This window comes from Rhamphochromis sp. 'chilingali' (assembly GCF_963969265.1).
Source record: "Rhamphochromis sp. 'chilingali' genome assembly, chromosome: 6".
Taxonomy (NCBI): Eukaryota; Metazoa; Chordata; class Actinopteri; order Cichliformes; family Cichlidae; genus Rhamphochromis; species Rhamphochromis sp. 'chilingali'.
Genome location: NC_137933.1, coordinates 39,569,676 through 39,697,494, shown reverse-complemented (window position 1 = coordinate 39,697,494; position 127,819 = coordinate 39,569,676). Strand labels below are relative to the sequence as shown.

The 127,819-nt window shown below is 42.3% G+C and overlaps 6 protein-coding genes and 1 long non-coding RNA gene across 11 annotated transcripts in view; 6 read left to right on the top strand and 1 right to left on the bottom strand.

The window, feature by feature from the left end:
* Positions 1 to 14,020: 14,020 nt before the first annotated feature.
* On the top strand, positions 14,021 to 16,033 carry LOC308398821 (chymotrypsin B-like; the record flags this gene model as incomplete). Its single annotated transcript, XM_080885645.1, is given in 8 exon segments — positions 14,021 to 14,072; positions 14,358 to 14,443; positions 14,447 to 14,461; positions 14,548 to 14,627; positions 15,027 to 15,108; positions 15,190 to 15,370; positions 15,611 to 15,744; positions 15,872 to 16,033. Coding segments are annotated over 8 exon segments (792 nt in total).
* Positions 16,034 to 21,479: 5,446 nt separating this feature from the next.
* Positions 21,480 to 23,235, top strand: LOC308398820 (chymotrypsinogen A-like; the record flags this gene model as incomplete). Its single annotated transcript, XM_080885644.1, has 7 exons — positions 21,480 to 21,531; positions 21,665 to 21,768; positions 21,856 to 21,935; positions 22,119 to 22,197; positions 22,283 to 22,463; positions 22,693 to 22,826; positions 23,074 to 23,235. 7 exons carry the CDS (start codon positions 21,480 to 21,482, stop codon positions 23,233 to 23,235), a joined length of 792 nt encoding a protein of 263 aa, XP_080741770.1.
* Positions 23,236 to 29,113: 5,878 nt separating this feature from the next.
* LOC308398819 (chymotrypsin A-like) lies at positions 29,114 to 31,087 on the top strand (the record flags this gene model as incomplete). Its single annotated transcript, XM_080885643.1, has 7 exons — positions 29,114 to 29,165; positions 29,634 to 29,737; positions 29,825 to 29,904; positions 30,088 to 30,166; positions 30,252 to 30,432; positions 30,662 to 30,795; positions 30,878 to 31,087. 7 exons carry the CDS (start codon positions 29,114 to 29,116, stop codon positions 31,037 to 31,039), a joined length of 792 nt encoding a protein of 263 aa, XP_080741769.1. The 3' UTR covers positions 31,040 to 31,087.
* A 271-nt stretch (positions 31,088 to 31,358) lies between these two features.
* agrp (agouti related neuropeptide) lies at positions 31,359 to 32,681 on the bottom strand. The gene is made up of 3 exons (XM_080885154.1): positions 32,526 to 32,681; positions 32,110 to 32,207; positions 31,359 to 32,005 (listed from the first exon to the last, which is right to left on the bottom strand). Exons 1-3 carry the CDS (start codon positions 32,662 to 32,664, stop codon positions 31,814 to 31,816), a joined length of 429 nt encoding a protein of 142 aa, XP_080741280.1. The 5' UTR covers positions 32,665 to 32,681; the 3' UTR covers positions 31,359 to 31,813.
* A 6,658-nt stretch (positions 32,682 to 39,339) lies between these two features.
* Positions 39,340 to 92,214, top strand: vps13c (vacuolar protein sorting 13 homolog C). Of its 5 annotated transcripts, XM_080885676.1 has the most exons (87): positions 39,340 to 39,571; positions 40,933 to 40,976; positions 41,371 to 41,413; positions 41,918 to 42,013; positions 42,310 to 42,342; positions 43,341 to 43,442; positions 43,936 to 43,998; positions 44,474 to 44,548; positions 45,920 to 46,029; positions 46,105 to 46,164; positions 46,246 to 46,305; positions 46,477 to 46,557; positions 46,935 to 46,992; positions 47,133 to 47,260; positions 47,336 to 47,442; positions 47,534 to 47,708; positions 48,076 to 48,138; positions 48,220 to 48,358; positions 48,437 to 48,537; positions 48,909 to 49,051; positions 49,182 to 49,374; positions 49,583 to 49,697; positions 50,145 to 50,281; positions 50,653 to 50,785; positions 50,995 to 51,112; positions 51,207 to 51,339; positions 51,604 to 51,676; positions 51,794 to 51,894; positions 52,012 to 52,165; positions 52,291 to 52,367; positions 53,056 to 53,115; positions 53,383 to 53,533; positions 53,611 to 53,727; positions 53,822 to 53,925; positions 54,728 to 54,895; positions 58,024 to 58,328; positions 58,606 to 58,750; positions 58,829 to 58,937; positions 59,487 to 59,620; positions 59,814 to 59,970; positions 60,092 to 60,171; positions 60,285 to 60,344; positions 60,783 to 60,939; positions 61,018 to 61,137; positions 61,218 to 61,321; positions 61,478 to 61,645; positions 61,949 to 62,253; positions 62,846 to 62,993; positions 63,439 to 63,577; positions 63,882 to 64,000; positions 64,122 to 64,288; positions 64,529 to 64,782; positions 64,975 to 65,201; positions 65,509 to 65,601; positions 65,725 to 65,958; positions 66,043 to 66,174; positions 66,449 to 66,538; positions 66,898 to 67,053; positions 67,176 to 67,440; positions 67,532 to 67,692; positions 67,785 to 67,906; positions 68,222 to 68,519; positions 68,679 to 69,071; positions 69,351 to 69,455; positions 69,626 to 69,775; positions 69,890 to 70,015; positions 70,101 to 70,234; positions 70,519 to 70,645; positions 71,839 to 72,074; positions 73,343 to 73,484; positions 73,599 to 73,739; positions 73,821 to 73,902; positions 74,006 to 74,075; positions 74,253 to 74,364; positions 74,449 to 74,562; positions 74,719 to 74,849; positions 74,981 to 75,062; positions 81,324 to 81,437; positions 81,590 to 81,665; positions 81,774 to 81,937; positions 82,018 to 82,063; positions 82,532 to 82,655; positions 85,584 to 85,698; positions 87,792 to 87,883; positions 87,973 to 88,096; positions 88,235 to 88,318; positions 91,327 to 92,214. In XM_080885676.1, the coding sequence occupies exons 1-87, from the start codon at positions 39,472 to 39,474 to the stop codon at positions 91,426 to 91,428; spliced, it is 11,250 nt and encodes a 3,749-aa protein (XP_080741802.1). In that variant the 5' UTR covers positions 39,340 to 39,471; the 3' UTR covers positions 91,429 to 92,214. The 5 variants fall into 5 exon arrangements, with proteins under 5 accessions (XP_080741802.1, XP_080741806.1, XP_080741803.1 ...); XM_080885677.1 differs by lacking the exon at positions 42,310 to 42,342 and having other exon boundaries at positions 39,341 to 39,571; XM_080885678.1 differs by lacking the exons at positions 43,936 to 43,998; positions 44,474 to 44,548 and having other exon boundaries at positions 39,341 to 39,571.
* Positions 92,215 to 110,559: 18,345 nt separating this feature from the next.
* LOC308398658 lies at positions 110,560 to 113,274 on the top strand. Its single transcript, XR_013971995.1, has 3 exons — positions 110,560 to 111,059; positions 111,189 to 111,223; positions 112,985 to 113,274. It is a non-coding gene; the product is annotated as an uncharacterized lncRNA (long non-coding RNA).
* A 10,974-nt stretch (positions 113,275 to 124,248) lies between these two features.
* Positions 124,249 to 127,819, top strand: part of emilin1b (elastin microfibril interfacer 1b) — a 34,181-nt gene continuing 30,610 nt past the window's right edge. Inside the window, exon 1 of the mRNA XM_080885816.1 lies at positions 124,249 to 124,857. Coding sequence (XP_080741942.1) covers positions 124,721 to 124,857 — 137 coding nt within the window. The 5' untranslated portion in view covers positions 124,249 to 124,720. The remainder of the gene's footprint in view (positions 124,858 to 127,819) is intronic.

The following is a 127,819-nucleotide window of genomic DNA, read 5'->3' as shown; positions in this document are numbered from 1 at the left end:
TGGAGAACTAAGTAGGAGCCGTGGCCTGTTAATAATCCATATTTTAAACCGACCACTTTATTAAGAACACATACGCAGTCTAATGAAACCCAAAACAACAGCACAGATTCCAGTTTTGTTCTTTTATGCTCATTAAAGTTGCAGTAGGAGGTGGTTCACTGCATATTGAAAAGTGTTCCTAATATTTTTTCCTAGTATAATAAACGTGTAACCCAGGTTAAAACCTGTTGATGAATCAACATATCACTTCCTCTCGCATTGCCTCATTACTTTTGGACCTGTTTGGTTTCTGCTACCTGGTGCTCTGAATGGGTCAGTTACCATTTTATATTTACCAGCCTCGCTAGTGCTGTTTATGTTAAATGAACACAGATATTGTTGTGTAATTAAGGTTTTTTTTATGCTTTCATACTTATACTTTTATACAGCTTATAAGATTATATTTGGACAAAACTTTACTTAATTTAATGTTGTGCAACATCAGTCAGTCACTGTTACTTGAGCTGGTCAAGCATGAGGAAAGTCATGTAGTTTAAAAAAAATTTTTTTACAGAAAATGTAAAATAATTAAACAAAAAAAGTCAGATTTTTGGTTTTGGTGGAGCTTTTAAAGGAGATAAACAAAACAAAACTTACGTTGTAGTGCTAACATATAACTGAGTAATAAACTAACTGCTCAGATAAACTCACCTAACATCCAAGAGAAGAATGGGAGCTTGAATACGTGTTGATCAGATAAACTTGAGCACGTATTGGTGACACGCACTAATACATGACCTGATTACAAAAAACGAAATAAAATAACTTACTTTTCAATTATTACTTTCACTTAATGGTTATCAAACCCAAAATATCTAAATAACTAAGTCAAATGATATGAACAACATATTTAAAGTAACTAGTTTCATCATCTCTTCCACCCATGATATCGCAAAAATTGGTACAATCCATTCATAACTTCATGTATTTAACAGCCAGTACCGATCTGCTCCTTTCACTCCCTCAGCAGCTGTACCCCCCAGTGCAAAGAAAACAAGAGAAAGAAGAAGACAAAATAAGAAAGTAGGTTAACAGACCAGGACCTTTAATTAAAAGTGTGCACTCTAAATATAACTAAGTGTTTTCATAGGTTACGAATTATGGTTAAGGATAGGCCTGCCCAGTAAAGTCACTGTGAGCTTCAGCTGAATTCTGTGCTTCAACTATAACTTACATTAATTCATACAATTTCATAATGAAAACCTTCGACACACATACCCCAGATTAGTTCTTGCAGTGCAAGCTTAGATTAATTATTCGGTTCAGAGTAGTTTAGCATATCTTTGGCTATCGCAGTGAGCCGCATGACTCAGGAGGACATGTGGACCTGTGCAGGTCCCACTTTGGGAAGTACCCCTCATGTTTCTTTGACACTAAAAAGAGCTCATTCATAATTTGTTCAGCTAGTTTTAAAGAATAATGCTACTAAAATTGCTAATACAAATATTCTGCAGTCATAATCAACTGTTCTAATGTGTGGTGAAAATGTTTCTCCTGTTTGTTGTGACTTTGCAGCAACAGATAAATAAACTTGAATCTGTAACATGAAATCAAAAATCACGTGTCATTTGTGTGCAGTGGAAAATTGGTTTTATTTAAATGAGCCTATCACTTATGAACTGGGCTTTAAAATTCAGCAAATCCCACTTCCTGGAGTCACTGTTCCACTAATTAAAACTGAAAATGTGGAAGCTTTGAGAAGTTGCTGCAGAGCTGTAATGCTTTCCTGATAAAGTTGACGCATGTCACAGGTGACAGACCGGGGAGAGGCAGCGCTAGCATAACAGATTAATTTAAGCAGCAGCTCACCCAGCTGAGCCTGAAAGCGCCACCATGATTAATATTATTATTGTTCATGTAATTAAAAAGGACCAGTGTGTACACACACACACACACACACACACACACACACACACACACACACACACACACACACACACACACACACACACACACACACACACACACACACTTCTTCTTTTTTTTGTATTTCCAACAAACCTGCAACCTTCAGGCAGGACCTGTTAAACATCACATCATCAGTGCAGCTCATTCAGAGTCAGGGCCATGCACTCCATCCTGCTGCTGGAAACAGAATTTTATTCATCTGTCAGAGATACATACAATTATAGGAAACATTTGTAGGAAATGGAATAACTTTAATAACAATCAAATTGTGTATTTTCAACCCAGTTAAAAAACGTATTGTCAGTAGTAATGAGTGAGCTGAAGGCCGAGAAGGCCACAGACAGACTGACAGTCACTGGGAGTCTGAGATGGGCAGATGCACTGATGCTTTTTCCACTTGATAACTATATTTTTCTCTTCGTGCAGCTGATAGCACTCTCATGGAGAGTAAATGTGATTAAAACCTGACGTAATCAACAAAGCAGAAGGTGATCAGACAACATGTTTACCAATGACAGGGTTCATTTCCTGTCTGATTTATGGCATCAGACATTTAATAACATGACTGTGAGTGAGAGGTGGTAGTGGTGTGTTTGTCTGTGTTTGTCTGTGCATTTGTGTGCACATTTATCTGCTTGTTCTTGACGTATCTTACTCTTGTTTCTCCCTTGTTACGTCAAACCTTTCTAGGATTCCTGTTTTTATTGCCTTCTGGGAATTCTAGTTTTTAGTTAATAAAAAGCTTACGTATTATTGTTCAACCAGCCTGCTGGGTCCTCTCTGCAGCTTATTATGACACTAGTGTCCTTACTTTTGAATACCCCCAAAGGAAGAAGAAGAAGAAAAAGATGCAATAACTCAGAAATTAGTTCAACTAAGCAGCCAGCTGTGAGCTCAGCTCCCTCAAAGATAACTCACACCACTGTGCAACAAACAAACCACATATGAAGAAAGTAAACATATCATAAATGCACTGATATCTTGGAGTAAGCAAAGTAATTAGATGCAAACATATGAACATATTATGTGAATGAAAAAAATATTTACCCTTGTCCTGATATCTTAGAGCTTTTGATTTTTGTAGGTTAAAAGATCTCAAAAAGAAACATCATTCCTTGATCTAAAGAAGCTCGAGAACAACTGAGAAAGAAAGTCAGTGACATCTATCAGCCTGGAAAGGGTTACGAAGCCATTTCTAAGGCTGTGAGACTCCAGTGAGCCATGGTGAAGACCCCAAAGGTTGATTCTGTTCATCTGGACGCAGCGTTTTCAGTGGCAGAAACGTTTCGTCACTCATCCAAGTGACTTCTTTGTTCTCAGCTGACCGCAGCTTTCCCCAGCCTTATAAACAGGACATTTGCACAACATCGGAAACCAGCCCACCGAATGAACAACGGGCTGTGAGGTCAGTTCCTGGATCATGTCAAGGAACTGACCTCACAGCCCGTTGTTCATTCTGAACAATCTGATCATCAAAAAGTGTTGAAAACTTGTAACAGTGATGAACTTATTCCCGAGTAGCTAGCCTCCCAAAATTACACCAAGAGCAAATCAACGACTCATTCAGGAGGTCACAAAACTCAGAACCGCATCTAAAATACTGCAGCCCTCACTTGCCTCAGTTAAGGTCAGAGGTCATGATTCAACAATAAGAAAGAGCCTGGTAAAAAAAAGAACACTGTTCACAAAAAAGAACACAAAGGTTTGTCTCACATTTGCCAAAAAACATCTTAAAAATCTCCAAGTTTGGAAAATATTTGGACTGATGTGACAAAAGCTGAACCTTTTGAGTTCAAATCACACATAAAAACACATCCAGCATTTCATAAACATACCCATAATACCACCAGTCAAACTTGGTGGTGGTAGCATGATGGTCTGGTACTGCTTTGCTGCTTTAGGACCTGGACACTTGCTCCAGCTGATGGAATCATGAATTCTGTTCTCTCTCCTCAAAACGTCAGAGAAGGTCTGGCTCAAGTGCACTTGGGTTTTTCATCGGACCCAAAACACACCAGCACGTCCACCTGTGATTTTGGAGAGGCCTAGTCAAAGTCTGACTCCGAACCATTTTAGATGCTTTGGCCTTAAATAGGCTGTTCATACTTGAAATCCCTCCAGTGTGGCTGGATTTAAACAATTTACAAGGAAGAGTGGGCCAAAATTCCTCACCAGCAATGTGTAAGACTCAGTGCCAGTTATCACACGTCTGGTTGCAGTTTTTGTTGCCAACCACTTATTAGGTATAAGGGGGCAGTGACTTTCGCACAGGGCCAGCTAGGTTTGGTAAAAAAAATCCTTAATAAATGAAATAGATTTCTTCAAACCTACATTTTGTATTTACTCAGGTTATCTTTGATTAACGTTAGAATTTGTTTGATCTGAAGCATGCAAGTATGACAAATATGTAAAACACTAATAAATCAAGAAGGAGGAAAATTCTTGTTCAAGCCGCTGTACAACAACTGAAAGGATAGGATTTCAAAAGAAACATAATGTGATTAACCAAATTTTTGCATGCATTAAGAATTAATTAATTCAAAAGAACAAATGATGGGGCCTGGAGAGACGCTGCTCCTGCAGAGCCTGCTGCCTGTGAGACAGGAAGAAAGAATTTTAAAATCTCTTTAGATACCACTGACTGTTCAGGAGCTGTTGTTGATTGGACTTTCTGAAATATAAAACAGAGCCATGCTGGTGGCTGCAGCATCAGATGAATATTAATAATATGCTGCATTTGCAAATTAAATTTGACAGATTAGGTGTCTTTTCAGGCATCGCCATTCGTCAGTGGAGACAAAAACACAGCAGCAGTCTCCTCCTTTGAAGGGGCAGCGCGAAGTAGAGCAACAGCATTTAAATGGCAGCAGGAACCAGTACCAGCCTCGGCACTGGTTCAGTCTCTGAATGCTGCATGTTCCAGGACTCCAACAAACACAATGTGTCCAAGCTTTGACTGTTTTTACTAGAATGAGGGGTACATAAAAGTAAAATCCGGCGCTTCTGTTAGTCTTTACCGTTTAAAACATGAAATCTTTTTTTTGTTTTGTTTGTTCTTTTGCTGTTCTGTTACCACACTCTGCTTTTCTGATGCTGTAAAACTTTCAGAGCTTTCATTGCTGAATTAAAACATGAAATTCTTTTTTTTTTTCTGAGTGCAGGAACACCGCTGATTTGGGCCATTTCCCCTGCCAGCTTTCATTATCTTCACTCTGATGTTGTTCTCACGTCACGAAGTCAATCAGAGGAGCCGCAGCAGCTTCACGCCTGCAGCAGCAAACTGAGGAAAACACAAATCACAGGTCTTATAATGCTGAAATCAAAATGAATCATATAGGTAATGTGCTGTAGGCCCCTGCTTACAGTCAGCATCAAGAGCTGGAGACCAGTTACCATGGAAACAGAGGCTGAGTCCCTGATGACCTGCGGTCTGAACTGAATCATCTGTTTATTTGACTCCGGTTAAAACAAGCCAACAACAAATCTACAGATTGACTCTGACATTTTATTTTCATCTCTGCACAAAGAAGAGCTTAAACAAGCCCCCCCAGCCCCCGGCCACCATTTGTTATCCACTTCAAATATAATCATTATTGATCAGGCAGGATTCTCAGAAGCAGTCCGGCCATGTGTATTTCCTGGAAACATTTAATAAAGATATAGTGTGCAACATTTGAGCGTGATGTTACCTTTGGTTTTTAAGCTCTGCTCACTTTGGAGTACCTTTTCAGCTGTGAATGAGTAAATCAATAAATAATAATAACTTTCCTAATAAAACAGGCAGTGGATGCTTTCATTTTCAGGACCATCGACAGCCGAAAGCCAACACCCTGTTGCTTCACACCCCTTCAGAGAGGACTCAGAATATGAGCGATTTCTACTAGACTAGGGCTTAAAGACAGACTTTTCCATCGTTAAGAGCTCCACATATGTCAGGAGGTCAGCATGTGACTACAGTTTAACTGAAGATGGGCATACACAAAGCAGCTACACTCTTTAAATCTCTTCTACTACCTAATCAATTTTAATTTAAAAGCAGCAGCGAATAAGCAATTCTGTTTACATTATCCATGCTTCCCTTCAGCAGTATAATTAGAAGGCACAGTTCCCTGTGGTGCTCCTGTGCTGCTGATCACGTCTGACACAGTGGTCAGCAGCACAGGAGCACCACAGGGAACTGTGCTGTCCCCTCTTCTCTTCACCCTGTACACCTCTGACTTCTGCTACAACTCTGAACTATGCCATATTCAGAAGTTTGCAGATGACACGGCCATCATGGGGTGTATCTGGGATGATCAGGAAGAGGAGTACAGAAGTCTGGTGAGGAACTTTGTCGCATGGAGTCACACAAACCACCTGCAACTCAACACCTCAAAGACTAAGGAACTGGTTGTGGACTTCGGGAGGTCCAGAGAAGGTCCACTGCCGGTTCAGATAGAGGGGGAGGAGGTGGAGGTGGTCAACAAGTACAAGTACCTCGGGCTGTGGGTGGACAACAAACTGGATTGGTCATGCAACACAGAGCACCTGTATAAAAAAGCCCAAAGCCGACTGTACTTCCTCAGGAGGCTGAGGTCTTTCAACATCTGCAGGAAGCTCCTGAGGATGTTTTACCAGTCGGTGGTTGCTGGAGTACTTTTCTATGCTGTGGTGTGCTGGGGGAGCAGCACAGCAAAGAAGGACTCATGCAGGCTGGAGAAACTGATCAGGAGGGCTAGCTCTGTGGTCGGCATGAAGCTGGACACTCTGGTGACAGTGGCAGAGAAAAGGACATTAAAGAAACTGCTGGACATTATGAACAATGCTGGGCATCCTCTGCACACGGCCATTAACAACCAGAAGAGTCTGTTCAGTGACAGGTTGCTTCTCCCAAAGAGAAGAACTAACAGACTTAAAAACTCCTTTGTCCCACACGCCATCAAACTGTTTAACTCCTCTCTGGAGGGGAGAGGGAGGGGAAACAGGAGGACAAAGGAGGGAACAACTAAGCTGTAGTGCCTCTTCACCTCACTGTGCAATACCTTTTGTGCAATACTTTTGTAAATAGTCAACGGTGCAATAGACTCAATACTTGAAATGTGCAATTCACTTGTATTTTTATTTTTATTCCTATTTATTCTATTTATCCCCTTCGTATATTTTACTTATATTGTCTCTGTATTTATATATATGTGTGTGTGTGTGTGTGTGTGTGTATATATATATATATATATATAATATTCTGTAACTCTGTAACTTCTGTCGGTGCTGTGCTTTTTCGGAAATCGAATTTCCCAGAGGAACCCACCCGAGGGATTAATAAAGTTCTATCTAATCTAATCTAATCTAATCTAATTTTCATTGCTATGCAGATGATACCCAGATTTATTATTCCATGACTCGACACATAAATTAGCTAAACTGCAGGAATGTCTTAAAGACCTAAAGACCTGGATGACCTCTGATTGTTGAGGTTATTGTTCTCGGCTCTAAAAATCATAGAAACGTGCTGAAATCCCAGAAAGTTAAATCTTCATCTTCATTTGTGTCTCGACTGAAGAAGCCACTGGGAAGGGTGACAAAGCCACTACCACTGAAAATGCAAGGCCCAAATGAACAAAATCAACTTTCTGGGATACTCTGGATTAGGGGTGGGTTTTAATAATCGATTCATCGATTAAAATCGATTCGGGCTTGTATAACGTGATATCGATTCATTAAAATCCTGAATCGATTTTTTAATATAAATGTATTTTGCCTGAAATTCCAGAATCTCAGGTGAAACGTCACAAAATTTCGACAACCACCAAACATTTAAAACAGTAAATGAGAGCAGGAACACGGATTCTGCACAAAGACGTAAACACAAAGCGCCGACCCGCCGATCAGAATCAGTGAGATGTCGCCTTTCTCACCGACGGCACGGACACGGTCGGGGCTGAAAGCCGACAGCTCGCCGATTCTGATGTTTCGGCGGGTCCGCGCTTTGTGTTCACGCCGTTTTTAGTTTTATCTCTCTCCAAACAATACTGACTGAACCAGCAGCAAAAGAAGATCCAAACTACGCTTCACATAAACATCGTCATGGATTCCCTCTTACGTTTGCTGTTTTGCTTCCACCACACTTCATGCACAGCTCTCTCTCTCTTTTTTTTCCTTTTACTTACTTCCAAAAAGAAAACCTAATTTCTGCCGTTCAACAGGCTTCTGAACAAATTTAAACTTTTTAAAATTATGCAAAATGCAAAATGCCGTGTCTCTAATAAAACCGTTGTAACTTCCGAGGTAATGTTCATATGCTGATTAATGGTTTTCTTTCGTTTTTGATGTACTGTGGAATATTTTTATAAAATCCCAGGCCAGGAAAATCAGCTTCATGTTTTTCTGTGTTTTATCTTCAGCTACTTTGACACAAAGGCCTCTGCTGTGATGCTCACAGCTTTGATAAAGTCTCGAAAGTGTCAGCTTCCTTTTTATAGATACAAAAATATGTAAATGTAATGATCTGAATTATAATATTTCTGACTGAGGCAAAATTTCCCAGATTCAAATCCAATTGAATCGAATCGAATTAAATCGAATCGTGGATCGAATCGATTCAGGACCTTGTGAATTGGAATCGAATCGATTCTAGAAATCAGTGACGATACCCAGCCCTACTCTGGATGGTATTGCCGTGGTCTCCCATGACACTAGTTACTAGTGCATGCATTTATTACTTCTAGGCTGGACTACTGTAGTTCATTATCATCAGCCCTAAAACTCCCTGAAAAGACTCCAGTTAATCTGAAACACTTAAGCAAGAGTTCTGACAGGGACTAGAAAGAGAGAGCAGATTCCACCCATACTGGTTTCTCTTCACTGGCTCTCAGAATCAAATTTAAAATCCTTCTCATAAAAAAAAACAAAAAAACATCTCAAATAATCAGGCCCCATCTTATCGTAATGACCTTGTAGTACCATATCACCCTATTAGAGTACTTCGCTCTCGCTCTGCAGGCCTACTTGTTGTTCCTAGAGTATTTAAAAGTAGAATGGGAGGCAGAGCCTTCAGTTTTCAGGCCCCTCTTCTGTGGAACCAGCTTCCAGTTTGGATTCAGGAGACAGACACTATCTCTACTTTCAAGATCAGGCTTCAAACTTTCCTTTTTGATAATAGTTAGGGCTGGACCAGGTGACCCTGAATAGTTATGGTGCAATTGGCTTTGGCTACTGGGGGATTCCCATGATGTTTCTTCTTCACTCACTATGTGTTTATTCACTACTTTGAATTTAATTAGTTATTATTAATCTCTGGCTCTCTTCCACAGCGTGTCTTTGTCCTGTTTCCCTTCTTTCACACCCAACCGGTCGCAGCAGATGGCCCCGCCCCTCCCCGTGCCTGGTTTTGCAGGAGATTTCTTCCTGTTAAAAGGGAGTTTTTCCTTCCCACTGTCGCCAAGTGTTTGCTCATAGGGTATCACCTGATTGTTGGGTTTTTCTCTGTATTTTAAAAAAATATAAAGTGCCTTGAGGTGACTGTAGCTGTGATTTGGTGCTATCTATATAGTTTAATTGAATCAAATTATACTATACAGTGCCTTATTCAAAGTTGAAAAACATTTAGACTGCTCTATCCATCCATTTTTCTTATACTCATTCAATTCAGGGTGGTTACAGAGGGCCTGGAGCCTGTCCCAGATGGTTTGGAGGAAGAAAATCAGAGTACACCCTGGACAGGGAGTGACATTCATGTTTTGCATTCATATTAAAGCCAATTTGAAATGACCAACTCATCTAACGATGCAAGTAGGCACAAGGCGAACGTGCCGACTCTACCCAGAAATGCTCCAACACATTCAAACCCCACACCTGTGGTTCACTTTGGTTCTAACAGAGAACAGAATAAATCTTTTAACTGTCTGCAGTAAAGTTTGGTGCCACTTTGTGTTTACTGACAAGAGTCATCGTGTCAGATCACCAGTGAGCCCAAAATTCAATTTTCTATGAACAAGACAAAGTGCTGAGTCGGTGCTTTGAACTCTCCTCATTTGCTTTTACTTCCGACGAACTGCCGATGTCATTTTTCAGCTCACTGAGCCGCCTTCTCTCAAATTAATTTCTACAAATTTCCAGAAACAACGGAAATTCTAGCTAGAATAAATGAGATTACTGAAAGAGTAATGTGGGTGTTGACAAGCAGCTGCTGACAAACTCAGAGTGTGAAGTATCACGACGGTTTTAGTTTAGCACAGAAAAAAGCTAAAGCTTACGGTTATGGTCTTACATTTATTTATCCCCCATTTCTGACCTTTAAAACTGCTGTTAACTGTTACTTGCGCTGCTTCTTTTGAGCTCAGTACACCCGTTCACCCTAAGAGAGGCACATCTCTTCTGAGTCACACTTGACAATTCTAACAATTTTAAGCCATTGTAGGAGTCTCATTATCATGTCTCATGCAGATTTTTAAAGAATGTGTTATTTATTAGAGTTTTTTTTTTCATTCTCTTCCATTTGGGGAAAGAGTTGGCAGCAAAAGGTTGGCTGTCACTTCTCTGGTTTCTTTGCAGCCACTGAATAAAAGCCAGTCTTTAGGAAAGTGCCCTGTAAGTGGTGCTGGCTTTTGTACAATAGAATGTCTTAATATTTGGAACAAGGTGCAAAAATGCTGTGCCACAGAGGGGGTGTGTCACCATTAAATTGACCTTAATGTAACCCCTATTTCAATTTTAGAAGTTCAATAAAACTTAGTGTTTTGAACCACGCTGTAAAAGTCTCTATTCCTCCTGTAGACAAGTGAATCTATGAGAGACTGACGGCAGGCAGCTTCAAGTAGGCCCTGGAGGAACTGCAGTTACTAACATTTCTGACTTGGCTTAATTTCTCAGATCCAGAGGTTGCTGCTCAGTTTTTCCTGCAGGAGTTTAAAGGCAGGGATCCTCCAAACAGAGATTAGATAAACCAGCCCCAAGGTTTTTTTTGTCTGGCTTTCCTGAATCTATAGCTTCTGTTTTTCTCAGTCAAGAAAGCCCTGAGTTTGAACCGAGGGCACACAAGATGAGAAACTGGCAAAATAAGATCTGAAGTAACAAAACATGAAACCTACACTAAAGGAGATTTAACATGAGATACGCAGCCTAACAAAGATAACAAGACACAAAACTAAAAGACCCAAAGCAGAAAAATAATAGAAAATAAACATTACCTGAAACTCAGCACATTATCCAATAAGAACCCAGGAGTCATAAGCTCTAAAAAAAAAAGGAATCAGGACATAAATGCCCTTAAAACGCTATTCTGACTGACATGAAATCACCTCAAAGGCCTTAAAGAGGATAAATGGGACTTAAATTAGAGGACAACCAGACTAATCATTAACTTTTGACTTTGTTTTGTTAAAGTTTTAATTAATCTTGAAGTTCCTGAATTTGCTGCATGTGAGCTTCTTAGAAAACGTTTCAGGAGATTTAATCAGACTCTCTCTCTCTGTGTGTGTGTGTGTGTGTGTGTGTGTGTGTGTGTGTGTGTGTGTGTGTGTGTGTGTGTGTGTGTGTGTGTGTGTGTGTGTGTGTGTGTGTGTGTGTCTCTTTCTTTGCTTTCATTAATTATTTTAATTAATTATACATTATAAATTATAAATTATTGTTTTTATACATTTATAAAAACAATAATTGGTTATGGGACAGGTTTTATTTGAAAAAGAAAAGATTTTAACTGCAGTGACATTTTTTCTGGAGCAACAACAAAAGGAAAAAATGTTAATGTTCATCATTTATTACAAATTCATTAAGAAAGTTTAAAAGACTCACACGCAGCGCGCAGGATCCAACGTGGCTGAAGTCTTTGTTGACTCCGTGTTGCCCCCTGGTGTCAGAGAAGTCTTACTGCAGTTATCGTGGTGGATTTCAGGAGAAGTGATACAGCAGTCCTCGGCAAAAGTACAAAAAGTACAAAAAGCTGAGAAAAATGTTTGTCATAGAGCCTTTGAGATTAGATGAACCAATGAGTGATCTTCCTCCACCTGCCTCACTCTGACCAATCATTAACCTGGTGCATGGAAACAAGGTTTCCCAATCTTCAGGTGCTGACAATCGAGCGTTTCACAGCAACACTTTCAGGACCAGCAGAGGCTGGATCTGGATCCTGATATTCTGAGGTGAAGCACTTTAATAGCCCAGGCAGAATTAAAAAAAGAGATCCAAATAAACACTGTGGTCCAGATAAACAGAACTGAATCAAGTGAATTTTAAACCAAAGCCAGTCAGTTGAGATACTGTATGAAAGTGATTCACATTTTTGTGTTAGAAAAACTTGAAACAACAGAAACTTTTGGCAGTTAAAATGTTCATATTTTTAATGCTAATTTTAAATGTGTTACTTTTCTTGGTTCACATCTTATTAATAATCTCACAAAAGCAACATGTCAGAGTCACAGCTGCCCGACTGTACTGTCTAAATATGCAGCGTGCACCGTCAGCCTGGTGGAAATAGACTGTTTGCTCAACCATTAAGCAACCCAGATATTTTAATGAACTAAAGGAGGGGAGTTTATTTTATTTATGCAAAAAAAAGAGGTAAAAACCAAATTGTTCAAACACATTTACATTTATTTAAACAGTCTGTGTCAGTTACTTCTTACAAAACAAATATTATATGTATCACTAGTGAAAACATGATAAAACCTATGGCAAGTTTGAGTAAATTATTCATTACCTTTGGCTAGTATTTATAATATGAATATGTGACCAGGTAAAAGTTTGATGAACAACAATTAGTCCCACTCTTTCTGCATAGTTTGTTACTTCACACTTTATTAAACCATAACTGTGGAAATAATGACAAATTTTAAAATAGTTAAACAAATTCAAAGCAAATCAATCAACAAACAAACCCTATGATACTCCCTGTAATTTTAGCTACACTAATATAATAAAATATAATACCTGTGAAAACTGAAACTGACAGGGAGCATTTTCCCATTAAATGATCACAACAGCACATTTTAACATACAGCTGAGTCATAAATGTCCACTTGTGGTGATTTGAAGGTTAAAATAATTGAATTTATCTTGTTTAGCATCATAAAAATGATGTTTTAATCCCTGCAGTTCTCCATTAAAAGGTTAAGCCTTAAGGTTAAACAAAGCATTAACAGTGTTAGTAGAATAACATAGACATGACAGGGGAAAAGAGACTAATAAATAAATACTGCACTCTTAATCAAGGTACAAAAAGGGTTTTATCATTTAATTTATACAAAAAAAAAATGTTGTGTAGTATCTGATTCACAGAAACATGAATCATTTTGTTTCCCAATAAATAAAGTGATGGGTGCCTAATAGTTTTATTAGACCACAGATATCTGGTGCTCTGTTATTCAATAGAAATTCTATTTATTTCATCTGTTACTCCAAGTGGATTTAGCAAGCACGACACACTCAAATCAAAAGCTGATTCATTCACACTGAGCTGCGTTGTTCCAGCTCTAAACTGAAGCTCCACTAATAGAAAAACAATATGTCATATCGAGACGCGTTTATTCCGAGATTACATTTATAAGCAGCGGTAGATTACCGCAGAGCGAGCACGTATGCATTTTAAACAGGAGATAAATACAGAAACATGATGGAAAACACAAAGCAAAGCAAATAAAGATAACTATATACTATGAAGACAAGTTAAAATGCAGTTAAGATACTGCTGAATATGACTCGTTTCTGTATATAATCTGGTTTTGATTAAACATATATACACTCCATATACTTGGTTTGATTGCAGTACATTGTTTGTATTTAAACAGCAGGAAATTAAACCTGTTTTCAGCCTCGTTTCTCATCGTTTTCTTGAATTTTCCATCTGCTTAATTTAACAAACTTGGGTTTTGATAAAACTACATGAGCACCTATAGATGTTCCCGAGTAAAACAGTCGTCAACATTTTGGTTTTTTACGTTTTTCAGCCAATCACAGAGCTGCTCGTCAGGGTCGTGAGAATCCCACGATCGCCTGAGCTCTGATAACTTGAGGAGGAAACTGTAAGACACTTCTGATTGGCTACGGTCCAACACGCTGCAGGGATAAAACAGCAGCTTGACCCTTCATCGCCATGACCACCATGGCCTTCCTCTGGATCGTCTCCTGCCTCGCCTTTGTCAGCGCTGCCTACGGTGAGAGTGCCAGGTTCAGTTTTCTTTCAAAGTTTGAGTTTGACTCAAGTTTTCTGCACTTTTATTACTTTTTAAAAGTTAAATGTGTAACTGCTGCATGAATTAGAAGATCTGTGAAACTTATTTTTTTAATAAAAAGTTGATTATTAGTTTAGGCGGGCCACAGTAACTGCATGTGAGATGATCAGCTCTCAGTTGCAAAGATTACTGTGCAGTTAGATATTGAAGTACTTCAAACGGTCAGTGTGACTCTGCTGGTTTGTTCTCTTTGTGTCAAAACCTCAGGCTGTGGCACCCCTGCCATCCCTCCCCGGGTCACTGGCTATGCCCGCATTGTCAACGGTGAGGAGGCAGTGCCTCACTCCTGGCCCTGACAGGTGTCTCTGCAGGTGAGTCAGCTGACCTCAGCAATCGCAAGCAGCTTCTTCTCCTTCTTCTTCTTCATTATCTCAGTTTGCTCTTGTTTTCCTCACAGCAAACCAACGGCTTCCACTTCTGTGGAGGATCTCTGATCAGCGAGCAGTGGGTGGTGACTGCTGCTCACTGTAACGTCAGGTCAGCACGAGAAAACCTCAGCACATCAGCTCACACATCTGTCTGCGGCTGGTTGCTGCTTAAGATGCAAAAGTTTAAAAAACGAGTCAGACAAATATCATGCATCTATTCAAACCGACAGTGCGACTTCCATTGTGTGACTCAGTTCTGCACAAACATACAAACCCATAAAAACAGCTCGAGGTTTACAGTTGGCTTATTAAATTCCTAAAACAGCTGATTATTGTAGACTTTTTGTCTGACAGACAGACAACGTTGCTTTTGTGTTGGACTGCTATGGATAAATTCCCTTTCAACAGGTATTTGTGGTATGAGGATAGCGTGTCTGTGGACTGAATAATAACACTTTTTCATTGTGTGTTTTGACATTTAAAAGTTGCATTCCTATCCTACTGCTAGGACCTACCACAATGTGATTGTTGGAGAGCACAATAAGGGTTATGGCTCCACTGAAAACATCCAGGTGCTGAAGCCCGCCAAGGTGAGAACCAATCATCAACCAACGAGCTTTCAGAGCATGCACTTTTCCCATATCTAACCCCTCCCTCCATACTTCTCACAGGTCTTCACTCACCCCAGCTGGAACCCCCAAACCATCAACAATGATATCACCCTGATCAAGCTGGCCAGCCCTGCTCGCCTGGGCACCAACGTGTCTCCCGTCTGCCTTGCCGACACTACCGACAGCTTCGCTGCTGGCATGAAATGCGTCACTACCGGCTGGGATCTGACTCGTTACAACAGTGAGATGTCTTGCACAGGAGGAGAGGGCAGTCTGAGTTTAACCCTCAGTGCAGTTTATTGCAGTTTCTTTCTTTAGCCAACAAAAACGTTCTGCTAACAGTTAATTCTGCTCAAATTGTCAAGTTGGAAAAGTTGTGGTTCACGTATTTCTCCATCAGAAATATTATCAGACAAACTATGTGTATTATCAGTGTGACAGGCATTTATGACAAAAATGTTCCATGGTTACTGTCCCACAGCTCCCAGTACTCCCAATAACCTACAGCAGGCCGCCCTGCCTCTGCTGTCCAACGCGGAGTGCAAGAAACACTGGGGCAGCAACATCTCTGACGTCATGATCCGTGCCGGTGGAGCTGGTGCCACTTCCTGCATGGTAAGGACCCGCCCACCCACCTGGAAACCATTCCAGATTTTCTTCACACACGCTTTGTCCCGTTCTAGTGTTGGACGCTTCCACGTACCTGTTGGTCTTGTTTGTTGTTCATTACTCTCTTTCTCAGGGTGACTCTGGCGGACCTCTGGTCTGTCAAAAGGACAACGTGTGGACTCTGGTTGGTATCGTATCTTGGGGAAGCAGCCGCTGCTCCACCTCCACTCCTGCTGTCTACGCCCGAGTCACCCAGCTCCGTGGGTGGGTCGACCAGATCCTGGCTTCCAACTAAAAGCTAAACAGCTAAACCTCCTCCACCAGGGACACCCACAAACCCCATAAGACCCCAGAAGTGTGACATCAGAGTGTGGACCCAGGTCATCGATGATAATAAAAAACCTGAAAATCAGAGACTGTGTTAGACTTTGACTTCTTTCAGCAGAGCCTGAATCTACTTTGCTTACTGAGTTTGCTTTAGCATATTTCATCACTTCTTAAAAGGGCAGCACAGCATGGCGCCCTTCTCTCAGACGCCCACACCATACAGCATGTGAGCATGTCAGCTTGATTACTTTTCCACAAAATTAGCTACATCAGTCTTAAAAGCAGATTAGGGCTGTGCATGTGTGTGTTTCTTGCGTATGTTTGTGTGTCTTCTTTGTAAGTTGTTTCACTCTTTAACAAAGACATTGTACAAGAAAGTGTTTTTGTAAATGGCCTAAAAAGAAATAACATGAGAAAAACCCCACTATTAATAAACTGTAGTATGTTAAACATGTGAACAAGACTGAACATCAGCATCTTTTCATATTTACATCAATTGATTTATTTATAAGCACATTTAAAAACAACACACAAACAACAACAACAAAAAACATTACAAAGAAAAGCAACAATGCGCTCACCTTTAGTTTCCAGAGATGCACAGACTTTTCCAAAGGAATCAAAGTATTTGTTTACAGTTTCACATATTTATTACAGATTAAAATGCCTGCAAAATAAAACTTGGCGCCTGCTCCATGTCACCATTAGGTGGTGATCAGCTGACAGCACAGTCCCTTTCTCTAGCTGAGTGTCCAAGACATTTGATGGTTTGATTACAAAATCAACCTGCAGCATGAACATGGTTTTCCTTATCAATAAGAGTTATTAACACAGGAGCTGAGTAATAGAACATCACTCGGGTTCAGACTACGCTTGTCCCAAGCATGCTCCCCCGATGTCCGTAATGGAGTCTGGATGGGCACCTTCCAAGCACCAAGAAGGCCAGGTACTCTAAAGGAGACGCAAGTATACTCAGCCCTGCTTCCACCTCTTACTGAGGGTTGTAAGTCACAGCAGCTGGCCGCCCCTCCCTGAGCCTGGATCTGCCGGAGGTTTCTTCCTGTTAAAAGGGAGTTTTTCCTTCCCACCGTCGCCAAAGGTCATATAATTGTTGGGTTTTTCTCTGTAAGTATCATTGTAAGGTCTACCTGACTATATAAAACGCCTTAGACGGCTGTTGTTGTGATTTGGTGCTGTATAAATAAAATTTAAGCTCCAGAGTAAAATAGAATCCTGATTTAATTTCTAATAAACTTTGGCTCCCTTCAAACTGTCGGGAAACATACAGTTAGTCTATAATTTGTTGAACAGAGCCATAGATTTTATACTTTCGCCTAAGTAAACCAAAGAGTGGATAGATATAGACGTAGTCCCCCAGTTTAATAGCCTCACAATTAACTGAACAAACCAATAATAATAGTAATTTCATAAGAACTGTTTTTAATACTTGAATAAAAAAATCCTTTGTGATGAGTGAAGCGTAGAACCCACGGACATCACTGATGCTGCGCTTCTTCCCGTCAGCTGCTGCTTTTTTGTGAGTCTCTCTGTCTTCAGTTTTGTGTTTAATAACTGAAACGTGTAAACAGTAGTTCACACCATGTTGTTAACACAGGCGTATTTTGATTGTAGTTGTTGATAGTGTTACACCTGCCACAACAAGCGACTAAAATTTTGTTCTTGCTCTTTTTAAATTGCTTTATTTCCGTTTTCAGGAAAATGATGGCCTCCCTCTCTTGCACTAACATCTCATATTTACGGTTACATTAAAATTATAGTGAAAAGCTATAAAAGACAAGTTCAACACTTCAGATATTGTCTGCTTCTTTAGTCATAATGTCAGTCAGTTTTTCCATTAATTCTATACCTCTGAAAATGGGATTATTTGCTGGTTTCTTAAAACATTCATGGTAAATTTTTGTAAAACAATTAAAGCTGAAAGTCTGACTTTGATCGCATTTTAAATATTTGGTTTAGAGTCCACTGTGCCAGTTTGTTACAAAATAAACAATGGAACAAATAAACCCCCTCAAAACAACAACAATAAAAAAACATCCCAAAAAACCAAAAACCAAACTGCATCAGAAACAGTAGCAGTCACTCAGAGCTGTGAACAGGAGTCACACAGTATACTAGCATGCTTCTGCTGCCGGTCTGAGAAACCTCGACACACTACCATTTGGTTCCCAAAGCAGTAATTCTCAAGTTCATCACTTTTAATTACTCAACCACTTTTGTGTCTTCTTGCGGTAATTATGTAGATATGCTTAAGTTGCCACTGACTCACTGTAAGTGGCCAAATAAAAAAATTACATTTAAAAACCACAATCTGTATTTAAATGATATTGGAGTGTTTCTTATACAGCACTTTTCTACTCTGAGCACTCAAAGCACTTTATGCAACATGCGTCATTCACACATTCATACAAACACTTTTTTTCTACATAGGTGCTTTTTACATAACATTTATATGACAGATGCTTTGGAGGCGAACTCGGGGTTATCTTGCCCAATGAACACCAACACAGTTTTCTTATATATTGATTCTGTGTTTATTAAGAGACCTGGAATGTAAATGAGGACTTTGGGTGAGCGTCTGTTGTTTAAATGTGCTACAGGCTATAAAGAATAGATGTGACAATATTTTTTCATTTCAAAAACAAACAACAAACCAAAATAAGCTACAGTTTGCTACAGCGGGGTTAGGTCAGTTGGTGATTCAAATTGCCCATTGTTGTGAATGTGAGTGTGTCTGTGTTAGCCGCCTCTGCTGATTACCAGTTAGATGTTCAGTTTGTTCTTGATGACAGAAAACAAACACGAGGACCAACATTCATCTTTTCCAAACAGTTTTACTTATTTCAATAACAGATAAAAACTCCCTTTGAAGGATGTTTCAAACTGAAGTATTCACTTCACATCTATCCAGTTCAGTTATTTATACTCATCACAAGACACACACAAAAAATGGCATCTCATGAAAAGGCTAAAAGGTGTTCCACATCGATTTTTCATTGTAAAAACTAAACAGCAATTGACATCGTAAAGCTTGCAGAGCTGGAACTCATTTCATTTGTCACATAAACATGACTTTTCTTTTTTTTTCTTTCATTTTTAACTCAGGCCAATAAAACTATCCAGGTTCTCAGAGCTGTTTAAATAGGTTAAACATGTTAATGATTACACAAACTCTTCAAAACCCATTAGTGCATCTTAGGGCAGATGTTTGTGTATTTGCTTGTTTTTTGTTTCTTGCTTTGTTTTGTTTTTTTGCATCATCTGATCAGATCCTAACAATACTAACTAAGAAATACTAATAATGAATAATAAGAATGTTGATGTCAGAACACATACAAAATGTTTAAGTCCACTTGCTGCTGATAAACACTCAATGCTGGGAAATGCACACCTGTTTCAGAAAAATGGAGGTCAATACCCAGATAACAGCAGGAACCAACTGGAAACATGAGAGTGGACAAAAATACTAAAGAAGTGCGGTGAAACTAAAGTAATTGTTTCAGTTTGTTTTTAATGTTACACACTTGAATTAGTTCAATCCCAAATTTAAAAAAAAAATAAAGTTCAATAAATCAATCAACTGAGAGCTCTTACAGATGCATTTACAAATAATAACAGCAATAATCTACATGTTACATTTAAGTGAATTATATATAAAAAAAAAACAGTTTTGTTAAACATGCAGCTCTGCTTTCAAATTTCACAAATAAATTCAATAGAAGTAAAAAGTGCAGCAGTTAGTCTTGTGAATATTAATAATTTAGCTATTAATGTATGGGTTGTGTTTATGCCCTCATTTTTTTACATTTTGTTAATTGATTTCAAACATTTGGAATTGAGTTAAAAATAAATCAAAAAATGTATTAGTTTCACAAAAATAAGAGGAGGAAGATCAAGAGTGGGAACAAAAAATATATATGAGGATTTAGATTTTCTAAATAGTTTTATTTTATTTTAACACTATTTTAAAATTTTCCTTTACTCATTTACTAACATTTGTCAGGAATCACTGACTAATGTTTGATGTAACCCATGAAAAAGTAAATGTCAGGCAACAACAGACGTTAAACAGCTAAAAACAGGAGCTACGGACTGACAGCAAAACAACTAGTAGGTCAGGGGGGAGATACTTTCATCCCCACCCAAGATTGAGCACCAAGTACGGAGAGCGGCTGACCCAACAGATTGTGGCGAAGCTGGAAACCTGAAACCTGTAGTCGGTTACCAAAACAATGTGAGGGATGTGAATGCTGCATTACAGACAAGCAGAAGGAGAATATCAAAGTAGAAGGAAGGAAGTTAGCCAACTATACAGCAAGCCAAGCTAAAACCTCTTGGCCAGTCAATGCTCATAATGGCTGGTCTAAGAGCAGACCATAGCAACCATCACGGGGGCAGACATCAAAGAAAGGGTCTCCAGTATAAAGCACCAGGCCTGATGCACGCCAACTTGCTGAAGAAGCAGACTGCACTCCATGAGCATCTATGACGCCCATTATGGCTACCTGAAGGATCCCCAGAAAGAAGGACAGGCCCCGGCACAGGATGCACCAGCAGATAAAGGAAGTGGCTGACATCCTGAAATTCTACACAGCATGGAGGCACTAATCATGGCACGATCTCTCATAGAGGATATAAAGTCAGAGAGATGCATGTTTTGTAATGACAAGGAGCAGGCTCATCTGGTAGAGTGGCTGCAAAAAAACATGGCATGCAAGCAGAGTGCAGCAGCCAATGCAACACAAATTTTGGGTCCTTTGCTCCAACTAGTGGTCAGCGCAGAGCATTCCATTCCATCCACTCCTATGTGAAGGGCCTTAAGGATGCCCTTGAGACCACCCAGCACGTAACAGTGGGGTGTAAGATGCTAGCAGGCAGGGCATACATGGAACGCCATAATCAACTTGCTGGCATATTATACAGGAACATGTGTGCCAAGTATGGCATGAAAGTCCAGTGGTCAAAATGGGACACACCCACTAGGGTGGTCGGGAATGACCGAGCTAAGATCCTGTGGGATTTCCAGACAGAGGCAGACAAACAGGTGATGGTTAACAAAGAAGACATAGTAGTGATGGACAAGCAGAGGAAGACAGTTGTAGTGACAGACAAAGCAATACTGAATGACAGCACCATCAGAAAGAGGTAACACGAAAAGCTGGAGAAGCACTGAAGGCTGAGAGAAGAATTCAAGAAGACCTCAAGATGGTTCACATGTAAAAGTCTTAGTCCCTCACATTGGAAAATCAAACTTTGCAGCTTGTCAGCATCACCTGCTAAAACTCCCACTGTCCACTGATAAGATGTTGCCTATAACAGCCCTGGTTCCATCCAATCACACCATATCCCTGTTGTATAAAAGCTCCTCCAATAGGTTGCCCTGACATGATCTAGCCATGGCCTTCCTGTGGATCCTCTCCTGTCTCGCCTTCATTGGCACCGCCTACGGTGAGACAAACTCTCTAATGTTACAGCTCATTGGGTGAAACATGTTGTTTAATTTTACAGTTAGTGCCAATGTGACAGTTACATTAATTTTATTTTCATTAATGGCATAATCCTGATGTTCTGATGTCACCAGGGTGCGGAGTTCCCGCCATCCGTCCTGTCATCACCGGTTACGCCCGCATTGTGAACGGTGAGGAGGCAGTGCCTCACTCCTGGCCCTGGCAGGTGTCCCTCCAGGTAAATGAAGAAACAAAGACGCTGTCACAGCTCACCACACAATCAGATGGAAATGTCTAACCGTTGATGTTCATTTTGCTGTAACAGGACTACACCGGCTTCCATTTCTGTGGTGGTTCTCTCATCAATGAGAACTGGGTGGTGACAGCTGCTCACTGCACCATCAGGTAACTTTAAGCTGGTTTTGACTGAAAACTCCAATTAAGACGTAGAGTCATGTTTGATGAGGAGAATCCTTGTTTAGAGGGCATTGCTGTGTATCTGGGGTAGAATAAAACTAAGTAAAAACAGTTTTCAGGTAATGTGGTGATCTCAGAAATGCCCACATGCTTCTGTTCTTTTCTGTGCAGGACCTCCGACCGTGTGATCCTCGGAGAGCACGACCGTTCCTCCAGTGCCGAGAACATCCAGACCCTGGCTCCCGGCAAGGTGGGTGAAACACTGCATCAGCTTTCATCGCATAGCTACATGTCAGGGTTTGTTGGCCGCTCATAACGATGTCACTTCCCAACAGGTGTTCAGGCACCCCAACTACAACAGTTACACCATCAACAACGACATCACACTCATCAAGCTGGCCACCCCTGCCCAACTGGGCACACGTGTTTCCCCAGTTTGTGTGGCCGAGACTTCCGACAACTTCCCCGGAGGCTTGAAGTGTGTGACCACTGGCTGGGGTCTGACCCGCTACAACGGTAAGAGCTCACCCACCTGTTATTCTTTGTTATTATGTCCTCGTAGACACTGATCGGTTAAACAATTATTAGATAGGGATTCATTCCAAACAATCACATATACCGTAAGTGGGTTTGGACTGTAATGAGACCACCAGGTGGAGCTTTAACAGTTGTGCTAAAACACGAGGAATGATAGAGCATGATAAAAAAGTCTCTAATGTCTGATGTGTTTGTGTGTGTGTTGCAGCTGCCAACACACCACCCCGTCTGCAGCAGGCTGCCCTGCCCCTGCTGACCAACACTAACTGCCAGTCTTACTGGGGCAGCCAAGTCACTGATCTGATGATCTGCGCTGGAGCCTCCGGAGTCTCCTCCTGCATGGTGAGTGGGACCTCCATCAATTACAATTACAATTTGAGCCCTGGTTGCTAAAGTCTGCATGCCAAATATCCTTCGGCAACATACAAAGCTGCGCTCCGATGCATCAAAAGAGCATTGACAAAAGGGCGTGGCCGAATGGGTGAATGAGGCAAGTTGTGTAAAGTGCTTTGAGTGCTCAGATAATGTAGAAAACCAGTCCATTTACCATTTAGCTTTTTATAATGTCTTATTTATTCTTATTTCTCAGGGTGACTCTGGTGGTCCTCTGGTCTGTGAGAAATCTGGAGCCTGGACTCTGGTTGGTATTGTGTCCTGGGGAAGCTCAACTTGCTCTACCTCCACTCCTGCAGTCTATGCCCGTGTCACCAAGCTGCGTGCCTGGATCGACCAGACCATCGCTGCCAACTGAGCATGTCACATATGAGAGGTTTCAGCACCAAGCTAGTCCTCAATAAAACACAGAAAATCTGAAAAACTCTGACCTACTCGTGAAGGTGTCATTTTCTCCTGTTATTCATTTTCATTTGAGACATCGAGCATTTGGTGAATGAAATGTGTTGAACTCGAGAAGAGTTTTGTCACGTTGGACTTGTCTGGTATTCCTCAGTGCCAGAATCAGGTTGGCCTAGCCATACATAAATCCTGGAAGCAGCGAATAACAAATAGTCTGGCTCAGTTTAAAATGCACCTAAGTCATTAGTAGTGATAATTCTAACCCTTTGTGTTCAGGAGAAAAGCAAAACTTTTTTATGGTCTTTGTCCTTCTTAATTCAGTGATTCACGTATAAATACATCTTCGGGTTACACTGAGCAGATTACACACACTGTTGGGTTATTTTTCTTTTTGAGAAAAGACAAATAAACTCAAAGTATAAGTTTTCAAAATGTATTACACAGTTAGTTAATGTAATTAGTTAATTACAAGTTTCAAGTTAATTTTACAAGGCGCCACAGACCTCCTTCTGTCCAGACATAGAAAGGCCACTGCACACAAGCAGCAAGCACTTTTATTATGAGACACACAAACAGAATTCTAATATGACTGGTTAAAAAGTTGAGGCGTAGCCACTGTTTAGACTTGGCTTCTCCCTTATTTGCGACGTAGTCCAGCCCTTGGCTCATCTTACATCTCCAGGAGTGGACATCTCCCTGTGAGGAAAGGAAAGACAACTCCTCCCTACCTATTCCAACATGTCCTCATCAGTTATTTATGACAGCACATTTAATGCAACACGGAACAAAAACATCACAGATCGTATTTGCTGTGCAAGTTTCTGCCTTCGCTTCTAATCACAGCAGCTTGTTATCAGGTGCCTCTTGGTGGGCACACGGGGCCAACTCGGCGGTGGTAGCAGGTTTTTATTATATAAACTGTTATATAAAAACCAGCGTTATCAGGAAATGTTCAGACAAGAGAGGGTTTTCAGGAAACACCACTAAATGTTCAGTTTCTATACTATATGTTAGAAGAAGATGTTAAAATCACCCACATTGATTATTGTATCTGAGTTGAGCACTAAATCAGATGAAAAGTCTGAGAAGTCAGACAGAAACTCTGAGTAAGGCCGAGGTGGACGATAGATAATCACAGACTGGTTTCTGAGTTTTCCAGCTGGGGTGGACAGGGCTGAGCATCAGACTTTCAAATGAATTGAATGTCTGTCTTGGTCTTTGGTTGATTAATAAGCTGGTCAGGAATATTGCTGCCACCTCTGTGCTTTGAGGTTTATGACAGTTAGTATGACTCGTGGGGGGTTTATTCATTTAAACTAACATAATCATCCTGCTGTAACCAGGTTTCTGTAAGGCAGAGTTCATCGATTTGTTGATCAATTATTAAGTGGCTCATCACTGATTGAAGAAAATAAGAACAACCCCAGGTTTCTCTTCAGCTCTGTAGCCAGGCTGACAAAAAGTCAGAGCTCTTTTGAGCCAACCATCCCTTTAACGTTAACTAGTAATGACTTCATGAACTTCTTCACAAATATAATTTTTATCATTAGAGAAAAAATTACCAGTAATCATCCCACAGATGTAATATTATCTACAGCTACTCTTAGTACCATTGATGTTAAGTTAGACTCTTTTTCTCCAATTGATCTTTCTGAGTTAACTTCAATAATTACTTCCTCCAAACCATCAACGTGTCTTTTAGACCCCATTCCTACAAAACTGCTCAAAGAAGTCCTGCCATTAATTAATTCTTCGATCTTAAATATGATCAACCTATCTCTAATGATCGGCTATGTACCACAGGCCTTCAAGCTGGCTGTAGTTAAACCTTTACTCAAAAAGCATCTCTAGACCCAGCAGTCTTAGCTAATTATAGGCCAATCTCCAACCTTCCTTTCATATCAAACATCCTTGAAAGAGTAGTTGTCAAACAGCTAACAGATCATCTGCAGAGGCTTATTTGAAGAGTTTCAGTCAGGTTTCAGAGCTCAGCACAGCACAGAAACAGCTTTAGTGAAGGTTACAAATGATCTTCTTATGGCCTCTGACAGTGGACTCATCTCTGTGCTTGTCCTGCTAGACCTCAGTGCAGCGTTCGATACTGTCGACCATAATATCCTATTAGAGCGATTAGAACATGCTGTAGGTATTACAGGTACTGCACTGCAGTGGTTTGTATCATATCTATCTAATAGACTCCAATTTGTTCATGTAAATGGAGAGTCCTCTTCACACACTGAGGTTAATTATGGAGTTCCACAGGGTTCAGTGCTAGGACCAATTCTGTTTACATTATACATGCTTCCCTTAGGCAGCATCATTAGAAGACATAGCATACATTTACACTGCTATGCAGATGACACCCAGCTCTATCTGTCCATGAAGCCAGATAACACACACCAATTAGTTAAACTGCAGGAATGTCTTAAAGACATAAAGACCTGGATGGCCGCTAACTTTCTGCTTCTTAATTCAGATCAAACTGAGGTTATTGTACTCGGCCCTGAAAAGCTTAGAAATATGGTATCTAACCAGATTCTTACTCTGGATGGCATTACCTTGGCCTCCAGTAACGCTGTGAGGAACCTTGGAGTCATTTTTGACCAGGACATGTCCTTCAACGCACATATTAAACAAGTATGTAAGACTTGCATATGAGAGCAGGAAGGTGGGAATGGATGTTTGTATCTGTGTGTGCCTGTTTGTTTGTGTCTATATGTCAGGTTGGGTATCAGACGCCACCTCTCTGGGGACATCTCAGGCCCTCCATGGAGGCCTATCTCCCCCCACCACTCCCCCTGCCAGTGGCAGACGCCCTCAGACATCAGTGCATTGGTGGTTCTTTGTGTCCGGGGATGGGCGTCCAGGTACGCACCAGCTCACTCCCGGTGGCTGCTTGTCTTCCTTGGTCTCCTTTGCTCTTTGGGCCTCTGGATATCTGGAGCCTGGATCTCCTCCATACCTGCTTCATGCCCTGGAGGACGGGGCTGTGGCCCCCCACACCCTCTAGCAGATCATTACATGAAGGAACCTTTTAAATACAAGCACGCTCATGCTCACAGGTGTACACACGGGTGCTCACACACAAACTACACCCTTTTTGGCTCCTACCTCAAAGCACACTGTGCACTGTCGATCTTATGTGCTGCACAATAATGTCTAATATTTAGTATTTACTGTTATATTCCCATATATCATCATGATGTTGTTTATTGTATTGCTCTCTTTTTCTTTGCTTGTTTTCTCTTTTTTCTTTCTCAACAGGTGATCCAGGTGATTGATATCTGTATTTTTTGTCTGTTTGTTTTGTTGGTTTTTGCCCTTTATCACCATTCCTCTTCCCTGCTCTTTTTCTTTCCCTCTTTCTTTCTCCCTTTTCTTTTCCCCAGTCAAGTCTGTCCCGTGTTCAGTAAATGAAAATAAAATAAACAATTAAAAAAAAGAAGACTGCTTTCTTCCATTTGTGCAACATCTCTAAAGTTAGAAATATCCTGTCTCAGAGTGATGCTGAAAAACTAGTTCATGCATTTATTACTTCCAGGCTGGACGACTGTAATTCATTATTATCAGGAAGTCCTAAAAGCTCAATGAAAAGCCTTCAGCTAATCCAAAATGCTGCAGCAAGAGTCCTGACAGGGACTAGAAAGAGAGAGCAGATTTCTCCTGTTTTGGCTTCCTGTTAAATCCAGAATTCAAAATCCTGCTCCTCACATACAAGGTCTTAAATAATCAGGCCCCATCTTATCGTAATGACCTTGTAGTACCATATCACCCTATTAGAGCACTTCGCTCTCACACTGCAGGCCTACTTGTTGTTCCTAGAGTATTTAAAAGTAGAATGGGAGGGAGAGCCTTCAGTTTTCAGGCCCCTTCAGGCTGCAATAGACGTAGGCTGCCGGGGATTCCCATGATACATTGAGTTTTTCCTTTCCAGTCACCTTTCTCACTCACTATGTGTTAACAGACCTCTCTGCATTGAATCATATCTGTTATTAACCTCTGTCTCTCTTCCACAGCATGTCTTTATCCTGTCTTCCTTCTCTCACCCCAGCCAATCACAGCAGATGGCCCCGCCCCTCCCTGAGCCTGGTTCTCCTTGAGGTTTCTTCCTGTTAAAAGGGAGTTTTTCCTTCCCACTGTCACCAAAGTGCTTGCTCATAGGGGGTCATATGATTGTTGGGTTTTTCTCTGTATATTATTGTAGGGTCTGCTTTACAATATAAAGCAATTTGAGGCAACCGTTGTTGTGATTTAGTGCTGTATAAATAAAATTGAATTGAACTGAAAAACTGAAAAAGTCATGTACTACCAGAGACTTGGAAGAGAGAGACCTAATGTTTTATATTCCACATCTCACTGTTTTACTCTGTGGTGCAGATGTGGATACTGTATTAGTCTTTCTTTGTAATTTTTCATGTTTATCTTGCAAATTTCGAGTTTGCTTTTTGGTGTTTGGGAGCTGACACAGTTTCTAAGGGGATGGGATTTTAGGGGGATAACAGGAGGAGAGAGGCTGCAGAGAACATGTAAGACTGTAACTCTGCTTCCTGGTCCCAACTCTGAATAGTCACATTTTGGGGGATTTAATAACTTTGGCCAGATTTTTATAAATGAGAGCTGCTCCATCCAAAGTGTGATGGATGCTGTCTTTCCTAACAAGACCAGGTTTTCTCCAGAAAGTTTTGCAATTATCTATAAAGCCCACATCGTTTTATGGACACCACTAAGCCAGCAATTTAAGGAGAACATGCAGCTAAACATGTCGCTCCAGGTCTGATTGGGGATGGAACAAGAGAAAACTAAAGAGTCCAACATTGTTTTTTCAAAACATTGACAGGACCTTTGTCAAGCGGTAAGTTTCCATGAACCAGCGAGGAGGCGAGCGGCAGCAGACCGAAGGACCAACAGCAGAGCAGCACAGTGCCAAACATCCTGCTGCTGGCAGACAAAAGAAGAAGAAAAACCTGCACCACAACTCCCACAATCCTCAGTTTCTCCAACAAGAGTGTCTGAAAGGAGGAAACAGACACAGCCTTCAGTTTACCTGAAAGAGGGGGAACGCCAAAACTTCCAAGTCACATTTTTTATTCATTCTCTGCATTCAAAAACCTTCATTAGTTGATACAAAGACAACTAACATGTGTGAAATTTTCTACCAAACAAGATTTGGATTTGGAGCTTGTTGGAATAAGTTTGATAACAGATATGATCTGATCCCACGTGAAATAAACTAACCTGCTGGTTTGTGAATTTCTCTTTATTTTCAGCACATAAGTTTGAGTATGTTAGTTATAAATTTCAGCACCAGGTGTTTTTTTTCTCCCTCAGATAAGAACCAACAAATTATTATTCTTATGTATAACTGAAGTGGATAACATCTGTTGAAATTTCCACTCTAAATAAAGAAGGATTATTTCAAAGTCTAAACCTTGGAGAAAAAAACAAATTAAATATTGTTCAGTAAAATATTTAAATACATCTCCCTTTCTTTCTTAGCAATAACACACAGTAGATGTTTTCATTAAGCACACTGTCAGTTACAGCATATATATATATATATATATATATATAAAATAAAAGATTAGTCAATGGTGATGTAAATCTTTATTTTTAGCCTCAGTCAAGGAGTTCTTTCACTCCTTTACAGTGAATCAGCTGCACGTGTAAATGTCATGGTCCCTCACATTGGAAAATCAAACTTAGCTCTTTGTCAGCATCACCTGTTAAAACTCCCACTGTCCAGATAAGATGTAACCACCCTGGTTCCATCCAATCACATCACACTGCTGCTGTATAAAAGCTCCTCCAATAGGTTGCCCTGACATGATCTAGCCATGGCCTTCCTGTGGATCCTCTCCTGCCTCGCCTTCATTGGCACCGCCTACGGTGAGACAAACTCTTTAAGGTTATAGCTCATTGGGTGAAGCATGTTGTAAATTGTCTTTTTTCGAAGCAGTGACGGATATATTGTAATTTATTCTCCTTTTTTTCCATTTTAATGACTCGTTTATTGACTTACGTTAAGAATTACATGCGAAGAAAGAAAAAGTAGAAGACGGTATAAAAAAAATGTTCAAGAATGGGGAAATCAAAGCGTTATATCAGTTTAATCACATAATGCAACATGATATGAAAATACAATAAAACTTTAACTGTGGAAAAGTAGCTCTCAGATTGTGGATTAAACAATCTGGTCCAGCTGAGAGATCTGTGTGGCGTATATGTGTCATTATGTTTTAAGCAGATCAGCATTAGAGAGAAACATTTGTTTAATTTTACAGTTAGTGCCAATGTTACAGTTACATTAATTTTATTTTCATTAATGGCATAATCCTGATGTTCTGATGTCACCAGGGTGCGGAGTTCCCGCCATCCGTCCTGTCATCACCGGTTACGCCCGCATTGTGAACGGTGAGGAGGCAGTGCCTCACTCCTGGCCCTGGCAGGTGTCCCTCCAGGTAAATGAAGAAACAAAGACGCTGTCACAGCTCACCACACAATCAGATGGAAATGTCTAACCGTTGATGTTCATTTTGCTGTAACAGGACTACACCGGCTTCCATTTCTGTGGTGGTTCTCTCATCAATGAGAACTGGGTGGTGACAGCTGCTCACTGCACCATCAGGTAACTTTAAGCTGGTTTTGACTGAAAACTCCAATTAAGACGTAGAGTCATGTTTGATGAGGAGAATCCTTGTTTAGAGGGCATTGCTGTGTATCTGGGGTAGAATAAAACTAAGTAAAAACAGTTTTCAGGTAATGTGGTGATCTCAGAAATGCCCACATGCTTCTGTTCTTTTCTGTGCAGGACCTCCGACCGTGTGATCCTCGGAGAGCACGACCGTTCCTCCAGTGCCGAGAACATCCAGACCCTGGCTCCCGGCAAGGTGGGTGAAACACTGCATCAGCTTTCATCGCATAGCTACATGTCAGGGTTTGTTGGCCGCTCATAACGATGTCACTTCCCAACAGGTGTTCAGGCACCCCAACTACAACAGTTACACCATCAACAACGACATCACACTCATCAAGCTGGCCACCCCTGCCCAACTGGGCACACGTGTTTCCCCAGTTTGTGTGGCCGAGACTTCCGACAACTTCCCCGGAGGCTTGAAGTGTGTGACCACTGGCTGGGGTCTGACCCGCTACAACGGTAAGAGCTCACCCACCTGTTATTCTTTGTTATTATGTCCTCGTAGACACTGATCGGTTAAACAATTATTAGATAGGGATTCATTCCAAACAATCACATATACCGTAAGTGGGTTTGGACTGTAATGAGACCACCAGGTGGAGCTTTAACAGTTGTGCTAAAACACGAGGAATGATAGAGCATGATAAAAAAGTCTCTAATGTCTGATGTGTTTGTGTGTGTGTTGCAGCTGCCAACACACCACCCCGTCTGCAGCAGGCTGCCCTGCCCCTGCTGACCAACACTAACTGCCAGTCTTACTGGGGCAGCCAAGTCACTGATCTGATGATCTGCGCTGGAGCCTCCGGAGCCTCCTCCTGCATGGTGAGTGGGACCTCCATCAATTACAGAAGCACTGATCCTGAGCTTCTTATATTGTGTTAAAAATCCATGTGTTATTTCTCAGGGTGACTCTGGTGGTCCTCTGGTCTGTGAGAAATCTGGAGCCTGGACTCTGGTTGGTATTGTGTCCTGGGGAAGCTCAACTTGCTCTACCTCCACTCCTGGAGTCTATGCCCGTGTCACCAAGCTGCGTGCCTGGATCGACCAGACCATCGCTGCCAACTGAGCATGTCACATATGAGAGGTTTCAGCACCAAGCTAGTCCTCAATAAAACACAGAAACAATGAAAATGACCTGCTCGAGAACGTGTCTTTTTCTCCTTAATATTCATCTTCATGTTTTTATTATGTGACCAGACAAATTATCACAACTATTAAAGAAACATTATTAATGTATTCATTGACAAAAATGGACAAATGACCCAACATAAACTCTTCTGTAGAAATTCATTTTAAGACATCGAGCATTCGGTGAATGAAGTGTGGTGAACTCCAGAAGAGTTTTATTACGTTGGACTTGCCTGGTGTTTAGCAGCACCAGGATCAGGTTGGCCTAGCTATACATAAATACTAGAAGCAGTGAATAAAAACTATTTTTTATGGTAAAAAACCAAATATTTTATGCTCCTTAATTGATAAAGAAACACACGTTAATATGAATGAGATATAGTTAAGAGTTATGATTGTGGGCATCACTTTTTGACTTCCTTACAAGATTAAAGCACAATCCACACATAGATTTCTTTGTCTTTCTTCATTCAGTAATTCATATGCATCTACACACACACACATATATAATATATATATCTATATATATACATATATAGATAGATATATAGAGATGTGTTTTCACATCTTCAGGTTACACTGATATGATTACACACACTGTCCTCATCAGTTATTTATTACAGCACATTTAATGCGACACAAAACAAAAAGATCACAGATCATATTTGCTGTATGAGTCTCTGCCTTCGCTCCTCATCACAGCAGCTTGTTATCAGGTGCGTCTTGGGGGGCACACGTGGCCAACTCGGCGGCAGTAGCAGATGGCGTTGAAGAAGCGGCAGTAGCAGGTGTCACAGGGATCACAACAGGGAAGCGGGTAGCCCAAACAGGACTGCTGGTGAGGGATGCAGCGACGAGGTGAACGCATGGCCCGACCCTGCAGCTGTAAGGCTGCAGACGTGTCCTGCAAACATAAACGCAGCAAGCAGATGAATTCACTTTGTTAAGGTAAACCTGTTAACAGGGAGTCACGAGGTAAAGAGTAAACTGCTGGTTTAAATGCTGCACCTCATCATAGGAGCCTGTATCCATCAAAAAATGATCTTCTACAGAGTCCACAGGGAGGAGGGCAGGCTCGTGCATGCGGTCAGGTACTTGACTTCTTTCTGCAAATCAGAAAACACAGCAGAATGTATTTTGCATTTTTTTTGCTTACCGTAATCCATTGTGTTTAATCTGCTGAATGTGAAAAATCAATTTCAAAATACTTCAAAATAACTGCAGTCAAATGTAAAAGATTGGGCTTACTAGATGTGATGTAAAACAAAAAAAATAGTGACAAAACAGAAAACTATATGTTCAGAGGTCTACTTTTTCTATCTATAAATATTCATGCTTCCACTGTTAAATGGATTAATCCTGCCAACCGTGGTGTGTTGGAGAGACAGTGGTTGGAGCTCTCTGAATGAAGAGATGTTACTGACCGATTTCAGATAGGAAGGAGGTTTCAGTGCGACGTCCAGCGACAGGACCTTCATCGAGCGGTAAGTTTCCATGAACCAGCGAGGAGGCGAGCGGCAGCAGACCGAAGGACCAACAGCAGAGCAGCACAGTGCCAAACATCCTGCTGCTGGCAGACAAAAGAAGAAGAAAAACCTGCACCACAACTCCCACAATCCTCAGTTTCTCCAACAAGAGTCTCTGAAGGAGGAAAACAGACACAGACATTCAAAAACCTTCATTAGTTGATACAAAGACAACTAACATGTGTGAAATTTTCTACCAAACAAGTTTTGGATTTGGAGCTTGTTGGAGTAAGTTTGATAACAGATATGATCTGATCCCACGTGAAATAAACTAACCTGCTGGTTTGTGAATTTCTCTTTATTTTCAGCACATAAGTTTGAGTATGTTAGTTATAAATTTCAGCACCAAGTGTTTCTTTTTTCAGATTAGAACCAGCAGAGTATTATTCTTATGCATAACCAAATCTGTTGAAATTTCCACACTGAGCAGATTGCAAACCTTGGAGGAAAACAAATTAAATATTGTTCCGTAAAATATTAAATTACATCTCCCTTTCTTCCTTAGCAATAACCCACAGCACTGGTTTTAATCACTTTCCTGTATGATGAAAACAAGTCATGCATAAAGCAAGGAGAGATTCTCATTAAGCACGTTGTCATTTACATCCACAGTGAAGCTCGTCAGCAGTTAAAAACAAAATCATTCCTGCTGGGTTTCATTAGTGGTGCAAAGGACATTTAGTACTAGGCTGCATAGTTCCACTTTGTTTTATTAAAATAATTTTACACTGCTGAATTTGACTTTTTATTAAACTTATTTTTTAAATTATCAAAAACACAACTGTAATAATAAAAAGATAACTGTGGATGTTTATTTCTACAACAAAATTGTATCCCTGGAAAAATCTCTTTTACAGCATAATATTCCTGTTATTGTCACTAATACACCAGAAGGCTTAAATAAAACTTCAGTTTTAATCATAAATAAAATCTTATTTACTTCCTACATAAACTGAATCAGAAGAGAACCAGACGGAGATGTGACTCACCTGTTGCTGTGACTCTTCACTGTGACTCTCTGAGATGACGAGGGGCAATTTAAAGACCCCTGGACAGGAAGAAGGTCACATGACCCACAGGTTTGGTATGGAATGGCACCCACTGTGCATGTGCATCATCCCGCGACCTTGCAGAGATACATCAAATGGAGCATGATGGAAGCTCTAAGGCTAATTTAAACTATACGTGAGACTGTATAGCAGGGGGTTGGGGCATCTATTAGTATGGTGATTATGTCGTTAAGGTCACTTCTGTCCATTTTCATCTATATACGACAAAAACAAATGAGGAATATATTAAAAACTGGACAGACAGTTGAGTGTCTAATAGAAAACACAATATTCTTCTATGTGGAAACTATTTATTTTATCTTTTTCTTTATTTTCTAGTACAAAATCAGAGCAAATATCACCTCAGGGTACTTAGTCTTGTAAGATAGAAAGACTGGCAGCGGGCTGTTTTACAGAGGGAAACCCAGATACTGCCTGGGTAAAGGTAAAAACTCCCTTTTAATAAGAAGAAATCTTTAATAAAACCAGTTGTGGGGAATGTGAAAAAGACAAGGAGACAACAGAAAGGCAAAACAAACAAAAAAGCAGAGGCTAGTAACCGCAGATACGACAGATAAGCCCTGGAGCCAGAGATATCTGCAGCAAGGAAAAGGAAGAGCGAGGTCAGAGAGAGCAACACATGAACACAGAATCACTGTGTTACTGAAACACAGTAATCCTGCAGAAGCAGCAGCAGATGTGACACTTCAGGTCTGCAGAACCAGTTTTAGAAGCGTGTGTTCAGGAAACCTTCTTCTCCCAGTTGGAGTAGATTTGTGCTCCACCTCGACTCTGAGAAGACCTAAGGTCCTCAGCGTTGGGCAGATGACCCAGTACGGATCTCCCTGCTCAAACTCTTCCCTGGTGTGATTTTTTTGGTTCTTTTTTGTCGTTATTTTTGAGATATTTGGTACCTTTGTTTGCAGAATAGATGACAGAGGAGGATATAAAGGCAGGCTAGGTTCTTGTCCAGCCTGAAATGTTTTCACATAGTGGTTTAACTGAATTTGGTCTTCTTTTTTCTTACCAGCCCAGAGTGGTAAATGAACTGATCTAGGAAACAGGACCGATTGATTCGATAAGCCTGCGTGAGTTCAAATAAAAATAAAAAAAATTAACTATGTGGATAAAAAAAGTAAATTGTAAATTTATTCAATGTGCCTTTATTTTGTTCCTTAATCAGTAAAAGTAGTCGTGTTTGCCTCTGTGCTGTCAGTTATGATCTGAGTGCTCATTAGAGCTCGGTACACTCAGTAATAATCCTCTCAGGGTGCTTTAATGGAGAACATTAGATCAGCTGCTTCCTTCATGTTTCTTCTATTATTGTCAATCTGCTGCTTTGGTTAGACTTCCTCCTCCTCATCCTCTGTCTGCCAACATGCTGCCAATTCTCTGAATAGTGACACACTGTTGACATCATCGCCGCACTCAGTACAAATGAGATCGGACACAGCTGCAGTTGCACATAGCATCTGCGCTCAGAATCAACTGATTACAGCCCATCAGCAGGAAATGGACTTAATAAACATGTTTGTCTTCACATACTTCCTGTTTCAGCCTGAACTCTTACCACAGTCATGTGTGGGTTCTGTTTCTTTCATGTGATCATAATACAACTACATACAATTTAAACAATTTTAATATTTGCATAATCTGATTATGTTAACACTGTGACAGTGTTGCATAACTACTTGCACTTCTAAATAGGTGCAAGTAATAAAGCGAGTGTCCATAGCACTCGCTTTATTCTATTATTTTTTATGCTTAGAGTTTTTTTTATGTTTTTTTTAGTTAGTTGTTTATTTAGTTGTGTTAAAGGGAACTCGCAAAGTAAGAATTTCATTGCAGCTTAACATTTGTGTTTTACGGTGTATGTGACAATAAACTTCTTGAATCTTGAATATATACAGGTCAATGACATGTATCCATGTATAAAAGTGACTGTAATTTGTTACGATTCGATGTTGTCAGTGTTTTGTTTTAGGCGTGACTGTTATGTGTTTCCTGTTTTACTTTGAAGGTCTGTCTTATCTCAGTGTGTTCAGGTTACGCTTCCTTGTCTCGTCAGTTCTGATTTGCCCCAGCTGTGTTTCCCTCCTGTTGTCCATTCCCTGATTGCTCCCTCTATGTATTTAAGCCCTGTGTTTCAGTTTGTCATGTTTGTGATCTCCTCCTGTGTTGTAAATAGTTTGTTGTATATAGATGTAAATAGTTGTCGATACTGTTTTAACTCGGTAGCTGTAGGGGTGAGAAGCCATTTTTCTTTGGCAATCTTTTCTCCTGTTTTTGGTTAGGGAGGCAGGTAAGACACCTGTGATTTTCGTTTGGGGTTTTCTGTGAAGGTAAGCCAGCTGCATTTCATTTCTAGAGTTTCTGTTTGTTGTTTTGGCTATGCTCACCCTGATGCCTGCTACCTTTTGGGACTCAATAAACTGACTGGCTGTTGTGAAATCCGTGGTAGCTGTTTTTTGTTGGTTCGTCCTCCTTGAGAGCAGGGAGTGTGGGGGCATTTTTCCTTATTTTTATTTTCCTTATGTCGCACGCCGGTTCCCTGGGCTAGGGTGTAACAAATTACTAAACATTTCATGAAATAGATTCTTGAATTAAAACTGAACTTCAATCATGTCTTGGTTTATTTAAAATTTGCTGTGGCAAAATAGAGGCCAAGTTAAATTTTATTTACATAGTGCCAAATCACAACAAAGTTGCCTCAATAATACAGAGAAAACGCCAACAATCAGATGACCTGTTATCAGCAAGCACTTTGGCGACAGTGGGGAAAAAACTCCCTTTTAACGGGAAGAAACCTCTGGCAAAACCAGACTCAGGGAGGCTGGGGGTGAGGGGAAGGAGACGGGACAAAAACACACTGTGGAAAAGAGCCGGAGATTAATAATAACCAATGATTAAATGCAGAGAGGTGTATAAACCCATATAGAGTGAAGAAGAAACACTCAGTAGCAGTCTACACCTATTGCAGTTGTCCCGAACTCGAAGATATTGAGGAGGAAAACAACACTGGTCCTGAAGAGTCTGGTCAAACAATGATTTTATTGAACACAGGGAGATGGATATTGCATACAATCAGCATAGATCTCCACCCAAAAATACACAAGCAATTGCTTTTATAATGTCAGGGTTTGACACCCCTTCTCGCGTTTTTGCATCTTAAGAACATTATTTGCATTTTTTACAGACAACGATCAATTTTAAGAGATAAATGCAGACACCGAAGTTCCCCTCCCTAGCATCTTCGTCCAAATATGGCGATGAATCCAGGCCCTGAAGGTCCCCAGGGACTTGTCGTCTTTTTGACACATCTTCTGTCACCTGTTACTAAGCGAACTGAAGAATCTTCTCGGATGAGAGGTGAAACGTCTTCAAGCAACTTAAAGAAGTCCAGACGCTTTTCTTTGCAAGCTCCTTTGACTCAAACGCCACAGGTTGCTGAATAGTTTCAGGCCTTTGCTCAGGCCTGTTTCTAGATTATATGTACTATATGTTTTGTAAGCGTGTATGCAGTTTTAACCTTCTATAGCTCCAAGTCACTTACACAATAGATCGCCCGGACATCGCGCCGAACGAGGTTTATGACCTTTCCTTAATTGACTGAGCTTTAACTCTTTAATAACCACAAAATGTGCGTATACAATTATTATGGCTGCCCCTGTAATAAAAGGTTAATGTAAAGCCAGCAGGTTTAATAACCATCTTAATGCAATGTCAATGCTGTAGATTATATTGTTAATGCAATATTAATGCTGCAGGATATATTGTAGCTGTAAAATAATTTCTTTAATTCCACACAGTAAAACTAAGTAAGGTCTCAGGGTCGCCGGATCCAACCCTAACTATATCAAAAAAAGAAAATTCACAAGACAAATGACAAGAACTATGTAATTGTCCAAAAACTTATGGACCTCCGTGTATTTGCAGAGTTCTCCTTTTGCCGTAGGTTCTATTTTCCACCAGTGTGTCACGTATCATCTAGCAGGTGTTTCATGTTAAGGTGCAGACAAACATTACACTGACAAATGATGACGATTTTATTTTTATAGCACATTTCATTACATATACACTCAATGTGCTTAACACAGAAAATGGAGATGTGCAGGTTTACAATGCGGGGAAAACACAGAGCAGGACAAATCAACACCTGCTGACTTTAGCCTGTGTGAATAAAAAGGCTTTGCGTGTGTTAATAAAGTGCTTCACAACTGTGAACAGATGTAGAAAATAAACCACATCTGGCAAGTTTAAGCGACTAAGGCTGAAAAAACTGCAGACAGCTCAAAGTGCGCGGTTCCAAAGATAACATTTTAATGCTTCAATTGAAAAGACTACCAGTAAAAGACTATGCAGCATACCTTGATAGATATATGACCTGGTGGTAAATACGCTAAAGGGTTACCTAGGCAACCAGAGCCATGGATGTCTGCTAGTGTCCAACTGTCAGCAACAAACTGATGTGTGGAGAGCAAATTGCTTGCTGTGGTGCAGCCTAAATCCAGCCACATCATAGACTGTATATAAAGGATAGACACAGCTTCAGCTTCAGCCTGCACTCTTTCCAATGGCCAGCAGGGAGTGGCTTCAAAAAGAAGTCAAACTGCAAAGAAGATATGATCCAGTCACGCTTGATTTGTGACTTCACTAAACACTTTTTTGATGAAATGATAGTCTCAGTTCCTACTTTTGCTCACTTACTGAACGTAATCTGATGCTTACTTTAGAATAATGGTGTTTAAAAAGTAATAAGGTGAAGCACATTATGCCACTAATGGACAAGTTGCTACATATATTTTATGGGCATGTGGTGTCCCATTTCAAAATCCCAACAGGGTAACCGTGAAAATGCTCAGCCCGAGATTTCACTTTAACTTGATCACGTCCAACTTTTATATACAGTCTATGCACCAAAAGCATTTTAGAAATAAGCTTCCAGACCAAGCATTCAAATCAACTTTAGCATCGCAGGCAGGAGGGCCGAGCTGTTTTCTGTTTTGTCTGATTAGTTCAATTCACTTTTGACCTCACAGTATCCATCTCCCTCTATCATCAAGGCACAGCGTTGGTTATTTCGGGGCTATAAATCTATAGATATTTGCAAATCATTCAGTTAAAAAAAAAATCAAAAATATTATTGTTTTTATTGTAACATAATTAGGTGGATATTTATAGTTTCTTTTAAACATCAGTCTGAGTCCCAGAGCCTGAACCTGTTAACTGTTTATTCTGCAGATGAACTTAAGTTTCATTTTATTGTTTGTGGTTTGGACACTTTCGGTTCACCGCTGTCAGAAAATCAGTGATCCGTATCACTATATTCTCTCCACCGATCTTATCAACTGTGCAGCGCTGTGCACAATGACAGCAGTGGCTCTGTGCTGCTAACACACTGTTGGGGTGTCTTGCTTTAAAAATATTATTCTTGTTCAAGAAAGTTTTTATGAGCATTGCATTACTACAGTCACTGTAATTGGGGACCCGAGTGCTGATATTACACACAGTGCGTCCTCGGAGACTTGAAACACAAAGAATCTTTTCTTTCACAAACCAGGTCGAGGAGAAATCACACACACCCCTCCAGCTCTGACTCACTCTCACCTGACTGATTGATCGATGCTCTCCTTCTCACACACGCACTGGTTTCTCACACAGACGGAGCTAATCGACCAGGCAGAGCAGTCGAGCTCGGAAGCTGTCAGACTTGAATATCTGTCATCAGCTGAGCCGGAAATCAGGGGAAAGCTGACGGTGACCCTGTATTTGGGTCCATCCCGGAGCTTTCGGTCATGGTTTTCGAGTCTCTGGTCAGCGACCTGCTCAATAGGTTCATCGGAGACTACGTGGAGAATCTCGACAAGTCTCAGCTCAAGATCGGGATCTGGGGAGGTGGGTTCTGCAGCTAGCTAGGAACTGTCTCTGTTGTACACGCATCCGAGCCAGACTCCGTTCGAAAATTTCTAAATTTAGTGCTTGCGTCTTTTTGCACAACTTGACAAGTATAATTAAAGTGTCTGAACACATACTGTAAAGCGATAGAGTTTATTGATAATATCGGCATCAATTTAAGCTGTAATTTAGTATGTGTTCTGGTGAAATTTTAACTTTCGTTAAAGCTTCGTCTGGTGTTTGGGCTACACCTCCACTTAATATACAGCGAAGTAGAAGCGGAAGCTACTGAGTGCTGTGGTTGAATATTATTTTTTGCTGACTGGGGATGCTTTAAGTTTGTTAAATGTTCGCCGAACTAAAGAGTGACTCACAGCGAGAGAATAAACACGGACATGTGAGTGTTTTCACGTCCAGCTTTCACAGCGACTCGTTGTTATTGAATTACCGGATATTACAACGAGGTCAGGCGCTGGAGGGGGACTGAACTTTGCAGCCCACATTCGGGTCCAGTAACTGCAAGCAGACGGACCCTCAGCCCGCTGCACATGTCCTGGTGTTTGGGCCTCATCCAGATACCAGATCAGTCAGCGTGAAGTGGCGCTGAAGTTAAAGTGACACACAGAAGGTGCATTCAGTTAATTCAGTTAACCTGCAGCTTATCAGACACACACACACACTGCAGCACGTCTGCGGTTAAGCCATTATCATCAGCATGGTTATTTTTGTCACTGCTACACAGACTGATTAAATGCTTTCACTTAAACATATTAAAATGATGTTACAGCAAAGCCACGGCTGGAAATTTAATTGAATAGTCTTTCATGAGGAAGTTAACTGGGACTCATTAACCTTTTAATGTCTGTTACTTGTGCAATATAACAAGCAAACATCCTCAAGTTAGTTAGCCTTTGTGTACATGTTCAAACCAGTTTCAGTAAAAACTCCAGGACATTACATGTCAGTAATATGTGAACATGGCAGAAGTGTAACATGTGGGCAATGTGCTGCCGCCTGTCTGGCTACATTCCTGCTTCCTAATGTTTCCTCATATCTGTAAACATGCTGCTGGCACACATGAGAAGGAAGCTTCTCTCCACTAATCAAATACTGGCTTAGCTGCTTATGGAAAATCACCTGAAGGATTTCACATCCAGGTGGATCCTGGGCAGGTTTATCGATAAAACTGCTGTAGCAAAATCAGGCTGATACACCCGAGTATTTGTATCAGAATGAGTTTAAAGTTTTACCTTAATTTTGCCAAATGAAGCATCTAAAGGGATACGTGTGAAACATATGATTCTTTTTGTAAACACACAATCAGATATGCTGACTCTGATTCTTCTTCTGATTTCTTACAGGAAATGTTGTCCTTGAGAACCTGCGAGTTAAAGAAAATGCTCTGGTAAGTCCCAAACCTCACACACTGACACGTGCAGCCTGTGGTTTAGTGTGATGATTTTATAGAGTGGCCTGAGCTTTTAATGTAAAGGAGTCTGTTTTTGGCCTTTGTACTCTGCTTGGTTGTCACATGGTGTTGTGATGGTGTGATAACTGTGGCCTCCTCATGGTTACAGAAGATTGCTAGCTTGTTAAATCATATGTGTTGTAAACACAGGCTAACCACATAATCTGTAGGCTGCAAAATTCTCACTTCCTGTTTGCTCTGAGATGCTTTAGTAGTTTGGAGTGTGTTTTGAGTGAGAATACTCAAAATGGCAGAGTTTAAGCCTGGACACCTGGCTCGTCATCCCTTTCCACAGGCCATGGTGCTAATAGTGTGTGCATTTGTGTTTCAGAGTGAGTTTGATGTTCCCTTCAAAGTGAAGGCCGGACAGATCGGTGAGTTCTGATGGTTGTTATTCACCTCATGCCATCTTTTTTGAAGCTCTTTGTGTGCTTTATTGCTTCACATCACAAGTCAGCCATCCCCATAGACCAAATATGTATCTACCCCCGCACACGCACACACACCCTCAAAACCTCGACGTTAGCATTTTGACACAGCAATGCTTCTTTTTTTTTTTGGCAGTAGCCTCAAGTGATCATATGTAAACATAATGGTAGGGTGGTAAATTCTTAGTTAATGCTACCAAACCTGTTTAGCAAGCTGCTGAAGGTTTAAGAGAGCAATTAAAAATCTAAGCTTACTCAGCTCCTTCCTGTTTAATCTGATGATGATCAGCTGGAAGTGATATCCCTACGTGCACGAGTGCAGATAGCCAGCATAAACACAAACACACCAAAAGCTGGACCAATCACCAGCATCTAGAAGACTTCTGTAAGGGTTGGGATGTTGAACATTTTCCTTTTGATAATCAGAAAGAATCTGTGTTTGTGTTTCAGGGAAGCTGACTTTGAAAATCCCCTGGAAGAACCTCTACAATGATGCTGTGGTTGCCACATTGGAGGGTCTTTACCTTCTGGTTGTCCCTGGAGCCAGTAAGTTATGCTGAATTTGCAGATAAGCATCTTTCCAGGCAAGTGTCACATGAAGTAGAAGAAGAAACAGGAAGTTGAACTCAGAAGGTGGACGATACATTTTCTTTTGAGCTGGTAATCAGTTGTATACAGCTTATGATAACTCCTATATACATACACACACACACACACACAGGAGAGGGGGTTTTTTTTCAGGCTTTTCTAACAGATGGCATCATGGAGGCGTGGCTAGTTTACTAACAGTGTGTTGCTTTTGATAAAGGAGTGTTTTCTCAGCTTTTATGTGTGTGTTCCAGCTGGATCTCAGCTGAAAACGAGTCCGTATAACGGTAAGCTACCAGTTCAGAGGTGGAGGTTCGGGTTTAGGTCCGATCCGTTCTCTGGGCTTCCTGTCAGGGCTGCACGATGTCAAAAAACAAATAAGTGTATGATAACAGCGGTTTAACTTGTAATCTGTTTTTAAATTCCTTCAAAGTAAAAGCCTCTATGCTGTTAGATTAGTGGAGAGCTTTTACTGTGAAACTGCTACAGCTTTGTGTTGAATTTGGATTTAAGGTGTGTAGAAAAACCTTTCAGGTAAAAACAAAAAACAGCAATTTCCAGTAAACTTATCGTGCAGCTCTGATTAACCGTCTCGGTGGTTTTGTGTAGAGGTATCTGGTTTCCCGTCTGGGGTTCTTCCTTAATCTTGATGTAGGGATTTCTGAAAACTAATCCTGGGATGTTTCAAAGGGATATATGGGGATCTGGAAAAGGTTTGTGTCCAGTAGGAAGAAAAACTCCCTTTTAACCAGGCTCAGGGAGGGGCGGGGCCATCTGCTGCAACTGGTTGGGGTGAGAGAAAGAAGACATATTACAAGTGTAATATGTTTTGTTTCTTTTCTATAAGCGGCTCTTACTTAAAGACTGATTGTAACAGTTTTTTCATGTGATCCTGTTTTGACTTCAAGTAACCCAAAGGAGCAGTTTTGCTGTCAGTCTGTATCTCTGTGCGCAAGAAAAACAGAACCAGAGATGATATGCAAAGACAATGTTTGCGCAACAAAGCGAGATACACAGCAGCATGCCAGTAAATGCTTTATAAAGATGACAACACCTTTGTTGTAAGATACACAGTAACTCCTGACATGCTGAATGTAAACTGAACTTTAGTTTGTTTGTGGTGAAACTCCACAGGGAGCTCCAACTACACGGAGAGGTCCCGTGAGGGACGGCAGGGACAAACTGGCTCTTTATCCAGTAGGAGGAGACAGTTCAGAGCAGGCACCAGGTCGACGTTGGTGGAGGTTAAAACTAACTCTGGCTTTGTTTTGGTTGTTTTTCTCAGCATTAAAGTATGATGCAGCGAAGGAGGAGCGTTACCAGCAGGAGGCCAAGCAGAGGGAACTGCAACGCATCGAGGATGCGCTGCAGATGGCCGCACGCAGGGGTGAGTCAGTCTGACCTCAGTGACACCTGTGGATACCTGTGGATTTTTCTGTTTCCTGCTTCATTTGCCATCTTTGCTCTGCTAAATTTTCCTGTGGTTTTAACTTTCGCTTCCTCCAGTTCACATTTTTCCCACCACACAAACAGGCACAGTTTTAGTTCCTCCACTTGGTGTTTCTGCGAAGAAACCAGAGTCTCAGTTTAGTCCTAGATATTTTTTCAGGGTATTTTTAAAAAAACATTTTGCAGCACTGAACTCAGATTTTTTTTTTGCAGGTTTGCAAACTAAACAGCTTAAGCTACCAAATAATTCTCATCCCGTATGTGCAGATTCTACCCAGATGTGTGTGTTAAGTGTCAGAGCTTCACTGTGAGGTTTCAGGTCAGAAGTGTCCAAACCAGACCGCCGCAGTGTGTGAATCATGTCCTGCACAGGTGAATGGATGAATGTATTAACATCCTGTTTGTCCCGTTCATGCTGCGTTGGCTGTCAGCATCTCAAACCGGAGATCTGCTGTTCAGTCTGGAGAGCGTGGTTTACAAGGAGCCAGTCAAGGGTAAAGCGCACAGTGCGGCACACACAATGAAACATAAAAGTTAACGCACACAGACACACAGGTCGGCGTCACACACGTGTGTAGGTGCATGCTGGCATCAGAAGGTAAGGCTGCATTTCACAGCTCTTCAGTCCAATAAAAGTCCAGTTAAAAAAAAAAAAAGCTTCAGATGTTCAGGGATTTGAATTTGAATCATTCTTTGTTTGTTTTTTTTGGCCATATTGCTCCATTAATTAGCCGTTTGCCTTTAGTTAATAAACACACATTATCTCAGAGCTCACTCTGATTATGTCAAGAAATGTAAGAGGTGCTAGTTTGTATCTCTGCCCCCCATCTGTGCTCTCGGGCTCGCACATGTTCAGCAGTTTGGTTTTAGTGTTGAATGTGTGAGTCTTCTGCTGCTGCTTCCTGCAGTCTGTGTGCTTTCGGGCTTTTCTCACACTAACTGCCGTCTCTTCCTTTAACGCTGCCAAAGTCCCAAAAGGACGTAAAAAACACAAAAAGCACAAAAAAGCCTTGAAGAAGCTGAAACGACATGACCACAAAGAAGGTGAGTTTCACATTTTCACTGAGTTTGTGCTTTAAAACAGGCGCGTGGTCCTTTTGTTTGGATCAACCATTCAGAACGATGTTACTCAGCTGGGAGATTCTGTTGTTCTGGAAAGATGGTCTCATAAGTTGTAACAGAGAGTGATTATCCTTTGACTTATACCATTAATGAAGCAGACTTTTATCATTCAAGGACCCGGGAGCATTTTTATAAAGTGGTTCATGTAGCGTATTGGGCTTACGAGAGACACCAGTGTTCATGTCAGGTTAATAATATACATATAAGATCTTAAATAATACAGTGCCAATACAGAATTACCTTCCCGTTTAAATAAGGTTTCTGAAGCCACTTCTCTTACACACTGGGAGTCTCTCTTCTGACAGGAGTTAGGCAGACTGCCGTGCAGCATCCCTTTTTAGGCTGTTAGGTTGTTAAGTGATGAGCTGGACATGAATAGAGCGCACTGTGGAGGACCTAATTCCTAATTTGTGAATACTTGACTCTTCCTGTGACTTCTTTGCTCCTTCTTTCTCTCTGATCTTTGAGCTTTTGCTAGCTGCTCTGTTAAACTGCACTGCTGTCTCCTCTACCTTACCTCACAGGTGTGTCTGAGTCACTACAGTCCTGTTTTTAAGCTGAATGAACTCAGTACTGCAAACAGTTCTTCATAGTAGTTCAGTGAAATTATTTATTTTTGTTTAGACATTTTTCCTGTAAGGCCCCAATCACACATGCCTAGAGACCCACCCGGAAACCACTGGTTGCTAGGAGAAAATGTGTAATGCTAGCCACATAGTGAGTGAAAAACCTCATCTTTGTAGTGGCTCCATGAGGTCACCAACAGCTCGCTAGGCCTGTGTGACAGGGTCTCTTTGCAGTCTAGTCCATTTGGATATTTCGATGGTTATGCAGTGTGTTTTCACATTTAAATTCTGGTAAAGGTGTTCAGTGTTATTTAATATGCCAGGTGGTACCACCAGCCTCCACCCACCTGGTCACTATGATCAACACAAAGCCTGTTGGTCCTCAAAATATTACACTAAACGAACTGAAACAATAGTTTTGACTGATACCACTTATAAATATTCTAGAAAGATTGCAGTTTTGCTGTTTATTATTTTGGCCATTTCTATATGGTAGTGAAAATCTGATCTGTGAAGAGGTCAGTGTGAAATCACAAGACAGGTAGCATCAGTTCAAGCTGATTTGATATTTCAGGATCTCTGTTACATATTGGTTTCTTGGACCTGCCTTTTAAAGCTCAGAATCTTTTTATGAATGAACAGAAACAAACCATCTGTATCCAGCGTGAAGTAAAAATGGTATGAATCCAAGTAAGTAAGACTTGCTTTATACTGTTTATTGTTTCAGACAAACCCAAGGAAGAAAAGAAGGACACGTTTGCGGAGAAAATGGCCACTCAGGTGATTAAAAACCTGCAGGTGAACATCAGCAGCATCCACTTGCGCTACGAAGATGATGTAAGTACTGATCCAGGTTCAAATCCGGATACTCGTTAAGGTGAGTCAGCTCATGTCTGCTCTGTTTTGTTTTAGCTGTCGGATCCACAGCGCCCCCTGTCTATGGGAGTGACGCTGTCAGAGCTCAGCCTTAAGGTAACATATACGCATACACACTTCCAGCTACCTGTGCAGTTGCTGTTGGTACATCGCTGTGTTTTCTTTGGGTTTTTTTAGACCACTGATGCGACCTGGAAAGAGTGCATCCTGAACGAGGCAGCAAAGATCATCTATAAGGTGACAGATGCTCTGCTTGCCCTCTAATTCTGTGTTCCTTGTTATCTGGTGTTTGTAAGCTTAAAGCTTAAATTGCACGTCACCTGTGTGAAGGATGCAGAATAGCTCATCGGTCATGTGATGTGGATCGATCCATGATTTTGATTGCTGCTGTTTACATGTTTACCGCAGCTCGGGAGTCTGAAGTCTCTCTGCGCCTACTGGAACGTCAACAGTCCGATCTTTTACAAAGGATCGTGGGAGGACATCGTGGTGAGTTGGGAACAGAGTCACCTGATTTGAGCTGATTCTTAATTAACAATAAAAATATAACAAGAATAAAAAGTAAAAATAAAACTAATGATAAGTGAAAAGGCATGTAAATGTTAACTACAGCTATAAAGCTGTTGCTTAGTCCTAAACCTTTAATTTAATTTGAGCAAATAATGAGGTAATCGTCATCATTTCATGGAGTCATCCAGTGATCCCTATGTTGGTTACAGCCATAAAGGGAGACACTGTAAGTTGCATTAATTTCAACAGTTTGCAAGATGAGAGCCACAAATGTACGTACCTGTCAGCCGAGTGACCCTAATTCTGTTGTCAGAGGAAACATTCACGCTCATCGTCTGTCTCCTCCTCTCGTGCAGGGCCAGCTAAAATCTGGGATTTGCACTAAGGACCAGGAGCTTCCTCACTATCAGTACAGTGAGTTCAACACTTCTTTTAAAAGGAGGAACAGCATTCACATAGTTCAGCCTCCCTGTTCTGTTGCATTTCTGTATTTACCGTCTTACACTCAGTGAAATCCACACAAATTTCACCCATAAATATTTTTCTCCCTGAAGTTTTCAAACCAATCTTCGCTTCGGCTAAAATATGCATCAACCCGAGCGCTGAGCTGGAGCTGAAGAGTCCGAAGGCAGATCTTCAGCTGGAGGTCCAGAGCATTGCCATCGAGATGACCAAACCACAGGTAATATGAGACCAAGATGGGAGGCAAAGACAGGTGAGACTGTTCTCTAAACATTCCCCTCGGATTCCTGTACAGTACCTCACCATGGTGGAGCTGCTGGAGTCCATCGACTGCATGGTGAAGAACGCCCCCTACAGGAAGTTCAGGCCGGACGTCCCAGTGAAAGGAAACGTCAAACTCTGGTCTGTTTTGTAAAGTTTACAATTCGGAGATGATCAGGGAACAAAATCGACTCAGAAACTCACAAATATTTGCTTCCTCTGCCTCTCTCAGGTGGAAGTACGGCGTCAACAGCGTGACAGAGGTCCACATCCACCCTCTTTCACACACGTGGTCCTGGTCTAACATTAAACGTCATCGGGAGAACCTGAAGGCTTACAAGAACGCCTACAAGACCAAACTGCTGAGCCAGGGCAAAGTGAGCCAGGAAACTGAGCAACAAGTCCAGGTAAAGGTGTCTCTGTACAGCAGCGCCAAGCTTAAACAGAGCGCACACCCAACAGAAACCACAGTCGCTCACATGTAGCTGTGGTGGTGAGTCAGAGCTAACAGTATCAAGTGGGAATTTTATCTCCACCAATTACACAAAGCACTCTGTAATCTTCCACCACTCTGCTGAAGATGACGAAGATGAAGTAACTTAAGATCACTTTAAAATGAACGAAAATTCCAGTCATGTGTTTGATTTCTGCTTTTTTGCCTTAGTTACTGAATGTAACTAATGAATCCTAATTATGAGGATTTTGGCTGCCAATAAGAGCTCATAAAGAAGCTGAACTTTGCTGCTGCTGTTTCCCTGCTGTTTGCTCCTCCAGGATCTCGAGAAAGTTCTGGATGTTTTCAACATCACTCTGGGCCGACAACAGGCGCACATGGAGGTAAACACAGTGACTGAAATTAGACCAGAGGAGAGTTCAGGCTAGCTATACGCCATATGCTCGTCTTCCCCCCCCCTGCAGGTGATCAGATCAGGACAGAAGGTGGCAGCAAAGAAGGCGGCGGCAGGACAAAAGCAGGGAGGAGGTTTCTTCAGCAGCTTATTTGGGAGGAAGGCTAAAAAGGAGGAGCAGGCGCCAGAGGAGAGCAAAGAGCCGGAGAGTAAGTGATATTCAGATTCCCCTTAAAAACCTCGCTCTGTCCAAACTGGCGGCTGAAAGCGTGTCTGCCGTTGTTCAGGTTCAGGACTCGACCAAATCATGACCGCAGAGGAGAAGGAAAAGCTGTACACAGCCATCGGGTACAGTGGCAGCTCTCACAATCTGGCTTTACCCAGAAAGGTAAACACACCTGCTATCTGCATGCTCGTGGGCTTTGTAGGTGATAAGTTCAAGTTTCCCATTGTTGCCTTTAGCACCCTCATCAGAGCAAACTATATCCAAGTAAACACTCAGTTTTAATTATCCGGTTGTAAAAATCTGACACTCGGATTAACCGTGTGAGGTGTCTATGCAAAGAAGCATTTCATGCTTCTACAATCATGCTGCAGCGTCCTCACTCAGCGGCTGACTAATTATAGACATTTTGTTTTTCATCATTTACACGCCCACAAATGTCAAATGAAGCGCAGATTTGAAAATACCCGACTCTACTTGAAGCAGGACCCAGACTTTTTGGTGACACTGAGCTGGCGTGAACTTGTCTGTTTCAGTATGTAGCTGTGATCGTCAATTTCCAGCTACTGAGGACTTCGGTCACGGTCAGAGAGGAACCCAATGTACCAGAGATCCTCAAGGTCCAGATGATCAACCTCAAGACGAAAATCTCTCAGAGGCCCGGAGCTCAGGCCATCAGGTCAGGGGTTTTTATTTTACACACATGAAATAAATCAACCTGCTGAAATATTCTAGTGCTACTTTTGGTGGAAGGTCCACATATCCATGTCAGTCTGACTGGTATTTGTATTGACCCTGCTCTGCTGCAGGGTGGAGACGACCTTGCAGCACTGGTATGTTACTGGTTTGCAGCAGCAGGGGGCGACGCCCTCACTCATCGCCTCAATGGGCGACTCGTCCTCGTCTCTGCTCAGCGTTTTGTTCGAGTTGAACCCCGAGGAAAGCACTGGTGACCAGCTGCTCAGAGTCGAGTCTCAGCCTGTGGAGATCATCTATGATGCGGTAATCGTTCTGATCACGTTTGCCTTAAACCACCTTTCACAGTAAATGAAAGCTGCTTGTCTTTCGTATGTTGCGTTCATTTAGTTTCTGTTAGTCTTACTGGTGTCTGTGTCTTCTTCTTCTTCTTTAACCCATTTAAGTGTCTCTGGGAAGTCAAAGATGGTTGTTTCTTATGATTCCTGTCTCTCTCTGTGTTTTCATCCTTCAGCTGACAGTCAACAGTATCGTCGACTTCTTTAAGACAGAGAAAGGTGTGGATCTGGAGGTCCTGACCACGGCCACACTCTCCAAACTGGAGGAGATCAAAGAGAAAACTGCCACAGGTCAGTAACTATTTTCTGTTCAAACCAGCAGTTACGGTGGAGCAGGGGTCCATTGTCCTCACGGCTGAACAGGTTATGTAGTCCTATGATGATCAGGACTGTTGGGTCCATACCAGGACTTTAACCTCCTAGGACCTGGCGTCCACATATGTGGACATCACATTTTGGGTTATTTAGACCAAAATACTCAATTTTGCTCTACAAGGGCCTGATATCCACTTACGAGGATGTTATGCTGCTACTGTTCTATCGAAATTCTAAACGAATATCCTCATATGTGGCTCTTATTTTTCTTAGAAACATAAATCAGGAAAAAAACCCAACCTAGTAATTCTTTGTTTTTACATTCATCGGGTCCCAATCAGCCCAAATATCAAAGAGAAATTAAAAATGCATGCCGTGGAAGAGTTCGGGTCTTAGGACTTTAAGGGATTCATGTCTCTGCAGGTTTGTCTCACATGATTGAGACTAGAAAGGTCCTGGACCTGAGGATCGAGTTGAAACCGTCCTATCTGCTGTTGCCAAAGTCAGGCTTCTACAGCAGCACGGCGGACCTCATTATCGTGGACTTTGGCTGCTTTCAGGTCAGTCCTTTTAGTTTTACCCCTGCTTTTAAGATGAAAATACCTTTTTTATAATATTTTCATGATGATAACCAGTTTCTTTAATATTCTCTAACTATAAAAATAATAAATACACATACTGACCTTAAGAAAGTCAGCTGTGTCTCGTAAAAATTTCCGTTACAGTACAGTTTAAGTTCTGGATATTTTACAGTTGTTTTCCTAAATTCCTGGTGTGCCTGGGTTTTGCCTTTTTATAGAACTGGCCTCATAAATGTTTTGTGGTTTGACCTTACAGCTCGTAGTGCAACAGATAAGACAACAGCGTGAGTGTTTACAGGCCTGCACTACAGCCTGTCACTTAACACCAGTGTGTATTTGTTGGTCTGTAGTTAAACAGTGTTGAGCAAAGCGGCATCCGGTCGTCCACTTCCTCCTTCTCGTCTCTGGAGGAAATCATGGATCGAGCCTATGACAGATACAGCGTGACGCTGAGCCGAGTTCAAGTGCTTTACAGCAAGTCAGGTACATCAGCGCACAACAACAGAGCTACACATACACAAAAGTGCAAGTATTGAATACATATAAGGCATATAAGCACCAGCTCATTCACCATATTTATGTTAACGAGCAGTAGAACAGGTGTACCTAACAAAGTGGCCAGTAGGTGAACTGTGTTTCCTCAGATTACATCTGTTATCATTTTTAGTTAATTTGTCGTAACCTGATTCCAGGTGAGGCTTGGAAGGTAGCACGGCAGCAGGGTTCTTCATTCCAACACATCCTCCAGCCGATGGATCTCACTCTCAGTTTGGCCAAGTGCATGGTGGAAAAGGATGCCAGGATGCCCAGGTATGATTCCCACCGGTGAACAGGCGTTCAAATTCTCTGCTGACTCGTCTGCACTCACCTGTGCACCTTATCCAAATCGTTTCTGGCGTTTCAGGTTTAAGGTATCGGGCGAGCTGCCTTTGCTACACGTTAAGATCTCAGACCAGAAGATCCACAGTGTCCTCGAGCTGGTCGACGGCATCCCTCTACCCAACGTGGACTCCTCGCCATCCACCCCAACACTGAAGGTACGTTTGGTACAGACCGTTCGTCTTGCAGCTAAGCACTAATATAGAAAGGATATATTGGGATTGGAGGAGTGAGTGATGATGGAAACTTCAGAGCAAAAACATTTGGGGGGTGGTAGAGACAGGTGAAAGTTTGGGGAGTGATGGGGAGGTCAAGGGTGAGGACTGAGGGATGTTAGAGGGATTGCAGAGAGAACTTTGGGGAGTGAGAGTTACCTGCACTTCGATGTTTAGCTGACCGTGTTTGGGCGATTCTTGTTGTAGGTCTTGCCGTTGGTGGAGGTGAGACCGCGAGCACTTGACCTTCCCCCCACCCTCCTCGACACCATGGAAACGGGTAAGTGCTTGGTGCATTTCGACTGACTATTGTTTTTTAACAAATTAAAAGCTTTAAAGCTACGCTGTACGACGCTGTGGGCTGTGACTGATGCTGTCGTGCGTAATTTGTGTTCAGATTCGGATGAAGACACCAGTGAGAAATCAACAGATGAGGATCATCAGCGCTCGACTGTGGAGGATCTCACTGATGTTCACTTCAAGTTTGAAGTCAAAGAGGTGTGTGAATGTTTGGCTCTCGTGTCAGGTCATCATGCGACCCATGAGGAGGGGGTGGGGTGCGGTGTCCTAGTGTTAAATGAGAACGTGTGACCGAGCAGCGTGCGATGTGTTCAGGTGCTGGTGGAGCTGACCCGGCAGGTGGAACAGGAAAAGACTTTCCTGTCCTTCAGTATCTGTCACCTGGGAGCCGAAGGGAAGAAACGAAGCTTCGACCTGAGCGTCACCTCGTATCTGCAACGAGTCATGCTCGACTACTGCGACCTGCCAGGTAGCACAGATGCTATTAACATCATAATTTAAACGAATTCTTTTGTGTGGTGTACCTGTTCATAGTCTCCATTTGTAGTCGTGATATTTTTGTTCTTTTTTTTAAATGTGTTTTTGTTGTTTCAGGTGGTACAAAACAGCCTCTCCACCTGATCAGCTCCTCGGAGCAGGGCACCAACCTGCTGAAGGTGGAGTTCATCAAGGTAAGATTAAACACACCACCAGCAGACTCACCTGTTTGGTCTACATGTAGTACTGGATCTCACTGCTGGTGATCCTGCTCCTCAGATATTTCACTCATTTTAGGACATGGACACACTTACACTGCCATAGGGGCTCATTTCATTGTTGGGTTTTTTCTCTGTATGTATTATTGTAGGATCTACTGTATGATATAAAGCACCTTGAGGCGACTGTTGTGATTTGGCGCTATATAAATAAAATTGAATTGAATTGAACCCCCTATGAGCAAGCACTTTGGCGACAGTGGGAAGGAAAAACTCCCTTTTAACAGGAAGAAACCTCCGGCAGAACCAGACTCGGGGAGGGGCGGGGCCATCTGCTGTGATTGGTTGGAGAGAGAGAAGGGAGACAGGATAAAGACATGCTGTGGAAGAGAGACAGAGATTAATAACAAGTATGACTGAATGCAGAGAGGTCTGTTTACACATAATAGACACAGATTTGGGACAGGTCACAATCATGTAGTAAGTGGGGTCGTGGTGTGACTGAAGATTGTGTTGATGTGGCCAAAAATGGCTCAGAACACCACAGTTCAGATCGTTTTGCCTGGCGCTATCAGTCCGGTAACATAGTCAGAATCGGCCTTTTATCCAGCAAACAGAAACATGAACCCGCTGAACGTGTTTTTGTGTCTCTGTGCTGCCGCAGGCCGACCCCGCCGGTCCCAACTTCCAGACACTGTTTGAAAACACTGAGCAGACGCTGAAGGTGAGTGGGCGAGCGGTTCTTTTATTCCACTGTTAAAATCAGCATTTAGTCATTCAGTTTATGACTTTTTTTTTTTTTTGTTCTTAATACAAACAACACAAACATGTGACTCGACATTTGTTGGTCATTCAGGGATTATTTCCTGTCCAAGAAGCGCTTTAAAAAGTGTGGGTCTGGATGTTTTATCTCTGAAACAAATAGTGGCTCGCAGTCAGTCGGTTCATGATGCCATGCTTCCTCTCAGGTGTCTCTCTACTGCTGTTTCAGGTGGAGTTTTCCTCTCTGGACTTCCTCCTTCACACTAAAGCGCTACTCTCAACCATCAATTACCTGAACAACGCCATGCCATCACAGTTCAGCGGAGACAAAGACAAAGATGTCAAAAAGCAGGTGGAGAAGACTGGAAAGAGCCGGACAGGTGAGGCTTAACCATCTGGTTACAGGTGTGTCTTGAATGATCTTCATGTGACAGGATATGATTCTCGTTCTCTGCAGTATCTAAAGGAGCTAAGGATGCAGGAATATTCAATTTCAAGTTGGTCGCCATGTTGGGTTGTTTCCATGTGGAGGTGTGTGATGACCGCCGTAGCATCGCTGACATCAGAGTCCAAGGTGCGAACACTTGAGCTGAAGTGAGAGATAAAAGCACGGGCACGCTGACGGCACACGATCAAGCATAAATTGTGGTCATGTGACCTCTCTGCAGGAATCGACGCGTCTGTGTTGGTGCAGCCGAAGGAGACGGAGGTGTTCGCACGGCTGCGAGACATCGTGGTCACAGACGTCAACCCCAATACCATCCACAGAAAGGTCCGCAGCAGGAAAACTTGCTGGAATACTTTGTTTCCACAGTGTATTTGTACATGTGATATTTTTGTATACTATTTATGTAGCGCTGTAAAACTGTGCACCTTGCTTTCCCACAGGTCTGCTCTGAGTAGGAGATGCTCTGTATCTCATTGTACATGTGTATAGTGACAATAAAAGGCATTCTATTGTATTCTATTCTAAAGGCGGTAGAAAGACAGACTTCTCAGATCATTAAGTAGGATGTTTAACATTGATTTCAAGTGGATTACTCATTTCCAGCTCTATATTTTCATTCTTGAAATCCACTAAGGTTGTTTTTTATTACTCGCACTTTAAAATCCTGTATCCTTTTATAAGCCTATAACAAGCTGCTTAACTGCCCTTCCTTTAAGGCCAGCTTTCTGCCTCTCATAAGCAGGAAGGCTTTAACAGCATCAGCATGTGGATCCGGCTGCTGTTCTGTCAGCCACAGCTGGTTCCCTGAGACAACCATAACAGAGAGATCCATTCTCACTGATGTCGTACAGACCCAGGAGTGAATATTAGCTGTCTAAAGCAGAGGTTTTCAAGCAGTCTGAAGCCTGAGCATCTGTCATGCTAACAGTACACGTGCCACAATATATGATCAGATCTGCTTTCTGCCTTGAGTCCAGACAAAGAAGCTACTTTAGAAGTTTGTGTGCACTTAAGTGTCTTTGTTTTTCTGTAAAAAGTCAGCTGGGATCTTTTAGTACTAGGATAAGTTCTGTACTCTGTCTCGAGTCATGGAAAGTGCCGCTGTGGTCTTTTCTTCACCCTGCAGGCAGTGTCCATCGTGGGTGAGGAAGTGTTCAGCTTCAAACTCTCTCTGTTTCCCGGGGCAACCGAGGGCGACGGCTACGGCGACATGTCGAAGGTGGACGGGAAGATCACCCTGCGCCTGGGCTGCATCCATATCGTCTACCTGCACAAGTTCCTCATGTCTCTGCTGGTAAGGAGCGTCATATTTCTCTACACATTAAATGCACATTCACACTCAGCCCTGACCTCCACACAGGCGACCCCTAAAAGGCCAGATGACTGTTGTCTCTGTGTGGAGGCCGTTGGGCTTCTGGTTACGGTTGCCCTCCTGATTGTGATGGTGCTTATAGGTTAATGTATAAATACACAAACACATGTGATGGACACACACACACACACACACACACACACACACACACACACTTCTAGTCTTGAACACATTTCATTTTTAAACACACATTTCGGTGTTTAAATGTGATGTGGGCTCTTTCTTTCATTTGGCTTCTCAGATTCCTATATCGAAGTATTAATTTCCTTCATTTGTTGTGAGTGTGTTGCTTTTGTTTCTGTGCTCTTCAACTTAACACAGTCACTAACTACAGAACTAGTCTTTGCCTTGTCTGTGTGTGGCCAATGTCCTCTATGATCCAGCAGTCCACGCTCACACATCTGCAGTTTCAGGTGACGTCTGCAGCACATAGCAGGATACCGTGAACAGTCTGACATGCTTCCTAATCAACCTATGTTATATTATCTGTGACACACTGTGGCCCAAATCTAATCGGCTCCGCCCTTCTACACTCAGCCCCTCTGTGATCAGCGTGGCCGGTATCCTGCAGGTTTTAGATGTGTCCTTGATCCATCACAGCTGATTCAAATGGCTAAATGACCTCCTCAACATGTCTTGAAGTTCTCCAGAGGCCTGGTAACGAACTAATCCTGTGATTCAGGTGTGTTGACCCAGGGTGAGATCTAAAACCTGCAGGACACCGGCCCTCGAGGCCTGGAGTTGCCCTCTAGGATATCAATTAAGTACTTATACTTAAAGTGCTTAAAGTACTTTTTTGCCTCTTTTAAACTCGATTACTTTTCCTTTGTTGAATTCTACCAGGAACTGAGACATTCATGAGAGTTTATGCCACTATCAGACGGCTGTATCAGGATTATGTGCTTCACTTGCTAGAAAAAACACCTTCTGTTTCCTATTCAAGCTCTTTGCAGAATTTCCAAAATTCTCTGCTTTGCCTTTTCATTCTGAAGAACAGGAGATAATTAGCAATGAGTTTTTTCATATACATGCAAGTGATTTTATTTATTGTGAGATTATTCCGTTAAACGTCCCTCTGTAAGTGTTTGAAGTCTCCTCCGTACCAGAACACAACCGCTGCTGCTCCTTAATGGTGGTTTATAAACCCATTCCAACCTTTTGATAAGTTAATTTCAAATTTCATTCCGTGTGGTTGACCTCTGTGAAATGAGTGAGTGTGAGTAGGGATGGACAGAAATTGGCTCCATGTCACTGTGAAATGAAACTGTATTGTACTCTATATGTTCAGTTGCTTTTGGCTGCAGCTGTCACTGTAATGTCTGCAGGACAGTCGTCGGGAATCAGCTTTAGTTTAAACTCTGAACTTCTCTGATGTGTTTGTAGCTGTAGAGTCAAATCAGAGATGTCTTGTTCCCTGTTGCATGACCTTTCTCTGCAGTTCTTTGTCTCTCATCTTTCTTGTCTTGTTGATGTGTTTTGTTCTTGCAGGCTTCTTTTAGCTTTCAGTATACATCTGGTGACGAGGTACAGCATCCAGCATGCACCTCTGAACTGCACAAAACCTTCTGCTTTAGCTTCACTCGACAACACCGCTGCACCACCAGCTTAAATATCATCAGGTTTAACGTCCCAGAGGGACCCTGTCTCTGTGAGCGGATTAACCCCCGTCTCTACCTTCTACTCGTTGGTCGTAGACTCGGGTTAATCTGAATGGCGCGATATGACGAGGTTTAACTTTGAGGGAGAAGGGAAGTGACAAAAAGACAACTTTAAATATACTCTCTGCTCATGCTTTCTTTGATCAGCTTCTCATCACATCTGTATTTATTTCTCATTTCATAACTTTAGAAAATATGAATACGTCTGACCTCCCATGACACATTGTCCTCAACTCATCAACAGAATGATGATTAACGGACTATAATGCATCATCTATTTGGAACCAGTTTATTTTTATAAATTAAAATATCAAAAGAAGTAAATAAGGAAAACTATTCATATGTTTAAGAAGCAGGAAACGCATTTCAGTCTTTTTACAAAGCCTGAGCTCAACCCAATGTTGCAAAATAGCTGTTGGCTTGTAGGGCTTGCTTCACTTTCATTTTTCTAAAACGCTACTTTTAATTTTTATTATTTCATTACCCTTTTGTTTATCCAGGTAAAATCTCTTTTCCAAGAGCAACCAGGCCAAGAGGGCAGACGTACGGTGTAGTTCTCATATTGTGCGTTTATATTCGTTGTCAGTGCAATTTAATGGATGTCTTTAGGGTGTGTCAACAATCTGATTTCTGCAGTATAAAAGTAAACCCCACCTGCGTGACATAGAAATCCAGGCAGTTACAAATTTGTAGGATAGCCGACAGTCCAGCAGAATCATCCTCAATGAGCGTGTTTCCACCAAACTGTTACTGAAACAAAGCACATGAGACAGGAAGTCACTCAAAACCCTGAGCGCCACCCGTCTGAGACCAGGAGATTGTTAAAACAACTGGTTTGAATGTTCGGCAGAGTGAGCACGGACACAGGGAGAGATGACAGAAGAAGGAATGCTTTTCATGCACAGCATCTGACAGTAATCAGAGCTCACGTCCTCCATATGTGCTATGCAAATCACTCAGCTGCCCTCATTATCCCCCCCACACCCTCACTGCCACCCCCCCGTCAGTCACATGACCTTTGCCTGTGTGACGTCTCCTTAAAGCGGGTTTGACTTTCATTCTTGTTTCATACGTCAGTCGTGATATGAACCTTTTAACTTCTACACTCAGCTCGATATTTACGATATTAAAAATGTTCAAAAAACGTAACTAATGTAGTTTCCACGTCTCGGTTCCAACTCCTGATTTCAAGTGCCAGCTGGTGTGTAAGCGCAGCGACTTTAAAGCCTGCCATCAGCATGAGGTTCATATCCCTGTGAAGGTTTGTGAAACAGAAATGAACCTGTGCACACAGTGAACTCCTCACATTGGCCCTCTGACTTGCTCCTTCATGGCGTCTCTCTAAGTCTACTCAAGTCTGTCATCTCACACCTGATTGCTTTTGTTCTTCAGATGTTCGTCGACAACTTCCAGACCGCTAAAGAAGCTCTGAGCGCCGCGACGGCTCAGGCAGCGGAGAAGGCCGCGTCGAGTGTTCGAGACTTCGCCCAGAAGAGTTTCCGTTTGTCCATGGACATCAAGCTGAAGGCCCCACTCATCATCATCCCCCAGTCCTCCACCTCCTGTAATGCTGTGGTGGTGGATCTGGGTCTGATCACGGTGGGAAACAGCTTCTCTCTGCAGCCGGTGGAGGGTTTCCCTCTGCCAGCTGTGGTGGAGAAGATGGATGTCCAGCTGACGCAGCTGAAACTGTCCAGGTAACAACATAAGAAATGTGAATACACTGACTGTGAGCAGGGATGGAAACAGTTCTGCTTTTGCTTAATTGTGTTTGTTGGTTTAAATCCAGCTAAACTCAGGTTGTTTAGACCTCACTGGGACTTAGAAATGGTACCAATGCACTGATTGCATCCAGTTCTCTTCATCGCTTGGCGTCTTCGTACACACCAGTTGATGGGAAATGTTTCTCCTCTTAGCTGCACTGAAACATGACGAAGGTCCAGCAGATAAAAACAGATTCCACTGTGCTTTCAGAACCACACTGAAGCGAGACTCTCTGCCCGACATCGAGATCCTTCAGCCAATCAACTTAGAGCTGCTTGTCACCCGAAACCTGGCAGCTTCCTGGTTCTCTAAGATTCCCGGAGTCCAGGTCCAGGGAGTGCTCCGGTCCCTAAATGTAGGTCTCTCTTGTTTTCCTGAACCAGGATTCAGACTCTGCAGAGTGAGACTTAAACCTTTATTGTGTATCCATCAGATGAGTCTGGGTGAGGAAGATCTTGGTGTACTGATGAAGATTCTAGTAGAGAACATTGGAGAGGGGAACAAAGAGCACAGCATGGATGTGAAGAGACAGGTGGCCCAAGGTGATTCACTCTCACAGCACATGATGGGAAATGAAATAAGTTGGAGAAAAGTCATTTTCAGCTTGTAAATTCAGACACAGCTGAAGTGATTATCTTTGGACTTAACCAGATCCTTACTCCAGTACTGTGAAGAACCCAGGAGCAAGTTTTAACCATGTTATGTTCTATGACTTGCAAATTAAACAAATATCTAGTACTGCCTTCTTTCATCTGTACAATAAAATGGTGTCTGGTTCATTCAGCAAAAGGGCAGAGCTGCAGGGACCCAAATCTGGTGGGCAGGTGGTGGTGGGTGGAGACCAGTATTTACTTTTTCTGGGCATTGAAACTGCACACACGATGGCATGAGCATCCTCCCTCAGAGCATTTCAGTAAAAGTTCATTTATCACTAGTGTTAAAGTCGGGTCGCTTTCACAGCAAAGTTGATGTTTGAGTGGCCATGACGCACGGTTCTTATGTAAGAACTTGATCGCTACTTCAGTTAGTGAGACATGAAAAAGAAGATCTGAACACACGTGTGTGTTTTAATCACCGCTTTGCTTCCACAGAGAAAGCAGAGCTTGCAGAGCAGCTGGTAGATGTGGTGTCATTACCACCAGCATCTAATGGTGCTGTGGCCGCAACCAATGGAATTCAGAATGAAAACACCATCAGCGTTCTCCTCAACTTTGAAGTGGAAGAGGTACGAAATCTGCCAGAGCTCAGAGTCTGACTCACTTTTCCTCTGTTTCAAGAGAACATCAGTCTGGGGAGACTTTAGAGAGTCTGAAAGATCATTCTGTATCTGAAGAGATACAAAATTTTGCATTCATTGTTGCTCCAACATGTTGGCGCTCTGCTGTCATCTAAATGTGTTTTCTGCTACTTCTCTTAAGGTGCTTCTGACTCTGAAAAAGCCAAAGGAACAGAAGGAGTCCCCTTTCCTGGTCTTTCACGTCGCCCACATGGGCATTAACACAAAAGTCAGAAAATACGACATGAGTGCAGCAACATACATCCGAAAAATTGCCCTGAAGTGCCTCGAGTTCAAAGGTCAGAGCGTTACAGCACACCAGGGTTTACTGACACAAGTGTGTCTGTACTGGTTTCTTTGGTTGTGCATGTGCGGTCGAACATGTTGATGATGTGACAGCTTTGGTCTCTTCTGGTTTAGACTCAAGTGGGGAGCCGCTGTGCCTCATCAGCTCTTCAGTCGAGTCTGGAGCTGAACTGCTCAAAGTGGAGTATTGTAAGGTGAGGTCACCATGTGATTACCTGTTCATGCACGGGAGGTGGAGGCGAGAACTACGTGTGGGGTCGACGGTTTGAGATTCAGCAGTTTTTAATCAGCCTGTTTGTTTCATCAGGCCGACCGTGCCGGACCAAACTTCTCCACCGTCTACAAAAACACCGAGCAGCTGATCAATGTGAGTCATAGTTCATCACCTGCAGATCAGTACAGCATCATCTCTGCACATCTCATGGTCGTGTTGAAGGAAATGCAAGCTTGGCTTTAGCCCTGTTTGCACAGATCTAGTGTTACCAGGTGGATTTGTCTGATTTAGAAATCATTTTCACACTGCATCACCCAAGTTTTACTCAAATTTACAACACAGACACAAAAAATGCTCCACGTCACGTCATCCTGTTCTGATAGATTTGAGCCTGTTCTTTCTATGAACGTCTCTCTACGCTGTGTAACAACAAAACCTGTATTTGTGACGAGAGGTAGAACAGGGGAAAAGTAACTTAATAAAATACCAGTGATGAACGTGGCACCACGGGACTAAGATCTGTCACACATCCCAGGTGTTGCACATTTTTGAGAACCACTAAAATGCATCAGCTTTCCTCTTGGGTCGTAGGTGACTTTCACCTCACTCGACGTCATGCTTCACACCGAAGCTCTGCTGTCAGCCATTAACTTCCTGTCGACGGCATTGTCATCTGGCGGCGGCGTTCCGTCTCCAGAGAAAGAAGTCCGACCAAAGACGGAGGATAAGACGGTTTCTGCGAAGTCCAGTCAGTACCACACACACCCACACACACAATGTGCGTCTGACTTAAAACTCAGCGTCATGTGTTATTTTTCTCCTGCAGCTGCCCTGGTGTCACCTGTAGACTCTCAGGTCACAGACCTGAAGGTGGTCATGGATCTCGGGGCCTTCAACGTCCTAGTGTGCGACCAGTTGTGCAACATGGCCGACATCAAGATCCAAGGTACTGAATCGGAGCTGAATTTTGTTTTCTGTGAGTTTTCACTACCAAACCTGATGTAACACGCCTGCTGTGTACCTCAGGTATTAATGGCTCGCTGCTGATGCAAGGACCTCAGACTCATATATCAGGCGGCATGCGAGACTTCATTGTTCTAAACGTTGATCCCAAAAGCTTCCACAAGAAGGTCAGTAAGTTGTCTTATATAAGAATGCTTCACTCCATTGTGTCAAAACTGATAACGTCTTCAGACCCTGATACCCCGGGACTGCTTTAGATCGTCCTGCCCTCTTGTGTTTGTGTTCTTGTGTGAGCTAACGGTTTCCCTCCGACTATGCTTCAGGCCATCTCCATCGTGGGTAACGAGGTGTTCAGCTTCAGCGTGAGTCTGACCCCTAACGCCACAGAGGGCGCGGGCTACGCCGACACCTCCAAAACTGACGGCAAAGTGAAGTTAAACGTGGGCTGCATCCAGGTGGTTTACCTGCACAGGTTCTTCATGTCCCTGCTGGTGAGTCACACGTGATGATTGAAAGTTAGTTTGTAGAACTGTTTTTAGTTTGACCCGAGCAGCTAAACCTGCACTGGTTTGTTATTTGTGTTCCCTCCTCCCAGTTTGATTTGTTTTTCTTTCTCAGTATTAATGTTGTGAGTTTTCTTTTATTCTTTTTAATTTTTGCCAATGAGAAGAAATGCAAAAAGAAACCTGGATCCAGTGGTTTTTAAAACACCTAAGAGTGCATGAAATAGTCACTACTGGACTGAAGAAAACTGTCTTTTTTTTTTTTTTTTTTTTTTTTTTTTTTTCTTGCAGAATTTCACCAACAACTTCCAGACCGCTAAAGAAGCTCTGAGCGCCGCGACGGCTCAGGCAGCGGAGAAGGCCGCGTCCAGCGTACGTGACTTCGCCCAGAAGAGCTTCCGTCTGTCCATGGACATCAACCTTAAGGCCCCAGTCATCATCATACCACAGTCCTCCACCTCCAACAACGCTCTGGAGGTGGACCTGGGTCTGATTACTGTTGGGAACAGCTTCTCTCTGCTGGATGTCACAGGATGTCCGCTGCCAGCCGTCATCGACAATATGGACGTCCAGCTGACGAAGGTGAAACTCTCCAGGTCAGTGAAACAAAGCCTCACAGACTTGATCCACAGTCAGAAATGTTAATGGTGTTGATTAAGATTTTACAAAGTGAAATGAAAGAACCTGAAGACTGAAATCCTTAATGTCAGTAATGATGTTCTTAGAATAGGACCTTAAAGGAAGTCTCAGGAGCGTAAAAAGATGCAACTGGACTTCTTTAAGTCTGTTTCACCAAGAAGCTTCTTCAGTTTTTAAAAGTTTTAAAGCTGCAGGAAACCTCTTGGATAAGACGCGAGAGGTTTCAATGTCTTTTTAAGCTCCTAAGACTACCGTGACCTTTAATGACTGAGAACCTCCACAGACGTGCAGGAAGGAAGACCCAATCTGGCCACCTGAATCTTGGCGCCTCTCCTTTGTGTTAAAACAGTGAAATTTGCTGGTCAATCTGAGAAAAAGGATGAAACTGCATGTGCAAGTAGTCAGATCAGGAATTCCAAGGATATTGTGGTCATGCTTGAAAAAAAGGTGCAGAAGCAGAAAGCTTTGAAGGGGAAGCTTTTGTTTTTATATGCAGACTTTGATTCGTTTCTCCTGTAAGCACATTGAGTCTTTCCTGTTGTGGCCCAGGACCTGCTTAGAGCCTGACTCAAACCAACCTAGCAGAGAGCTGCTTGAACCGGTCAACCTGCACCTGAACATCAAGAGAAACCTGGCAGCTTCCTGGTACAAGAAGATGGCTGCTGTGGAGATCGATGGAGATCTGAAACCCATGAAGGTAGGAGGAAGAGGAAGTTAACATGTATGCTTGTTACATTATTAAACTTGTAACCAAAAATCTTTCCCAGATTACAAGACGATATAAAAACAGAGTAGCTGTACAGTATGGTTGGTGTTTTAAGACGTATGTAATAATCTTCCTCAATAGAATAAAATGTGTCAGAAATTCCACTAATGATTTTATTCTTGTTTTTACAACCAGTCGACAAGTAAACCACCAAAGGTACAGTTTCCCCTGAGGACAGGCCTCTCTGTAGAGTTATATTGTTGCTGGTCTCGTCTTTTACTTGGAAGCTGGATGCAGTTTGTTTGTTGTGGTCTGTAGTCTGCGTAGACACCTCCAATAAGGACGCAGGTTTAGGCTAGGCTAGCAGCCTTTAGCCGTAGCCTCATTCTAGTCACAGCTGTAGACAGACTGAGTAGTGACTGATGCGTCTGTGCAGGTGAAGCTCAGTCAAGACGACCTGAAGGTGGTGCTCAGGATCCTGATGGAGAATCTGGGAGAGGCTGGAAGCCCGGAGCCCGCCGCAGCCCGGCAGGAGACCAGTCTGCAGGTCCGAGCAGCTGGAGCCACCCCGACAGGTCCGATTGAGTTTATGTTCAGATCTTCACTCATCCAGAGTTGAACCCTGATATTTGTCTGGTTTCTGTGTCTGACTGATGACATGGTAAATGGACTGATTCTTATATAGCGCTTCTCTACTCTCCCGGAGTACTCAAAGCGCTGACATGTATCTGATATAAGATAGACCAGGATTATTTTGAACCCTAAATCAAGCTAGGCTGCTCGAAAGTCCAAGAATAAAAATATTGTTAATGAGTGTAATAGATCCACTTTAAGCTTTCTTGCCGTTTTGTTGATGTGATCTTTGTCCTGATTGCTCAGGTGGTTCTGGAAAGATGACTGTGAGCCACAGTGAAGAGGACGATGAAACTTTGGAGACTGTCAAGTTTAACTTCAACATCGAGTCTCTTGGTCTGGTTCTGTACCTCGACCCCAAACAGGTCAGTTAGAAACAACAAGGACGTGAAAAGAAACTGATATCTGGGGGACGCTATTCGTCCAGTGGTTGGAGTAAGCAAGTAAGTGTTAGTTATTCTTCCTGACTGTTGTCCCTGTTCCCAGTCCTCAGATCTCCAGAACCAGCAGGACCTCAGACTGGGAGAATTTGCCCTACACTTGCTAAAAACTTCAGGGAAGATCCTAAATAATGGCAGCATGGAGGTGAGCACGGTGCTGACTGCCTGCACACTGGACGACCTGAGGACCGGCATGGAGAGGGTCACCTCGCGGTAAGTCAAATGATCTCTGCTTTCTGTCTGTCTGACTGTTTTGTTGATGACGTGATCAATCACTGATGGAGTTCTTCATCAAATAGTCTGTAGTTGTTTTTCAGAGAAGAAGAAGAAACAGTCAGATCACACTGCACAGTGAATATGATCCATATGGAAAGCAGTTTAGTTTTTTGCTACCAAAGTGGTTTAGATGAGAGTTTTCGGTCAGTGATCACACATTGTGTTAACTTGCTGCAGGATGGTGAGGCAGAGAGACGAAGAGAGCTCTGGGGTCACGATCGACGTGACGTACCGGCAGAGCGCAGCAGAACGGGAGGTGGTGGCCATTCTGCAGAAGCTCTATCTCTGTGCAAGCGTGGAGTTTCTGATGGCCGTCGGAGATTTCTTCCTGCAGGCTCTGCCGCAGAGTTCGGCTCCGCCCGCCACCTCTGCACCGAGCGACAGACTGCAGCTGAGACAGACCACTGAACCACGAGCCGACCCCAAGACTGGTAAGATCGGGACACCAGACCCCAACCGGAGAGGCGGGGGGGATTGAGTATATCTACTGTATAAAACTGTAAAATTGATGTTTCCAAGTATTCAGAGCTTCTCAGTCAAGCTAAAGACGACCATTCAGAATCACAAAGCGAGAACGGAAACAAAAAAAGAAAAACCATCACAAGACTGTTTTCTCTCTGCAGCCTCCACAGTGAAGACTCGACTTCGAGCAGTGGTGGTGGACCCAGAGGTGGTGTTCGTGGCCAACCTGATGAAGGCCGACGCCCCAGCTCTCGTGGCCTCATTTCAGTGCGACTTCACGCTACAGGCCGAGGAGGACGGCACACAGAACATGAGAGCCAGCCTGAGGGAGCTGAAGGTCCTCGCCTGCCCCTTCATCCAAAACAAAGAGGACAAGGCTGTCACCACCGTAAGAGTGTGCTTGTTTTTTGCAGTCTGTAGATTCTTCAGAGAGAACCTTTCACTCACTGTTATATCAGTTCTGCTTTGTGTTTTTTGATATGTCAGACACATTTAAACCCATAGCGTTTTGGGTAGTAAACGACTGGGAGTAAAACCATTTTTACTGCATTACCCTTAAAAATATGAGTCGGGTAACAGATTAACTGAAAAAGTGTCTTACTGTAGGGGAAGAAAATGTGATGTGTTAGTGGTCTTGTAAGTAATGAGAGATGAACAAACGTGATTAAAGGTATCAGTCTGGCTCTATCCAAAAGGTACTGAGACCTTGTTCGGTCACCTTGGAAACCAAAGCTCACCCCAATCAGCCACTGAGGGGCTCCGTGACAGTGGAGGAAATCATAATTAAGGTATTTATTTATGGATTTAGAAATCACACTGACAGATGTTGGAGACTCTGTGTTGCTTCTCTGGACTCGCGGTGATTTCCCAACTGTCAGTGAACTCATCACCAGTGTGTCTTTCATCTGCAGATTTCACCGTTCATCCTCAACACAGTGACAACGATAACAGCCGCCATGACGGCAAAGCAGAAGGATCAACAGTGCGAGGCATCGAAGCCCGATGTCAGTGACCTGTGGTCGGTCATGAACATCTACAACTGTAACTACTGGTTCCTGGGAGTGGACCAGGCCACCGAGGTCACCGAGAGCTTCAGAGAACCGGACGGACGAAATGAAGGGGAGAGCTTTGGCGTCGAAGTCAAGGTACCACAGCGTCCTCGCAGAACATTCATTGTAAAACTTTAAAGAAGGTTTGCTTCTTTTTGACGAGCTGTTGTTGGCCCTCAGGTTGTACAGGTGACTCTGGAGTCCGGTTTGGGTCATCGAACAGTCCCTCTGCTGCTGGCCGAGTCCTCCTTCAATGGTTCAGCCAAAAACTGGTCTTCGCTGCCACAGCTGAGAGCTGATATGACGCTTGAAGTAAGAACTCAACCTGGATTCAGACCTGATCCTGAAACTCGTGTCATATATTCAAGGCTCCTAACTTTAGTTTGGTTTTTTTTTTCCTAACTTTAGTTTTAGCTGAGGAGTATTTAAGAACATTATTCATGTGTTCATCCTACCACCGAAGGTGTTGACGCCACTGGAAGGGATAGGCTGATATATTCCAGAAAGACAAAAATCTCTCTGACAGCTGAGTTATCGCAGCTGCTGTGCTCAGTGAAAAAAAACCAAGTGTGTCATCTGTTCCCAGGTGAATTACTTTAATGAGACCCACGCGGTGTGGGAGCCTCTGCTGGAACGAGTCGACGGCGGCAGACGAAGGTGGAACCTGGAGTTCGAGGTAAAGCTGCTAGCAGCGAAGCTTGCTCTTAATGAACTTTGTGTGATTATTATGACAGCTACACAATGTCCCACTCCAGTGAATGTCCCACAGCAAAGCAATTCCCTGAAGTGTTTTGTCTGTGAATAGTTTTATGTCAAAGACATTTTTGTGTTCCTCATATAAAACATCCAAGTGGCTCATTTCCAACCCCCCCCCCCCCCCCCCCCCCACCCTTTCTTTTTCTTTTTTCTTTTTTTTTCTTGGAATAGACAGACCTTAATATTACAGGTGTAAGAGTTTAACGGCACGTCTGTAATCTGCCATTTAAAGGTGGAATGAGGCTGATGAACTTAGTGATGCTGTTTTTGCTCCTGCAGATGAAGAACAACCCAATCCATGACAAAAGCCCTGTTCACGGAGATGACTTCATATTCCTTCCTGAACCTCGCACTGTCGTTAACATCTGCTCCAAAGACACCATGAATGTCACCATCTCCAAGTGCTGCCTCAACGTTTTCCAAAACCTCGCCAAGGTACAGAACAGCTTCAGTTTGTGTCTGACTGATGCTATAATATCACTTCTAATTGACTTTTTGAAAAAGTGTTAATTCGTTGAATCACTGAGTGCCCTTTTCCTTTGCTGTGTTTTGATCAGGCGTTCTCGGAGGGAACGACTTCCACCTTTGATTACTCTCTGAAGGAGAAGGCGCCATTCACTATTAGAAACTCTCTGGGAATTCCCTTCATTGTGGAGCACAGTGCTAACTTGAGACTGGTGGGATCTGCGGGGCAGGGAAAGCTCCACGAGTTGCCGGTGGATCAGAACATGGAACTGGAGCACTCAATGTTCGAACCAACATCCAGAGGCAAACTTTCAGCTCTCCAGCGGCAAGAGAGCTGCCTGTTCAACCTCACCATCGGTCAGACGTTCCCACTCGTTCTCTGTTGGTGCTGCGCGTTGTCTTATGCTAAGCTTGCGATTGGAGATGTGTTATTTCTCTCCCCATACAGTGCCCTCAGGATACAGCGAGATCGCCAACATCCCTGTGGATAAACCGGGTCGACGCCTCTACAACATCCGCGGCCCGAATCTGCAGGAGGCCATATCTGTGCTGTTGCAGATTGACGCCAACGAAGGCAACAAGGTCATCACGGTTCGCTCGCCGCTGCAGGTCTGAACCACAGACGCTCTAAATAAAGCCGATATTGTGATTAGAAAAGCAGGACAGGTTTATTTAGAGGCAACTTTTGTTTGTGTTTTTAGATAAAGAATCACTTCTCAGTGCCATTCACCATCCTCAAGTACTCTCCACAAACCAGAGCTCTGCAGGTTATTGGACAGGCCGAACCCAAGACGGAGTTTCATGTCACCTTAGAAACTTACAGGTAGAATCACACCACCTTCTTCAGGTGTCCGAGAGACTGTTTGTTAGTATAGTCATAGTCTTTGTGGATTTGATGATTGTCTCAATAAAAGACATCCTCTGCTGCTCTGAACATCTACAAATTAGGGTTTGCCAACATGGGCGAGCTTCTGGTTGCAGATCCTTTTTTCCAAACTGAATTTGTGACACTTTAAGTGCAATCTTGTCCCTGAAACTCTCTGGGTGCTGTTGTGAGTTCCTGTGGATCTGAGCAGCTCCAGGTGCCTCGTCATAACTTCCAGAGGTGGTGAGAGTCTTTACTTCCTCTTTCCTCCAGATCTCAGCTGTTTTTGCAGCCAGCAGGAGAGCTGACAGGTCAGTACGCGCCATCTTCCACCTGCATATCCTGGAAGGAGCAGGTGCACTGTAGCTCAGAGGTGGGGTCGATGCTTCAGTGTCCCGCATCCGAAAGCAGCCTGCTGCCGCTCATGGTCAGCACTTTGGCCGTCCCCGATGACCTGCGACACATCACCAGCTGTGGAGAGGAGGACTGGGACCCCGCCTATGTCATCCATCTCCATCCTATGGCTACCCTACGCAACCTGCTGCCATACACCATTCGCTACATGATGGAGGTAACCCTAACAGCTCCATCAAGGTTTAGCAATGCAATAATAAAGAGTCTTTGCAGATATTCACATCTGTTTGTTAGAAATGTTTTATTATTTTATAAGCCAATGAAAACTAACCTGATCTAAAATAACCTGATCGGACCTGATGTGTTGCATCCCCAGAGCTCAGTAGACAGCTGCGAGCTCCGTGAAGGCAGCACGTCAGACCTCCTGAACGCTCGTGTCTCAGGCGAGATCGTGTCGCTGGTGCTGATGAGGTATCAAGGACGCGACTGGCACGGACACATTCGGATTGAAAAGGAAATGCCCGAGTTCCTGGTCATATGTCTCACCTGCGACTCGGACATAAACATGACTGTGGACATTAACGTCCATGCGACGAGGACGGCGAGCCGCCGCCTGCTGCTGTCGCTCTTCAGTCCGTACTGGATCATCAACAAAACGTCTCGAGTGCTCCAGTACAAAGCCGAGGACATCTCCGTCAAGCACCCGGCCGACTACAGAGACATCATCCTGTTCTCCTTCAAGAAGAAAAACATGTTCAGCAAGTGCAAGGTGAGAAACACCTGGACACACATGTCCAGCCTTTCTTCTTTAGACTTTAAACAAGTCGTTCAAAGTTTTCACAGTCCGAGCCTGTATGCTTTATAAGCTTCCAGGTACGTTTTTTTTATTCCTGTATATTTAGATCTGGTCAGACCTCTATTTTCTGATCACTGCTTCCTTTTTAACTCTTTTATTTTTTTTATTTTTTTTTTGACGATAAAAACAAAGCCAGACATTTTCTGTAACATGTAAAATGTTTATTTATTGCACATTGATGTTTTGTATCAGCTCCAGCTTTGCGTCTCCACCAGTTCCTGGTCTGACGGGTTCTCTCTGGACACAGTGGGAAGTTATGGCTGCGTTCGCTGTCCCGCCAACCACATGGACTTCTTGGTAACTCTTTTTCTCTTTTAATCAAACTGTTTAACCTGTTTTGTCTTTCTGAGGATTAGACCAGGCTGGTTGTGGAGCTTTTGAATGTGTCACATTCTTCTCCTGGGTTGATTAAAATGATCATCAGCTGTGAGCTGATCTAGTTTCATGCTTCTTGTCTCTGTGTGCAGGTGGGTGTTAGTATTCAGATGAGCAGTTTTAAACTAACCAGGATCGTCACCATGAGTCCTTTCTACACTCTGGTCAACAAGTCGTCTTATGAACTAGAAGTGGGAGAAGTCAGCAGCCAAACCAAGTGGCACTACATCTCTTCCACCGAGGTGAATGAATTTCTAGTTTTAGAACAGACAGGCTGTAGGGACCTGTCTTCCTTATTGTCACTACCAAACTCCTTATGTTATTATAATTCTCATAATTCGATTGTTGTGGCGCAGTGTCTCCCTCTGTGGCCGGAGAATGGCTCGGGAAAGTTGTGTGTCCGTGTTGTCGGGTCTGAATCCACCTCCCAATCCTTCTTCTTCAATAAACAGGACAACGGCACCCTGCTAAAAATGGAAATGGTTAGTGTGCATTAGACCAGACACATCGGACGAACTCTCACAGTTTAGTACATTTTGGAGATTTTTAAATGCGTGTATGTTTCAGTGCGGTGGGATCATCGTGGACGTCAACCTCTCCGATCACTCCACCGTCATCAGCTTCAGTGATTATTATGAAGGAGCAGCTCCTGCCCTGCTGGTTAACCACACGCCCTGGGCTACCATCAGCTATAAACAGAGGTCAGAGGTCAACACACTACTACATATATGTTATTTTATAGCCTATCAGAGTTTAAAAACTGTAACTTTTTCATCTGACACGGTTCACTCTGTCTTAACTTCTGCATTCTTGGAGGTGCTCCAGGTTTTTGGCCACAAAAAAAGCTCTTAAAGGCTTTTTTTGCCTGTTTTCTGTGTTTCTGGTTGTCACTCCATGTCAGTTCCCTGACAAATTTGTATTTCAGTTAATTTTCTCTTTGTGAAACACCTTGGTGGAAACCCAGCTACTTGCCATTTCTTTTCAGCGGCTCATCCGTCTTTCATGCGTTGAAACCCAGCGAGACTCGACGGTTTGCGTGGGACGACCCAACAGGAGTCCGCATGCTTCGTTGGGAATGCCGGGATCATTCAGGAGAGCTGGATCTGCTGAAGGTCAGACTCACACACAATCTCGTATCTGCATTTTTTTTGTAAGAAGACACTGTTGTGTGTCATGGTGAGACAATTCTGGAGGTCGAGCTTTGTTTAGTCGCTATTGAGGTTTGATGAAACGCATATCAAAAGATTTCCCACAGAAAACAGCAGAAACTCTCTGATTAATTAATAGTGGAAGGGCCAGATATTACTATGCCTTTGTGTCTTTGTAACAGCTGAACCTCATCCTCTGAAAAATAATTTTTCAGTTTGTTGTGACCGAAGAAATCTAATGTAACAAACCTGAAAATGTCAAGGACCAAAAATTGGAACCCTGAGGAACCAGAAAAACCATTTATTTCAGCCACTGCTGTTGTACTGAGAAAAATGATCAATTACTTTATATAAAAGATTAGTGTAGATTTATGATCTAAACAATGAGTTTGTATTTTCTAATTAGTTTATTTCATTTTAGCTTTTTGTTTTTAATTCAGTCTAGTTTAGTTGATTTTCAGATTGGGTTTCTCGTTCCAGTTTAGTTTTTATTGTTTGAAAATGTTTAGTTGTAGTTTCGTTTTTATTAGTTTCAGTGTTGTTGTTGTTCTTGTTGTTGTAATTATGATTGTTTGGAGAACACACGTCAGAGCCAAGACAGACATCCAGAATCTCAATACATCAATCCTTCATCAGGCAAATAAATTTTTCGGCAAACAACTAAAAACGTAATAGAAGCTCAAACTAGGAAAAAAATAATATTTTTATTTTAATTTGCCAAGTTCGCAAAATCATTTCTTGGTTTAAATTTTTTTAAAGTCTAGTTTTTAATTTAATTTTATGTAACCAAAATGTTTTGTTTTTCGTTTACATTTAGTTGCTTTTACAACCTTAATTATTAATTAATTATTACCTTGATTTTCTGGCCATCAGGAGGCAACCACTCTGGCTACAAGACATCTGATTGTAGAGAAGTCTGGGGAACTGAGGCTTCTTTTACTGATGTAGATCCCCTCTGTACACATATTCCTGATGACTTTTAGCGTCTCCGTTGCTATTTTCACATCCTATTGAATATCTTTAGTTATGGTACTATTACAGTCAAACTGGAGGATATAGCAATAACAATATGCTCCTTGTGTTTGCTTCCCACAAACTTCATGAAACCCAGAATACAAACACATCAGTTTCTTTACAGTCTGTCTGTGTTCATTTAGGATGATTTTGGTCAGTTTTCCTACGACAGCCAGTCTCAGATCCACTGGGCTTCCTTCCTGGACGGACGCCAGCGGGTGCTGATATTTACTGAGGACGTTGGAGTGGTGACAAAGGCTCGTCAGGCTGAGGAGCTTGAACAGTCCGATCAGGAAGTAAAAGTTTTGTTGCAAAACCTTGGATTGTCGCTGATCAACAACAGCAAGCGGCAGGAGATCGCGTACATTGGCATCACCAGGTAAACACTATCACATTACCAGAGCAGTTTACAGCAAAGCAAGGTCACATTTCCAGGCTTCGTCTACAGTGTGAGATTAGCTATTTGCTTTCTTGACTAACACATTTTTATCTTAAAATCAGTCTGTGTTCTCATAAAGAAGAGATTGTAAATGGACTCTTCTTCCTTAAAAATGGGCTAGATGAGTGCCATCTCATTTAGGTCCAGAGGAGCAAAATGCAACCAAGATATGCAGAAAAAATCTTCTACTTTTTTGTTTTGGTTTTATTCACAATGTAACAGCTGCAAGTTTCCTGCTATTTATCCAGATCTGGGTGACAGAGAAAGCATGCCCAGACCTCCCTCTCCACAGCCTCCTCCAGCTGTTCTGAGGGGATAATGAAGCGTTACTGAGTCCTTAGAGAGGCGTAATAACTCCAGCGTGTCCCGGGTCTGTCCCAGGGTCACCTCCCAGCTGGATATGCCTGGACACACCTCACCTTGGAGGCATCCAGGAGGCCTGCTAGTCAGCTGCCTGAACCACCTCCAGCTGACTAAAGTAGCACTGTTGGTGAAGAAATAGCTACTTTTAGCCTCTCCTAAATAACTGAGCTCCTCGCCCATTGGGAGGAAGCTGAATTCTGCTGCCTGTTCTCGTCAGCTTCTGCTTTCTGTGACCAGTTACAGCTTATGAACATAGGTGAGAGTAGGAATAACAAGCAGGACTAGCCAGTATATTTTTATCTACACTTTTAGGTTCAGCTCTCTTTTTACCGCTGCACCTTAGAGCTGTTTATATAGGGTTTAAATTATTTGCAGATGTTAAACGGTGGATTGCTCCCTCTGGACTGGGATAGCTGTTGACCCAAACACAGGAGTTCAGATATCCTTACAATCCTGGTAATAGGTGACAGGAAAGTGGAGCGTGAGATTGACAGATGGAGAAGGCCAGTAATGTGTCCATTGTACTGGACTGTTGTGGTGAAAAGAGAACTTCTTTATCAGTCAATATACATTCAACCCTCACCTGTGGTCAGGAGGTCTGGGTAGTGACTGAAAGAAGAAGGTTACAGATATGAGTGGGTGAAATGAGCTTCCCACATAGAGAGGCTGCACTTTAGAGGAGCTCTAAGTAGAGCTGCTGCTCCTGCACACGTCTGTTTGTGCAGACCAGCTCCCACTGGAGATGATCATACCCACTGAATCTTGCTTCCTAGCACACCGCTTGGAGCAACATCAACACATAATCACAAGCGTGTTACAGCATTACATGTGTGTTTGTATCACAGCTCAGGTGTTGTTTGGGAAATGAAGCCGAAGAATCGCTGGAAGCCGTTCAATAACAAGAACATCAGCCTGCTGGAGAAAGCCTACCAGAATCAGCTGAGTGGGAAGTCCGCCGGCGGCTGGATCAGACTGGAGAACCTGGAGGTGAGAGGTCAACGTGCACCTGAAACACGCCCACCCCCCAAAAAATACACACACAATTTAAATTTCAATTGTCCACTGAGCTGAGAGGGAAGCTGTGATGTCACTGGCTCTCAGGTGAACCTCAGTGGGGCCACCATGATGATGCGTCAGCCGTTTTCCTGCCAAGTGAGGAGGAACTTCCTGTCTGGGATCCAAGTGGAGTTCAAGCAGTCGGTGCATCAGCGCAGCTTGAGAGCTCAGCTGCACTGGCTGCAGGTAAACACTCACACACCACGATGCATACACACCTGCACAGAAATACACACTCTTGTATGACTGGCATCATTCTGTGTCCAGGTGGACAATCAGCTTCCAGGTGCCATCTTCCCCATCGTCTTCAATCCAGTTCTTCCTCCAAAGTCCATCGCTCTGGACACAGGTGGAGTCTTTTTATTAACTTCTTCATAGCTTCGATCAAACTCTTGATCTGACCGTTCTCACGGTGAGCCGAGCGTCTTTAACTCCGCTCTCTGTCTCCACAGAGCCAAAGCCCTTCATTGACGTGTCCATCATCACCAGGTTCAACCAGCACAGCAACGTCATGCAGTTCAAGTGAGTAAGAACCAGTTCACCTAAAGACCTGCAGGGTGTTTAAAACCACAACCCTGCTGAAGTCCAAATCCTTCGTGTGTGGAAAAAGCCACACTTACTTGTTTTTGAGAGGTAAGCACAGAGATGGGATTAAGGAAAAGATTGTCAGCTTGTCTTGAGCTTGTCTGTGTTCTCCAGGTATTTCATGGCTTTGGTCCAGGAGATGGCAGTAAAGATCGATCAGGGTTTCCTGGGAGCCATTTTGGCTCTGTTCACTCCTGCTGCAGACCCCCAGGCCGACAGCGAGAAGGTAGAGCTGCTTCTAACATGTGAAAAGTGCCAACATGAACCACACACAGAGGGTTCATGCGTTTGAGGTGTGTCTGTGTTTCAGTCTGGGCTGATAGAGCAAGATCTGCAGGGCCTGCAGGCCGAGCTGATGGAGGCGTCGCGGACTGACGCATCTGGTCTCAGCTACTTCGAATACTTCCACATCTCACCCATCAAGGTGAAGACGCACAGTCTGAGCTCTCCTTTTCACTTATATTTAAAAACGGCTTAAATCGTTAAGTCAACCAGATGAATGTTTGGATTCAAAATAAGCCCAGTGTCGTCACTGGGTCAAGGTTGTGTTTCCATCTTGGTGTTCGTGTGTTTGTTTCAGCTCCATCTCAGTCTGTCTCTGGGCTCCAGCGGTGATGACTTGGTTGAGGAGACGGAAGCCATTCAGTCTCTGAACCTGCTGCTGAAAAGCATCGGGGCCACGCTGACCGACGTCGACGACATCATCTTCAAGTGAGACTCTCGCCGCTGCTGCGGCGGCATTAGAGAGATGCGCTGAGGGCCGTAAAGTAGGGGACGGCTGTTTGCTGCGTCTGTCACAGTAAAACTTTCTGTTTGACATTCGTCATGTTTGTGTCCCACAGACTGGCCTTCTTCGAGGTGAAGCACCAGTTTTACAGTAAAGAGAAGCTGACGTGGGTGGCGGCTCGACACTATACTGAACAGGTAAAGTTACAGCCTCCATATATCTATCTATCTCTATCGATCTATCGATCGATCTATCGATCGATCGAGCTATCGATCGAGCTATCGATCGAGCTATCGATCTATATCGAGCTATCGATCTATATCGAGCTATCGATCGAGAGATCGAGAGATCGAGATAAGGGGTGCAACGATACACAAAATTCACGGTTCGGTTCGATACTTTGGTGTCACGGTTCGATATTTTTTCGATACAAAAAAAATGTTCATGCCTTTTTAATTTGTCATTTATTAAACTTATAAATATATATTTTAACTCAAAAGTACAGTTTTTAAATTTAATGTTGCTGAAACAAAAGTAATTTAAAAAAAAAAAATCTATCTCAGGGCTCTCAAAATTTCAAAATCCCTGGTAGCCCTTCGGGCAGGGACTCTTCAGTTTTTAGTAGCCCAAAATAAATGTAAGTAGTCCGAATAAAAAAAGAGAGCAATTTTTTGATTGATGTTTTGTTTCCTGTTTTGTTTCCTTTACAATATTATACATTAAAGTATAATATTGTAAAGGAAACAAAACATTAATCAAAAAATTGTTGAAAAACAAATTACAACATTGTATAAAAATTACAATCATCAACTCAAATATTTGGTTCTAATTGAACAGAAATTTCTATGAACTTGTAAGAACTGTGTAGGACATGAATCAGTCTGTGTCAGATCCTGAATTTGAAATTTCCACTGAAGTCAGGGGTAAGAGACAAGTGGAACCAAGATCGAGGCCATTTGCTTTTTGAAGTTTGCAAAGACTGCTAAATTTTGCCAGTGGTCGTTCACTCTTTGCAACATAGTACGCTGTTCTAAACAGATTTTTCAGGTTTATTTTTAGTCTGTTATTTGCAATTGGTGTTTGTTCTGGGAAAGATAATGCAGACTGAGCAATAATGCGTTTCTTGCATTTCTCATGGGTTCTAATGGGGGCCTTTCTTCAAATGACTGGTCCCAGTAACAAAGGCGCTTGTCGACTCAGAAATCGAGAGAAAACCAACAACACACCCGGCAGAACATTGTTATTTACACGGGTGCACATCCGCATGTGCGCATTCACTGTCAAAATAAAAGACGCGCACCAGATAAGAAGTTGCAACGCGCGTTTGCGTCCATATAAAAAGCAGTGTTTTTGTCCTAGAGTGGGATTTTCACGGCACATTCCGCACCACATCTCTGTGCGTTCATCATTTGTTTGAAGCCAGCTCATCTCCTGCAACCACTTTTCCGAGAATACGCGCTTTTTTTGTGGTTCGGATTCCTTCTGACATTTGTTTGGAGGTGGAGGAACATCACAGTAATTGCTCAAAGGAGCTTCTTCGACATCTTTAAGAGTTTTAAACAAATGTCTGTCCTCCTCCAGAAAATCTTATGTATGCAAACACGCGTTGCAACTTCACATCTTGTGCACGTTTTTTTTTTTCTTTTTTTTTTTTTCTTTTTTTTTTGACAGTGAATGCGCACCTGCGGACCACTTATGTGCAGCCCTGGTTATATAGCTCGTCATATTGCAGCCACAGAAATTCTTTTGTCCATGAAACCATAAAGCTGCACTTTCTTTTTGCCTTATAGTCTGATTTGTACGGTGGCTGGTGGTAAGCTTTTCTTTGGCTGTCACTTCGTCACCCTGACCTGTCTTATTTAGCTCAGCAGAACTAAAATATATATCCTGCTGCTTTTACACGCGCACTCACATAAGCTCAGCGATTCTCTGCGGATCAACCTCTCACATGTTTAAGCTGCGGGAGATTTCACTTGTCATGTTTGCATAGTAAGCTAACGATTAATAAGATGATGTCAGAGGAATTGGTGCGCAAATTATCATCACTCACCAATCAGTGCTGGCGCTCTCTATACACAGTTCGCGCGATTGCAAAGTGAAAGCAAAAAACAAGCGCAAATTCAAACGCAATTTCAATATGTCACATATTGACAGTGGCTCACCGATGCCAATGACATAATTACCCAGCTACATTTCAGCAAGAATGCAAAAGCATTGACATATATTTTCTCTTCCTACAATAGCCCGACGGGCAGGGCAGAGATAGATTTTGGTAGCCTGACTGGGGTTGCAAAATCGCTAGCCCGACATCCCGGGGCTAGCGATTTTGCGAGCCCTGTATCTGATTGAGGAATCACTCATCTTTGGAAAAGAGAGTTTATTACAGAGAAATGGCTCTTTCCAAAATAAAAGCTATACTATACGCTTCTTCTGGGCTATATTCTCAGCAGCATATTGTAGCGGGTCAGGGCTGTTTGTACAGTTATGTTTTGTTTATGTTGCCATAGTGACGGGTGACGCCCTCTCGCTGCGACGGTGTGTCCTTCCGGGGTCAGAGGGCGCCCTGTGTGGTGGTGTTGTTGCTGTGCGGTTGCCGCGCTGAGCAGTTAGCTAGCGGCAGTGTTCTTCTGCAGATGTCAATAAACAGCTGTGCTCCCTGGCTAGCTCACGGGAAGCAAGACCAAACGACACCTCCGTCTCCTCCTTGTCTGAGCTCGCCACATTGGTGTCAGAAGTGGGATGATGGTGGCACCCCATGTTCTGACCCGAGTGACTTTTCCCCCGCCGGTCGTGACCGGCCGGTGCGCCAAAAGAAGGCACCTGGACATTTGCAGGACTTTGTGTGGGGTAATGGGGTCGTCGGGGACGACTGACCCCTTAGGTGGGGGCTATGTAGCGGGTCAGGGCTGTTCGGGGTTCTGTTTGTACAGTTATGTTTTGTTTATGTTGCCATAGTGACAGGTGACGCCCTCTCGCTGCGACGGTGTGTCCTTCCGGGGTCAGAGGGCGCCCTGTGTGGTGTTGTTGTTGTTGCTGTGCGGTTGCCGCGCTGAGCAGCTCCCTGGCTAGCTCACGGGAAGCAAGACCAAATGACACCTCCGTCTCCTCCTTGTCTGAGCTGTCTGTGTGGAGCGCTCAGTGAATCTGTGTTCGACTACTCCGCCTAGGCTGCACTGTCGAGCGCAGATCCACTGAGCGCTCCACACAGACAGCATAGTCAGAAGGAAGAGCACAGGGCAAGCTAGCGAGACAGAAGTTAAGCTCTCCTTGCAACATGGCAAATTGAATCTCCCCCACCCTCATTCAGATCTGGCGTTTGGAATTATTTTGGTTTTCATGTGACATATGACCCTGAAGGTAAGCGCGTCATGGACAAAAGTAAAACAGTATGTTGGATGTGCCACGCAATGCTCAATTACATGGGTGGGAACTAGTGTGTTAGCGCAGTTAGCTCGTTAACGTGTTGGCCGTCTAGCCCCACGCACAGGCGATCAGGGGTAGCTCGTTAACGGAGATTTGCCGTGTTGTGGCGTTAATGTCATTTCAACGAGATTAACGCTGACAGCACTAGTGGGAACACAACGAATATGACTGCACGTTTACGCCGACATCATCCTAGCGCAAAGACAAGTGGAAGCAGACAAAAACAACAAGCATGCTACAAACTTTACTCGAGTCATTTAGACAGCCGTTAGCACAGGATTCTCCTTATGGGGACCTGATATGTTTAATATTGTGGCGAGCTCAGACAAGGAGGAGACGGAGGTGTCGTTTGGTCTTGCTTCCCGTGAGCTAGCCAGGGAGCACAGCCGTTTATTGACATCTGCAGAAGAACACTGCCGCTAGCTAACTGCTCAGCGCGGCAGCCGCACAGCAACAACAACAACACCAACACACAGGGCGCCCTCTGACCCCGGAAGGACACACCGTCGCAGCGAGAGGGCGTCACCTGTCACTATGGCAACATAAACAAAACATAACTGTACAAACAGCCCTGACCCGCTACAATATGCTGCTGAGAATATAGCCCAGAAGAAGCGTATAGTATAGCTTTTATTTTGGAAAGAGCCATTTCTCTGTAATAAACTCTCTTTTCCAAAGATGAGTGATTCCTCAATCAGATACAGGGCTCGCAATATCACTAGCCCGACGTCCCGGGGCTAGCGATTTTTCCAGTCGGGCTACCAAAATCTATCTCTGCCCTGCCCGTCGGGCTGTTGTAGGAAGGAAAAATATATGTCAATGCTTTTGCATTCTTGCTGAAATGTAGCTGGGTAATTATGTCATTGGCATCGGTGAGCCACTGTCAATATGTGACATATTGAAATCTCGTTTGAATTTGCGCTTGTTTTTTGCTTTCACTTTGCAATTGCGCGAACTGTGTATAGAGAGCAACAGCACTGATCTGTGAGTGATGATAATTTGCGCACCAATTCCTCTGACATCGTCTTATTAATCGTTAGCTTACTATGCAAACATGACAAGTGAACTCTCCCGCAGCTTAAACATATGGGAGGTTGATCGCGCAGAGAATCGTTGACCGTTATGAGTGCGTGTGTAAAAGCAGCAGGATATATATTTTAGTTCTGCTGAGCCAAATAAGACAGGTCAGGGTGAAGAAGTGACAGCCAAAGAAAAGTTCACCACAAAACGGAGAAGTTATGACAAATCAGACTATAAGGCAAAAAGAAAGTGCAGCTTTATGGTTTCATGGACAAAAGAATTTCTGTGGCTGCAATATGACGAGCTAAATAACCAGGGCTGCACATAAGTGGTCCGCAGGTGCGCATTCGCTGTCAAAAAAAACCAAAAAACGTGCACAAGATATGAAGTTGCAACGCGTGTTTGCATACATAAGATTTTCTGGAGGAGGACAGACATTTGTTTAGAACTCTTAAAGATGTCGAAGAAGCTCCTTTGAGCAATTACTGTGATGTTCCTCCACCTCCAAACAAATGTCAGAAGGAATCCGAACCACAAAAGAAGCACGTATTCTCGGAAAAGTGGTTGCAGGAGGTGAGCTGGCTTCAAACAAATGATGAACGCACAGAGGTGTGGTGCGGAATGTGCCGTGAAAATCCCACTCTAGGACAAAAACACTGCTTTTTATATGGACGCAAACGCGCGTTGCAACTTATCTGGTGCGCGTCTTTTATTTTGACAGTGAATGCGCACATGCGGATGTGCACCCGTGTAAATAACAATGTTCTGCCGGGTGTGTTGTTGGTTTTCTCTCGATTTCTGAGTCGACAAGCGCCTTTGTTACTGGGACCAGCCATTTTAAGAAAGGCCCCCATTAGAACCCATGAGAAATGCAAGAAACGCATTATTGCTCAGTCTGCAATATCTTTCCCAGAACAAACACCAATTGCAAATAACAGACTAAAAATAAACCTGAAAATCTGTTTAGAACAGCGTACTATGTTGCAAAGAGTGAACGACCACTGGCAAAATTTAGCAGTCTTTGCAAACTTCAAAAAGCAAATGGCCTCGATCTTGGTTCCACTTGTCTCTTACCCCTGACTTCAGTGGAAATTTCAAATTCAGGATCTGACACAGACTGATTCATGTCCTACACAGTTCTTACAAGTTCATAGAAATTTCTGTTCAATTAGAACCAAATATTTGAGTTGATGATTGTAATTTTTATACAATGTTGTAATTTGTTTTTCAACAATTTTTTGATTGTTTTGTTTCGTTTACAATATTATACTTTAATGTATAATATTGTAAAGGAAACAAAACAGGAAAAAAACATCAATCAAAAAATTGCTCTCTTTTTTATTCGGACTACTTACATTTATTTTGGGCTACCAAAAACTGAAGAGTCCCTGCCCGAAGGGCTACCAGGGATTTTGAAATTTTGAGAGCCCTGAGATAGATTTTTTTTTTTTAAATACTTTTGTTTCAGCAACATTAAATTTAAAAACTGTACTTTTGAGTTAAAATATATATTTATAAGTTTAATAAATGACAAATTAAAAAGGCATGAACATTTTTTTTGTATCGAAAAAATATCGAACCGTGACACCAAAGTATCGAACCGAACCGTGAATTTTGTGTATCGTTGCACCCCTGTCTGGTTTTATTACTATGTGCATATTAGTATTGTACAGCACTTTGGTCTACCAGGTGTGTTTTTAAAGTGCTATATAAATAAATAAATGATGATGATGATGAACATTTAACAAATTTGATCACGTGGACATTAGTATTAAACCTGTGTTAAATTCTGAAAGCGTCTCTGCAGAAGCAAAAGGCAGATAATCTGTGTTTTTACCCCTCAGCTGTAAAAGGTTGACGGGCATCTAACTTTGGGAATGCGATAACTTGAGAACGAAGCAACGTAGGATTTTCAAATTGATGCCATAGGTGTATCTACAACGAGGCTGGGGGGCACCATTGGTCGTATTTTAAAATCTCAAGAAAGAAAACCTGGTGTCTTTCTCTGCCTGCAGTTCCTGAAGCAGATGTATGTTCTGGTTCTGGGTCTGGACGTGCTGGGAAATCCATTTGGACTGATCCGAGGTCTGTCTGAGGGGGTGGAGGCCTTCTTCTACGAGCCCTTCCAGGTAACTCATCCTGAACTACACGACGACGTAATCGACTTTTTTCTGATAGTTACCAGGAAAGATTCTGATGTCAGTCTTATTTTTGGATCATGAGCTGAGAAACTGACAGGCAGGAGAATCCAGATGAAATAAAAGTGGTTTGTGTTTGTCAGGGAGCCGTTCAGGGTCCGGAGGAGTTTGCTGAAGGTTTTGTGATCGGTGTCCGCAGCCTGTTGGGCCACACAGTCGGTAAGAAAGCCAGAGGCATGATGGATGCGCAGTGACTGATTTAATGCCAACCAGGACAGATGATGACCACTGCGATCAGTATTATTAGCGAGCTGATTCCTCGTGCAGGTGGCGCCGCAGGCATGGTTTCCAAGATCACGGGATCGGTTGGTAAAGGTCTGGCAGCCATCACTATGGATAAAGAGTACCAACAGAAGCGACGTGAGGAGATGAACCGACCACCCAAAGACTTTGGAGAAAGTCTGGCTAAAGGAGGAAAAGGACTGCTGAAGGTACAGAGTGACAGAGTTCAGAGGTTTGTGTGTCCTGATGTGAGCCCGATGCAGTTCAGTAACAGTTCTTGTTTCTGCAGGGAGTCGTGGGCGGAGTAACCGGCATCGTCACCAAACCTGTGGAGGGTACGTGCTCCTCTGCCGTGAAACCCACACTGCTGCTGCAAACACTCAGTTTGGGGGTGAAGGGAAAAAGAAGAGAGCAGAGAGACTTTGCTTGATGGAGACAGACAAAATGTTACCATGAATGTTGAACCCAGCTTTATCCAGTGTGCCCATATGTCTTCTGTAAATATATGCAAATTGGTGCAAATCTACAGCAGATACGAACTTTGAGCTTTCGCATAGTGACGTTTACTAGTTACATTTTGACCATATTCACCTGTAGAGTCTCCATCTGAAGGAAAACAGAAACATGTTCTTTGCAGCAGAGTGCAGTACACTACTGTGAGTGATGATGAAATTCAACACCCAGACTAACCTGAATTAGATTAGATCCCCTTTCTGTCAGAGAAATGCAAGAAAACCCAAAACTGCAAATGTAGACTCTGGAGCTGCAGAGGATCAGAGCAGTTACTCTGTCTTTCTCTGTAGGAGCGAAGAAGGAGGGAGCAGCGGGTTTCTTTAAGGGGATCGGTAAAGGTCTGGTGGGGGTGGTGGCTCGGCCGACAGGCGGCATCGTGGACATGGCCAGCAGCACCTTCCAGGGCATCCAGAGGTATTTGCTTCAAGCTTTCGTCCGTGTCCAGTTTTTATTTTCACTCTTCAGTCTGTCAGTGACTCTGTTTATTCGTACTTTGTCTCCAGTATTTTGCAGACTGAAGAACTTCCTGTGTTTTCTGTGTGCTTCTTAATGTGTTGTTTGTCTGCTCACTAATTTCTGCTTTTGTTTTCTGTCTCGTGTCGTTGTTGCCGGGAGTTTTGTTCATTGGTTTCTTGCTGTTTTGGTGTGTGAGTATTTCACATGAAGCATGTTAAAGCCGAACTCTTTAATCGCTGCCTGAGAGCTGAACTGTAGATCTGTTACAGAGGTTCAGGACTAGTTTTCCCCTTTTTAAATGTTTGGGTAGCATTCATTGTTGCACCAGATAAAACCTGATCAGACCTGATGAAGCAGTAGTGAGGGGGTCGAGCTTTAACCTGCGGCACTTTGACGTTTGCATGTTGACTGTTGCGGCAGATGGACGGTAAGTCGCTGCATCGTGTCAAGAGTTTAAACTGATTCATGCTCATCATGTCACCCACCATCAGTCTGCCTCTGCTGCCCCTTCCCCTTTCTTAAACCCACCAGCTCGTGGCAGCATTGTGATTCAGAAAGCCACACCCCCGAGGAGAGTCACAGGTCCTGCTTGTAAAGAGATCCGAAGTGCTTCATGCATTTACATCGTGAAAATTGAAAACATTTGTCTGCTTGGTCCTCGCAGTTTCCCTTCCGTTGTTTCCCACACGTAGACTTAACCTTAGCAGGTCACCCTGTGTCAACAACCAGCCAGTGTGGCGACTCTTTTTAGCATTTGTTCTGTCTTCGTCCCTCCACAGTCTATTTCACACCCTCATCCCTATTTTCAGGTCCCAGGTTTGAATCCACTGTCTGGGCTGTCTGCATGGGTCCTCCAGTCGTGCAGACATGCAGTTATTGGGCTTAGGGTGATTCTAAATTGCCGACCTCCCTGTGGGTTTGGCTGTCCAGCATTGCGGCAACACGATGATGGATTTAGAGTTAATCGACAGGATGAGAGGCAGCTGATCAGTTATTTATTTGTCACTCATAAAATATGTGTAGATACATTTATTGATTCATTAAGAGGCCGTGTGGACAAACCCATCTCTGCTAATCTATGGGAAACACTGTGTTCACGTCCTGCTGACGTTTCTGCAGGTATATAACCGAGGACAGATGAGTTTCTGTATACACTTACCTTAATCTCACCACTGAGTACTTTAAAGTCTGCAGTAACCTCTGTTGTCCCACCTGCCAGTGAATCTCAAAGCATCACCTGGTCTCTCCTCAGGGATTGGCTGACTGAATGGTCACATGGTTCTTCCAGCCTGAGTTTGGCACCTTGGTTCATACTGATTGTGTAAAGAAACACTAACGGCCACGGTGTTGGTTTGTTTGAGGTGACGCTCGCACTAAAAACAGCTTTGAGCTGCATCAAAGAGAAAACTGCACTGCAAAGTTCAAAGTACTGCTAAATATTTTTAAATACTAGTTGATTATTTCCATCTACATAGTACATTCTGAACATGTTAGGCGATGGTTCAGATTTAAAATATACGTGGCAGTAATTATAGATACTAGGAAGCAGGTGACAAATAATAATATCAAGTGTCTCATGAAGGTTCTGGGCCAGCAAATCATTCTTACTAAAGACATTCCCCTATTTGGATATCAACATCTGTCTTCTATATGCTCTTCTATCAGGACAGAGATATTTGGGATAAAGGTAGAACAACTCTGTGTACATCAGCAGTGACCTTTGCGTTTTGTCTTTAACTAGTCTTTTGTCCACACATTTAAGTAGAAAGAAATACTTTGAAATGCCCAAAACATTTCCCAGGAACCTTATCAACCTTCATCCTCCTCCCCCTCCTCCGTATGGAGGACACATCTGTCCTGTGACACGTCAGTCGGTTCATGATAACCTGTTGAATGTTACCGTTTCACGCTGTCACTGTAGAGGTCACCAAAGGTGAGATATCGCACCTGACGGAAGCTTCTCGCAGCATCGTGCGCATTAGAAATGAACCTGCTTCACTCTGAATGCGCTTCAGGGTTGAACTGCAACCTCGTTTCCAAAAAGGTTAGGACAAATATGAAGTTAAAGGAAAACATTTAAAATCTTTATTTGACTGAAAATGGATCAAAAAGACAACACTGAGTGTAATCAGTGGTACAAAATGACAGATAGATGCAGTAGTTTCTACAATTTAGAGAAAAAGTACTTCTTAAAGAATGAATTTAACAACATTAGAAGATCCACAGAATCCATAATTCTCTGTTCATAAACAGCCACTGGAAATATACACACAGGAGGCTCTGCTGAATAAGTGAAATAGAAAATTGTTTGGCTTCCAAAAGCACAGCAAGTGTTGGTAGAAGAATGAGTGACTCTTTACCGCCTCAAAGTCTGTGGCAGGTTTCAAATTGACCTGGTGTGCATCAGACGAGGGTGAGGTCTCTGCCCGTGCAGCAGCTCTTGGAACAATCTGGAAACAAGCCCTAGCTTTATTAATAGTGACATAATTCGTCACTACGGGGACAGAGTTAACATTAAACGCGTCCATTTAGCTTTCAAGAACTGAGAAAAATGTTTGTTTCAATATTTGATCTCTTACCTTTAAGATATTTTCAGTTAAATACAGACTTTAAATGGTTTGCAGATGACTGTTCTGTTTTGCTGTACATTTTGCACAGTGCACCAACATTTTTGGAAGCGGGGTTGTAGCAGATCCAACTCTCAGGGCTCATTTTGTAGAAACGACTAGTCAGCATGCCGACTGATGATGCTTCAACTTCACTTCCACCATATGAAGTTATTAAGCTTCAGCAGGAAGGCACAGAAATGAGTCTGTTTCAGTTTCTGTAGCACTAGAATAATTTTTCAAGTGCGTCTCTGTTTTCCCGCGTGTGTTGTGATTTCAGGGCGGCCGAGGCGACAGAGGAAGTGACCAAGCTACGGCCGGTGCGTCTGATCAGGGAGGATGGGATCATCAGGCCGTATGACCTGACCGAGTCGCAGGGATTCGACCTTTTCCAGGTTCGATCGCTTTGACCGTTTTGCTCCATAACGACCCGATGTTGCTTGCTGAGAGGAAGCAGGTGTGGTCTTCTGCTGTTAAAAACAAAAACAGTTCTGCCCCAAAACCAATCAGCAGATAAAAATCCAAAACAGCAGCAGCTCTGAACACACACTCCGGATATTTATGAATTAAAAACAAGCTGAGCCAAAACACACATTCACTGTGAACACAGTCTACACCCAGCAATCAGGCAGACATCAGAAAGCAGGAGAAACGAGATATGAGGAATCAGATCTCAGCTGCTGGAAAACACACCAGAAAAACTTTATTCTGGAGCTGCTAATATATTGTGTGTCTGTGCTTCTAACCCCTTTTTTTTCTTTCTTTTTTGTTTTTCTTCTTGTGTTGGTGCCACATGCAGCCTGAGGAGGAATAATCGTGTTCGTTTGGGCGGATCAACTTATCAATCAAGTGCTTTGAAAGACTATAATCCTGTCTATGACTAATAAAATGTTTATGGTTCAATTCCTCATCCTATAATAGTCTATATTATTGTTATATCCACATTGATTCTGGATATTGAGATGATTCAGGTTTCTATGCATGCCAAAACTAATCTCTCTTCTCATACCTCAAACATTTCTACACTCAGCTCTCAGTTTATTACTTTTTCTACACAAAACATTTCTGCTTTTAGTTTTTTATTTCTGTTTATAAACAATAGTTTTTAAATGACCCTTTTTGTTTATAGCCATTTATTACATATTGTTTATTCAGACAAGACTAGCAGGTGGTGAAATTATTTTGCTATAAAGCTGAGATACATGTCCGTGTAGAGCTTACCGATATTTTTGTATCGTTCTGTAGCGTCAGCTTTAAATTCATTCTGAACTTGTATATGAACACTTGCTGTTTAATATTTGTGTCTTTGTGATGATGTACTCTTTGTACGACTCAGTCTGCATGACCTCTGTTGTGTCTGCACTAACGTCACCTCTGAGTGTTTGTCAGCTGAGAGCGTGTCGCTGTCTGTAAGATTTGTGTTTAATAAAAATTCTTACTCACACCTTTCTTTTTCCAAATGCAGGGCTTGGTGGGAGGGGGCGGGGCTGTCGCCTTTACTGTCAGCATGTGGTTAGAAGAGTAACGACTCACTAACACGTGCTTTCACAGAATCACGCTATCACACACTCTGGTTCCGATCCTTCTTTTGAAGTAGGTCAGATTTCTCTCAGAGGGCGTGTTTGGTTTGCGTATACGTCTTTTAGTGTGCTTGGCAACATGTTAGCATTCTCGGCCATATAGAAGTGTGTGTATAGCTCCTCTGATACGTCCACAGTTTCCTCTCTCTTCTTCTGGTGGTGGGTTTGCTTCACTGGTTAATTAGTTATGGTTTATTCCACAAAACGGGATCACTTTTCACGCTTATTAACATTTCTGCTGTTAATCGAAGCATTCGGTGTCATGCTTTCAGAATTTCCTCCATCTGGCATCTGCACAAAAAGTTTGGGGTTCTCCAAGGAGAACGGTGTTTTTAAAGGATTATTACAAATAGTCGTATAGTTGGACTGCAAGTGTTTCAGAAAGATGCTCTACTTCTCACCTCATATAAGTCTGAATAAATACTTTCCTGTGAGATTAAGGTCTCGTTTGTTGGTTTCAGGATGTCCTTAATGCAAGATTATGTTCCTTTTATGAAAAAGCAGGATATATTTTAGGACAGGTCTATCTTTGATTTGGTTAATCTTTTTTTTTTTTTTTCTGAGACAGATCCTTCCCTTCGCTATGAAGTCCTGTCGCAAATAAAAATAGATGCCAGCAACAAAAATGCCAAACCTGAACCTTCAGAATCTCCAAAACAATCAAACATGTCAGCTTGCTTCCTCCTTTTATATATAGCCGATTCTTTCATACTGTTAAATGTCCTTGTTTCAACTAGAAGTCATCCAGCAACGAGCTACACCGCATGGTAAAATCCACCTCTTGGTGCATCAGTGTGGACCCTGTATGGTTTTACTGAACGACGGGGTCACCTTATGTTCATGTATAATGTTCAGATTCAAACCGCAGGTGGTCGGTAAATAAAACCTGGGAGTCTTTGTGTTTCCAGCGATCAGAGATCAAACAGCTGGAGGGTGAAGTGTTCAGAGATCACTGTCTGTATCCTGGACACAGAAAGACCAACATCATCGTCACCAACAGGTAAAACCTGTTGTTATTTTATTGTGTTTTTTCGTTGCTGATTGTCAGCATGTGTCGTTGCTTACGGTGTCGTTGTTGTTTTTCTGCAGGAGGGTTTTGTGTGTTAAGGAGATAGAATTTGTGGGTCATTTCAACAAAGAGTGGGAATGTTTGTATGAGAACATCTGTCGACCGCCGGCTGTGGTGGGAAGTGAGCTGAAGATTTACAGCAAGGTACCAAAATAAACCTCTGAATAAAACTCGAATTCATCGGCCACATTTGTCTGCTGTTTAATCAGGAAGGTAACAATTAAGATTAGGTGTGAGGTCACATCCTGTAACCATGTTACATTTCAATGTCTTGTGTCTCAGGAGCAGCAGAAGCTGTCGTTTTCAAAGAGAGATGGTCAAGAGTTTGTGAGGAGCGTTCAGCTCAACGACCCTAACACTGCTCAGGTACTGTGTGTGTGTGTGTGTGTGGGTCTGTGAGGCTGCAGCACATTCTGACTTCAATATGGACCAAAGCTGATAGCAGCTTCCTGCTCAACTTCGTTTACAGTAGCATGTGGAGGACTACAAAGCAAGAGTAATGGCAAAGTGTGCTGTGTCAAGTTTAAAGTCAGTGTAACCATGGTAACTCATGCTGAATACATGACCTGGTTGGGACGAGGTTATATTCAGAGTCCACTTTCTGTTGTTCTTTTGTCGTAGCTGGTTTAAGTGCATTACAGACTGTTTGCTGGAGGAAAATGTTTCACATTGGTTCCCTGCAGAGCTGTAAAACCAGCAGATTTATCTGCGACAGCACATTGTTAGTGAAATTTTCATGTATCCATTTGAAGATTCTTTTTTTTTTTACATTTAATTCTAATGTGCTGTTAAGTCTCTTTCACACTGTTTAACATGCAGCTCTTAGAACACAACACACACACATACCTGCTAAATCAGTCAATTTAGTCTCACTCTGATCTGCAGACAAACTAAAGTGATTTCCTCATCTCATGTATCAGGCTGTGGGACAGCAAGCTTTAATATTTAAATGTATCTGGTTTAAAGTTTCAGAGCTCTCCTGTGCAGTCATAATTTTGGAGAGCGCACGCAGCCGTAACATTATTAACTTGAACTGAAAGCAGGCTAAGGAAAGCCTGAACACTGTTCATTGTAAACCTCTTGGGTCGATTATTTATCGAAGCTGCATCAAGCTACACAGTAGGTGAGAGCTAGAAGTCCGGCACAAGAGCAGCATTAGCATTCATGTCAATTTTCAAAATAAAAGACCAGGTCCAGATTAAACGCTCCACTTTTGAACAGCTTCTGGTGGGATTTCAAATTGTAAGGAGGACGGAACCAAATTCCATCAGAGACGCACAGAAAGCAGGAGACAGGAGGAGGTTTTAACTATTTATTGACGAACTCGCACTTAATGGAGTAAATAAGGACAGTTATGGTGTTTACCTAAGGCAGGTGTGACGTGTGCAGCACATAACAGTATTAATGAGCTCAGTTTGGCCCCAATAACAGCGTGAAACAAGCAGTAATAATCACCAAAACAAAGACTGTTTATGTCTGCGTGAGCAAACCTGAGGCATTGCAAATTACACTGCTTCCTCTTTACGTGCTACAAACTAACCACGCTCGCCTCTGTGTTGCACATTAACCCTGCTTTCGTCTGTGTGCTACATAATAATCCTAACTCACTTCTGCATTTTGCAAAAAGTTCTGCTTACTTTGTCATGCTACAAAGTTACCACAAACCTCTCGACAACTAACCCCACTCACTGTGGGGGGTTGCTAACGTACAGGCCCTGTCCAAAAAATTTGAATATCATGGAAAAGTTTATTTATTTCCATAATTTCATTCAAAACTTTAAACTTTCATAGATTATAGATTCAGGGCCCACGACTTAAACGATTTCAAGTACTTAGTTGTTCATTTGTACATAATAAACCCACGAAAACAGGATTTCAAAAAATTAGAATACTGTGAAGACATCACCATTTACTTCTCAGTTTTTGCAGGAAAAAAAGAAAAAATTAGGATCAAATCAGTCAAAATGTGGTATTTTCAAAATGATATGTTAATCTTCAATACTTGGTTGGGAATCCCGTCGCCGGAATCACTGCTTCGATGCGCCGTGGCCTTGATGCAATCGGCCTGTGGTGTTGCCTGGCAGTTATGGAAGCCCAGGTGTTCTTGATGCTTGCTGACGGCTCTTCTTTGTTTTGTTCTGGTGGACCTCATTTTCCTCTTGATACCCCACAGATTCTCAATGGGGTTTAGGTCCGGCGAGTAGGCTGGCCAGTCAAGCACTGTGATGGCATGGCAATCAAACCAGGTTTTGGTGCTTCTGGTGGTATGTGCAGGGGCCAGGTCCTGCTGGAAGATGAAATCTGCATCTCCATACAGATCCTCAGCAGAAGGAATCATGAAGCCCTCTAAAACATTCTGGTACACTGTTGTGGTGACCTTGGATTTAAGAAAGCAGAGTTTACCAATACCTGCACCGGACATTGCACCCCAAAACATGACTGACTGTGGATATTTCACACTGGATCTCAAGCAGCATGGGTTCTGTTTCTCACCCGTCTTCCTCCAAACCCTTGGACCTTGATTCCCGAATGAAAGGCACAATTTACTTTCATCAGAAAAGAGGACCTTTGACCACTGGCCACCAGTCCAGTCCATCTTCTCCTTGGCCCAGTTGAGTCGCTTCTGACGTTGGCTCAGGTGCAGAAGTGGTTTTGAAGCTTTGACTCCTGCCTCATTCCACCCTTTCTGGATCTCTGACAGATTCTTGAATCTTCTGTCTGATAATCTGCTGAAAGCCCCCGTCATCTCTTCTGCTGGTGCATCTTCTACTGCCACATTTTGCCCTTCCTCTGGACTTTCCATTGATATGCTTGGACACAGCACTGTGAACAGCCAGCCTCCTTAGCTATGAACCTTTGTGGCTTACCCATCCTATGGAGGGTTCCAATGATGCTCTTCTGGCCTGTTGTCAAGTCTGAAGTCGTCCCCATATTGAACCTAACTGAGGCAATTGGGTCAAAGTGAAACAATTTAATGACACTTGGGAAAACCTGTGCAGGTGCTTTGAGTTTAGTAGATGAGTTCGTGGGTTTATTATGTACAAATAAACAACAGTACTTCAAATTATTTAAGTTGTGGGCCCTGAATCTATAATCTATGAAAGTCATGAAAGGAATTATGGAAATAAATAAACTTTTCCATGATATTCAAATTTTTTGGAAAGGGCCTGTATACTCACATTATTTGTTGAGTTGTTTTTTTGTTAATCTGAGGTGAATTTAGTGCATTTAAATAAAAATCACAGAATGGATGCCTCAGTATGGGTGAAGCGTCTGTATGGGTGGAAACCTGGGTATGAATGAAAGCCTCGGTGTGGATGTGTGTTGTTTCGTGATGTAACCCTCCCCAACCTGGTTCCTCTCGTTCCCTGCAGAAGCTGCACACCGCCATATTTGATGCTCAGATGGCACAGCGGCAGCATCGCATGGCAAGACAGAAGTCACAGCGCTTCCTGAAACTGGGCAACAAGCAGTGAGGTCACTTCCTGTCTGCAGCTGATTCACAGTAAATATTTGGAAAGCTTGCAGGAAGGTTTCTGTTGCTTTAAGAAATGTAAACGGATTTATGCCGGCACATACATGTGTTCAGTTAAAATGTCCAGTCAGACATTTAGGTTTTTTTCATCATGCTAACATGCTAACAGTGGGAAGCTCTTACTTATCAAATGAAAGAATTATGGGATTGTAGTTTTCTTTTTTGTTGCTTGACACAAAAAAGCTGGACACAGCTGCTGTGATGTCACACGTTGGTTTCTGTAGTTCCGGTTTGAAGCTCAGCTTTGTGTTTCTGAAGAGTAAGAAAGTTGACCTGTGAAACTATTGAATGAGAACAGTGAAGGAAGAAATGAAGTCACAATATTATGAGAAATATTTAATTCCATCCAAATATCTATATCTATATATGCTGGTTGGTTATTTTGTTTTATTACCTTAATTTGTATTTAATTGTTTTTAGTTTAAGTTGTGTTTTGTTTGGGGGGAGGTGTCATTGGCTAGCTGCAACACTTCACGCCCATGATGAATCCATAAAAACACATTGCACTAAAAGACTATTTGATCTAATTGCTAATATGAATGCTGTTGTTCATGTCCAGTTAAATAAACACAAAGATCTCATCAGTTTATCATGAAATAATCCCACTGTTTTAAACATACAGTCAATGTTAACTATTCCAGTTTGACCTGCAGATCTTTGTCTGTTTAAACAGCGCAATGAAACGTGTTTTTTCCTCAAAGACCAGATGAATGTGTTTACATCGTTTCAGACCTGCTGAGTGAAACGAGGAAATCGTTTCACTTTATTTTTATTGTTTTTTTTTTTTTGCTGTAACCAAAAGTCTGTATTTGTCTCTGTGCTGATGTTGGGCAGAAGGAGCTCTTTTCTATTGGAAAGGAAAACAAAATACACTGACCTGTAACCTGAACAATTTTCTATAAAGATGACATTGAACTACTTCTGGTGGATATTGTTGTTTTTTGGGGGGATTTTTATGAGTGAGAAATCAGCGATATCACAGCAGCTTCTGGGATGTAATGACAGCCCTCAACTTTTATTTGACATCAGATTAAAGTTCACTATATACTTTAAGTTCACTATTGTCAGAGTAAAAGACTGACCTCCTTCTATTGCTTCACAAGAGTTCAGATCTAACTTATCAACTCAATAAATAACACTGAAAAAATATGATAATTGCATTCTTCATTATTTAACCTGGTGTTCTTATTAACAGTCGTAACAATGGGGCAAGAGGTAAAAGGATACTAAAAGTTAAAATAACACCAGCACCAATCCAAAATCATCTGGACACACCTGCAGATTACATGCTGCCCCCTGGTGGTGAAAGCTTTGGTTAAAATTACAAGGAGGTCATAAAAGAGAAGTACTATTTTCATTATCAAAATATTTCATCAAATCTGAGAGAATGAGTCCTAACTTGGTGCATCACAGACTGAGATTCAAATATTAGTCTGTGACCTGTAAAGAATTACAAACAAAAGCAAGATTTAATCCTAAAGCAAAAACTAATCTGCACTCAGCTTCCCAATGAGATTAGCGGTCCGTCAATTTTCTTTTGCCAATCCAGGGTTCAGGGTCGTCATGAAGCAGGCATGGAGGAGTGCATGGCTCAAGGAGGACCACCGGAGGGGCATCCGTGCCACCCTCCTGGGAAGAGCTGAGGAGAGCCCCAGACGAGGGGTCACCCAGCAGCCACGGAGCAGAAGCCAGAGGGGGAATGCCTCCCCTGCACCCTGGTGACACACCCGCACCCCAAGGCCCTACTTGTGTGGGTGGGTGTGTTGGAGCGGGAAGAGGGAGGCAGCCGGGGATGGGGAGGAAAAGAAGGAGATGCCCCTCCCTGGGGCCAGCTCTCCCGCTGACCCCAGTAGGCACCCCCGTCCTTCGGCACCCACCAAGGCAAGGAAGCCCAGGCCCATCCAGACCGGGGCCTACAGCAGCAGGACCACCCAGCCCGACAGGACCTGGGGGAGCCCACCCGACGCCACTGCTGCACACAGCCACGAGGAGAACACTCTCTAAGAGCAACCAGAGCCACTAACCAGGTTATGACCGCAACCCCTGGGTTAAGCCCTCCAGGGATAACGTCCCTAGGGATTCTCCAGACGCCCTAAGCGTCAAGGTTGATGTGGGACACCTCCACAACAACCACAATGGCGAAGGCGGGACCAAACCACGACCCCCCACCCCCGCTAAGTGATGTAGCCGATCAAAGGAGCCCAGAGGGATTGATGTAATGTGCTGGCAGAGGCTGTCTTGAGACTAATGTGATCTATTATTAGGTTTCTATATTGGCTAGAATTAAGATTTTTATTTTTCCAGTTGATGAGGACCGTTTTCTTGGCGATGCATAGGGCAGTAAAAACCATGTGGACTGTATTAGTTTCTGTAGTGACATCATCCAATTTGCCCAACAAGCACACTAAAGGGGAGGTTGGAATTTTACATTTCAGACACTTTGATAAGTCTTTACTAGGGGTGCAACGATACTTGTATCGATATTGAACCGTTCAATACAGTGCTTTCGGTTCGGTACACATATGTATCGAACAATACAAAGTTTTTAATTTATTATATCAACTTTTCTTCTGATGAGGCTGTCTGTGTTGAGCGCTCAGTGGATCTGCGCTCGTCAGTGCAGCCTAGGCGGAGTAGTCAAACGCAGATTCACCGAGCACAGGACAAGGGAGCAAGACAGTTAGCTCGTTAACGTGTTGTCCCGGGGTAGCTCGTTAACGTAGATTTGCCGTGTGGTGGCATTAACGTCATTTCAGATTAACGCTGACAGCACTAGTGGGAACACAACGAATATGACTGCACATTTAGACAGCATCCTAGTGCAAAGACAAGTGGAAGCAGACAAAAACAACAAGCACGCATGCTACAAACTTTACCCGAGTCATTTAGACAGCCGTTAGCACAGGATTCTCCTTATGGGGACCTGATATGTTTAATATGCTGCTGAGAATATAGCCCAGAAGAAGCGTATAGAATAGCTTTTATTTTGGAAAGAGACATTTCTCTGTAATAAACTCTCTTTTCCAAAGATGAGTGATTTCTTGAGCAGATGGATTTTTTTTTTTATTACTTTGTTGTTTCAGCAACATTAAATTTAAAAACTGTACTTTTGAGTTATAATATATATTTATAATTTTAATAAATGACAAATTAAAAAGGCATGAACAATTTTTTTTGTATCGAAAAAATATCGAACCGTGACACCAAAGTATTGAACCGAACCGTGAATTTTGTGTATCGTTGCACCCCTAGTCTTTACATATCTCGGCCAAAACTTCTGCACTGGTGGACAGAACCAAAGAGCGTGGATGTAATTGTCTGGTGTATTGCCTTGACAGTGTGAGCAGTTGTTGGAAGATGTAAAGCCCATCTGGAACATCCGATGACCTGTAGTACCTGTACTGTATGTAGTATTTTATATTGTATTGTATTGTATTAATTGCAGACTGGGATTTCTAATCAATTTAAAGGTTTTTAAGCAAATCTGAGACCAGAAGTTTTGGTCTAAGCTGACTGACAAATCTGCTTCCCACTTTGCAATAGGAAGGGATATTGATTCATCTATTTTAGAAAGTGTTCTGTATATTTTAGACAATAATTTAGGGGATTCAAGAGTAAGACAATGTACCGCGCTTGGTGGTGTTTGCAATTCAACTTGACTGAGGTTAAACTGCTTTTTTACTATGGATTTAATTTGTTGATATTCTAAAAAATCTTTTCTTGTTGATCCCATATTGTGTAACTAGTCTGTCAAATGGAATAAAGTCTGTTCCTTCTAATATATGTTCTAAGTATTTAATTCCTTTACCACTCCATTCTGGAAAATTAATCATATTATTGTTTTGTAATATGTCAGGGTTGTTCCAGATAGGTGTACGTTTGCATGGGATTAATGAAGACTCCGTTATTTTTAGAAACTCCCACCATGCTGTCAGAGAAGAGCTGATGTTGATACTTTTAAAGCATTCATGTCTTTTGATGTTTGAGCTGATAAATGGTAGGTCTGAGATCTCTAGATTATTGCATAGTGCCTGTTCAACATCTACCCTGGGCTCATCTAAGAAGGTATGTTTTAACCATCCTGAGATGTACTGAAGCCTGAGAAGTATTGTTGAAAATTAGGCAGATCTAATCCTCCTTTATCCTTGGTTCTTTGAAGCGTTTTTAAGCTGGGTTTATCTTTCCAAAGGAATTTAGAAATATATGAATTCAGAGATCTGAACCAATCTTGTGATGGTTTGTTCGGGATCATTAGAAATAAGTAATTTATTTTTGGTAAGACCATCATTTTTATAGTGGCGACCCTTCCCATGAGTGATATGGGTAAAGATTTCCATCTAGTCAGATCGCCTTCTACTTTCTTTAGAAGTGGGATGTGGTTTAATTTAGTTAGGTCTGAAAGCTTAGGAGAAACATTAATACCTAAATATTTAATATTTCCAGATTGTAGTGGGGCAGAAGAGGAATTATGGAAGGAGCAGTTAATTGGAAGAAATGTAGAAATTGACCAGTTAACTGAATAATCTGAAACTCTTGAAAACCAGTTTATTAGAGTAATTACCTCAGAAAGGTTGGTTTGTGAGTTTTGGAGAAAAAGTAACACATCATCCGCATAGAGACTGATTTTATGTTCTATGTTCTTACATTTTATGCCCTTAATTGTTGTAGCCTGTCTAAATGCTGCTGCTAGTGGTTCGATAAAAATTGCAAACAGTGAAGGGGAGAGTGGGCATCCCTGTCTGGTGCCCCTCAGGAGACAGAAGCTGGAGGATGTCTGGTCATTTGTTCTGATACGAGCTGTTGGGGAATTGTATAATATTCTTATCCAGTTTATGAAAGAGTTTCCAAAACCAAATTTGTGTAAAGTTGCAAATAAAAATTTCCAGTTAACTCTGTCAAACGCTTTTTCTGCATCTAGAGATAATATTATGGTTTCAATGTTTTTACTGTATGAGTAGTCTATTAAATTAAGTAATCTACGTGTATTTGTTGATGAGTGCCTGCCTTTTATGAAACCAGTTCGGTCAGGATGAATTAAGAGGGGGGTTATTTTCTCCAGTCTCTTTGAGAGAGCTTTGCAGATTATTTTGAGGTCTGCATTTATAAGGGATATTGGACGATAGCTTGAGGGAAATAAAGGGCCTTTGCCTGGTTTTAGCAGGAGACTAATGTTGGCAGAATTCATATTTGGTGGTAGTCTGCCATTTTCCTCGATTTCCTGCAACATTCTGTGGAATACTGGTGCCAAAATTGTCCAGAATTCTTTGTAGAATTCTGCAGGGAAGCCGTCTGGACCAGGAGCCTTATTATTAGGCATACTTATCAGCACTTCCTGGAGTTCACCTGGCGTCAGTGGCGAATCCAGTGCCATTGATTGACTGTCTAGTAATTTTGGAAGAGTTATGTTGTCAAGAAACTGATGAATTTCATTTTAGATGGGTTTATTTTTGGTGAATATAAAGTTTCATAGAAATCCCTAAAAATGTTGTTTATTCTTCAAGGGTCATATATTGTGTTTCCAGACAAATCTTTAGCAGCACATATAGTTGTTTTTTCTTTCTTTATTTTTAACTGGTTAGCTAGAAATCGACCGGATTTGTTACTGTGTTCAAAATTCTGCAAGAGAAGTCTTTGTATAAGGAATTGTGGTTTTTTTATTAATAATTTCATATAATTCTAGTTTCGTTTTGCATATTTTGTTCATTATTTCTTGATCTTGGCCGCACGCGTAGGCTTTTTCTAAGGATTTGATGGTTTTTTTCTAGTTCCTGAATATTTTTGTTTTCTTCTTTCTTTTTGTGTGAGGGGAAAGAAATTATTTTACCTCTCATCACAGCTTTCCCTGCTTCCCATAGAACAGAAGCTGATGTTCCGGGAGTGTCATCATAGTCTAAATATGAAGTCCACTCTCTTTTTGAAATATTTAATAAATTCCTCGTCTTTGAGCAGTGATGTATTTAATACACCCAGGACCTTCGTACTGTAAAGCAACATTGATGCCCTGAGTTTGCACTGTAGACATTAAAGAAAAAGTTGTCATATTTTCCTATACTGTGTGTGTGTGTGTGTGTGTGTGTGTGTGTGTGTGTGTGTGTGTGTGTGTGTGCACCCTTTCAAGAGATTAACCATCAGCAGGCTACAAGCATGAGATTAGTCCCATTGTAGCTGAACTTAGAAAAGCTTAACACACTGAGTTCAAACTGATGGATACAGAAAAAGACAAAACGCTGAGTAAATGAACAGAAGCTGCAGGTCTGCATCGTGAAGCAGGATTTAGGGTTAGCGTGTCGAGGTTACTCCTGGATTTCCATGGTTACGTTAATTATTTTTCAGTTGAACAACAATTTAAATATGAAAAACCTTTTATTGGGTCAAAAAATCATTTGGTGAACTGAGATGATCTTTTAAAGCTTTTCTTTCAGACCAGCAGGAGGCAGCAGAGACTCTGATCTCTCTCTCTGACGACTGAACCTGGATCAGTTTCACTTTGAGCACTGAGGGAGGTCCAGTCGAGTTTACACCACAATAATGTTCCACTTTAAAGATTTATCTCCGGCTACGACACAGAGAGGAGAAAAAGAAACATTTTGACTGATGTGTGCAACAGCTGTTTACAGACACACACACACACAACCACACACACACTGCGTAAGGTTGTCGCTGCAGGTTGTTGTCATGGCAGTAGGCTAAAAAAATGGCTGAAGATGATTTCCAGATGCTGATGTTTCTGCTGACTCGTTTATATTTTTAAAACAGAGCTGTGAGCTGATTGGTCCATTTTTAAGCTGAAGTGTGAGTCATGGGTCTGCACCTTAAACTGACCCAGAGTCAGTTTACATCAAACTGAAAACCTGAAGACAGACAGCGTAGGAGGAGTTCCCGGTGCATCATGGGTAGGTTCCTCTCAGTAATCTGATCTGAGATCTGCTGCTGAGACAATGGAAACATCTGGAAATTATTCATCAGAGAGCAGAAACAGACCTGAGCTCAGCTGAAGGAGACTGAAGCAGACCACTGGGGCTCCACTGCGCTCCACTCTGAGTCAGATGTTTCTGCTTTCTCAGGGGGTTCATCAGAGATGATTACCCACTCTGGAACTGGAAGTCAAACTGGTTGTAAGCAGCCACATTTCACGTGTCTAAGTTCTGACTGAATCTGAGAAGAATCACAGGTTTTGCCTCTATGGGTGTTTTCATATGTAGTTCTCTTTTAAATGGGATCAATAATATTTGTCCTTATTTTTTGTCATATCTTTACTGTTGCATTGGTGGATGTTCATGTTAGACATGACTCAGACCACACTGCTCTAAATGCTCAGTTTCAGACAGTTTTTTTCTAGCCTTGGATGTGTGTGATGTCAAAAATGGACGGGATCCTTCAGTAAGAGTATTCCCAAAGAGCTATTAGCCAAAATCTCACCATCATGTGTGCCATATCTTTAAAACATTTGAGGACATTGGACAGGTGGACGACAAACGAAGTGGCAGGCCTAAAAAAATGTCTGCAGCTAATAATAATGGTTTGCATTTATATAGCGCTTTACAATTCCACTATTCATTCACTCTCACACTCCGGTGGAGGCAGCTATAGTTGTAGCCACAGCTGCCCTGGGGTAGACTGACAGAAGCGAGGCTGCCATATCGCGCCATCGGCCCCTCTGGCCAACACCAGTAGGCAGGAGGTGAAGTGTCTTGCCCAAGGACACAGCGACCGAGACTGTCCGAGCCGGGGCTCGAACCAGCAACCTTCCGGTTACAAGACGAACTGCCAACTCTTGAGCCACGATCACCCCTGATGAACAATAACTAAAAGTTGTGTCTGTAAGAAAGCAAAGATCTGATACAGAAATGTCTCAGTGGAAAAGTGACTGTCAGGCATCCATTCTTAATGAAGAGAAACAGGAAAAGCCTGAGGTACACTTTGCCAAATGAAACATGCAGATGACAAAGAAAGAGATTTCCATATTGGATCGATCCTGCCCGGCTTAACAACAACTGCCTCTGGTTAATTAACCAAAGAAAATGAAAATAAACGTAGTACTCCATGACGTGTGCTAATCAGGCTAATTTGGGATGGGTGTTTGAATGTTGAGAATGCCTACTGTTGTATAGTATGAAAGACTGGCGTAACAGTGAGGATGCAAAGAGCAGAGGTAGTGAAGGTAGATGAGTGTCAGAGCTGCACAGAGCAGGTCAGGTACGACAGTGAGTGTCTACAGCCAACTGTAATGGTTTAGGGCTGCATTACAACCTGTGATGTCTGGGACTTTTTCACAATGTATGGAATTATGAATGTAAGAAAGGACAGTCAGATTTGGATTCACCATAAAATACAGTCTGGAAAGAGTCTGACTGGCAATGGCTTCATTTTTTAGCATGACGATTAATTTTCATGAAGCCTTCATAAATGTACATCAGTGCAATCTCAGGATCATCAGGTGACATCCAATCCAATGTCCAATCCGAGGTGACAGGATAAAGCATTAAAATTGTTTGTGATGAGTGAAGTTCACAGAGTCACACTCAGCTATTTATTATTGATCATTTATTAGCGATGGACAAAAGCGCGCCTCTCCTCTCAGAATAACTCTGACCGACAAATGTGACTTCGGGACCTCGGTCGGCCAATATCTCCTCATTCATCCTGTCTCTATAGAAAAATGCTCTGATTTATGGTTTCTATGACAACAGTTTGACAACTTCCTGTTCCCACAACAGCTGAGAAAGGAAGTGAAGAGTCATTGCGTCTCTGCAGGTTATCATCGCGTGACGACTCTTGTGGTTTTATCGAGTTTGCTTTTTTTGTTTTACACAAAGAGTTTGCTGTGAGTGAAGGTCAGGTGGAACCCGTTTTTATCCAGCTGCTATAAATATGAACACGTGAAGGAGAAATGAGTTCATGGGGAACAAACCAAAAACAGCTGCTCAGAATACAGAGGAGTGGAGGGAAAAAACAGAGCCCGAAACCAAAAAACAACAGTTCAGGAGGTCGACCGGGCCTCAGGGCAAAACTCAGAGGCTGGCGGCAAAGACAGAGACGTTCTGGAGGCCGGCTACGTGGCCAGCGGCGCAGAAGGAGCAGTTCTGGAGGCCAGCCGATGGAGACGGTGGAGCTTTGGAGGCCTATGACGTGGCCAGATGAGCAGACAGACAACCGAGGGCGGCTTTGCAGGTGGCCGGTAACGGAGACAGGGGCCTGCTGGATTGGGTGGAGCAGGATCAGACAATGGAGCGGTGAACTCTGTGTTGGGTGCTGCACATGGCAGACAGCTGGCTCAGCCAGCAGTGGTGTAAGGAAGCCAAGAGACACTGGAGGCTGGGCCTGCTCTGCATAACCAGCTTTGGAAGACGGGACCGAGTTACACCATCAGAATCATTAAAGAGTCTTTTTTTCTGCTGGATCGGGGGGGGAGGCATCTGCCAACATAGGCTGGGGAGAGAGAAGGAAGACAGAATAAAAGGCATGCCGTGGAAAAGACCCAGAGATTAATAACTAGTATGATTCAATGCAGAGAGGTCTATTAACACATAGTGAGTGAAGAAGAAACACCCAGTGCATCATGGGAATCCCCCAGCAGCCTACACCTATTGCAGCATAACTAAGGGAGGATTCAGGGTCAGCTGGTCCAGCACTAACTATATGGAAAAGAAATAGTAAAAACTTATATGATTTTACTCATGAAAGTGGCCACTTTCTCATTACTTTAATATATTGTTTTAGTAAGTATCCAAAACATACAAGTTTCATTATATAATTCTTCAAGGGATCTTATATCTGTTTTCACTCTTGTATGCTTTTCATACAAGTTTCACACAAGACAGATACAAACTTTATAAGATTTATATATATCTTTTCCATATGGGCTAACTATATGCTTTAGCAAAGAGGAAAGTTTGAAGCCTGATCTTGAAAGTAGAGATAGTGTCTGTCTCCCGAATCCAAACTGGAAGCTGGTTCCACAGAAGAGGGGCCTGAAAACTGAAGGCTCTGCCTCCCATTCTACTTTCAAATACTCTAGGAACAACAAGTAGGCCTGCAGAGTGAGAGCGAAGTGCTCTAATAGGGTGATATGGTACTACAAGGTCATTAAGATAAGATGGGGCCTGATTATTTAAGACCTTGTATGTGAGGAGCAGGATTTTGAATTCTGGATTTAACAGGGAAACCACAGAGCATGATTGGTTGACATGACAACGACGAGAGGGAGACTGAGGAAATAAATACTATCAGGGACCAAGCAGCCAAAAACATACAAGCACAGGTGTCATCTTCTAAAAATGGGTTTTATTAAACCCCCGAAAAGAAGAAGTTACTACAAAACCTCAAAATAATGGAAGCAAGCTATTTTAAGAACTAAGTGGGCAACCAGACATAATTCTACTCCAAAAACAACAATATTTTACAAGATATCATAACTCAACAAACTGACCTCCACAATAAGAGACAGCTCAGCTTATATAGTAACTGAACGAACTATTTAAAGACAAAAAGCACAGAGACAGTAACTAAACATGACACAAGAAGAAACCCCGTTCCCCCTGTGTGGTTAAGTCCATTTTGTTGGCCTCTGCGCTTAAACCAGCTCCATCCTTAGCATCCTTTTACTTAAGTCAGGAAGGACTGGAGCACCAACCAGGTACCAGAGTAATTCAGTTGTGTGATCACATGCAACCATCACCATACACAGAGGATAACGAGGGAATAGACTACATACACAGCTGAAACTGACTAATGAGACAGGGGAAGCAAAACTGAACAGGATGGAAGATAGGGCTGGGCCATATTATACCGTTCACGGTAATACCGGTATAATGTTAGGCAACGATAGGAAAATGAAATATCGCGATAGAATGGGAGTAAAACGCGCATGCGCAGTGCCTTTGTTTTCATACGCACATGGCCGATTGTTGAGTGAAACAGATGAACCAGAATTGGTTTGTAAAAATGGTGCAACTTCCGTGATGTGGAACTGGTTTGGTGTTTGTCCGTCAGATACACAACAAAGCACATTTTTTTGCAGAACATGCAAGCGGCCGTCGTTATTGTCATATTTGTCGGACTAAGATGCTCTTAAATCTGGGAGTAATCTGGGTCCTAAACTCCGTCTTTTTCAGGTCAAACAACACTGCAGCATCACTTAGAGTTAAAAACTGTCTAAATTCTTTCATCTTTAATAAAACGATCAGCATTGCTGCTTTACCATGTGTAACTATGAAGTTTAACTTCCAGGCATCCATGAAAACTAAAGTTATTACATTTAACGGAGTTAGACGTTAGCAGGAAGCTAGCGGAAGTTAGCTCGCTAGTTTCGCTAGTTACCTAAGCATGATATTGCATGTTCTGACTGAGAGATTTCTGAAAAAAATCAAACGTACAGTTCTGCTATCACTTCCAACATAAATGAAGACAGGAAACTAAACAGCAGTGACGTTTGTAGGGTTACTGAAGTTGGGCTAGCTGGTATATAATGATGTGCTATGTGATCGCTAGCGACACAGCTATGTTAGCATAACATAAACAGTGAAGCTGGAGGACGAACACTAACACTTTTCCACTTATAAAAGTTAACGTGAAGGTTCTTCATGGTTAGAGACAAATGCAATCGCATGGCAGGATGTTGTAAACGGACCAAACTTCAGTCAGGAGAACAACTGAGATAATCCATCCACAATATGAGGTTAGTCATTAATAGACTGCAACAACATGGGAATGGAGCAGCTGCCAGAGAATTCAACATTAATGAATCAATGGTACAGAAGTGGAGGAAGCAAGAAGAATGAGTTTAATAAAGTTTGATTTATCTGACTGCTTTGTTTCGCTTAATGTGCCTTATAATCCCGTGCACCTTATGGTCCGAAAAATACATACTGCACACTGCAGTTTAATGTTGCAAAGCACCTCTTTTTAACTTCAGTGGATATTATACATGGTTATGCTCAGGATATGTCAGCCAATTTCTACTGGAAATGCCTTTTGGTTAAACTTTCAGCAAGGAATTTGCATTTGCACTGTTACATTTTTATAAAGCTTTAATGTACATAAAAACCAGCTTCTTGTTTAAGTGAAAATAAATGGAAGGTTGTCTTTTTGCGCTAGTAATGTTGTGGAGTTGTATTTTGTCTCGCATCAATTATATCGTCGGTTATATCGTTATCGCAAATTTTCAAATATATATCGTGATAAATATTTTTGGCCATATCGCCCTGCTCTAATGGAAGACTATCAAAATAAAACAGGAAGTGACAAACGCAGAGACCCAGGCAGTGACACATGGGCTAGCCACTAGAACAGGAAACAGACATGGACATGAGACTATGACAGACAATGAACAGAGCAGAAATCAAGAATTATTAATACAAGCTCAGAGGCACTGGAAATGGCATGTTCAGAAACTAGAACATAAAGAACAGAAGCTCAAACCCAAAGCTCATGATAACATAGACAATAACATATTTGGGAACCTCACATCATTCTCTTAAACTTTCAAAAATAAGTCCAGAACAAAAATTCAAATTCCTGGGTTATAATCTGAGATAAAGTACAGAAGCCAACATGCACTGTTGAAACAAAGTTGTTTAAAATATTACAAGTGTTGCTGAAGGTTTGCCCTCATCAGACTAGATAAATTTAGATTAGCACACAAGCTGCTGTTTCCAGTCAGTAAAACTGATTTCCAGATATTAAAAAAATGTGCTGGATGCTGAAACGTTTTCTTTAAATGCATCAGTGACAGACAGACAGACAGACGTTCACTTGACTAGGTGCATCCTGGCTGTGTTTACAGCAGCACTGCGTTCACTGTAATCAAACTTTAGAAATGAAGAGCTTCCTGTTTACTTTAACCTTCCTTTAACTCAAACATCTGCAGGGGTTTGTTTTTCCTTCTTCAACTGTTCAGGTCTGAGGCTGACTCACAGTTTCCCATCAGGCGTTTAAACTTCGGCACTTCTAGAATTCAGATTTTTTGTTGCGTCCGTGAAGGTAACACAATTAGTAGCTTGAGAATACATGGCGGTAACACTAAAATATAATTAATAAATGGTAAATTGATAGTTAATTAACCTTTAGTTACTGGTTATGTACTGTAATTAAATAATGAAGTGATCATTAATTGTGTAAACCAGATCCAACTTTAGAGTAATATCCACATAATGTCCACGTGATGTTTATAATATCTGTTTTAAAGCACGTAGAGGTTGGCAGATGGAGTTCAACACTGTGGACGTTGGTGTCCTCGTTTACTTTTACCACCTTTAGGCACTAAAATAGTTTGGATTAAAATACAACAACTTATGAGCGAGTACTGCCTCCCGATTGGCTGGACCTCAGCATCACGGAACGAGCAGCGATGATGATGATGATGACGCGTGTCTTTCACGTTGTGTCTTCAGTGCACTTTTGTTCTGTCTTTTCCAACTTACACATGTACTCTGGAGAGGGTCTTTTATTTTGGATATTCTCCATGTGTTCATGTCTTACTTAGTGGTTTTATTAGAATTATATATTTTTTTGCATTTCAGTGTTTAATAACAACATAAAGAGTCTGTGTTTGTTTCACTAACAATGAATTTACCGTTTGTTGCCAATTTTTATCATAAAGTGTTGAGACTGAAGAAGGAAACTTGTCAAACACAACATGTTTGCAGGGTTTTCTTGCTGAACAGCAGCTTGCTGTTTTATCCCCCAGGGATCAATAAAGTATTCTGATATTTCAGGTAATTTTCAGTTTTATTGAGAACATTTACAGCCTCACAGCTGCTGTTTAATACAAAAAAGGATCAGAGGAATTTTCTGCTGCTGATCAAATGCATCCACAGTTCGTTCAGTCATTCTTGTATCAGACTTTGGAGGCGATAGGAGAATAATATTTTGCACATAATTGTGTAAATGCATTGGGAAATACTATTTCTACATATGCAAGTTCAGTTCCTGCCCCTTTTTAACCTCTTTGCTGTAAAGCCTCAGCTTTACCCGACTGTTCCAGTGATGATAAATTCTTTTAAAAAATGTATCTCCTTGAAAAAAAGCATTCCCATCAGACAGTCAAGGCCAAGGCACAAAGGCCATTTTGATTTGCCAAACTTCCTGCGTGCATTTTTCCTGAAACAGGAACTGAGGTTTGATGATAGCTGGAGGAAATATCAGGATTTAATTCCAGGCTTTGCGCTTGCTGCAGAAACTGATGATTTTCTTTTGAAGCTCTTCACTTGTTTCAGGTCTGTCAGCGTGCTTTCATTTGATGTACAAACTGGTCTTAACCCGTTTTAATGCCTGTGTAACAGCAGCCGTTCATCCTGCAGATGGTCTGACTGCAGCTTTCTTTAATGTGTTACTGGATTTACTGGTGTATAAACTTCTAACAGGAGCCAGTTTGAACACCAGTGAGTCACGGTGTTTGTTCTCTGCTGGAGGTTTGACTCATTAAATCAGATCCTGACACACATTCAGGATCACAAACAAGCCTGGAAATGATTTTGTACGCTGGTTTGCTCCACAAACTGCTGACGTCTCACAGACCTGGAGGACGGAGGGGGTCGTGTGCTCTACAGGCCGTGAAAAACTCTGGATGCAAATGATAGTGATACCTGGCTGCATTAAAAACAAAAGCTCAGGTTTTCAGATTCTCTCTCTGTTCTTTAGTTTTTCTGCCTATAATTTTCCACCTTCCTCTGTGTTTATAGCAGCAGGTAAAAATACATGTAATTACTGTAATAACACAGTAAAACTGTGAGCATTTGGCAGGAAGTCACAGCCTCCCAGAATTCTGTGAATTAAATCATAATTCTGGTGAATCATCATTTCGAAATGTTTGCCTCCTCTGTCCTCCTCACACTGGAGTTTAAACATTCAGCCTCCCAGCAGTGCTCCTGATTGGTCAGTGACATTGTTTGTTGTCAGCAGCTAAACATGTTGCAGGCTTAAATCGCACATGTAAAAATTGTCTAATCATGTGCGTCCGTGTTATCCGCATGCAGATGGCAGAGCAGGTTGGCTGCTCATGTCTGCGTTGTTCGAAATGACCGCAAACTGTTGTTGTGAGGGTCGGCACAGTTGGCTCAGAGTCCGCTGGCAGAGTCCTGAATGGATTTATAATGTGGTAAAAACACTGTTGGCTGCGTGAGGGTGAGGGTGGTGGGAGGGAGCATGAGGAAGGGAGGGTGGGTTGGGGGAGGTAATGACTTCCAGCTGCCTGAGGCTGAGCAGAGGAGGATGTTCGATTTCTACGCCATCAGAAACTGTGGCCTGCTGAGCCCAGCATGTTCGAGCTGGACTGAATTAGTTTAGTCAGTGTTAATAATATTGTTAATAACTGTTTGCATAAAATATATTAGGGGGGTCCCTGCAGCCCAATTTCTTCTGCTCAGTTTTCTCTGCTTTTGTTTGCATAACTCAGATGTCTTAATTAGTTGGACTGAACGTGCTCAAAGGCAGATTTATCAGCTTGAGCGAGTTCCTGTATGTACAAGCGGAGAAGTAATATTAGAACAAGGCTGATAACAATATTAATGGATTCTGATCTTTTCCTCCATGCTTTGTTTGGCGTTTGCAGGAAACACGATATTGTCTGGTATAATGTTGCAGTTTGATTGATGCTCACCATGAAAACACCTCCTCACTTCCAATTTGTGCTTCCTACAGGAAATGTATTTTTACTTCTTGCACGTAAGTGTAGCCATGATGTCACAGTTAATTCTCTAAAGGAACAGTCAGTCATTTTTTGAGACCAACGGATGCAATCTCATTAGTTTATAATTAATTCATTAAAAATAAATTGGACAGACTCCCAGTTTCTGGAAGCTGCCATCTTCAGATGGTTGAGCTGGACGTTGCCATTCTGCAAGATCAGCTGCAATGGTCGTACACCAAAGCCAGAGGAGAACAGAACTCGTAGGCATTCATGTGCCGTGTGTCTGCACCTTCAGACTATAGATATGAGAAGAGAAGGGGTCGCACTTACTAAAGAACCAGAAACACATAGGAAAGAGACAGCGCCACTGGTATCAGGATAAAATGTCATCTTCTTCCTCCACACCTCAGCCTTATCTCCTGAACCAAAGTCAAGGCTCTAACACATGAAAGCGTGCATAAACATTCTTATTTATTCCTGATTGTATCCCAATTACTTGTTGTCAGCAGATTACACATGTGACCCTCCCATCTCTAAACAATGACTGCTGGTTATAAGCTAATATTATTCCAGCTAATGTTAGGCTTGAACGTCCTAAAAATCACACTTTGCCTCCGATGAAGTTTGAATACATTCTCACATCACATCATTTATTCGCTCAGTGTCAGTCCAACAATGTTAGATCCACTTCAAAGACAGTTTCCCCAACACTGCGGCAATAACAGCAGCACTTACCAACAGAAAAGCTGATATCCTCAACAACTCGCTTGAGTATTGTCGTCATCTTTGACTCATCTTTGACTCCTTTCACAGCTGAGGTAAACAGAGGCAACAGATGAACGGCAGCCAAAGTTGTTTGTCCTACAGCGGCCACCGTAGCTAGGATTATGCACTTGAATATGGAGGGACAAGAAAACCAAATTCAGTTGCCTGCAATCTGCACTCTACTGACGTCTAGTAAAAAGGTTGCCGTATGCTCCACTGTCGCTTGTTTCTGTTGAATAACCTTCAGGCGCTGAAGCCACTTCTATTATAATATTCTGTGCTATCCGGTTGTTCAGTGATGACGCGACGAATCCTACTTCCGGGCCTAAAGTAGTCTGCGTTTAATATGGCTTTTGTGTTGTTAACATGTTTAATGTTTTGTATTTTCTTCTATTTGATCTCAAAAAGCTCCTAAAACAGTCAGTGATCACTGTTGACCTCCCTCGGCTTTTATTACCGCTAATCATTTATTTAAGCTCAGTTTTTAAAACCTTAGGATGTAACTACAGCCCAGCCCATGCAGCAGTATATGAATGACTAACCTCGTACTGTGGATGGATTATCTCAGTTGTTCTCCTGGCTGAAGTTTGGTCCTTTTACAGCATCCTGCCATGCGATTACATTTGTTCCTGACCACCGAGAACACTCACGTTAACTTTTATCGAGTGGAAAAAAAGTTAGCTTGTTTATATTATGCTAACATAGCTGTGTCGCTAGCGGTCACGTAGCACATCATTATATACCAGCTAGCCAAACTTCAGTAACCCTACAAACGTCACTGCTGTTTAGTTTCCTGTCTTCATTTATGCTGGAAGTGATAACAGAGCTGTACATTTTAATTTGTTTCCAAAACCCCGCAGCCAGGACATGCTATATTGTATTTAGATAGAAGCTAGCGAGCTAACTCCCTGCTAACTTCTAACTCCGTTAAATGTCATAAATTCCGTTTTCATGGATGCCTGGATGTTAAACTCAATTGTTACACCTGGTAGAGCAGAACGCTGATCATTTTATTAAAGATAAAAGACTTTAGACAGTTTTTCAACTCTCAGTAATGCCACAGTGATCGTTTGATATATGGACCTGCAGCGGAGTTTAGACCCAGACACGGCTAGTGACGTCAGACTGAACAACCGGATACTGACTAGAAGTAACGTAAGGAACATAGATCTGTCCACCCACCACTGGGGCAGCATTCTAAGTTAAGATGCCAATGCTTCCAACTATCCGACCCTCTCCAGGATCTTCCCCAGTGCCTCTTCTTGATTGAATGTTATCAAGAGAACCCAGGCACCCGTCAAAGGAAGCTCAGTACTGTTTGCATCCATGATCTTATCAGTGGAGCGGTTTGTGGGCCTGAGTGATCCCACGAGATAGTTTGTTTTCAATCCTGGTCGGGTCTCCCAAGGCAAAAAAGCCTTTGATGAAAATATCTACCTAGAAACGTCAGAATAGGGACACTTTGGTCCCGCTCTGAAGCCAGGCCTGGGTGAGGGGCTGATAAGCTAGCACATGGCCTCCAATTACTGACATAACTGTAACGCTGCTATTTCTTTACATTCTTTTCCTAATTTTATTCAATATAAATAATGTTTTTAAAGTCACACAGTTTGTCACATCTGTGTGAATTATGAGAGAATATTTGTTGCCCATGGCTTCATTCCTTACTAGAGAGTTAATAAAAGTATTAAGTTAGTTAAAGCTGTTACAACACATCAGAAAACGTGATGTTCAATCATACGTTGGAGTGAGGAGGTTGTGATCTTTCACAGCCAGCACAGAAAGTGTTTTTCTAGACTCTGGGCTGCTGGGTGAACCAAGTCTGTGACATTTCTGTATTTCAAAGTCTGCCACAGAAGAGAAAGCTTTCTGCTGGGACTCTATGGGTTTTAGGGCTTCTTCTTTCTAAATGACAAACACAATGTGTGATGAGGTCTGAAAAGTTTAGTTTGGTGATGTGGTGGTTTGGTTTTGTGGTTTGGTTTGTGGTTGAGGTCTGATCTGGATGCAATAACCAGAACATGAAGCCTACATAGTTTCTTTTCCACAAACTGAAGGTGATTAATGTTCCCTGGATCTTTTCTGGACTGATGAATATGATGCTAATGACGAGGAGGAGGAGAATCATCTGCTTGGTTCAGAATCTCCGCTGCTCTGTTTCTGCATTGATTCTTCCATCTTAACCTCTGCAGCTGTTGAAAAGAAAAGATCCTGAAGGAAGTAAAATAAACAAAGGGAAAGCAGAGGGTGGGGGTGGAGGTGCAGAGCTGAGTGGAAAAAGCAGGGTGAGGGTTAACTGGGGCCCCAGGTATGTTCTCCACCCCCAGCACTGTTAGCTCAGTTTAGATTAGCAGCCCTGCAGCAGACTCAGACTAAATATGCAGCTATTTCGGTTAAGAGGTTGATTCAGCTTGAACTGAATCAGCCTCTTAGAAACATCCTGCACATTCACAGAAACCTGCAGCTCACAGCAAACTTCATAAACACCTCCAAACATTGGCACCGAATTTAAGGGAGATCAGACAGAGCGGAGACTCGTCGGTTTGCTGAACACTTCAGTTAAAAACAACAAAGAGCTTCTGATTGGTGTTTGCCTCATCAGGTAGTCAGCTGTTCTCCTGGACGGACTGGTGCCTGTTTCTGGTGTCAGATTAACACGCTCGCTGATCCTGATACTGATGAAGACAAACACACGTCTGATTCTTAATTAAACAGGAAACAAGCTGACTGATTCACTTTTCACTGCATAGCTAATAAGTCAAATAACAGAAAGAAAAAAAACTGAAATAGGGCAGAAAGCAGGATGATGACAGTCTTAGAAAATTCAGTTTAAACTGCGGAAACCAGCCTTAGAAACCAGAAGGAGACGTACAAAGAGACAGATAAACAAGAGCTCAAGTTTCATCTCAGCTTTCAAGGTCATTGTGCTTAAATTCAAAGCAGATCATCTGTTTTACTGAACAGTTCACCCTAAAATCAGATATGTGCTCTGGTCTGCAGAGCTGTTTATCTACTTCGATGAGTTCTGTGTCAGTTGCTTGGTGTGAGTTTTTGAAACGCAGAGATCTTACTGACTACATCCGCCAACAAAAAGAAGTGTGCAGCTGGCTAACGTTGTCCATCAGGCATTTCTTTTTAGGAATTGAGTAATAATTTCTGGGAAGAAATCTTACTGCTCAGTAAGTATTATTTCTTTAATTTGTTAATCTTTTAGCACTTTGAGCACTGCAAGTCAAAGCCATGTAGTTCTATTATATAGACATGCCTCCATCCGCTTTTCTAACAGCTTGTCCAATTTGTGCTTGCAGGGGGACTGCAGTCGATTCCAGCTGTCATGTAAAAGGTGAGTTAGACCCTGGACAGGTTACCAGCCCATCACATATCCAGAGTTAGGCCGTCTCTTTGAATATCTCCAAAACTGGTCAACAGACTTAATTTTGATGGATAAATATACTTGCAGGACGACAGAAAATTATTTAGTTTAATTAGTACTAGGAAATTACTGCTCATAACACAAGTAGAATACTTACAGTCATATGAAAAAGTAAACCCCATGATTGAGTAGTTTGTAAAACCGCCTTTAGCAACAGTAATTTCAAGTAATGGTTTACTGTATGACTTTGTCAGTCTTTTACATCGTTGTGGAGGGATTTTGGCCCACTGTTCTTTAACATGTAGCTTCAGGTCATTGAGGTGTGCAGGCATTGACTTATACATAGTCCTGTTAGGATCCTGCCAGAGCTTTTTATTCAAGTTAAACACTTTGGTATACAAAGGAGTCCATGGTTCACTCAGTGACTGCAGGGTGTTCAGGTCCTGTGGCTGTGAAACAACCCCAACTCTTCACCCTTCCACCACCGTGCTGACAGTTGGTATGTGGCATTAGTGCAGATATCATCCAAGCATGGTGCTGCGCATCTCTAAGTTAGTTTCGTCTATCCAAAGGATGTTGTTCCAGAAGAGTTTTTTTCAGATGCAACGCTGCACTTCTTTTTAGACAGAAGAGGTTTTCTCGTGGCAACCACTCTGAACAAGTCTTTCTCCAACCGCGCTGACATTAACTTTAACGTTTAAAATGCGAACTGACGCCTGTAGAGTCTGATATGCAGTTTCTCTGAGCTGCCTCGTCTGACCTCGAGGTGAATTTCTGGTACATCCACTTCTGCATTTATAGAGATGCTCACCTGCCGATCATCAGTTAAACAAGTGCATCTGACCAGCAGCATCTGCCTCTTAATTCCACTTAATACCTCTGGAAGCAAAAAGGATGTTGTTAATTTTTCACACGACTGCATAGAGTCCTGTGAAAATGTTTGGGTTTTTTTATATGACAGTGAAATTCCTGCACACCAAATCCTAAAACATGACTTTAGAAAGAGCTCTTTGTCAGCTAAGGAATGTTTTTGGAGAAGAGCACACATGAGAAAGAGTATGTACATTGTGTATGTACAGTATGTATGTGCCAACAGCTGTTTGGTGGTTTCTGTCCTCACTGCAGCTGAGTATGTTCACGTTCCTCTTTGTCAGTGCCCCCCACTTCACTCCTCCTCCTGCTGAAATCTGTCAGTCACACACAAATGTTTCCACCTCCGCTGTTGAAATTTGGTTAATTTGTGGTGGTCGTGTTTCTGGCAAAGCAGCGAAGCTTGGAATTCCTGACCCACTTTCCACTGCCGCACATTCCCCAACATTCCCAAGCATTCCAGAAAGCCATGATTGATATCAGTCAACGATCAATCTGAAGCAGAGGACGGAGAGCTGGATTCGCGCTGCATACCAAAGGTGTTTAGATGATACACGCTGAGCTGAAAAATCAATTCAGAAACTGTCCTCATGTAAAGAAAATCAGTTCTGATAATTCACTCTCGCACAGCTAAAAGCACATCGGTCGTCTACACGGGTGGAAGATGGATCCGTGTATGTCACTTTTAGTGATTCTGGATCCACAGGAAGCCCTGCTTCACGTGTTAAAGTTCATTTATAGTAGTCACAGTGTTGCTCTACACATCATAACCAACTCATTGTTAATGGGACTTTGAGCTGAATTGGTTTCTGATGCTTTTATTTTGATAAGCTGAAAACCTCTTTTCTCCTGATTTCTCAGTAACAACATCTGTGGCGCCGGTATAGCTCGAGTCGAGCAGTAAGGACATTGCAGAGGTTCAGATCCACCCCGAGGCCAGTTACTGGATCCCTTCCTCCCCCTCTCTCTCACGCTCAGCTTTCCTGCCTTCTCTCCACCGTCTATTCTCAATTTAAAAAATAAAAATAAAACGTATTTCATGAAATGATAACGATTGTTGTTTGAGTTCCAATAAGCCGGCTGAAGGCAACAAAGTGGTGCAAAAAAAAGTGCAGTTTGTTGAGCGGCCACTTTAGGCTGTTTCCAGTGAGTCAGTCCCCGTAGACTCCCATGTTAAAATGTCTGACTTTACAGCCTGGTAGAGGTAATTTACCAGTTCATAATAGCTGCACAGCGTCATTTTAATATAATGCTCCCATGTAAATGTTATTAAAGCTTTGAGTTATATTGTGATGATTCTTTGACTGACAGCTGGACCAACAAATAGCCAGTAGTTTGTTACTCAGCATTGATTATCAGGCATTTGTACAGTTTGTTTAGCGAGCTTCTCACCCAAATATTGAAACAACATGCTAAAGCTGACATTTCACAAAAAAAGCCAAACACTAATGGTCCTGTTGTTTAGCCAGACCATTAGTTATTATATACAGTCAACAATGTAAACACATGTGAAGAAGAAACACTGTGAAAGGTCAGATCAAACACACTGTAGATGTTTGCACTGTGAAGGGTGGAAATTAATGTAATGACATTTCCTTCATTTCTTCTTTTTTTAAGACAAACAGTGAGAAGAAAAAAAGATTTATCACCGGCAGACGTCTCGCTAAAGCATGTCTTACACTCTTTTTTTCTATGACCTTTGACCTGACTCATAGAGGTCAATAGTAGAACACCTCAGGAGGTTTTCTGGTTTTACAACTGCACTATTACAGGAAACTTTATTGTTCCAGGCAATGGAGTCGCCACTGCCCAGGGTTTTGTCTGTAGGCATTTTCTTCTTTGTTTATTTCTTTATTGTAGCCACAGTGAAGATGATGACGGCTGATAACTGGCTGGTTTATGGCTTGACCCCAAGCACTGACTGCCAGGTGATTGCCTGCAGGACAGGTGATAGGTGAGAGAGCGCAGGATCATCATCCAGTCTGTCTGAAAGCCAGGAGGTTAACAAAATGAGTCACGCTGAGGCTGCAGACACAGAAAGAAAGTTCTCTTTATTTTAAAAGCAGCTTGAATGCTTTTCATTCCAGGACCCCCGGAAAACAAGATGGTACAGCTCAAGAATCTTTTCAAATCCTAATGAATGTATTTCTCGGTCAAACTCTGCTTTCTTCACTCGGTCTAAAACAAGCTTCACCAAGCAGAGCAGCATGTTTTCTGACATTTAAAGTTCAGTTTCTTTCAGTGATTGCTGAGGCATTAATGAGGTTTGATAACGATGTGTCTCTGTGTCAGCACAGCAAGAGAAACATTGGGTTTATTTAAGTATAACCAACATTAGTTTCATTTTTTCATAGCCACAGAGATTTCTCAAACCATTAACTAAATACCAAAGTGTCTGTCTCAGTGTAACATAATTTTAAGTAGACACTGATGCATCGCCTTGTCAACATGTTGGTTTTCCCGGGCATTAGAACGCAGAGAAACATGATACTGGGATCTTCTTCTGCTCTTCTTTTGTTATACTGCTCAGATCCACTTTTCAATTGGCTCTGACTGAGAAGCGGAGCACACTGAACGCTTGTCCTGACCGTTACTGATGATTTTTATGCAAAATAAGGTCATAATTTAGCAAAAGAAATTTAAGTGGCATTAAATAAGACATAAAACTAGTGACTGAGACCATAAACTCAGCAGGGCAGTGTTTCCTGAGGTCATAAATTAAACCAACGCAGGGTCATTTTCTCATAAACTTTTGATAACGGGACCTCGTTTTGCATTCAGAGCTCCTGTGTTCACTGAGATATTCAACATCTCTTTATCTCAGTCGGTGATCCCCACATGCTTCAAAGAGTCCATCATTGTTCCTGTCCCGAAGAAACCCCACCCTGCTTCTCTCAATGACTATCGCCCTGTAGCCCTCACCTCAGTAGTGATGAAGTGCTTTGAACGCCTGGTCAGAGACTTCATCATTTCTTCACTACCAGACACACTGGACCCACTACAGTTCGCTTACCGTCCAAATCGTTCCACAGACGATGCCATCTCTCATCTCCACACATCACTCACTCACTTGGACACTAGAAGGGGGAATTATGTTAAAATGCTCTTCATAGACTACAGCTCTGCATTTAATACCATAATTCCCTCCACACTCACCACCAAGCTGGAGCATCTGGGACTCAGCTCATCTATGTGTCAGTGGATCTCCAACTTCCTAACTGGCAGACCACAGGCAGTAAGGATGGGCGGACATGTCTCAGCCTCCACCACTCTCAGCACTGGAGCCCCCCAGGGGTGTGTTCTGAGCCCCCTGCTGTACTCTTTGTACACATATGACTGTGTGGCCACTACCAGCTCCACCACCATCATCAAGTTTGCTGACGACACCGTCGTGGTGGGCCTGATCTCTGATAACAACGAGACGGCCTACCTGAAGGAGATTAGGAATCTGGAGAACTGGTGCCAGAGGAACAACCTCCTTCTAAACGTCAGTAAGACAAAGGAGCTGATAGTGGACTTCAGCACTAAGCAGGAGAGGAACTACCAGACCCCCGTCATCAACGAGTGCCCAGTGGAGAGAGTGGACAGCTTCAAATACCTCGGAGTTCACATCACGCAGGACCTGTCATGGTCCTGTCACATCAACACCGTGGTGAAAAAGGCCCGACAGCGTCTCTACCACCTCAGACGCTTGAGAGACTTCCAACTGCCCTCCAAGGTGCTCAGGAACTTTTACTCGTGCACCATAGAGAGCATCCTGGCGGGAAACATCTTAACCTGGTTCGGGAACAGCACCATGCAGGACAGACGAGCTCTACAGAGGGTTGTGCGGTCAGCTGAGCGCACCATCCGCTCCGAGCTCCCTGACCTGCACTCAATCTACAGCAGGCGGTGCTGGACCAAGGCCAGGAAGATCGTGAAGGACCTCAGCCATCCCAACAACAGACTGTTCTCTCTGCTGAGGTCAGGAAAGCGATTCCGCTCCCTGAAGACCAACACAGAGAGACTGAGGAGGAGCTTCTTCCCGCAGGCGATACGGTCTCTCAATCACACCACCACACAGTACTGACCCACACATATGGTTCTTACACACACACTGGACTTTCTGGACTTTGGTTTTGCACAACACTGGTCACTATATTCTTCATTTCCAGTTAATACTTGTACAGCTGCTGTTATTGTGTATATATTTATTTATATTTAGATTTCTTCATACATTCTTATATAGTTCTATATTGTGTATTGTGTATTTTGTTGTACAGTTATTTTATTTTCAACTTTAATTTATATATTTTATCTTATTCTTCCCAGTTAAATTTACCCTTCATTCTAATTTGTGTTGTACAGTTATTTCATTTTTAACCTTAATTTATATTTTATTCCTTCCTAGTTAAATTTACCCTTTTTAATTTTTCATATTTATTTCCTATCTTATTCATAGCCTTTTCCTTTTTTGTTTTCTTTAGGTCACGAGCAGTTGTCCAAGCATTTCACTACATATCGTACTGTGTATGACTGTGTACGTGACAAATAAAATTTGAATTTGAATTTGAGTACTCGCCCCCTGCTGGCCACAACATAGAATGCAGGATTAAGGCACTTTTCGTGTCGTATACAAAGTGAATTGACAGATGATTGTATGAGCAGCTTTCTGAAAGTATTAAAGGGCTTATCTGGAAATAATTTCACTGCCTAACTGTTTCACTGTCTTCCCTCAACTTGGACTCACAAGTATCTGCTGGGTCCTCACAAACACAGCAAACAGTCAAGAAACAGCGACTACACTTTTCCAGCTTTGAGACTCTCGAAGTGAGTTTTGAAAAAATGAAGCTGACATGGTGCTGCCTTCAGGGTCAGGTGTTTACAGAAACTTCAAGAATGTTAACAGTGCTCTCATCCATTTCCAATTTTATTCTCTTTGAAGACAAACACACTTAGTCCATCTTATGCAAACAGCTGTAAACGCTTGTATTTACTGCCACAGTGCCCTACAGCAACACATTCAGCCTGCTGACAGCTAAATGAGGAGCTGAAATGTAAAGTGCACATTTCAGATGCCGAGTTGTCCTTGTGGCGTTAAGGTGCTGGTTTGATTCCCGTGCAGGTTGAGGAGCAGCACGCTGGGCTGTTCAGTCTGCAGATGAACTTCAGCTTGAGTTTTATTTGTGCATCCATTGAATAAACAAATATATCAGAGTTTAGATCTGTGCAAGAGAGAAAGGGGAAGAGGTCTGCAGTGGCCGTGGTGGTTGGCACTGCTTTGTTGCTCTTATATTGTGGCTTTTTTTTTAATTTAATTTAAATTTTTTGGTGTGGTTGCTTTGTTGTTGGTCTGCTAGTTATTGTGGTCTTTGGTCTCTTTGCTTTTAAGTGTTTTGTTTCTTCAGTTGAGAAACCAACAGGCGCTGACACCTATCCTGCAAAACAGTGACTGTGTTTCTCACCTAAAACACACGATCCAAGTGTGTGTGTGTGTGTGTGTGTGTGTGTGTGTGTGTGTGTGTGTGTGTGTGTGTGTGTGTGTGTGTGTGTGTGTGTCCACGTGTTCTTGTTTAGTTTTCCATTCTGTGGTTTGTCAAGTTTTTTTCTGTTTTCCATCTCTGCTCACATCTGCTGCATACCAACACAAACACACCTCTCTGTTCTCCGTTCAGTTACAAAGAAGCTGCGAAACCACAATCGCATTAAAGACTGTTAAAGCAGGTCCAGCGGATCTGGATGTTGTCCGGCTGTGTTCTGACTGAAGGTGGAGTTAAGTGGAAAACAAAGTAAAAGCTCAGAATAGATGCTAAGAGCAGGTCTATTAACTGCAGCTCTAATCATACATCACACTAAATATATAAATAAATGCAGAGCTTCTGCCAGGAAGATGGGATGACAGATTTGGTACAATTTAATGTTGCCCTTAATTCATGCTGTGCTATTCTCACACTATAACTCTATTTGCTATTTGTGTGGTGCCACAGAGAGAACAGTGGAGCTGCTTATGTGCAAGTCTGAGGGCAGTTTCCTCCTACTTTTATCACGAAAAACAAGTAATTACATATAGTAGCGTGAGAGGAATGAATTACTGGGGGTCCAGTACAATAACTGGTTATTTGTCCTGCTCCATTTAATTCATTTCAGGTACTGGGTAACTGGAAGATACCCAAAGAAAGCTATGGTATTGACCTGGAAAACAATTGCTCAGAGCATCCTGTGAATCCCATTTAAGCTTACGGACATACAACAATAAGAATAATTAGCCCACCTTAATTAGTGCACAGACATAAGTTGAACAGGTAAAAAAAGTCACATTTACATGTTTTATTTTTTACGTTTGTTAAAGTACATTTAACTTATGCCAAACCTTCTGCAGATGTTGATGTTGTTTGCACCTACAATGGAGCTGAAGCCGGAACTGCTGATCAGAACATTTCAATGAAAAACTTAAACGCAAACAACAATAAACCTCATTTCATTGACAGTTAGACTTACTTCCCACTAATTATCTGGAACCTGTGTGTTGTACCTGTATAGTTTATGGAACCAGTTTGCAATGGAAACCAGTGTGGACCCAGCTTCTCAGCTAAGGACAGCTGGCATAGGCTCCAATCGTACCAAAGCCCCGATGATCAGAGGAAGATGGATGATTGAATGGATGGCACCATAAACTCTCTCTGAGCAGCACATCAGTTTCACCCTCTGTATTGGCACCAGAGATGGGCAGTAACGCATAATCCGATTACTTTTTTCAGGTAACGAGTAAAGTAAGGGATTACTATTGCAAAAAGGTAATCAGATTACCGTTACTTTCCCGAAAGCAGGTTGCGTTACTGCGTTACTAAAACCGTGATTCTTTTGTGAATGTCTCATGACAGTGACGTAAGCGAGTGCGACGTTCGTGACAACAGCTGTGTGCAGATCAACAATGGATCATATATCGAGTGCAGGAGAGAGTATGAGCGTGCAGCGTTTAAAACGTGGAAGCACTGACCTTACTTTGAGTTTGATTCCGTAAAAAGTGATAAAAACATTAGTGTCCGCTGCTCACTGTGTGGGAAGAAAACTTCTCTTTACAACGAAAAAACCCCTAAACTTCCGAGCAAGCACCGAGTGCGCTACCACGTAATGGGAAACTCACAGAGAAACTCGTGGATTCTTCCACTGACTGCTGCGGCACACCTGCACCAGGGTAAACAGGTGAAAATAGAGCAACAGGACCGCTGAGTCTTTGACTTTATTTTCTGCTGTGTTTTACTTGCATCTATTTGAAAGACTGAGTGTAAACACAAAAAAATATTTCATTTTATGTGCTGGAATGTGCAGAAAATAGGTTTAAATGTTAAACAAATTTCTTCCAGTCAGAATGTTGCATATAATGTCATTTTTGCTTGATGCATAAAGTTAAAAGATTAAAACTAATAAAACAAATTTTAAAAAGAGACTTTTATCATTTGATTACATTTTATATGATGGATTAGGTAGAAAGTAGAATTGGGCTGAAAGATCTATCGCTTTATCACCTATTCAGGTTGTAAATCATGTTTTTAAAAAGTAACTAAGTAACTAGTTACTTTTGAAAATAAGTAATCAGTAAAGTAATGGGATTACTTTTTGGGGAAGTAATCAGTAATTAGTTACTGATTACTTTTTTCAAGTAACTTGACCAACACTCATTGGCACTATGTTAAACTGCATCATTTGTATTAAATGAGAACTTTAATAAAGCTAACGAGACTTAGCCAATAAACCGGGACACCGCCTTCTTGTCCACATATGGTCACTTCTGTCTCCAAGAAACAAAAGTTGTTGACCAGAGTGCTAGCATAGAGGCTACAAAGTGCTAGCACAGAGGCTACAAAATACAGAGTTGGTGACATCATGGTGGCTCTGTCTGCTCAGGTGTCTCACAGCTAGCTCAGTATGAACAGAGCTGGTCATCCAAGCATAAGATCAGGAGTTTCTGGGTGTACTTTTTTTCTTGGCATTCTTACTCTATAATATAAAATGATTCCTGAACATAAACTTTGCCTTGCTGGAAAGCCCTACAACATCCAGGTAACATTGCACAACTTTCACTTATATTTTATATTTCAAGACTAAAAGTTGAGGAAAGTTAGCAAGCACTTCTCTGATTAGTCACCATCTGGGTTTCCTGTATGGTTGTAGTGTCTTCTTAATAATAATAAGAAGAAGATGAGGAAGAATCTTAGTGCTTTTGTCCAGAGACAACTCCAAATGTTCAGGAGAGATGGAGGTCTTAATGGTTGAGCATTTTAAAGGTCAGCTGGGACTTTCCTGTTAAAACCACTTACAATCTGATTGTACATGCTCAGATCAGTTAAACAGCTAAAGAGGTAAATTAACTTTTATTTGGTTTCCTTCACATAGTGAACATTTAAAGGAAATAAAGAACAAACCAGGGACATTATTAACTTTCATGAGCTACTCGATTATTCAAAAGGAAAAGCTTTCAGATTGGCTCTTGTCTGGCTGGTAATGCGGTTTTCTGTTTCTGTGTCTCACCTGAGGCTTTCGCCCAGGAATGTGTCTCTGTGTTTAATACAAAACTCCATTTAAAAAGAGACTCATAAAACTGAAAACAGTGGTTAGTGTGAGTGATGGAGTCTGGGTGGTCCGCCTCTCCACCCGGAGAGGGTAGAGCCTGAGGAAGAGGGGGGTCACCACATGATTTATGAGATCTGATAAAGTGTTTTTATTGTAGAGTCCTGTTTTAGCTCTCTCTCTCTGTTGTTCCTATTAGGGAAAACAGTCTGTATCACAGTTTGGGCAGGTGGTGGCTCGTCGGCGTTCAGCTAAACAGATATTTTTCCGTATGCTTACCGTCAGTATTCCTGTCTTGAGCCAGCGTTGGTCAGTGCTGCCGCTGGTTTTACAGTCAGATGGAGACGTGTGAATTTGCTGTCTGATCTGAAAACTCAGTGTGAGGTTAGAAAGCAGTGAGCTTACAAACTTTGCTTCGGGCTACATTAGCTACTACCAGCACACACCCCAGTCTAACAGCCGACTATCGCTGGTGCATCATGGGTACTGTAGGCTCCTGCAAAAAGAACAGTTCTGCTGCATCTGTTGTCATCGTTTCTGTTTGATGATCATTGTTTTTGACACTTCACGTGAGTCTCTAAAGATGTCAGTGTGGTGATGTTATGTCTTTGTGTCTTTGATATTTACTGCATGACCTCAGACTGTGGACTAAAGATAAAAACTGCAAAGTGCCTCAAACGTGCATTCTTTTTAATGGCCAGCAGGGGGCAACTTCTCTCATTGCAAAAACACGACCTTGGGCTGTATATGTATGTCTATGAGAAAAACAACCTACAGCTCCCACCGCCCTGTGCCTGCAGTAAACATTTCCCTAATGAGTTAATCGATTCAAACAATAGTTTTATGTCATTTTTAGTACAGCGTGATGCTTACTTAGCCAATGAGGGCCTCATTTAGAATAATACAGACAGTTAAGCAGGTTATAATTTTGGGTGTGGCTGCTGTGTGAGGGAGCAGTCGTTACTTTGAGAATGTGGGTGCCCTCAGTTTCTCAGATGCACTCATCGCTGATGAAGAGTAGATCTGAGCAGGCTGAATGAGGAAAAAAGAAACAGAAAAGGATCTCGGCAGAGCTCAGTATCTTACTTTGTTTTTACATTGTTCTGCCCAACTCTTAAATACCCAGCAAAACCAAAATGTTGACAAGGCCATGCATCAGTGTTGACTTAACATGCTGTAAGATTCAAGCTTTTAGTGATTGTTTAAGAAATTCAAAACTCTGTGGCTATGAAAAAAAATGAAACTAATGGTGGTTATACTTGAATAAACGCAGTCTTGTTCTCAGCCTGTGTGTCTTTACCAAACTCGATGTCAGCGTACAGTCACTCTATTTGGGGAGATTTATTTTAGATGAACTGAGGAAAATGATTTTCAGCTCACTTCATGTAAAATCAGCTCACTGGGGATCTGGCAGGTCACAGACGTCAAGCTCCTGTTTGAAATAAAGTTGCTTTTGTAGAGACTTTTCTTTGTTGTCTCTGCTGCTTTACCCGTGCAAACTTTGTTCTCATGAGCTCATGAGCTCGATCACCAGTTTCAGGTCGTCTGGAATGAAACAGGAAGTTTATTTTGTAAATTATGTTCATTGTTGGAGCCAGAAAGGATGCTCAGAGAAGGTGTGTTCATCTAATAACTTGTTAATCATAAACCATTAGCAAGGAGAGTGCAGTGTGACACCTGGTATATATGCTGACCCTTGTCACCTTCATGCTGTATGATCATCTTTGTTTTGCTGTTATTTATATAAAGATCTCTACAGGAAGCTCGGAGTTTGTCAGATTATACAGAGATGCTGCAAAAGTTTCTAAAGACTTTCTGGAAAAAAAGCTGTGAGATAGCTTTGCTTCCTGTTTTGACATCTTCTACACATGTACCAGCGCAGCAGCGAGGTTGGTCCATCTCAAGGACCAGGACAAATGTTGACGAAGTGATGTCACAGCTGGCACGCGACACATAAACAAGCGATGGCTTGGTTTCACAGACGCAACGCTCAAGTCTGGATTATACTTGGTTACGAACACGGACAACTGAAGGACGGGCCCATGTGTAGCTGGTGCATTGTAATGTAAATTCATATAGTGTGCTTGCAAACCAACTAAACTGTAATAAAAGAAAAATGTTTTTAAAAAAGGAAACGGTTTTTGGTTTAGTCCATGTTCATTTGTCAACAGAACCAGCATGAGACAGCTGTGGTACACATGTTTACTCTGAATGTCGACATGACTGTGAGTCAGCTGCCTGCGCAAACTGCTGTGACTGTGTTGTAATACCACTTCTGAAACCCCTTTCCCTGAAAAATACCCCCATATAATAAAAATAAGAAGAAAAAGAGAAAAACTCCTACAGAAACGAAACACGTGTAAACAACAAGTGTAAGGAGTAAAGCCATTCTGCAAACAAAGGAAACTCAACTCAACTAAAATTTAAAAAACCAAACAAACCTTATGATAAATGACAAAATTATAAGACGTTAGATGACCACACTGGGGTCTACTGAAGGGCAGGATGTGTGGAAAAACAGTACAACAATGGTCCAAACAACACTGATATAAAGGGTTATCGCGTAGTGAAAGTTAGTGGCATGTTTGTCTATTTTGAGGAGAGCAGATGTAAAACATCCTTTAACCTCAGGAAGTCTGCAGGATGTTTTCTGCTCCGAGTGTCATCAAACGCTCATTAACGTCTTCGGTGTCACGTTACAGGATGCAACTTTTTAACATTTTAAAACACGTTTCTGTTCCTCTGCCTCATCACATAAATGAATGAATCGCAGACACATATGCAGGTGTGCACGAGGACCATCGTAAGGATTTTCAATCCAGAAAATCAAACATTTACTCGGAACACTAATTTGCTCCTAAAATAAATAAACCTGAATGAGAACACATGAACTTAATCCTAAAATAAGAAGTATTTGGACACTTTGGATTGTTGAACTTTACAGATGTGAAGAACAGCTGTGATTACTCTGCAGGCTCCCCTGCAGAAACTTAGGAATCGCTGACTTTATCCACTGAAATGTGACCAAAAACCTGTCAGAATAAAGCATCAGCCAGTGAACCACATCTCAAAAAGTGGCCCCACATCCACAAGTCGCCTCATTACCAGCTAACTGCACTTTACATTTACCAAGTAAAAACAGACTTTTTACATTCTGTAGTGACTGTGACGCCTTCAGGAAGTCTCACTAATCCGAAACCAGCTGAGACAAACTGCAGTGACTTGACTGTCAGCTGAGATTAAACTCTTAGATGTTCTTTAAGAGCTTCAAAGGATCCACTGCAGATCAAAATAACATTCAAACAAGCAAACAAGTGTTCGGAATAATAACTCATTAAACTGACAACAAAATCCGGAAAGAAAGAATCAGATTCAGCTGATTTACATTAACTTTATACGTGTGTGAGAGAGAGAGTGCTTAAAACACACACACACACACACACACACACACACACACACACACACACACACGCACGCACGCACGCACGCACACACACACACACACACACACACACACAAAGAAAGGAAAAACGGGGCAGAGAAGTTTAAAAAGCGCAGTCTGGTCCTTTAAAGCCTCTCTGAGGCTCCGTGCGGTTTCACGTTTTCATCACTGATCCCAATCCTGGTTCAGGTGTGGGTGCGTGCGGGTCTGGTTTCTCCTCCGGCAGGGGCGGAGACAGTTCGGTGGGGCGGTGTGATGAAGAGGAGGAGCAGCTGGTCTCGGTTCAGTCTGTCGCAACGTTTTCTTCTCTTTGTTTCTCAAGTAAAGTTCTGATGGGCCAGCCGGGACCGCGCCGAGCCGGATTAAAGTGGCATTAAAGGCGGATTAAAGGCTGGGAGCAGCGGGACCCGCAGCGGGTCAGGGGGGACTGGACTCGGCTTCAGGTCTGATCGGATCCGGACCATGGGTCGGTGGGACTGACGGACTTCTGAGGAAACTTTTTTTGTGGCGTTTCCATGGAGATGGGAGTCTTCCCTTCCAGCTGAGGAAGCTGATTAGACTCCGATAAGGTATCGATACTCTGTATTGATCGCGTATTGATCGGAGGGATGGCCGCGCTCCCGCTACTGTTGCTGCTCGTGCTTTGGACCTGCGGACACGCCAAAGGCGCGTTCCCGCTGCGACAGTCCTACAACCTGTACACCAATGGACACGCGCACGGAGCCCGCGCTGCCAGCAGGCACAGGTAAGATGACACGTGCGCGGAAAGGATGGTGATGGTGATGATGATGAGGTTGGAAATGAAGAAAGGATAAGGTGGTGACGTCAAGGTGTTATGACCTCACCACAGAGGAGTTTTATGTGTGTGTGTTTTACTCTGACAGGAAGTGCTTACAGGTTGCTAGTTTGATTCCTGGTTCAGTTCTGCAGGTCTGATATTTAAGAGTGAGCCCTCTGCTGATGTCAGGATCCGATGACATCATGCACCTCTTTTTACATTGTTTCTATAGTAACAGCTGAAATTAAAGGTGAATTTAAGCCTGTTTTTGATATTTCAGGTCAATGAGCACCTGAAGTTTAGTGTAAGCTGATAACTTAATTTTCTGTTTATGACACGTCTCTGTGAAATGTTTGGTTTAGACATCTGAGATGTTTGGACTTAAAACATTTAATTTGCACAGACGTTTAATAACAGCTTCATTCTGTCTCTTCCTGCCGTCCTTTCATTACAGTCACTGCTTCAGATGACAAACAAGCTCAAAGCAGTTTCTGGATTTCTGTCCACCTTCATCCGTTTCCTGTTTTCACAGGGAAAAAGTGTTTAACTTGAATATAAACTGACATGCATGAGGAAATCAAACTCTATAGCGTCATCATTACTAACACTGTGTATCCACAAAGGCAGAGATGTGCAAACAAACTGACATCACCCACTGGTTTACGATCGCCGTGTTGGTGTTTTGCACACAGAAGTGACCACAATTAGGGTGGAGTGGAGTTATCAGCTAAAGCTAGCAAGCTGCATACGTAAAGACAGTATGGGTGCAACTACATCGCACAGATACAGGTAATTAAGTCTACGGAGCATAAAAATATTAGAAGTTCACTCTCTTGAGGTGGAGCACAATCTTCTGTGATTGGCTGTCTTATTATTGGATTTTAAATGCTCCAAAAGTCTTTAAAAACAGTCACAAAGTTTTTTCACTGGCTCTGAGTAGCTGAGGTGAAGCACTGGCCTGCTTTCTCTCCATCCACCTGACACTCAAAGCTTCCGGGGTTATAATAATGTCAACTTTAAGCATTAACATGGTTCAAATGTGTCATCTTGTCAAAAAAAAAAACCCAAACAGTTATCACAAACAGGGAAAATGGCTTTATAGCCTACAGATGTTTTTTGTATCCTGTTTATTTCTGTTGTAAAGTCTGTTTTTTAAATCCAAGGCAATGGGTCGACTCGCTTTAGGAGCCAAGTGGTCATTAGAGGAACTGCAGTGTTTGTCACTTTGTCTTCATTTTTCAGCCCCAAAGGCTGGAAACACTTTTCTTTAAAAGCCATTAACACACATTGTTGTCATAGTGCTTCTGTGATGATCTCAGTCACTGCGCTTCATTTCCACTCTCATCTCCATTCATGGATGGATGTTTGTACCGCATGTTATCAGACATGTCAATCAAAAACACAATAATTAGAAACTGTCACACTTGTCGAAAAAGCGATAAAAGGAAGTGTTTTATTTGGCGGCATCAGGTATGGAATACCGAGGGAACAAAATAACTACTGAAGGAAGAAGTAACTGAGGACACCGTCTCTGTAAATTCCAAGGAAAGGACTGTAAACAAAGCACAAAAAGAGCACCAGAGCATCCATCCTTACGCATGGCCATTAAACACAGCTGCACAGAACACATAAATATAAGCTATTAATAAACTTTTTAGGCGAAATTCTGTCTCGCCTCATTTTCATTTCGATTTCACCATATCAGGCTGAACTTGCACTGCACATTCTTCCTTTATAAATAACACTTTATGTGTGGTTTATACAGCCGGGCCTTTCGTGACCTTCCTGGCAGAGAGGTTTAACTGGCACATCCTCTCAGAGCTGCTGACTGTCACTTCACGCACATGCATGCTGACAGCTGTGCTTTAAATAGTTCAGAGTATGTGCCCTGAGTGTGTGTGAGGCTCTTCGTGGTCAGTGTGTCTGAAGATGATGTTGGGTTTAAGTGTGGCAGGACTTTAAACTGAGCTTCTTTCAGCTGCGTTCACACTGAAAGCAACACAAAGGTGATGGCTGATGGACATTCCAGACTCGGACAGGTTTTATGTCAATCAGCAGCTGATGTCAGTCAGCTGTGTCCTGCACTCTCATTGGCTGAGGCTTCAATCACCTGGAAGTTGAGAACAGTTTGTGACATGTGACATTGACTTTCAATAGTTTTTGGTCAATGTGAATCTCTTCTAGTGTGGAGAAGAGTTTTTTATACCACTGCACCTCTTCACAGGAGCTCTTGGAACCTCAAACCACATCCACAACGGCATTTGCATGAATTTTAGTGGAAATAAACCTGCAGGTGTGACACTGGGGCCCTTGTCTGGTTTTCATGTGTATCATTTTGTATAATGGTAACTTCCCCACTCATTTTAGGGTCAGTGGAGGAAGGCGTACCCACTTGTTGTGGGTTCTTGGGTTGGATCTCGATGCTCATCAGTTAAAGTTGGAGAGTGTGAGCACAACAAATGTCACATGTAACACTTTCCACATCAGAGTGTTGTTTATATACATAAATATCGATCAAAAGAGTGAGTAGAAAGATCGATTTTTAACACCGGCGCTTGATGTGAAACAATAATTGCTGAAATATTTTGTCATTGGTGGGGATAGTGTTACTAACCAAGGAAAGTGGAAGAGAGATCGAGGCAAACATTTGTGGCTGAGAAAAAAGAAATCAGATGTTTTATTGTTTTAAAGCTGTATTATTTTTAAAAGGTGCCACACTGTTAGCTTTTGTAACCAAAGCAGTCGCACAACAACAAAGAGAGACAGCTGAGATGTAGCCTGCTAACTACGTTCTTATAAAGCCTGGTGTTTAAAAGCAGCTCTCGCTACGTCACTGGACTCATTCTGCCAGATCTTTTGTCTTCAGTGGAGTGGAAATGCAGACAAACAATACTCTGAAGGAAACTTTCAGCTCCCTGAAAAAAAAAAC

What these genes read in the sequence shown, in the direction of transcription:
- agrp (XM_080885154.1), bottom strand. Translation starts at nt 32,664, where the DNA reads ATGTTTGGCACTGTGCTGCTCTGCTGTTGGTCCTTCGGTCTGCTGCCG. An exon ending in CTCCTTCCTATCTGAAATCG is followed by an intron (nt 32,208 to 32,525) that starts GTCAGTAACATC and finishes TCTGATTTGCAG; the next exon opens with AAAGAAGTCAAGTACCTGAC. An exon ending in ATACAGGCTCCTATGATGAG is followed by an intron (nt 32,006 to 32,109) that starts GTGCAGCATTTA and finishes TTATGTTTGCAG; the next exon opens with GACACGTCTGCAGCCTTACA.
- vps13c (XM_080885676.1), top strand. Translation starts at nt 39,472, where the DNA reads ATGGTTTTCGAGTCTCTGGTCAGCGACCTGCTCAATAGGTTCATCGGA. An exon ending in CCAAAAGCTTCCACAAGAAG is followed by an intron (nt 61,322 to 61,477) that starts GTCAGTAAGTTG and finishes ACTATGCTTCAG; the next exon opens with GCCATCTCCATCGTGGGTAA. An exon ending in CTCGACACTATACTGAACAG is followed by an intron (nt 75,063 to 81,323) that starts GTAAAGTTACAG and finishes CTCTGCCTGCAG; the next exon opens with TTCCTGAAGCAGATGTATGT.